Consider the following 144,179-nt stretch of genomic DNA (forward strand, 5'->3'; position numbering starts at 1 on the left):
TTCAAGACTCTGGTGCAATCCTTAGTAGCATGTTCCAAGTGCAAGATATTGTCATGAACAGAGAAGGCCTATGTGCCAGACATCTTTGTCTTCCTCTGATTGTGCCACCTCAAGCTTGCTTGTCACATCCCCCACATGAAATTATATTCTAATTACACATGTACCAGAGTGTGTGAGTGTAATTACCAGTGTAATTAACAGTAATGGAACCCTTAAGAACTGGACGTACCAGAACTAGGTGAATTTATTTCTGTTGTGCTTGTTTTGCTATTTCTGATTGCTCCCTATTTGTAATGGTTTCATAGTCTTTCTTCAAATGGAAGAAAATTCTGAAAAAGTATCATTTTACACCTTTTCTATTTGCTCAGTAAATTTCTACAGAGTATTCTGGGTGTCATATAACTTGAGAATGACAGAGAGCAGAATGTTTTTCCTTTTTTCCTGGTGAGCATTTTTGCTTGAAAAATGTTGAGATTTGAATATGAGGGAATATGGGTATTTTGAGAAGACACCACCAGCAAATCTGGCCATAACTTTTCTAGGCAAGAAAGAGAAATCTTTCAAATTATTTGTTCATATCATCATCATCATCATCATCATCGTATTTACTGATCCTGTAGAGTTAGTCTTTACAGTACAAAATTTCACTATGGAAGAAGAAGTATTATAAAATGCACTTCAGAATTTCTCTTGAATAACTTTTCCTTTTATTTATACATGTCCCTTCATCTCCAGCAACACTGAAAGCTTAGCCTACTTAGTGGGTATTAATTAATGTCAATAAGTCTTGCAACTGTGGCTTCTTTAAAAATGAAATCACCATTCACTCCTACTTCTGTGTGTTCATAAAGAGGTTGTCACAGTAATTGTCACCTCAGCTGTGGGCTCTGTCTCTGGAAGTACAGTCACACTGCTGAGGACCCTGTGCTGCCTGTCTGCAGAGGAATTACTCATGGAAAATACTCATGCCTCTGCTATGCAGACCCTGAGCACCAAGCTGCTTCAAAGGGGCTGAAGTGTGCTCCTCTTGCTCTATAGAACTGCTTTTCCTGTCCTACTGGGTACTAGAGGTCTTCCTGTACCATGAACACATCTAGGGATCATGCCATATGAAAAGATGTTTGGCATCCACATCCTGCAAAAGAATAAACAGACACTGTTGTGGTCTATGCCTCTTCAGAGCTCACAGAATTTGCTGGATTCAAAGTTCTCTCCATCTGATGATACAGATCCTACTAGCAGAGGACTAAACCTCTCTGCAAAACCCCTGAAAACTGAGGTGGTGGAACAAAAATTGAGAAAATTTCTCAGTCCAAATAAAAAGTGAGGATGACACAAAGGAATCTTAGGAGAGTTACTCATTGAAGCTGGATTTTAAGGACAATGGCTGAGGCCTATATATATTAACTTCTGTGTATGGTTAATTAACTACATTATTTTCCATTATGTTTTGTTTCTTTCAGATTCCATTGATGAAAGATCCTGGTTGGATTCGAAATGTCTGGACACGCAATCTGAATGTAGGAATTTAATTGTTCATTTGCTTTTTAACTCCCACGCTTTAGAGCAGGCCCAGCTTGAAGCCCAGTGGTCTTTGGTAAAGCAGAACGAGGAGTGGTTAATTCTTGCCCACTTCCTGGTACCCAATGCAGAGTGTCCAAGTGTCACTCTTTGGACACTGTGTTACTACATGTCACCACTATAATGTGATGTTATTACTCCTGTGAAAGGCTGGGTAGCTCTGTGAAACTGGTGGCCCTCATATGTGGCCAGTACTAGCAGGATAAGGATAAACATAACAGTTTGGAAATTTGGCACTTGACCTGCACAATAAGCACAGAGTGAGCAAGCCAGCGGCAAATGTGAGATGCAAGACATGTCCCAAGCCAGGGAAAACATGCCCAGACATCCCTGCTGCTGCTCTCCTGGAAGGCAGAGAGCACATCTGTGAGGTGGTGATCTTGGGACACAGCCATGGATTGACAGAAGAACCACTCAGGAGAAGGAATGAGAGGGGGAGAACAGCACTTCCCATATCAGTTCTAGAACTGCCACTGATGAATGATTGGTGGAGGAGGCAAAGAGGCAGATCCAGGGAACAACCTGATGCTTGCCTAAGTGACTCAGGACTCTATTCCTCAGAGTGACCTACTCTTACAGTGATGGTGGGGCAGAGTATTTAGAGGCTGACATGATGAAATCACAGGTAAGTCCACAGCATTTCTACCCAGCACCAAGCAGAGCTGTGCAATCACATCCGCCTAGCTGAGCTGTTGGAGCCACTGTCCAGCTCTGTGTAGGCTTCACAGAGGAATTAGCCTGGGTGGAGTGTGATGTTAGCATAGCTACACTGCTAGCTCATGTAAATCCCACCTGAGGGTTCCAGACAACCTACACAGTGCAGTGTAGGAGATTTTTATGCTTTCCAGAGGAATTTTCCTGATCTGGAAACCTGTGGAGACTTGCTTGTAGCTTGCTGGTGTGAGAGCTGGTTGGCAGAGCCTGGCAGCCTCTCAGTTGGGTCTGGCAGATGTAGGAAGGTATGTCTGCTTCAACAAACTGAGGATCAAACCTTCATGCTGAGCTTGATATTAGCAATGTCACTTAAACTGGACAGCTAGATAAGCCAAGCAGGCAGTCTGAAATTAGGATGGGGTTGGTTGCTGTTGGCAGGAGTTGGGTTTGGACATGCAATTCAGTAGCTCTGCGTTGCAGACAGAAAGGTATCTGGGAATTCAAAATTCCAGTAAAATAAACAGAGAAGGAACTCCAATTAGCAAAGGACAGCATAAAATGTGAAAATTAAACACACGTGAAGTCATTCTACAGATGCGATCTTCTCATTCCAAACTTTGGGAACATTCAGATCTGCATTCAGGCGAGAATCTGAAATTTACAAGAACATCTGTTGTGTACCAAAACATGCCATGTGAACTTGTGATGAAACTTTGAAAGAATGGAGGATGATACATACTTGCAGTAAGATTATACTTTAAGAAGGATCAGGTTATGCGTTATTTGGGCAAAATTTTGAATTTTTAAAAATGTATCAGTACTATGGTTTTTGCCCTGAACTTTTCATAAGCTAGAACATAAATATATGAAGAAGAGGAGGAGGAATTTTGTAATTCTAATGACTAATGATAAAAAAAATCTTAGAGATTGTGCAAATAAAAGAGGTGTTTGCACTAAACTGTGCCAATATCTGCAGAGAGAAGTCAGCAGTATGAAACAAAAAGTGAGAAAATCATATCAGGCTGAATCTGCCACAGGAAGCAGAATGACACAGAACAAATAATTGACCTGGACAAAGTAGATAAGCAATAAGCATGATCCCACGCAAGCAACATGAAAAACACACAGGGTGAATGAACTCGGCTGTCATCTAGGGCTGCAGGGGAGTGACATCTGATATCACTGGGATGACTGCACAGTGAGGCTTTTTGTTAGTGCCCAAATTGCAGTGTGGGGCTTGGAATGGGGAAAACGGTGTCTGAAGAGCTCACATGAGAAGCAGACATGTACCTTGACATGACTCTGACCTACCTGTGGGTATGACTTTGTTTTTTATTCTATTAAGTAGGATTATTTTCTTTGTTTTCTGACCAGTCCTTTGTCTCTTCTTGTACTATGGCAGAGCTTGATACAAAACATTGCTTTCCTGTTCCTAGTCTTGCTCTAAAAAAAAAAATCTTCACCTGTTTGCAACAATGAGCAAACCCTTTGCTTGTGTAATACAGAGTTCACTGGCTTGAAGGGGATTATATTGCTCTGTCTGAACTGAGCACCAGGCCCGATACTTTCAGACTCTGAATTCACTGGGATGGGAATTCTCTTTGTGCATGATACGACCAACACAATGTGGCTGATGTGTGAGTAATAAAATAAGCTGATGTTGTTTTTGTGGGCAGCAGCTGCTAGCTTTGAGAGACTGTGCACGGTATGTAGATTTGTCTGAAGTAGATATGAAATGAGGGTAGCAGGAATGAGGCAAAGTACCTGATGAATTCTCACATTTGCATAATGGAATATGGAATGCATACAGGCCACCAGGACTAAGGTTTTCTGTTCCAGGACAGTCTGGACCTAATGAAATAGATTTCCCTAATTTCAAGAAAGTATAATATTTCCATAGATTAAAACAAAGTGCTTGTTTTAACACACACTTTATGGAACAAGGATAAATTATTTTCAGTGTGTCAATTCCTGAATGCACCTGTTTTCTCAAAACATTTCTGAAACATAATGTTTTTAAACAATTCTTGCATGTATGCACAAGAGCTGGTAAGCTTTATGCAAACAGTGAAGAGGAATACATGGAGATAGAATTGACCCATTTATGTGTAAGGGCAGGACCTAAAGAGCTACATGTAGAGCAGGCAGGCTTGATAATACATTTATTTATAGTATCTTAATACTGGACTGACTAAAATGGTTTCAACTTTCTCAGTTCGACACTGAATTACATTTCCTTCTGATGAGTCATTGCCTCCTGAGAGCCATTCAAACACATCATACTTTGTGACCAGATTATATAGACATAATAAACACCTCTTTAAGACAGGTGCATTTCACTTGCAAAAACTGTTGTGCATTTTAGACTTCAAGACTCTTTTATACTGAAGTTTTCATTAGAGTAAAATTTTAATTTTTGCTCAGCTTTCAACATAAAAATCAGAGAAAATCAGCAGAAATCAGAGAAAAAAATCCTTTATTTCAAACCACAGACTACAGTTCCTCCATTGGTTAATATATCCTTTGTCACAGCAAATCTAAATTTAATTTTTTTTTTAAGTAATTATTTTTAGACTGATGGAGATGAAATGTTGTTTAATTATAGTGCTAAAATAACATTTACTACTATGTTCAGGGATTTTAGTGCTATAACACTTCTGGAGAGACTACACTCATTTTGACACTGTGAGTATTTTGAGGGAAGGATTTACTGAGTTACCTGGGACACTTCTACCACTCATAGAAATTTGAACATGAAACTGACATAAAGTATCATTTCCATGATTTTGCAAGCTAAAGACCAGAAATAAATGACAAAGTTCCTGCTTTAACATAACTGACTTACAGGTTCCAGCTAGAATTTTATACAAGTTCTCAGCCTAAATCAGGAGAATGAAGTGCTCTGATAAAAGAAAGAATGCAGTATTTACTGATTAATTACCTAGGCTTGATGAAAATAATTGAAGAGAATTTATTCTCTTGTGATGTGCAGGATTTAATTCTGTGCCTCAGCTTGTTCCTAGGCCTTTCACACAATTTTGATTATTAACTTTATATATAACAATATATTTTTAAAAACAAAAGAGCCTACAATAGTAAGATTGCCAGCTTTTACAGCAACCAGGACTAAAAAGATTATTTGCTTAAGCAAAATATGTTTTTCAACATTATCATTGTTCCATTTAGCTCAAATTTTGCCTGATAAAAATTTATCACAAGAATTCAATGGATGATTGTACTTTTAATTCAAACAAGCACAGTGGCTCAAACTGTAATCACTAAAGTCCTCAATAATGGAATTAAAAGGAAAACACTTCTAAGACAGATTATCCAAATCCAGTATCTCACCTCTCCCCCTGATTCACCCAATACAGAGCCTTGAAGTCAAAGTTTAGAGAGATCTGAAATCTGTGCTGCCAGATTAAGGTGTCTTTAAATTTGGCACAGAAGAAGGAATGAAAAGACAGTGTGAAAAGATCTTAGGGCCAGAGCTCCCTCATACCTCACTGTTACAGAAAGCCCTGAGAAGCGAAAGCAGGAGCCCTTCTCAGCTGGAGGCACAGGACTCACACCTGCTGCAGAGACTGAATTGGGAAAAGTACCGTTTTAAATGTTACACACATTTGTTTAAAAAAAAACCCCAAAAATCTGCTCTATACTGGTTATATTCTGTCACTTCAAATGTTCAAGAAAATTGAGCATTAGTGAGAGGGGAAAACACTAAGTAGTACCGGGTTGCATTATCTCACTTTTTTTTTTTACAGCAAAAGTAATAAACCTTTCTTTACTTTGGATGAAGGGATGAAGATGTGAACTTTTGGGCAGTACCTGCAGAAGCCTTCCCCATCAGTTCACTGGTGAGAGAGACAATAGCCAAAGTCTGCCTCTCTTCCCGACAGGCTGCTCACAATCCTTCATCTGCCTCTTTCTTGAGGGGAGAGCAAAACCATTTTCATCCAGTTTATATGACAGCCAGAACTAATTACAGTACCTGGGAGAGTACAGAATTATCTCACTTGAAAGCCAAGCAAACCTGCTTCTTGTAATGCCAAGCCAGAGACAGAGAGCACCTGCATTCACCAGGAGCCACAGACAGCACAGCACCCCCTCTACCCTAGTCTGCACAGAAGTGAAGAATTTCTCTCTCAGAGAGAAATGGCTAATATGGCTACTTGTATTATAAAACACATTTTAGATACTTCACTCTCTTGGTGGAGTTATAGAATGAACTTCAAGCTGACCTTTATTAGCACTTAATTCTTAGCCCACCAGAAGAAAAAGCTTTACACACAATATCTATTAATACTCTTATTATAATAAGTGCAGCTGTTATTTCTTCGCTACCTACAGTTTGCCAGTAAGGTGGAAACAACACAGTGTACTAATCAAGATATTCAGTTTTACAATCCCCAAGCAATAGCTTTCAGAACCTATTTGCAAGGATAATTTGATATTGGTAGGCACTCTGATCTGGAAATTTCAGACATGAGGCTGAAAGAAAAGCAACAAACTTCTCAACCAAAGGAACTGGTTTCCAAATATCTTTCTCCTCTTTGGGATTAAGATTGCCATTTCAGTTTCCAAGCATTGCAGGTACTGTGAAGAAAAGATTATTTCCTGGGAAACAGACCAGCTTTGTTTGAAGTTCTCAAAGCATGTTTTGTACTATTTTGTTCTGAACAAATAATACCAATGATTTTGGTTTGCTGTGCTTTGAAAACAGTATTCTGGGCAGAAACTTTGCTGATCATGCACAGATATACTGGACTGATGAAAAGTTAGACTTTGGGCTGGAAGGCATTTTGTCCAAACAGGATGGATGAGCTTTGTTATGATATCTCATTTCTTGTATGTGTGTGCACTTAGACACTAGTATGTATTTTACCTTAGCAAGATACAGGTCTGTGTTTGAAAAAGCATATGCAGGAATTGTGGTCTTGGCTGAAGAAAGAACATGTTGATGATTTCACTGTTATATCCTTAACCTCACATTGCAATTGCTTTGCTTTATCAGGGCTCAAGATTTTCTAAGCTTTTTAAGAATATATTTAGAGAGCTCAACTGTGGCTGTTTACAGATTTGGAGCTAAATTGCTTTGAGATTGGACTGATACAAGTGTAGCTCCAGCAGGGTTGATATATTTAGCCTCTCCTGTTCCTAATTTAAATACTCCTACACTCTTCTGCTTTGATGATATTTGGATCATAGGAGTCAACAGAAGTCTCTATTTCTCAGTAGCCAAGTATTTTGTAGCAGAAAAATGACCTTTGACTGGGGAGAGAGCTGCTGGGATATAAAGGAAGCATTGAGGTTCTCATGGGTTTGCACGGTTGGATGTGGATCTAGAAGAAAAAGAAAGGCTTTTCTGAGAATCGTCATCATCAAGACTTGTTATATTCTGAGAAGCAAAAAAAAGACTTGTGTAGTGGTTCATTTGCTAGAAATCCCCCTTCCCTCTTTTTTTCAGTGATGGGGAGGAAAGGGTGTATCTGCCACAAAACCAAGTCCAAAAGTACTTGGTTCAAAATCAAGTTTGCCTATGCAATGCATGTCGATGGCATGAGAGATGCTATCACTACAGATGAGCATTTTGGTACATGATCAATGCCTCTTGCCCTGCCTCTCATTCCAGCTGAAACAGTTCCTGGGAAATTGCAATCCCGCATTTGATCATTTGACAAAATAATCCTCTCAGTTTTGCTTTTCACTGGTCACTGCCATGCCTCATTATTGACTGAAACTTTATTCTACTTCCAATGACATCACAGTCCTCTATGTCATCATCTCACCTCTTAACACAGAGGTCAAAGAAGAAGGATAAGGAAATGATGTCAGAAGTGTATTTGTTGGGAAACTGTCAGCAAATGATTACAATACTCAGGAACTGTGATGATACAGAAAGCAAAATCCCAAAGCTAAAGCTGTCAAACTGCAAGGACCTCAGGGGGACAGATACAAAGCAAAAGCAGCAGCACAGTCAAAATTGGTAAGATGCTAAAGTCAAAGGGGGGAGGGAGGGAATGTTTTAGAAATCTCTGCAACTAAGTAACATCTATGTATACTTTTATGAATTGGTCTCAAATCAAGCACTTAGAGGCAGATTAAATGCCATTATTTAGAAGCTGCAACAGCCTGCACTACTGTGCCTTCAAATGAAGGATGAATTGAAGTACTAGATAATTGTAATTGAAGGAAAAAGGAAAAGAAAAAGAAAGGGGGGAAAAAAATTCAGTAGCTTATCAGAGGCAGCTGTAGGTACTGTATAAAAATATCTACCCAAGAGAGAAATTCCTTTGTTAGGATGGTGAGATGTTTAATCAGGTAATTACAGAGTCAGTCAAGCTGCTTTTTGATGTTTACACTGGAATAAAACTAGATCAACTCTTAATTTACACTGTGTGAGCTACTCTAAGTTTATTACTTATATAAAGAATGTCAGCACAACTCCAGAGCTATCTTTGCTTATACGTTAATTATAAACTAAAAGCTAAAAGCTCATTAAATCATTTTCGATTTACTGAATAATTTTTACCTGCACATTGGGCATTCATTAATAATTGCAGACATTCAGAACCCAGGCCCTGTGTGTCTGAACGTCAACCCTAGTTTTAGTGGGGGAAAAGCCAGACATTACTGCTAATGCACAATGGTTTGAATGGTTATTTTGCTCACTGGCAACATCTTTGCTAGTAAAATCTAGTGTCCTAAGATAGAATTTAAGGCTTTTCCCCCCCTTGCTTGGACTTATGTAATTTCTTCTAGGAATCTGTTCTTGTATTTTATTAATCTCTTCCGTGCTTGTCAACTCTTTTAAAACCCAGTTTTATTAATTTAGAAGACTACACAACTCAACTCTCTTCATAAGTGTCTTTTCATAGTAACTGCTAGAACTCCACTGTGCCAGATCTATACAAACACGGAGTGAATACATAATTTATAAGGTCTTTGAAACAAGAATCAGAGTTAGGTAATAATGAATTCATGTACATTGACCATTAAAGGAATGGAAATAAAAAAGTCCATGAGCAGGTCCTTCAAAATTTTGTGGACAGTTTCAGATCAAACCTTGGTAAACAAACATCTGTTGACCAATATAATGCCTACAGAAAGAAAGCTGTCAAAGGCGAAACCTTTCAGGAAGAAAACAAAAATACTTCAGAACTTCATAATTCCTGAGTGTGTTTTGGAAATGACACTGTCAGGTACTTTGCTCTTGCTAGGGCTACACTCCCTCTGCCAGCTAGTCTGTGGGTAACTCCAGATTATTTTTTAGGAACCATCCCTGACTGTACTATCATCCAAACTCTGCACTGGGCTGAGTCAAATCCACAGCCATGACCATGCTAAGGCCTGAACAATATCAAAGTACTGGATATGTACTAGTGTTTGGTCCTCTAGACAGAACTAATTGAGAGCAGTTATGAGCTGAAGTGCAGCACAAGTAAGGGTTTCAGAATGAGCTGGCAGAGGTTGTTCCAGGGAAGTAATCTGAGAAACACCACTCTGCACACTCGTCACACCATGAATTAGAGTGAAAAAGCACAAAAGGATGGTGCCCTGTTCATAAGGGAAGCTCACTCTTGCTGTGCAAGCATTTGGCACTTCCCACAGCATGTTGTGTGTATTGTGGCTGTATTTATTCTGCTCTGTAGGAAGAGAAAACATGACCTTGAACATGGAGTGATTTTAAATGTGGAGCATTATTCTGTGGGCTATTTTACATCAAGCAGCAGATGGTTGGACATAGTAAGTAGCTAAACATAATATAGTACTTCCAAAAATGAGAACCTAGCTTCTGGATTTCTGAAAGAAGCATGGAAGGGTGGGTGTTGTTGAGACTGTGGAAAGACAGTGGTTTTGATTCAATATGTTATGATCATATTTTGACTTTAACATAGTAGCAGAAGACCATAGTGGGCCAATATGTGAGAGGAGACCTTCCAACTAACATGGATGGTGATGACCTGAGATTTCCACTCCCTTAGAGGGAACACAATATGGGACTGTATTCCACAGAAATGTGGTGGGCAGAGCACTGGTATGATCCACAGTCAACACAGATAAAGCTTCTAGTATTAACAGCCATGAGATTATTTACCAACATTTCTCATTGCCTATTTACTGCCCACTGGCAGGAGATTAGATATGAAATGCCTGGGAAATGAAACTGCAGTTGTGTAGTACTTTCTCTGTGGCAGTAAGTATACACCTTTCCTTGTCATGCCTGGGCAGTATCTTCACTGACTTTTCTGTTCTAAACTGAAGTGTACTCATTAGTGAAGCTGTGTAACCAGGAATGGAGGAGAGAACAAGAGGTTGGGATTGGAGTCTGAGTTTGCTCTGGGTCCTATCACTCAGTGGCTCTGTCTTAGCTGCGAGCTGTACAAAGACTGGCCAACATAGAGAGACAACTAAGAGAGCTATAGAAGGAAGATGTGTCACAGAAAAACAATTTGAAAGATTACAATCTGGTGATAATCTAGAGAAGATTCCACTAAGATTGCTTTAGAGTGTAACCAAAAATTTAACAGAAATAGAAGGCTTAATTACTCTAATTACTCATTACTCCTCCCCAGCTTCAGCTGCTTGTACAGTTTGAGGACTACAACACAGAGATGCTGGAAATCCAGCTCTCAAAAACTTATTTTCAGGCTTAAAGCGAACAGAGTGCTTCAATAATGACCCTTTGATCAGTTTTTGGTTGGTTGGTTTTTGGCTTTTTTTTTTTTTTTCTGTGCAATCTTTGTCATCTTTTATTCCTCCATGTTATTCCGTTTCCTGTTTATTTGTAATGGACATAGCACCACCCTATCCTGAGTTCTGTAAACAGGACTTCAAAAGGCCTGGAAGATTCCTTCATCAGTTTGTTTTTAACATGGGCATCCACCTCCCTTTTTAGCTGTGTAAGGCGGTCAGTGCAAAGAGAGGTTACAATATGGTTTACATACAAGGAAATCACTATCAGGTGGAAAAGCTTTATTTCATCGCATTTATTTAAAGCGATAAAGCGTCTGACGCTGACAGACGTCTTCCCGATGGTGATGAATACCAGGCTCTGGCAGCCCAAGGGACGCCTATCGCGGCCCTGCCTTTGCTCAGCTTGGGCCGAGCGATTCCCTCTCCCACTCTCCGTTTTTCCCAGCTAGGAACCTGACCCGCCGGCGGCCGCGGGATCACCCCACACCACCGCGCCTCGGCCGCGGGATCACCCCACACAACCGCGCCACGGCCCCGCCCCGGCCCGCGGCGGCTGCGGCAGCTCCGGCCCCGGCGGGCGGGGCTGCCCGGGCCCGCGCTGTGCCCGGGCTCCACCGCGCCTTCCCCGGACCCTGCGCTGCCTCCTCCCGGCCCCTCCTCCGGGGCGGCACCGCCGGGCGGCCCCAGCGGTTCCGCGGCGTCCCGCGGCCGGCGCGCACAGAGGCGGCGGCGAGCGGAGCTGCTGGAGCCGGCCCGAGGCAGAGGTGGGTGCCGGGGCTCTGGCGGCCTCTGCGGGAGGAGGGAGGCCCTTCCTCCTCCGGCTGCCCGCGGGCAGGGCAGGCAAGGCCGGGAGCTGCTGAAGGCAGCGGGTCCGTCCGGCCTGGGCATCCTGATGGGGCTCCGGGCGGCTGCCCGCGTCCCCTGCCCGCATCCCCTGCCCGCATCCCTTGCCCGCCTTTCCTTGCGGAGCCGCCTGGCTCTGGGCAGTGACAGCTGTGCTTGGGTTGCTGGACGCATCGTGGCTGGACACTGCTTTGTGCACGGGATTAGAGGGAAGATGTGATGCTTTCCAGGTCCCCTCAGAGGGAGGCACCCTGCGTGGGGATCTCGGTTTTGGGTCCGTCCGCTGCCGAGCTCTGTGAGCTGGTGGTGGCCAATGCCTTTCTATGTCCTGCTGCTGCTTCCCCTTTGGCTTTAGGCATTTTGCTTCTCTTTGCCTGGCAGCTGCTGATGCAAATCGCTGCATTATGCCTCTGTTTCACTAATACTTTCCCTAAGCCTGAATAACGACAGCAGTAACAGGACAGAGGGATTTAATGACATAGCAGAGCCTGGCTAGCAGCAATGCAATGGCTACCCGGGAAACGAAACTTTCAGAGATATTTTGTGTTTTTTTAATGTTACCCCCCCCCCAACAGTTTTTATTTTTCTATTGATTAGAGTATCTCCTCTTCAAGAAGCAAATATACCTTCTAGAAGCAAAACTAAAAGCAAATGTGTCTTGTGGGGAGGAGACAAAGCACTGCAATATTGTTATCCCTGTCAAATAGAGGAATTGTGTAGAGGTAGTATCCCAGCCTTGATGTTGCAGACCATTTAGCAGATAATTTTTCTTTTCACATCATAAACCTTGATACATCTTTTGCCCTCTGATTTGGCTCCTAGTTCAGAGGGTGTTTGGAAGTGGTTTATTTTCTGGATAGCTCTATCTGTGTCCCTGCCTCTGCTGTCTCAGGAAGCAAACACTGGTAAATGCTCAGTGTACACACACTGTTAGAAGTTAGATAAATAGGTGAACTCCTATTAGAGTAAAATGAACCTGCTTCCATTAAGAGAATTGGAGAAAAACTGGGGAGACAGTGAAGGCAATCAGATGGAAAATGTTCAATATAAATATGTTATGATTTTAGGCATAAAGTCATGGAAATAGTTTCTAATGGTTTTAGATGATTTCTGCTTTTCTTATAGCTCCAGGTCACTAAGGCAGATAGACTACTTGATAATCTGCTTACCTGATGCAATGGGGCCTGTTTGTAAGGGAATTGGGCAAGTTTTAGTCCTTGACCCTTTTCCATACCTGAACATGTGCAGATGTACAGATTTGTTTATCTGTGAACATATATATATACACACACAGCAGTCATCAAAACCAATTGAAATACAGTAAAAGCTTACTTTAAACTCTAAAAATGCAGAAAATATAGAGTCTAATGAACAAATTTGTTTTCCAGTCCTTTTGAGAGAAAGCGTGCCAAGTCATGTGAAGTGTCTGTATAGAGTAGAACTACTGCTGTTTTTCCACTCTGATTTATGTTCCCTCACTGACAGAACAGTAGCACAGGACAGCACAATACATGACTTACCATGTATTCTCAGCTACTTCAAAAGTTCTTGGTTTCAGGCATCAGTTTGTACTTTTAAATTTGTTGTAAAGTTTGAACTCCTTTATGTAGGGTAAGTCCAAAGGGGTCCAGTCCCTCTGTACATTTCCTCAAAGCATCTCCGTGAGGAGAGAAGCACTGTACAGTTGGGAAGTTTAGGTACAGTGAGACCAAGGAAAATGTGGAAAGTCTCCCAAGTCTCTGGGAAAGGAGAAGACAAGTCTTGAGATATGATTTCAGGACTGCCTGGAATTTCCAGAGGTGTCCCTTGTACTGTGCACTGCTGAGTCTTAGTTTCTCTCTTTGTTTGGTAATAGCAATTGTATGGGTCAGTGGTGAGTCAGATCATCCCATTGATCTAGCTAGAAATTATTTTTCCTGGCTTTAGTGGTGTTACTTTTCAGTGCTGACAGAAGGGCAAGATTTAGGAGAGTGGGGAATGTGCATCTGGGAGGTTGGTGTGGGGGCTGTGGTTGTACCCTTCAACCAGCCTTGAAATAATTTTTCTGGACTCCTGGGTACCAGTTTGATACCCTGACTGTGGGGCTTTTGGCCAGTTCTCCCTTTGTTTGAACATGGGGATTCAGTACATGCAAGTTTTGAGTCTTCAGTTTGAATTTTTGATTTTAGCTGCTCTCAAGAAAATACTCTGTCCTTTACAGGGACTTAATGAAGTATTGCACCAACTAAAGTTTTAACAATTTGAAATACAGTGCAATTCCAAAACCAGATGAATAGTCATGTCATAATCAAAGTCCATGACTATGAGTGAGTGTGAGTGGGTGGGTTCTTGGAGGGACAGGCAGCTTGGAAGATAAGTTTGACATTTGATCCATTTGACTCTTTGGCTGTTGTAAGAAGTCACAATTTTTGGCACTGGCCTTGGGTAACTTGGAATAGAAGTCAAATAGTTCCTAATAGAATTAAGCCCGGAATAATCCCAACCCTGAAATATTTCTGGAGGTTTGACTGGCAGGAAGCACAATGCTCTTACTCTGGTGTAGAGCCAGCCACAGGCTGAATTTTGCTTTCTGATGTGGGACATAAAAGTGAGCTGCACCTGTCTCCCAACTGACCAGATGTACTGTCAGATCACCTGCAGGAATGTGGTCTGCCCCATGCAGCTGTGACTGTGGGGAAGTCTGGAACAAATGTGAGTATAATTGGATTTGGACAGAGTTTGCCCTCCTATTTACAGAATAACCAAAGTCACGCTGCTCAGCAGAGTGCTCTGGAGTTCTCCCTCAGCAACTTGTCCACACTGGGGTCATGGCTGCTTATGGCTCCCTTTCAGGTCATGTGTCCAGGTTTCCTTTCCCAGGAAAAAAGAATATGCAAGGAGAGTGTTTGTCTGTGTCTTTCTTGGGTGAGCCTGGCCTGCTGCAGTTGGGATATAGCAACAGTGGTAGACCCTGCTTGCAACCAATGGGAGCTGCACCCTCTGAGATAAAAGCCTCAGTAACTTGCCCAAAGTTATGAGGGGGTCTTGTAGGAAAGTGGAGCTCTAAACAGAAATCTCCCAAAGTCCTGTGCAATGTCTTCATGGCTCCTCCAGAGAAAGTAAATCCAGGCTCTGATTTTACTTTGGAAAATGCACAATTTTGGGGTTCTGCCTGGGCACTTACTCAGAAAGGTGTGGTGGGAATTTATGGCAGTGACATTAGGTTGGATTAATGTCGGAACTCACAAATACTTGAAAAAGGCTTTTGAGAGTTCTTAATGCTTTTCAGTTTCCTACCTTAAATGCCTTAAAATATTAAAGGATTTGAATGTGACAATCAAACAGCATTAGTGACTTTACAGTGAGTTGACAGCTTACTACTAGGCAAAAGTACATATTTTAAAAATGATAGAATGATAGTTATTAAGAGCTTTTATAGTTAAGAAGTCAACGTTACTATGGATGTTGCAGACATGAAGGGCTAAGATTCATTTTGAAAATATTAATCTAGAGAATCTTCATCTGAAATATTTTATCTCCCTTACCTTTTTATCAGTAATCTTTTTTAGAACATTACCTCTGAAACTGTTTTTCATGGTAAAGAATATGTCAATAGTAAAATTCCATTTGTTGCAGTAGGGGGATTAAGTGTTCAGTACTGCAGAAAAAACTGAATTTTTTCAGAGTCAGGACTAGAAATACATGATAAGCAGTAAAAGAGTGTTCATAAGCACTGACTTTGAAGTATTATAATTTACTTACTATTTTTTGTAAATGAATAATTTTCTTGAAGGAACCACTGTCTGATTCTTAATTATAGTACAGTCCCTCAAGCTTTACATCTTCAAAACAGAAACCAAGGGCAGGTCAGGGGACCAGACCAGGTTTGGAAAATTTTCATAGTTTTAGTGTTAGCAGCGGAGGTGCAGTGATGTATTTTAACTGAACACTGGCTCATCAGTTTTTAACTTCCCTTCACCATTTCAAAACACTTATGGAAGTTCTTAGGAGGAAAGTTGATTTGTTTTGTGCTTATGCCCATCACTTCAGCCATGGACCAGGGTCTCATCATCATATCAAGTATTAAAAGTGTAACTGAAATATGTGTCTGTATTTTTGGTGGGTTTTTTTGTTTGTGCTATGTTTACCATTGCTGTAAATCTTCCTCTCCTGGCCTACAAAGCCAATCCACAATCATAACTATAGAGCCTTAGGAAAGGGGCTGAAAGAGAACTCATTCTGTGTGACTAGACCAGCTAGCACCATCTATTCTACAAAGCTCTGTAAAGCTTTAAAAGAAGGTGACTGCTTCTCAACTGGCCATGGTAGTAGTGCCCAATCCATCTTAGCTCCTTAGCTGTGCCTTAGAATTGCTGGGAGAGTGCTTATTGGCCTGTGCCTAAAAAAAGCAGATTTTGAAATTTAAATAGATTCAGTAGAGATGTCCAGATTGTAATGGTCAGGCCTGTGATGGGATATGGGTTGATTTGCTGCCTTGGGTGCAGGTACAGCAACAATGTCTTTCCTGAAGGTTGCAGTTGCCTGTTACTAAACCAGTCCCAGCAAATGTTTGTCCTGTTTTCAAAATGTTCTGCATTGGAAATTTCATATCTTCCAGAGGAAGTGTGTTTTACTTTTTAATTACCCTTACAGCATGCCACCTAAATCAACTGTCTGTTTTTTAGAACATGTTGAATGGCACTTGCATCCCTTAGTAATTTGGATATGTGTGGATATCTAATCTATTATTCATTAATGTTGTGGCACCTGATGAGACACCAGGTATTGCAAAAGGAAAAAAGGCATTTAGTTCCTATGATTTTCAGTGCTTTATTTTGAAAATGGCAGTAAAGAAAGATGAAATTGTAAGTGGAGGAGCTGAGCTATGAAAAAATCCCCAGAAAAACAAACAACCAAAACCATGCCACAAGGGGTACAATTACTGGCTTTTCCAGTGGAATTAGGACATAGTCTGGTGTACCTGTATGAAAGAAGTGGATTATCTAGATGACAGTGTGTTTGATCTTACTTGTGGCATCCAGAAGAGTGGGAACTTAAAGAATTATTTATTTTGTTAGGTCAATCTTTGCTAAGTGAATAAATCAGTTAATAATAAGGGAGATCACCAGCTATTTATTTTTAACTTATTTTTCCACATGATGATAAATTCTGAAAAATGGCTGCTGTTTTTAACTATCAAAAGAGTTGGAAATTTTCTAGGCTTTCTGGAAGGTGATGCTAGTTAGATTTACATTTAAAATTATACTAGAAAATACCTTTAATTTTATAGTAGATGCAAAATGTAGAGCTGTGAAATGTCTTCTGGCAAAGTACAAAACCCAAACTATTTGAGAATCCTGACAAAAGCAGTACAGACTGTTCTCACTTGCAAGCTTAGATCAAAGGATTCTGAATTTTCCCAGCAAAAAAAATATTCTGTACTGTGTCCACTAGCATGGTATGAGAGCAAGAGTTTTACTGAACTGAGTATAATGAACAGGCAGGCACTGGGGGTGTAACCCATGACGTAAACTCGTGTTTACTGCTGAAGTTGTGCTGCCTGCTCAGTAAGTGAAAGACTTTTTGGAGCAGCCAGAGTGAAGTGTTCCTCCAAAACCACATCCAGTCCCTCTGGGGTTTGAGGAGTGTTGGTTTCCTGGAGTGCTGACATGGCATGGGTCAACTTTAGATTCAGAGTACAAACTTACAAACCTCAGACTCCAAACAATCTCAGCTTTTGTTGGCATGTATAAAAGGTAGGATAGAGGTCCTACAACCATCAGAGTCTAATTTCTGAACTCTTCCCCATTTTAACTACAGCATCTTTTGTTCCCTACATTTGAAAAATAAACCCATTTTTGTAAATTTCTTGGGAAAGTGGGGTTTGTGTGATCAGTCTCCCAGTCTGTCTTTGAATTCCACAATGACTTTGTGGCACATGTCAGGTTCAGCCCAGCTTGAGAGAGTGTCCACTACGAGCTCACAGTTGGAATGTGGCACTTTTAAAGGGATAAGAGATTTCCACTGTATGGAGCAAGCTGTGCTGAGCTGTTTGGCCTCAGAGCTTGTGGATGGTGTCCAACTTTTCTAATTTGTGGGTATAAAAATAATCTTTGTGTCCAGTGACAGGGCAGGCAGAGTAGCTACCACTTGTTGTGAGCAAGAATAGTTGCAAAATTCTCTGTTTAGGATTTTAGGAGCCCAGCTGGTGTAACTTGTAAAGAGGATGTGAGTCCTCATGTTTGGATTGTCTGCCCAGAACTCTCCCAGTGGGGGTTTATAGACTGTCCCAGCAGTTCCTTCTCCATCAAGGAAGTCATGGCTGTTTTGTACCTAGAAGTTTTGCTGCTTCAGCAGACCAAGCATTAACTGGGGTGAACTATACTTTGTAATTTTGACCCCAACTGTAGCTGTGTTTGCATTTAATTTAGCTCAATAAGAAATGTGTTTGTTTTTGTGCTTTAGGTTGGAAAAATTGCCAGTAAAAACTGAAGTATTTTTCCACAGGAAAGGGGTAATTTAAAAAATTTGCTTATATCTGTCACTCTGGAGGCTGACTTCTGACCTTAGATTTGTGCCTGTGCCATGCCAACTTTTTCAAGAGTTTAGATGGTGACCCCTGAGATAGTTAGGGGGCTAAGACCTTATGACTTAGAAGCAGAGGCCAAGAAAACTGGTTTTATTTATTCTTCAGAATAATTCTTCTTTTGGAGGGTATAGAGGAAGCAGCTGGAATATTAGAAGTGCACAGTAGTAGGACAAGAGGCGGTGGCACAAGCTGCAACAAGGGAAACTCAGGTGTCATGAAGAAAATTTCCTCTGTGAGGACAGGGATACATACGATCAGGAGAGCAGAAAGGCTGAGAAATCTCCATCCTGAAGACCCTGAGAACTCTGCAGGACCAAGGCTGTGGGCAGCCTTGGGCAGATGTTTGGACCAGGTGACCCTTAGAGGTCTGTTCCAACCTGTTGTTCTGTGACACAGCATAGGGTGCGGCATGAGTTTCAAGTGCTGTTCCCTGTGAAACAGCTTGCCACTACGTTTGCATTCAGGAAGGTGATGTTTCTAGTGTATAATAGGAGCCCAGAAGTGCTGATACCAGTTCAGTGCTGGAGAAAGGAATATAATTGCCATGAAGTTTTTGTGTATCGGTTTTTCAGTAGGTGGCACTTTCTGGATGCCTGAATTGAGGGCTGTGCAGAAACAGTCCTCACTTCTCCAAACACTATGTAGGGATTATTCTTCCATTAGTAAACATCTGTCCTGGTTTTGGCTGAGATAGAGGTTTCTTTCTAGTAGATGGTATAGTGCTATGTTTGGGATTTAGGATGAGAATAATGTTGGTAACATACTGCTAGTTTAGGTGTTGCTGAGCAGTGCTTATGTTATGTCAAGGATTTTTGGTGGCTTGTGCCCTGCCCTGACAGGGCTGCAGGAGCCAGCCTGAGAAATTGTGAGGGGACACAGCCAGGGCAGCTGATCCCAACTGGCCAAAGTGATATTGCATACTGTACACTGTCATGCCCAGAATATAAACTGGGGGAGGAAACTGGCCATGGGCTGCTGATTGTGGAATGGCTGGGAGCTGATTAGTGGCTGGTGAGCAATTGCATTGGACATCACTTGTTCTGTATGTTGAAATTCTTTTCTTCTTTTTATTATAGTTTATTATTACAATTTTTATTACTTTCTCCCCTTTCTGCCCCATTAAACTGTCTTTATTTTAGCCCATGAAGTTTATTACTTTCACTTTTCTGGTTCCCTCACACATTCTGCTTAGGATGGGAAATTGGTTGTGAGCGAGTGTCTGTGCAGTGCTTTGTTGCTGCCTGGGCTTAAGCCATGACAGCATCTTGTACAGTGAATACTTAGAAAATCAAACAGAATTTTTTTTAAATTAGTGCCTAGTTTAGACATAATCTTTTTGTGGTTTCATTCCCCAGTTGTCAGATGGGGAAACCATGATTGCTTTTCAAGGACAATGTAGTGATGACTGCCATAAATAATTCTTCCTTCAGAGCACAGTTTGTGTCCTGACCCATGTATTGCAACAGAAGTAGGGAAGAAAGCAAAGCCTCAGTCCACACAAAGTAGAGGGACTTTTGAAACAAACCACAGGTGAACATTAGTTAATTAGAACAGTGCATGGAAAAAAACTGCCTTAATTGTAGCATTTCCTAAATTTCTGATTTTTTTTACTCTAGTGCTTTCATGGTATTCTTCAAATGGTCTTTTGTTTATAACTGTAAATGACAGTTAAAATTTGGAGCCATCTTACAGCATCTCATACGTCTTTTTTTGTTGTTTATGAAAGAACACAGCTGAAAGAGTCTCTATTGTAGCAGATGCTGCTGCTGTGCAGTGACTGTCTCAGGCTCTGAGCTCAGTTTTGTTCTCATCACCATCAATAGGAGGGAGTTTCAACATTGCCTGCCCTGCAACTGTAACTTCTATTGATGTCCAGGTGCTGCAGTACAGCCTAGCAAAGAACTTGTGTGTGAGTCTTATGCTCTATCCTGCATGCACAAGGACTTGGATGAAACCAGTGTCTTGGAATCTGCAAGAGGGCCTGAAAAAATAGTGAAAACAATAGACACTGGAAGTCTTTAAAACCTATGCTGCTCAGGAAGGTATCTGCCTAAATTCACTTGTATTTTGAGAGCCATTGAAAGACTTTCTTATCTTTTAAGCATGTCTTAATATGCATGTTAGTAATTTCTGGGGGACTAAATATATTGAACAGAACATGTATTAATAATGTGGAAGCAGCAAACTAAATGCTAAATAAATGTGGGAGCAGGGGAAATAAAGCAAATCACTTCAACATAAGTGTAATTTTTAATAAAACTGCAGATACTGTTTGAAAAGGCTGTTTGAAGCAAGAACAGTAAAGTTGAATTGGGAAACAATGTTCAACCTTAATGCATAACTAATGCCTGAATGCATTATAATAACCTTTTAATGGGAGAAATCGCTGTAAGATGGGGAAATAGACTTTGCCTTTAGTGTGGTGCAAAATTAGAGATGCTCGAAGCTATTCACTTGCCCTGCCTTCAAAAGCCTGTGGAAATACACAAAAAAAAAAATGTTTGTGGTGTTGAGGGCCCAATAAATGTTAGAGGAGGAGATGTTTTTCTGGAAGTAATGTTTTTCTCCTCAGAGATAATTGGAGACATTTGAGCTTCAAAGTCTCAAAGTTTGACAGTAGTTTTGAATTCAGCTGATTTTAATGAGCTTTTGAAACTTGTTACAATTTTCTGACTTACAAGGTCCTTTTTGTGTTTCAATAGCTCTCTACAAACATGCTGTAAATAAATTAAGTGTGAAATTTTGTGCAAAGTGTGTGATTTTGTGCAAAATTGTTAATTTGTGAAACGGGAGAATACCCCATTGCAGGGGTATTCTCTCAAATGTCTCCAAAATGCAAAGCAGGGGTCAAAATCCAATTTGTTCCCCTTTTTGCCTTTCAGGTCCAAACCATGAATTACGTTGGACAGTTAGCAGGGCAAGTGTTTGTGACTGTGAAGGAGCTCTATAAGGGTCTAAACCCAGCCACACTGTCAGGATGTATAGATATAATTGTTGTACGTCAGCCAGATGGAAACCTTCAGTGTTCCCCTTTCCACGTCCGCTTCGGGAAAATGGGAGTTCTGCGTTCCAGGGAGAAAGTGGTAAGAAAATGTGACAATTTTTATATGTCCTGTCTGTGAGTTAACTGTAATAGCATGGAAGTTACTGAAGTTCTTTGGTCTGCTAGTTGAGGTTTTCTTTGGACACCCTTTATAAAGAGCCTGAATTAAGACAAGCATCAGTTAAAATGGTTGTTACTGATTCTTGCAATTCAGAGCATAATTTGTAAGAAATTGACCATAATAAAAACCAGAACTAGCCATGAAATTTGTAATATTTATGTTTAATAAAGCAAAATTTCAAATGTGCTAATTTGAAACTATACTAGATTTCATTAGTGACTCACTAAACCCCTTTATTTGTTCAGTGTTCAATGACATGTTCAATGATAGTTCCAAAAAGGGAGATATTAGTGAAGTAGTATTGTCAGATAATAGAACCTTGAGGTTAATTGAAGCTAGAAAAAAAAACCAGTGAGGATCTTGAAATAAATGTAACTAGGCTGAGTGACCTGGTAGTGTATCAGATGTGAAGTTACCAGTGTGACAGATTATTTTAGAAAGTAATTTTTCACTCAAGAGAGTCTAGGTTCTAATGTAGCTGGAATGTTCAGCAGAAAGATCTTAAAGTCAGCGTGGACACTGTTTAATTCTTACTTAGATCAGAAAGAAATTCCAATATTTAGGATCGGTAAGTGTTGAAAGATAACTGTGCCAATGATGTACTGTGTCCTGAAATAGACTTGTGGACTTGTGCAAGTCTCCAAAAAATTTACAGTGGAAATGGAATTAGTGGCAAACATGGTTATAGTCAAAGAGAGAAAGATCTTCCTGAGAAGAAATTGAGATAGTTAGGGCTGTACAGTGATATGATAAATGTGTAGAAGGAATAGTCACAGGAATTGAATGTAGATTTATTTTTCTTATTTGTGCTCCTCAAAGTGTAAAGATAAGTCTCTTTAATGAATTTGAAAGACAATATATTAAGAATTTGCATTTGGAAGTACTTCTAGCACAGTTAAAAAATAGGCTATGAATTAAAAGAGCAAATAGATTTGTGTGGCAAGTGAAGCATTCAGAATTGCCTGTAAAAAGATTCAGAACTTTATGTAATGACTTTAAACCTTTCTAAGTAGAGGAGCAATGTATCAATGAGCTGAACAAGTTGGAAAAGCATTTTTGTAATTGATTGCTTTGTGAAGGAGTACTGAAAGAAAAAGAGTAGGTCACTATTTTGTGTTTATTGTAATGTTTCCTACACTTCCCTGAGGAGCATTTGCCCAGTGCCGGCAGCAGGAATAACTTTCTTTTTATATTGAAATGTATTTATTTCCTTACAGGTTGACATAGAAATTAATGGAGAAGCTGTAGATTTGCACATGAAACTGGGAGACAATGGGGAGGCCTTTTTTGTGCAGGAGACAGATAATGATCAGGTAAGAGTCAAAATGACTTTTAATTCAGTAAAAATCTGATGCTGGCTCTTCAGTCAGTTTTGAGTTAGGAATCTTGTTGAAAAATATGCTTTTATCCATTTTCTAGTTTTGAAAGTTTCTGAACAATATTCTGCTATGGAAATTTAATGCTTTGCTGTTACTTTAGGGTTTTTTTTTAATTTCTGAGATTTGAAAAAGCTGAAGATAATCACACGAGTGAAAAGTAAATAATTTGCATGCCAGTGTGTGAACAGAAATGGCAACTACAGAGTTCACATGCCTCAAAGTTGTGTGCAAGAGATTAATGTCCAGGGACCTGTTTATGGCAGAAATCTTTAATTTGAACATATGCACCAGACTGCCAGTAAAAGTGCACATGCTCTGTAAACATCTGTGCACACATTAATTCTGGTGCTCCTCATAAACATGATCTCACAACTATTATTCGTGTGGGGCTGTTTTTAAATGAGAATGTCTGCTGTTGAGCTGTGGTTAAATACTGGTCCAAATAAATTATGGTCCCAGTAACTTTGGGTAGTCCACATGTAATGTAATACGAAAAAACCTTTGCAGGCATTTATCTTCATATATCCCCAATAATTTTTTTTCACTGTCTGGAGTCGGATGAGTGTTCAGATTTCTGTGCTGAGTGTGACATTATCAGTTTCAGGTGAGATTTTGTGAATGTGCATCTCTGTACCTTTATTTTTAAAATTTTTGTGTGGTAACAGTTTGTGTGGTGAATGAAACTACTGGAAATACTTCCATGAATGTCTAGAGATGTATATATATGATTGAATGTGTGATCTAATTACAAACTATTGAACTTTCTGACTGCTGTCATCTGTGTTGTGAAGGGGGATTGTATTTTACAAAATGTTCAGGTTCTAAACTAAGATTTTGTTTCTGCTCTGTATCTTACATGAGGTCGACAGAAATGTATGCCATAACCTGGCCAATATTAGATGCTCAGAGGATGCTGTATTAAGAGTATTGTCCCTGGTTTGTCTAAGGAGAAGCAGCTATGAAAAAATTTCTGTATGCCATAGGAGCATAATAGGCATCCAATATCAAGTCCTTGTTATTTTTCTGAGGAGTAAATAACTGAAATTTTGGTAGTTTGTGCATAGGTTGCTGGTTGTATGACTGATGAAAGAGCTAACATGTTTTATGGTTTGATTTTTTTCTTTTTCAGGAGGTGATTCCTTATCATCTCTCCACATCTCCCATTCTGTCTGAGGGGACTGCCTTAATGGAATCCCAGTTGAAGAGGAATTCCATAGACAGGATACGAAACCTGGACACCAATGCATCCTCACAAGTCCCACCCCCAGCCCATGGATCCCAGCCTTCTACTGAAACATCTCCAGTCTCTAGCTCTGTGAAAAAAAGGAGGAAGAAGAGGAGGAAGTCAACTCATAAAATAGACAGCTTAAAAAGAGAAGACACACATGGAGACACATCAGAAGATGAAGACATGTTCCCCATAGAGATTAGCTCAGAGGAAGAAAAAGAGCCATTGGACAATTCAAGGTATCATAGTGGAATTGAGATATGTAATGAAAACCTGGGTTAATGTTCCAGTCCATGCCTTTTAGCAGTAATTTCTAAGTCAGAACATATGGCTGATGAAGGTGTTACTTGAAAAATTAAGCTTTAGGCTAGAAAGCTATTGGGAATGTTAGTAATTCAAGTAAAGAAAATGACATTAAAAACATAAGAATTCTCTGTGGTGTTGTGAACTAGATGGTTTGAATCAGGTAACATTTATTTATTTCCTTTTAGTTCAGGTTATGCTAATTGTTCTCTGCTATAGGGTTTGTTTGCTGAGATATATGAAAATTCAATAACCAAATGTTTTTTAAATGTCACTTCTTTCCCTCTGTGTAGGATCCCTGTTCCAGATGTGTTTGTTGATGATGCATCTGACATAAAGGCTCCTGCAGTTTCTGTGCTTTCTCAGTCTGCACCTTACCCTCATTCAGATGGAGAATGGTCACCTCTTCAAAGGTACTTTTTTCTGATAGTACAGTTCTAGATAGTACCCTTATTTTAATTTTTCCATTAGTGTCTTCTATGTGAGTACTATATGAAGTCTCACTAAAAATTTGGATATCAAACATGGTCAATGACCATTATTAGATGAATACTTTTATATTTTCAATAAGATAGTGTACCAAAACATCATGTTGGCTTTGTCCTTGATACAGCAAATGCATACATAAAAATGCAGGTCCATAAATTCTGAAGAAAATTTTATCTGTTAATGTCACTGCTTGCATATAAATACTGTAGAGAGGATGAGTGTTTTGTGCAATCTGAATGTGTGCCCGATGCACACACCCTGTAATGGCTTCAGTGATGGTAGGTATATAAATCTTCAGTATTTCAAGTGTAATCCTTTTAAAAATTTCCCAAATGGGAATTAATATATAAAAATAAGTATTTTTAAATGAAAATGAGCTTTTCATGTTGTTTTTAACATAGATATGATATATTTACTGTGTGAAAAGAACACATACAGTACTTTGCTTACTTTTTCCTGTATTTGTATGCATGTGAATACCTTTCATGTCAAAACTGAGTAGTTTGGACCTCCCTTTTTGTGTCTGTCAAAAAGGGACCATTTTTGCTCAGTGCATTGCACTACAATTCCAGTTAGGTCTGTCTGTGTGTGTGTGCCCCATGCACGTGTGCTCCACATCCCCCATGCAGACTGCTGGAGTGCAGCAATATTCACAAGACCTTGTTCTAACAAGTCTTACCTCAATATCCTGCCTCTGTAGTTGAGGGGCAGAGGAAGAGAGTGTGAGGAGATTATTTCAGGGCAATGGTTAAATTGAGCTGTTTTAAGTTGCCTTCTGGAAGAAATGTTCTCCAGTGCCTGTAAAGCTTAATGTGATTGGCTTCACCAGGCTGCTGATAGCATTTGTCAATACCCTGCCCTTTTGATGGCTTTTGGAACTGTGTGTTCTATTTGTTTCTTGTTTCTTTTGAAAACTCTCAATGTAAAGTCAGCATTTGTGTATCTAATACACAAAAATTTTATGTTAATCAGCACTTGTGAATATAATAACACCCTGTCTGTCTTTCTCCCCACATGCTCTGCTGCCCAGTAAGGCTATAGATTGTAAAGGGCAAACCCCTCTCCTCACTGTTCCAGCAGACAGAGGCCTATCTAACTCTTGTCCTCAACAATCTTCTCACTTTTCTCTTCCAGAGAGGTAGAACAGTTGTCCTCCTTCTTTTCTGCACTGCTTTGTAATCCTTCTAACACTTTACTACATTTTTACCACATGAAGACCATGTGAACTGCTGTTGTATTTATAGCTGTACTTAGTGCTAACCCAGACACTTTGAAAGTGACATTGGAAACCACTTTCTCTGTTTGCTTCTTTGTGTGCATTGAGTAGCAGTAAGTTACCTTGATGAACCATCCATTGAAAGAGGGTGGCTGATAGAAAATTACGTCAATGAAAGCCTGGGTTAAAAATCAAGTTCATTAAGATGATAAAAATCCTAAAAAGGAAGTACTTAGCTAGTGAATTCATTCCTCTGAAGACTGACATTTCCACATACCTTTTTACAATCAGTGTAAATTTTAATGACATTTTTATCCCATGGTTTTCCTGAGTTGTTTGCTTGTGCATAGATTGCTAAAAGCAAAACAGAAACCTCAGAGAATAAGTGAGTAATAAAAAATGCAAACCTTGTAATGGGAAGAGCCCCGTGCAAAAGAAAACTTCTCTCTCTAGGCCTTTGCAGTAGTGTAGGATTCCTCTTTTCCACAGAGCTAAAAGTGGATACAGAGAGTTTCTGTGTTAAGTTCAAGAAGTCTGAAGATTCTGCAGTCAAGCTCTTTCACTCCATTAAGTCAATGGAGAGAGGTCACAGCAATGTTAAAAATTTAAAGTAGTAGAATATGACCTTTGTAATTCTCCATTAATGCTGGGAAAGCTTTGAGTAATACATCAGGCTAAATTACTCATTGCTTATATCAACATAGTTGCCATACTAGGTAGCTAAAGCTGTATCAAAACTGATAATCTTGAGCTTTTTCCAGCTTCTAGGTCTGCTTTCTTTAACCTGATCATGTTGCAGCACCAAAGTTAAAGGGAGATCCTGGGGTGTTCAAAACTGTTCTCCTTAGCATGTTCTCATGGCAAGGAAGGGCAGGAGCACAGGTTGGGAAGGAGCAGTGACGTGCTCTGGGTGGTTTAATGAACTTTGTTCTGGAGTTCAGCTGTTTTACAGACTAGACAGACATTTAAAGGGCTGTAGCAACTTGTCTGATTGAAGCTCTGTGTTTGCAGCTGTTGAAATAAGAAATGCTCAGTGGGTCTTTCAGCAATTTTTTTTCCCTCTGTGTGAAGTAAGGAATGCAATTATGGCCACCTTAGAGGTGCTTCAGAGGCTCTCAGTCATTGCTGTGACATGAGCATGATGTAGGTCTCTTTTCTTCTGATCATCTTTTATCACAGATAATTTTTGTCACACAAGGCTGGGCTTTTTCTCAGGTCATATTGCTGCTTTTTCAGGGATCTCTGCTTCCAGTGGAAAACACTGCAAAGATTATTGTAGTCTGTTATTGCAGAACTGCCAACTACAGGCCAAGTTCCTTGTTCTTTTTATTAGATTAGATTAAGTGCAGTCATAGCTGTTAAAGAATATATAGGACTGTGATACAAATATTCAGCGTCTATGGGATGTGAATCAGAGTTGCTGATCTAAATACCTGAAGTTTCCCTTCCTTCTTGTGTACTGTTGACAGGATGGATGCCTCTGGTTTGATCTGCAGTATCTCAGCAATCTGTGCAAGGCAAGGCAATTTCAGCTGGGCTGAGTCAGTGCATAACTTAAGGACACAGGAATTGCAAGATGCAGTTCAGCCCAAGGCAAACCCAGACTACTGGGCAGCAGTTGCAGTAAGAACCTTCAGAGAGCAGAGCTCTGCTGCTTTAACATACCCACATGTGTGAGTGCTGCATTTCTGGTACTTTCATTGTGTCCCTGAGAATAGAAATCACAGTGCTGAGTAACAGCTCGGGCTCTTCCCCACTCAGCTGTGTGTACAAGGGAACTGTATTTTCAGGGAAAATTATGGAAAAGACCATGTTTCCCTCCACCCCAAATCTGTTTTCTTACTGCAAAGTGCAGAGGCTCTACCCAAGCTGAAGCAATACCTTTATTCTCTCAGGGTGTCTGAGTAAGTGAGTTTGGGTTGAACAAACACAGATTGGAGATTTTTCTAGGTAAACAATAGGTATCTTGGAGGTTAAAATGTCTGTAGTGCACAGGGTAAGTAAGACATGAAGTGACAAGGCTTCCTTAAATCTAGATATTTTAGGCTTAAAGCAGCAGTAGGAACATTATTGCCTACTGAGATTTTTTGAAGTGCTCAGGCTACTGATTTCCCAGGTTTCAATGGCCTCTAAGTATGGAACATACTGCAAATCCTACAGACTTTTCAGTGAAAGATTGAGAAGTTGCTGAGAAACCCACTTGATATTTCTGGAATCTTTTGAGCTTGAAAATACTTTAAAAATTGCACTGTATTGATTCCTTCATCTGTCAAATTACAGGTTATATACCCTGAGGACTGATAAAAAAATTGGAATTCTTAGGCCCTAAAAAGATGGCTTATAAATTTTGTAATTTAATTAGGTAACATAAATATCTGTAACTGAAAAGTCCTAGTGTCTATCCATATTCAAAGTGTGTCTTACTGCACAGATGAAAGCAGTGACTAATGTAGGTAATTAGGTTGCTGCTATTTGAGATGTGAATGTGAAGTAATTATTTTGGTGTGATCAGTGATTTCTGTACCGGCTGGCTCTACAAAACATTGAAAAAGGGAGAGTTTATAATACCTTCCAGTAGCTGAGAAGGAGAGGAACTTTTCCCACAGGCATGTAGGGACAGGACAAGGAGCAATGGCTTTGAACTGAAAGCTTGGACTTTGGGCAAGGAATTCTTCACTGTGAAGGTATTGAAGCACTGGAACATTGAACATAGGTTGCCATGAAAATTTGTGGATGCCCTATCCCTGGAAGTGTTCAAGGCCAAGCTGGATGGGGCTTTGAGCAACCTGGTTTCATGGCAGGCTGATTGAACTAGATGTAATGCAGCCATTACAAACCATTCTGTCATTTTACCTTTACATAAACTCCTCATGTTTGATTTATTCTTTATCTTTTTCTGAGTAAAATGAATATCCACACCAGTTTGGCTCTTTTATAGAACTGTAGAATCACAGAATGATTTAGGTTGCAAGGGACCTTAAAGATTGTCTTGTTTCAACCCTCCTGCTATGGACAGGGACATCTTCCACTAGGCCAGGTTGTTCAGAGCCCCATTCAGTCTGGTCTTCAGGGATGGGAAGTTCACAGCTTCTCTGGGTAACTTGTGCCAGTTCCTCACCACCTTTTCAGCTTTTTGTCCACAAACACCTTCAAGTAATTCTTCCCAGGGCTGCCCTCAGTCTGTTCTCTGCCCAGCCTGTATTGGGATTGCCTCATCTCAGGCATAGCACCATGCACTTGGCCTTGTTGAACTTCATGGAGTTAGGCGCTTCATGAGGTGGAAGCCTTTTGTTTTTAAGAATGAAAGTAACTCAGTTTGCACCTTTGATTTAGGAATGTTGTGGATTCTTTGTTGCTTTTAGATTTTAATTCAGGATTGGATGAGTATACTGAGACATATTATGGCTCAGATAAAAAATGCAAGCTTTGATCAGGAGGTGTTGGGGAAGATTCTATGACCTGTGTTATGAAGAAAGGCAGAGCAGATAATCTGAATTTTTCCTTCTGTCCTTGAAGTCAGTGATTCATTATTTATTAAAGACTGACTTGACATCATGTTCTTGACTTCACCACATTAAAAATATGCTATAAGCTGATAATTCACTAATTAATTTATAAATATTTATTATCAAGTAATTATCAAAACAAACAGTTGAATATGTTTCAACTGAAAGGGCTCAAATTTTTTGTGTAGCTCTCCTGCTGTTTTCCTTATAAACATCCATCCAGTGATTGAGCTGAACAAGTTAGAAAGGAGTCAACTGGATTTCTTAGATTAAAGTATTACTTAGTCAGGGATAAGGTTTCTTGTTGATGTGAGTAATTTCTGCATTTTGCATACATTATTCATCTGTTGCTGCTGCTGGTACCATCACCATTCTTTTTGCCATGCAGGAAACCAAAAACCCTCCTGAAATCAAGTCCAGTGTTTTTGCTTTCTCTCTTTCAGCCTCTCAAATACTGCTTCTCTGACAGCACTTACTGAAAAAGGGATGAGACCTCTGAATGCCAGTGTAAGAGGATCCTGAACTTTTAAACTATTTTTCTATGCTTTCATACCTCCAGTTGGCTTTTGATCATTTCAGTCTTCAATTCCTTGTATTGGTGGACATCAGTTTGGAAAGCACTCAGTGCTTTGTGGTTACTTTTGCTTTTGTAACATTTTTTGTTTGTTTTTCTTTAGCCCATCAGACTCACGTCCTCCTACTCCTCAAAGTGACTCAGAATTAGTCAGTAAATCTACAGACAGAAGTGGACTGAAGGATAATCCCCACATGCACTGGGCATGGGGAGAGCTACCCCAGGCTGCAAAGGTATCCAACATAAGTTCTTTAATTCCTGCTAGCATCTCTTGTGCTTTAATAAGGCATGTATGCTTAATCTACTGCAGACTGATGAAGATGAAATGGATCCTGGTTTTATGTAAAATTACAGTGTTTTATGTAAGATAATTGAATCTTACTCCATAGGAGGTATAGGAAAGTGCCTTATGGTATGGATATTCTCAATACTGATGATATATAGTAGAAAATGAAGAACTGAGACCCAGTGTTGTAAATGTTAGTAGCTTAAAAAACAGAAAAAATCAAACCCAACATCCTTTTGTAAATCACTGAAATTCATAAATTATCTTAAATGGAAATTAGGTGCCTGTATTAACAGTCAGATTCACAGAAGTGAAAATGGGCTGCTTCAGTACAAAAGCATCCAGTGACACCTGCAGTTCTGTATTTTTGGATGTGGTGATATGCTATTCTCTTACCTGATAGGACTGGCTTGGTGCCTGTCTCCTCCTGGAGCCATTTGTCCCAATTAGGTGAGGGATCTGCAGCCAGCAGCCTTGTTTCCAGTGCTGCACAGAAACTGTGGGCAGCTGCCCACACTGCAGGCTGGTCAGGTGCTGGCTGCCTCCTGGTGACAGCTCCTGAGGAGTCACAGCATTCACGTGGGAAAGGGGAGCCTTAGGGTATGCATTTGCACCAGGGTATGAGAGCTAGAGGTCAGGTTTCAGTGGAATACTGCAACTATGGGGGCTGGGATAGTGCAGAGTTTGGCACCTCCTGCTGAAGGCTGGCTTCTCTGCAGATAGAACTGCAGGAGGGATGGGCTCACACACAGTATAAAGAGGAAAAATTGCTGCTTTGCAGGCCAGGGAAGTGGGCATCCTGTTCAGAAAGACTTCTGTGTTCTGGTGATGGCACCAGAATTATAATGGCATTATTGTAATTTGTTATAATTCTCTGTTGGTAATTAGTGAAAAAGGGGGTGGGAATCCAGAATTCTTAATTTCTTTAGAGGAGCTCTGGCCTCTTCTTTAATATGTCAGTGGTGAGCTGTCTCATCACCTCTGTACTATTCTCCTCCCTGTGTACATTACAAGAAATTTGGGAGCTATTTTCTGCTCAGAGAGACCTGATATAAGTGCATGGGTCTATGCAGGAGTTCCAAATTGGCAGTTGCAGTCTAGAATAGAGGATTTCCTGCTAGGAAATTTAGGTGGATCTTTCATATAGCAGTCACACACCCTTGTGTGTCTTGCAAATCTTACTCCCAGAGGCTTTTCTCTCTGCAGTTGCTGTCTATGTCCCAAGCTCTTCTCCTCTTGCCATACCTAAACTGGGAGTCATACTTTGGCTGCTGTTGAGCTTCATGTAGGAGTTGTTTGTTTGCTATGACATGAAGGTTATAGCAGCTATGTGGCTGCTGCTGTAGTTCAGCTCCTCTCTGTCCCTCTGTAAGAACACTTCCTGTCCTACACTCAGAAAAGATCTGGGATTGTTCCTATGAAGTGATTTAAATTCTAAATCTGGGGATTAGACAGTGTCCTGGTGCCTGAGACCATCTTGATTGTGCATGGACTCCAGTCTGCACCACCTTTTCTTGTTTGTCAGGTTTGCCTTCTGAGGGAAAGCCAGGATTTTCACAGGAGGAGAGGAAGGCAGGGTGAGAGGTGGGATTTGCAGGTGAGTGGAAAACGAAGACAGTAGAACACATTGCAGAACAAATTATTCCTGGCCTCAAGATGCAAATGAATTTTGCACAAACACAGCAGAGAGGTCTTTTGCATATTGTAGTCTCTGTCTCAGTGGTGGCTTTCTGCTGTCATTAGTCATCCTGACAATCTGATCTCATTGGAGTGAACAGAACAGGTAAAACTCTGGCTGTTGTATTTTTTAAGGGCTTTTCTTTGTAGTAATCTGTTAATTTTTCCTCACAGGCCAGTTCTCTGCTTAAAGCAAAGGAACCCAGCATGGCAGATGTCAATCCTTCTGAAAGCACTCACTTTCGGGTCATCCAAAGTTCTCCTGCAGAGGAGTTTAACCCAGTGTCCCCTCTGCCTGCCCAGGCACAAGCAGATGCAGTAATTGCTGGTGAAAGTGAGCCCTTACCAGCTGAGACAAATAAGTCAGAGACAGAGCTGCCAGGTGCAGCTGAACCCCCATTGCCTGCAAATGAAGAAATAAAGCAAGCTGCAGCTTGCTCAGCCCAACCGACTGGCAAGATGGATTCCCCTTCCAGAAAGAAAGGTAAAGATGTTGATCCCGTGCTTTTATATGCATGACTTTATCTTCAAATTTCATGGTGATAAAGCATCTTTTTTTGCCATATAAATTAATCCATGCCCTGAAGGCACTTTCAGATCAGAAAAGGAGTAAACTTTGGAATGAGCCTTCAAAACCTGAATTGTGCATCAAGCTGTTCACGTGAGATATGTATTAGAAGATTCTTCGTGGTCTGAAGTTGTTGGCAGCTCCGTGCATATAAGCAAGACTACAAAACTTGCTCCATTTGACAGATTCTGGGATTTCATTTTTGAGTATAAGCAGACTGTAGATCTGCTGGTTCACCTGAGTGATGTGTGGCTGGTAACTGTGGAAACTCCGCTCTAGTGCAAATGTGCAATATGTCTTTTGCACAATTAACAGATTTGCCATAAAATAAGGTGCTTTTGTTTTACATGCTTTTCAGTTCTGTGAAAAGCTTGTAAAACAAGTTCAGATACATATCTTGTCCTGAATATGTGAAATATAACTTCATCTGCTTTTCTGTCCTAATTTCTGGCTCTATTTCCATGGTATTTTATAACATTTGAACAAGTGTTACAGTCTTCACATGAAATTTATTTGCTTACAAATGTTCTGTTTTAGAGCACTGATTGTAATTATTCCATAATTATGTAAGCTCTATATAAGCCTAGTTTGTGCAGCTGCTTTTTAATGAGTAAACGCACAAGTTTCTTGGCCTCTTCCCCATGCATTCCACTGTCTCTGAAAACAAAAAATGAAGTGTTTCTCTGCTTACTATTCAGTCCTTGTATAGATTTCCTGATTGCTTTTGTGATGCTTAGTGTTGGAAATTGAGACAGTGAGAAGTTGTGGGTTTGAGAAAGAAACCAAATTAATTTTTGACCTTACAGTGGTTACTTATGAAGGTCTACTGGCAACAGCAGGACAGTGGTGGCTCTGTGTTGGTCCTAGTGACAGGACTAGAACGGGTGTGTTGTCCCTACAGTGGTGCATGTGCACACACAACACATCAGCTGTGTGTACTTAAAAGTGAGTTGTCTTCATAACGAGCCAGTTATAGTGTGTCGGTGACTATATTTTAGTCTGTTGTTTCCCTTTTTCAAGGAGGGAGGTAAGATTAGTTAATCAAAGATTAAATGTTCTGACTGCCATACTGTGATAATAGGCCTATGCAAATACTTAGAAGGTTTTCCTTTTGCTCTTTTCCTCTGACTTTTGATTCACAGTGGTTTTGTCTGGGATAGGGAGTCTTTGGCGTGTCTCAGAAGTATTCCTCTGCTGTCCCATTTTGTTAATTCATAGTTTGAGTAGTGTATATAAACTACTTGTTTTGATATTTTTGGCAGTATCATTTTGTACATATACAGTTCACAAACTGTTAAAACTTTCTGGTTTCTCAGTCTTAAAATGAATAGCTGAACAGTAATAACAGCTCTGTATTGTTACTCAGAAAATATGAATTAATAGGCTTATTTCTTCTGTCCCTTACAGACAAACGGAGCCGACATCTTGGTGCTGATGGTGTCTATTTAGATGACCTCACTGACATGGATCCAGAAGTTGCTGCACTTTATTTCCCCAAAAAGTATAAGTCTTTTTCTTATATTTTTACTTTTTAAAGAGCTCTTTTCACCTTCCATACTTAGATCAAACTCTTCATTGCCAGCCAGATAAGATGTCAAGCAGAGATGAAGGCAGAAGTAAAGTAAAATTTTCTAGAGAGAGGAAAGGAATATTAGAACTTTTGGAAGGTGCTGCATTTTAGCCTGAGAAAAGTGCTTGCAGCTGGTTTTCTGTTTTGGTCAATTAATCATCATATATTGATTGTGGATGGTTATCTAATCTAATATACACTGATTTTGTGAGTGTTACTCACATGTCCTGAGAGAGCAGTTTGCCTTGGGATATATTTGTCCCCATGTCCTGACTTACTACCATAAAGAACATATCTTACTGTTAACAGTATTAGCAGAAAATTACTGCTCTAATGTTGCTTTACTATGGTTGATGCACCTATAAATATGAATGTGAGAAAATAATTTTTGGAAGATGAATGGCAGTTGTACATGGAAATACTGCACCCTGAACAGACAACTTCCAACTTGTTCTGATCTTTATTGGAGCCTCTTGCAGCATTTATAGTTCTCTTTCAACATATACTCTAGTCACTTGATGAAAGTCATTGAGCAACAACTAAAGTAGCTTGTGTACTTTGTTTTTCTTTTTTTGCTTGCTTAAACTTAGCTGCTGTAATAGCATTTCAGTAAAGCTGAGAAGGATTATTTGGGGAAAATGTTGTATTGAAAATTTCTTTCTCAAATGCATTTATATAAATCTGAAGTGGAAAGCAGAGTTTGATGAGCTTGAACTTTGTAATATTGATCTCCTGAGATTTTAAGTAGGTATAATGATTTATTGTTTCTGAAAATTTTAATCCTAGTAGTTTACGTGTAGAGTGTTTTATTTATATATACGTGACACATAAATACACAAACATACACATTATTAATTTGGGTTTAGCTGTCAGTTTATATAGTTAATATAAATTAAATAATAAACTTACTTGCTTGTTCTTGTTCCTCTGTGGGAATAGTTCTACTAGTATAAACTCTGCTTATTCTTATTCATTATTTTGTCTATTAAGATTATACAGTTTATTGTCTTATTTTCCTAGCTCTTATAAATAAGTTTATGTATAAGACATGTATAATCTTATAATTATACATGCCTAGTTTAGACAAGTATGTAGAAGCAATCTAATATTGGAGTACCCACGAGACATATGACTTTGTTTTGTTTTGCTGTGAAATGTAAACAAGGGTGGTGTTTTGGTTGTGTTGGGTTTTTTTTGTTTGTTTGTTTGTTTTTTTTAATTATTTTTTTATTTTTTTGTTGTTGTTTTTTTTTTTTTTCCCTAAGCTTGTACTAGTTAAAGGGAGTAGATTTGGGAATGAACACATGAATACTGAATTCCTGATTTTTCTTGTCCAGTGGGGATAATGCCCAAAGCAAGAGCATGGCCGACGTGGGGGCACGGCCGGCCAGCCACTCTCCCCAGTCTGTCGGGAGCTCAGGCGTTGACAGCGGGGCTGAGAGCACCTCGGATGGAATCCGGGATTTGCCCTCCATCGCCATTTCTCTCTGCGGAGGCCTTACTGAGAACAAAGAGATAACCAAAGGTACAGCATGACTGTGTGAATTGCAGACATGTGCTGGCAGCTGGGTTTGGGCTTCCCAGCCTGAGGCTGCAGAGCCCTCCTGTGGCTGTGCTCAGCACTGGGTTGAGAACATAAATACTGGCCATGTAAGGATAAACTTCCTAGAACTTCTCTTGATTTTTAACACATTTAAGCAATCCACTATATATGAAAATGTTTGGAAGTATTTTATTGGTATTTTTACTTATTGATAGTGCTGTGTTTTGTATCACAGTAGTGTTAATGATACTTCTGCCACTTAGTACAGTATATAGCTAGGAAATTCACAGTTGTTAGAGTCAGGAGTGAAAAAGGTGGTCCATAAATGGGGACATAAGAAGAAGGAGTTGAAAAGTTCAACCTGATTCCTGCCCTACCTCCAGTTCCTTGTGTAACTTTTAGATAAATCACAATACTTTGTGCCTTAAACTTCCAGTGGCATAATGTGAAAATAACTGTGTTAACACACTTGGACTTTCTGCAGTAATGTGGTCTCATAAAATCATATGAGCTTGATGCTGCACTGACTGCTGCTCACAAGCTACTTATTAAAATGTTTCAAATATCCTGTGATTTATTTGAGTCATACTCTCATCTGAATCACTTGTAAATTACATAATTTTTCTAAAAGGAGATTTTCCTCCCTCGCAGTTCAGTCCCTGAGCTTTCACTTTAGGCTGTGTTTTGAAAGGAAAAACACCCAGAAACAAAGAGACCCTCATCTTCTGAGATTGAGTCTCTGAACAACTTGATTCCATATTGCAGTTAAATCTCAGCACCCTTGTAATGAAGGTGAGGCCAGTGTGTGTGAGAGGTGTTGAGAGGTTTAGGTTGGCCCATCCCAGGCATCTGTAAATACATGCTTTACAAATATAACTTCTTTCTCCCACAGAAGAGTTCTTAGAACATGCAGTAACATATCAGCAGTTTGTGGACAATCCTGCTATCATTGATGACCCTAACCTTGTGGTTAAGATTGGAAATAAGTAAGTATATTTCAGAAAAAAAAAATTACTGTTGTAACAAAGACCCTTCTTTGTCACTTCATTGCATTACATCAGTATAACTATAGCTGAAAACCAGGTTTTTAATGTTTGTAGCTTGGATTCATCCAGAAAGAGTCAACTCCCTAGTGAATTCAGGTCCTTATAGTTACCTTTCCTCCTTTGAATTGAAAGTGAGGAGCAGTTTCAGATGACCTGTTACTGACACAGTTTGAATTTCAATAAGCTGCTATTAAATGCTAATAGTATTCACACTCATTGACAGAGTAAAAATGAAATATGACGTGAACTTGCTAAGGCTTGCCCTGAGCCAGTTTGAATAATTAACAGGGATACATCAGTCTGCTTCCAATCACTCAGTACCAAGCAATCTTTTTGTATATACTGAATATTTTGCTAATATGCCTCTGTAGAGGCATTGCTTTTCAAGACTTGTCAGACTTCACCCACTGAGTACAAGGCTTCCATTTCTGCAAGGCTAAGACATTATTTTGTATGTTTGTATTGCTGGCAGCAGGGCAGTGCTATGGTCTAAGCCAGATGCAGCTTTTTGGGGGGTTCTTTAACTTGAGAGTTGCTTGCACCTTGCAAACAGAGGAGAGATCATGGCTTTGTGCTGCTCTTAGAGAGGTTTGGCTACCCTTGGTCACAGACATGGCTCATGCAAGGCTGATGTAGCAGGTGATAGTTTATATTGTGCAGCCTCATACCTGACCTCAGCTCTCTGTGGTCTGAGGTGAGTCACTGCTTCCCTGACACTGTTCTCTGAATCTGTTAGTATTTTTCTGCCTGCTGAATGTATTGGGAAGAGAGGAGACCTTATTGAGGATCTTAAATGTCATATTCTCTCAGTGTCATGTGAACTTCCATCTTCCCTAGACAATGGATACTGTAATTGTCTGACTGTCTGGAACGTTGAGCCAGGTTCAATGTATAATAGCAAGAGCTTGACATCCTACAGGCTATAGCCCCGAAGTTTTATGTGGTTCCTTGATGGAAAAACAGTGAAAAAAGCTTGCAAAAATGTGGCTTATGCTGTGATAAAGAGGAATATAATAAGGACTGTAGCTGGATAGATGCAGGCAAAGAGTTGTGGTCAACAGCTCTGTCCAGATGGAAACTGGTGTTCCTGAGCCAGTCCCTGGCTCTTTGCTGGGGACTGGTGCTCTTCAGTATCTTTGTCAGTGACACAGACTGTGGGAACAAGTGCACCCTCAGCACATTTGTAGATGACACAAAGCTGAGTGGTGCAGTGGAATCAACAGAAGGAAGTGATACTATCCAGAGGGACCCCTGAGGAAAGGGCCCACAAGAAACTAATGAAATACAAGAAGTTAAAATGCAAAGTGCTCCAGCTGGTTTGGATCAATCCCAGATATGAGTACAGGCTGGGAGATCCACTCATTGAGAACAACTCTGTACAGAAGAACTTGGGGGTTCTAGTGAATGAAAATCTGGATGTGGGCCAAGAGTGTGTGTTTGCAGCCCAGAAAGACAAACATATCCTGGGCTGCATCCAAAGCAGCAGGGGCAGGTCAAGGGAGGGGGTTCTGTACCTCTGCCTTGCTCTGGTGAGACCCCACCTGCAGTGCTGCATCCAGCCTTGGGGTCTCCAGCACAGAACGGACATGGACCTGTTGGAGCAAGTTCAGAGGAGGGACATAAAGGTGATCAGAGGCTGGAGTGCCTCTCCTATGAGGACAGGCTGAGAGTTGGGGTTCAGCCTGGAAAAGAGAAGGCTCTGGGGAGACTTCATAGCAGCTTTTTAGTACTTAAAGAGAAAAAAGGGGGAGAGCAACCTTTTATTATGGTAATAGTGATAAGATACCGGGGAACAGTTTTAGATGAAAAATTCTTTATTACTGTAAGGATGGTGATTTACTGAAACAGGTTGTCCAGGGAAGTGGTGGATGTCCCTAGAAGTGCTTGAGGCCAGACTGGATGGGGCCCTGAGCAGCCTGATCTAGTGGTTAAGGTGTCCTTGCCCCAGACAGGTGATTTGGAATTAGATGATCTTTAATCATCTAATAATCCAATAATCTCCAACCCTTCCAACCCAACCATTCTGTGATTCTGTGACTTGAGTAATGTGTTACAAACACCCTTTCTGCTCAAGGCCTAACTTCTCTTGCACACCCTGAAAATTCTATGTGGTAAATACCTGTGAGCATTCTGTGGAATAAGATGGGTCTGTTATTACTAATGCAGGTCAGAGTTTGATCTGTGCTTCATGTCTTTAACCTGCTAGGTGGTGAATACCAGGTAGATTGTGAATTGGGGCTTTGGGATTACAAAATGCTGTAATTGTCTCCCTTGCATGCCCAGGTACTACAACTGGACAACAGCTGGTCCCCTTCTGCTGGCAATGCAGGCATTCCAGAAACCTTTGCCAAAGGTGAGATTGAGCATGAAGGCTGGTAAGAGGAGGAGTTTAAAATGGTGCCACTGATTAAGGGAAGGAAATGGGTTGTTGTACAAGAGAATCTGCACATCAGTAAAATCTCCCCACGTATAACCATCATTTATCTTATGTTATGGCCTAAATAAGAACTAAGTTTGGTCTGTGAATAGTGTTTGTTTGCTAGCTGAAAGTTAATAGAACTATTTTGAGGTAGGAAAACTTCTTTTTTATTTAATTAATATGGATTTTAAACATAAATTATATTGACCCATGTTAGTGTTTGCTGTAGCTGCATACTTGGCGTTTGCTTTCTGTTTTATATGTGTACTGCATATATTATTAAATAAATACAAATAAGCTCAGTGAATAAAGTTTAAATACTAGATGAGGAAGGGCTGCAGCTTGCTAGCTTTTTGTTTCTCAGTTGGTTGTTCATAACCCAGGTAGGTAGTGCCAGATAGCTCTATGACTGTGTGACAACAGTGTGTGTTGGCTTATATAAATGTGCTGAAGAAGTTAGTTCAATGCCATATGATCTGGTGCCACATAGATGCTTGTGACAGAAATACTGTAAATGTATATAAAGTACTAGAATCACCACTATCCCTATTTTGTGTCCTGGTTAGACATGGATTTAATAAAATTTTGAACCTAAATTTTCCTCCTGCCATTTGCAGCACTTCACATATCTTTGGGATTCTTCTGTGTGAATTCAAATGCTATCTCTGTTGCCATCACTGTGGACTAAAAATTTCTGTAAAGCCCAGAATATTCTCTGCCAGTATTTCTTTCTTAGTGCCACGTTACCTCTATGTGCAGTCGTGCACCTGGATGGTACCATCCCAGTATAAAATAAATTTAGCCTAAAAATCCCAAATATCTGGTAAACATTGCTTGAATTTCAAAGATGTCACAGAGGCAGATGTTTTGTGCATTACTGCAAATCTGGTAATCATCAAAGGGGGGATTCATCCCATGGAACTCAAATGCCCACAGAAGGTACATAGTTATCCTACTCTGTATTTGCTGGGTGCTCACACAGTGTGATTTAGACCTTGATAGGTGCCTCTTGGGTCTTCATTGGCAATAAAAATAATGTAAGGTAACTACATTTTAAATTAAACACTTCAAAGCCTGAGCCAGATGTCTTGGGTTTTGTCTAGGATGTGTAAATGGAAAGAAGTGCTATAAAATATTTTTCCATAATGTTACAGCAGATGGCAATTCTATCAACAGCTTTATACCTATGCCATTATTCATATAGATTATCAGCTGAGAAAAATCTTCTATGAGTGTGTAATTCAATGTGCTTGGTTTTTTTAATGGTTAATTTATATTCTGAATGCTGATAACTTTCTTGAGAGTGCAGTTTTAATTTAGTGGAGAAGCCAATATTTATAGTTGGAACAATCTGTATGTTTGGAAAGGTTTTTTTGGTTTACTGTACCTCTGAAACTAAAATGACTCATTTATGTTACCAGTCATCCTACTGATTTTCTTCATGACTTGTTATTTAGAGTTTTGATTTGCTGTAGTAATAAGGTTAAGGAATTGAAATACTAAGTTACTTTAATAATAAACTGTTTATGAAGTGTTTGAAAATGGATGTTTTTGCAAAAAAAATTTACTGATATTCTGTAAAGTACATTTATATGCACATCTAATTGTAAGCATGCGAATTCCCCCACTAAAAGTGTGTAGGATATCTGCTGGAAGTTGTTGATATGTTTGAGAATCTCCTTAAATTGCTGCTGTTCTCAATTGTGGCACTCCATTCTCCATAGCTCCATCTCCTCCCTGTTTTTCTTACTTTGTTTACAAAACTCAACTTTCTTTTTCTCTAGTTTCTTTTTTTCTAATATATTTTAGATAATATAGTGAAGAAAACCTATGGAAAAACTGAGAAAAGGCATCCATTGTGCCACACATTATCTGAACACAGTCTTCTCTTAATTGTGAAGAGTTCTTAGTTTTTAAATTTTTTAAAAAATCATTAACATCACAGCTTTCTTTTGGGGACCTTACTTGCAGTGGAAGCTGTTATCTCAGAAATACAGTGTCCATGCTGTTCTAGGGTGTAACAAACCCTGTGGCCACTTTTACCTTAGTATTTTCCCATTCATCTGTTGCTTCTCTCTGAGTGAAAGAATTCAGCTTCCCTTGTTACAATGCATAAGTCTCCAGTCATTATGGATTGAAAGAACTTTTCTACTGGTGTCTAGTATGTAGAACCAATATAAAGTAGAAAAGGTTTATAAAAGAAACTATTCTAATATTTTCAGTCAAGTTCATATCATGATAAGTCATAAACTCATAACTCATAAACTCATAAAAGCTAGTAACTTCTTTACTTTTTGCTAAGCTGGTGATTGAATACAAAATTTGTAAATAACTCTCTTGCATGTCAGTTTGTTACTGTTTTGCATGACACCTCCTTTAGGAAGTGATTATTTTTTTTTAAATATATAATTTGTACTAAATAACTTAGAAATATCAGATTCTCCATTCTAGACATTATACTAACATCTCTTTATGCTTTTTTTCTTCTTTGATTTGATTTCTTTTTCATTTTCCTTTTAAAAATACCATAAGTATTCATGCTTAAGTTACTTCAGAGCAGCTCTGGATACCATTAGATTTTGCTTTAGTAGAATTTATGGTCCACAGACAGTATGTTTACTTTTATTCTATTTATTATCAGTTAAAACTGTGTGTTTGGCACTTTTTCATTTATGTATGTCAGGTTGTCCTTTATTTTGGGCCTTTTTTATGTTACCATCCATTTAATACAGGCAACTGTGGAATCTATAATGAGGGACAAGATGCCAAAGAAGGGTGGAAGATGGTGGTTTTCATGGAGAGGGAGGAACAGCACTATTAAAGAGGTAAGTTTAAGAAGCAAGCAGTTTCCTTCTGCTTGCAGTGGGAAGGCTGGGATCTGCATACTCATCCCTCAGAACTTTGCTCAGTTTGACTCAGGGTGTGCACATTAAATGTGGTCTGAGGTCTGGTTTGTTTTGTCTTCAGAAAGCTTTGGATCAGACCCTACCTGAAACATTTGCCTGAAGAGTTTTGATTTGTTTTCATTACACAGATCTGAGGCAGTAGTATCTAATGTATTAAATCTCTCTTTGGAAACCTAGGATCAGAGTTGTGCAACTAATTTAAAATTTTCGCTCAGATTATTACCTACCTCTCAGCAGCTTTGTTTTGATGGTAGAAGAGCAGACATATTTATGAGTAGAGTGAGCTGTAAAACTCAGCAGAACCTAAGATGGCAAACTGACTATATATATTGGTTTGAAAGTCTTTTTGAGTTTCTTTTCTGTGTGTTAGAAGTTTGTGATAACAATCTTAGTCATGGATGAACATCGGAAAACTGAAAAATCCAAAGCTTTATATGAAATATTGTTGGCTAGTAAAACCTCTTCATATTAATTTATGCTACTGAAGTATTAGTACTTGAGGGGAGAAAATTACTTTTACTACAACTTTATGATTTTGCCTCTGTGAAGAACTTCTTTACCTTGCATGAGATAACCATTGTACTGATCTGTGGGTATGGGTTTCAGAGCATGAGATTTTAGTTTTATAGTTGTTTGAAGTTTTCAGGATTTTCTCTGGAAGTATTTGATTATCTCTTGAGCTGTGCTGACTTTAATGGAACTATGTAAAGCAGAACTATTCACTGTTTAAAAATCTTGTGGAGTGACTTTGGTAGTGTTCAGCATCCAGTCAAGATAAAAGCACTTTAGAAAGTTTTACTGGATGTAAGATTTAAATGATTCTCTGAAAGGTAATTTGTGGGTGTTTTTTCCTTCTCCCAAGTCATACTTTGCTTTCTCTGGTGAAATCTAGCTATTTGAGGTGTATGAACTGAGTAGCTTTGGAGTTGATCCCAGAACTTCAACAGTACTAGATGTTAAACCTGGTATTTCTCTACTTCTTCCCTGCAAAACTAAATCTTAATTATTGTTCTGAGTTTTATAGTTGCAGTTTTTAGTTCTTTCTACTGCTTTTATTCTTTAAGGGTTTTATTTTGCCTGCGAACAAAGAAGACAAACATACTGCTGATTTTTACCAAGTCTGTACAAGGCAGAATTTGATTTTCAGATATTTTTCTAGAAACATCTACTTTCTGCTCAACACAAGATGCACAGCAACTCATACTTGTATTTTTACAGGAAACAAAGCCAGAGCACGGTATGAGTGAGAGTGGACTTACAGAAGAATCTTCACAGATGAGCAGGGCAAACAGGTACCCCCAAAATCATCTGTACCTGAAACAAGCAAGAGTTATCATTTAAAAGTGAAAGCAAGTTACCTCAGCTATTCAAGCAAAGAAATACTGTGTCAGTGAAATACTTTAAATTTGTTACTCATTGCACCACAATTGTAGGTCCCTACTGGCATTTCTGCGGTTTGGCTGGCAGATCTGGGACTCCCATTCCAGCCCCTTGGAAACACACTCTAATTGGAGCAATTCTCCAAAGCTACATGTATTTCCCTAGAGTTTTGAAGGAACATCATAGATGAACCCAAGCTGTTGTCAGATCCCAGTTGCTTAAATTTTTTTATTTATTTAGATTTAGGGCCTGACAAATAAATTGGTTCCTGCATATTTTGGAAAGGTAAGGGACTTTCCAGAGTGTTTTTCACAGGCAGTAGTTGTGGTTTTCTGTTGCTTCTTTCCAGGATTGCAGAAGTCTCTTCCTTCTTGTGCTCCTAGCAAATCACACTGTACAGCCAGAATCTCACCTCGGAGGGTTCCATGGCATGAGTTTTAGCTTGCTTGAGAGGGATGAATTAGCCAGGTCCCTTTTCTGTGCATATACATCTCAGTGTAAAGGCATCTTGTTTGTGCTGGCTGCAGTTACAGCTGAAAAGGACCAGATTCAAATATGCTTTATGCTCATTAAGTGAGGTTCAGGGGTCCTCCTTCTGAAACAAAAAGCTCTCATTCTTTCTGGTGGTCAGCAGTTGCAGTCCAGGCAAATGTGCTGGAAGGAGGATTCCTCATTCTGTAGGAGATTAGTTGTTGTCTCTGTGTCCTCTCTGAGATTGAGAACGAGAGTTAATTGAAAAGGCTGATTTTCCTTTCAAGGATGACGAGTGACATATAGGTCTGTTTCTCACATGGTTGTTTAAAAATAAAATTTAAAGTGGGATTAAGAGTTCAAGCAGACTAGATTCTGAAATTGCTATTCTTTGTTTAAATTTTAACTGGCCTTAGAAATATCTCATTAAAAATTACTGTTTGCAAGCAGAATATGACAGTGGGGATATGACAGTGGGATGCTGAGTAAAGCTTTTGAGATCACATATCAGAAAGGATTAGATAGGCTTTTAAATGTTGCTAGTCATGACATGCAGTACCTTGATATTGGGTCAAGACTACCAAACATACCTCCAGGTGTGATTGAAATAAAAGGCCAAATGCTGATTGTTTTAAAGATCAGATTTGTAGGATCTGAAAGAGTTTTAACTTACACCTACAGTGATAGGGTTTTTTTTTACTGTAGGAAAACATCCTTTCTGAGGAAGAATACCCTTAAGAAGTTTCTAAAATGTGGTTGTAGGAGAACAAAAGTAATTATTCCAATGTGTATTTAAACAGAATATTGTGAGGGAGCTCAGGTTTTATGACTTTTCATCATTGCATTCTGAACAGGGTAATCCTGCAAATCCCGGAAATGAATAATCCTGTTATCTGAAGCTGCTCACTGAAAGAACTGGAAGAGTTTTTTTGTATAATAACCCTTCCATAACCTGCATTTTTTTTAAATTAATTTTTTAATTATTTGGGGGAGTAGCGAAGAGGCACAGAGAAAGCCAGCATAACAAGTGCCTCTTTCTTCTTTTGAGAACAGAGAATTTTTTTAAAGTTATAGTATCTAATGCTATTATTTTTTATCAGATGAGATTTTTGAGTTAATATAATACATTAATTTATGTTAATTAAATTTAAGTAATGAAAGCTATTATAGCCATTCACTTGCCTGTAGCAATCCAAGTTTGAATAATGGGGAATCTGTGAATGAAAGCTTGGTACTTCATTGATATATTAAAACTTATGATATGAATGACCTCCTGTGAGACAGTACTTGGTAGCAGAGAATCAATGACTTATTTGGTGACTCACTGTTAATGCATTTTTAATGGCTACTGAGATGCATTTACGGGCATGATAACATCATTTTCTGTGTGTGCAATGTTCCAGAATAAAAGATGAATCTTCTTCAAGTGATGAAGACCCTAGAGCTGCCAAACAAAACCTCGGGTCATTGCAAACCAACTCCAGTCATCTCTCATTATTGTCTGGAATCAGTTACAAGAAATCACTTCGACTCACTTCTGACCAACTTGTGAGTTAATTTTACATCCTTGTCCTGAAATGGCATTTCTAATACAACATAAATCTTTACTGTTATTCAGGCTTCAAACTTAATTAGCTCTTACATCTTGCATTTAATTCTCTCTCATATTTTTCAAAAAAGCCTTTTCACATGAATGTTGTTCCTTGCAGCAAGTTCTGGGTTTGGAGGTGGGATCTTATTTAGAAAATATCAAATTCCAAAGTGTGTATTTATCACCTGAATAAGTGTATTGGAACGACATCCTTCCTTGTAGTATGTGAAATGTGTATATGTTAACAGGCCTCACTTCTTTCTCCTTCCTCTCTTTTCCTTTTCTCTCATTTATAGGCAGATAGTCATATTTTGCATGAATACAGTTTTCTGTTAGTAACTTCTGAAAGACCTGCTTGTGAATTTATAATGAGGCCAGGCTATTGATTTCTTTGGAGCTTATTAATTTCTTTGAAGCCAATTCTCTTCCTCTGTGACAGAGGTGTTTTGGCTAATGATGACAAAACTGTTGCAGTTTTGTGTTCTGTACTTTTCAATTTTATCCGGAAAAATGGGCTACTATAGGGAAATGCTTCTTGTCATCTTAGGTACAGATAATTAATTTTCTGAAGGAAACCCACATGAAGCATACAGCATTTAACAGCCCATCACTTACTGCCTGAATAATTTGTAAGAAATGCAGTTTTTCCCAAGAGACAGATGAGATATGTTGGTTATTTTCTGTTGGAAAGAGACAGCAAGGGGTTACACAAATAAAGTGGGACTTCACAGTTTCAGAACCCTTGCAGAAATTAGCCGAAGTTAAAACTGCTCTTAAATTGGTTTCTCGATGAAACAGTGGGTAAGATTAATCAGTTACCCATGAGTTCTGTATTCTCTCCTCCTTTTCACTTTTTAACTAATTGAAAAGTTGGAATGAAAGATTATGAAGGAAATGATATACTAGGAGTATGAAATTCCTGCAGGTCTTGGGAAAACAAACAGGTAGGTTCCCAAATAGAATCAAATCAGTAGCCTCTTGTCTCGCATGTCACTAAGTGGCACAGGAGACAGTTTAGGGCAGCAAGGAGGGAGATTAAGGATAGTTTGTGTAGGCTAAAAGGTAATAGTTTATGTAGTGTGAGAGGTTTGTTGTACAAAAGAGATAAAATACTGTAGAACACAAATCCCCCTAGGAAAGGTCTTAATTACAGTTTAAGGAACTTTTTGTTACTCATATTTCTCTCTGCATATGTGTCTGTCTTTCAGAGTGGGAAACCCCCAGAGATAGTCCCCATTCCATCATTTGTTACTGATTATGTGAACATTTGGGGATTTTTTTTTAAATTTACCTGATTGTGAAACAGAGTTTTTTTGTTTATTTGTTTTGTTCTGTTCTATAAATCAATGCCTAATATACACCACACAGGGTAAGCCTCAGCTGTTGTTTTTTAGAATACCTCTACTGAAAGCAATAAAATTCAGTGTGACCAAATTGGGTTGACTGGTTGGATGCCAGGTGCCCAGCCAAGCCACTCTGTCACTCCCCTTCTCAGTGGGATGGGAGAGAGAACATAAAGTGGATAAACAAAGAGAAAAACAAGTATATTCTCTACTTCCCACCAGTGAGGGATGCTCAGCCACTTCCCAGAAAGCAAGGCTTCAGCTGTGGGAGGCAGACATTGTAGAATAAAAAATGCCCCTTGTCCCTTCTCCTTTCCTTAACTTTTATATCTAAGCTGATGTCATATGGTGTGGACCACCCCTTCGGTTAATTTGGATCATCTGGCCTGGTTGTGTCCCCTCCCAGGATCCTGCCCACTCCCAGCCCCTTGATGTTGGAGAGACAGTGCTGGTGCTGTGCCAGTGCTGCTCAGCAGTGCCCAAAGCACCTTTCCAGCTGCCAGTGCAAAGCACAGTACTGTGAGGGCAGCTGTGGGAAATGAGCTCCAGCTCAGCCAGACCTATTACAATTTCCACCCCATTCCCTACCATTTGTATCGCACTCAGGTTCCACATAGTTGATTTATCTTCTGACTGTTCCATAGTATTCCTTTCTCATTCTTGAAATCCCTCTTTACCCAGAGATTCGACTTTACGTTCTTAAACCATCTCTATACCAAACATACATTTCATTAACTACTATCCTGTCCTTTCATAGATACATAGCCCATTCCATGGGCTTCCTCCACCCTTCCAGATCCATGACTTGGGCTTCATTGCATCAGGATGAGTGGTCAGGATAGGAGAGCAGCATACCTGATTGTTGGCACCAGCACTGGTCCAGCTCAGGTTTTCATTGCATTTCCCTTGCTCCTTGCAAAATTCATTCTTCATCAGTTTGTGTCATTGCTGTTACTTTGCTTTCTGCAGCATACAGTTTACACCACAGATTATTTTTTCCCCAAGGTTAAATCTGCCTGAAGCACTTAATGGTTCTCCCTATCCTTCTGAATTTCCCCCCAAGTACACCCTCGTCTTTGGGCAAAAACAACGCCACAAATGGGTTTGACTTTCTGGGAGGAGAAATCCACACCAGCTTCCCCAGCCAAATACACCAAGGCAGTGCACATGTGCAGCTTTTACACTGTGTCCATTTCACATGCTGAGTTTGCTGATCACCTTGCTGATAATGTCTTGCAGAAAAGCTTAAAGCTCAAGAATGGCCCCAATGATGTGACCTTTAGTGTTACAACCCAGTATCAAGGCACTTGCCGCTGTGAAGGCACCATTTACCTATGGAATTGGGATGATAAAGTTGTTATTTCTGATATTGATGGAACAATCACACGGTGAGTTCATGAACAGGGAGAGCCTTTATATACAAGGATTCTCCTCTTTAGTTTAAAGGAAAATATAATTAACAAGGAGTGTTAATCACAGAATCTTCGTATACAAGTGTTTTGGGACATTTTGTTTCTTGGTTTTGGGGTTTTTTTTTCTGTTTTAATTTTTTTTTAAATTTTTAAATTTGGCTTTCAAACAATACAACAATCTTTAGTTGAATTCTTAACTTAATAGACACATGCCATATGTACCCATTATTTGTCACCTGTTGGTGTTTCATGATAGTATTGGAAGACCTTCTGCAAAATCCTGACCTTTTTGTTGCATCACACTCATGAAGTAGGTAATAACTCATTAAAAGGAGTTATTAAATATGAAGGAGTAATTAAAAAGAAGAAACGTGAATTTTGTTTTAAATGGCACTGGCACTCCTGGGGCATTCCAGTGTTAGGCATTATTACTTAGAAGACTAGACTCCAAAATCAGTGTCAGAACTAGAATCTCATGGAAAGTTTCAGATTTGTACTTTGGGCAAAACTCATAATTTTGGAGTGACCAAAAGGATTTACTGACTTGCTGGTTTCTATTTATTTATTGTGTTTAACACTTCTAGGGAAAACAATTATGTATGTAACAGGGAAAGCATGAAATAAAAATACAAGCGTTGTCTTTTGTAGTGAGATGTTTAATTTGTTTTGAAATTAATTTATTTCAAAATCAAACTTAGCTATATCTAATTAGGAAAAAGAACAAGGAAAAATAATTTTCAAGAGCAATCTGAGGGAAATTAAAATACTTGATTTAAACTGAAATTCTCCTTTTTCTTGTGATTTATCCATTGTATGTCAAACTTCTTGTGTGGTGCCAATGTAAATTAACATCTCTCCCCACTTTGCTCTCTTAAGCTTCAGTAAAGTGAGTGGGATCTTTTCTGTCTGCTATTGATCTGCCCAGAGTTATTGAATTACTTCACCTTACAAAGCCAGTGCAAATCCATCCTAAGCCATTGCCCAATATTTCTTCCTCTAAGATGCAAGTTATTCAGGGTGTGGACTTCTTACCGTGTATCTGTACAGTGCTTTGTCAAGCAAGATACTCATTTGCACTATTTGTTATTATAGTGTAAATATTCTTCTATCATATAAAGCCAGAAATACAGTGAAGCCGGAATGAATATTTCAAAATAGTTTACACCTGACCAACTCCTGGCTTAATGTGGAGAAGATAGTTTGAAGTAAGCTAAAATGTGACTTGCCTCATACTTTCAATTTCCCATGAACATACTTTATGGGTATGTTTGGTTTATTTAGAAAACATTTAATGTAAACCTCAAAAATTATGTTTAGCATTGGTGGCCTCTTAGAGGTCTGAGTGATGCTTGTGTGCTGTGACTTCTGTGTTATCTTTTGGGGCACAAGCTTATCCATCTTGGGGCACAGGAGTAACTTAAACGACACGGCCAAGGATGAGCATGTCAGTCTATCTAAAAAAAGAAGGGCAATAAACTAATTCTCCTCTGATGACAGTCAGTCCCTTACAGAATACCTTTTTTTCATTTACAGCTTCCAAATAAGTTAGTGGGATTTGTATTAGACTTGACTGTTATTATAAGTATGGGGTTTTTTCAGCTCACTTATATTGTTTTTCCTTTATTCAGGTCAGATACTTTAGGTCATATTTTGCCAACTCTTGGCAAAGACTGGACACACCAAGGGATTGCGAAGTTGTACCATAAAGTGAGCCAGTGAGTATTCAGTAAATCTGTTCATGTGTCTGTGGCTTGTGTTTATTCATTTGGGCATAAAAATTTAAATTTCTCTAGGCTTCTCTTAACCTATAAGGGTGACAATTTCATCAATATCTTCTTGCTTTAGTGATGCTTACACGGTGTAAATGTCTCCTGCATGATGTGCAGAGCAAAGCCTGCTTTGTGATAACAAAAGCAAAAGCCCCCTATTTGTGAATTTTTCTTTTATTGCAAGAATGTCAGCTTTTCTTATATATTTAAATTACCATGAATGTGTGAAAAGCCTCTGGTACACATCACAACTCTCCTCTTAGTTAATCTGATTTGTTCTGTGTGCTAGAATTATGCTAAGGTTCATTTATTGCTTTTTGTTGTACATGGATGATGAATTATAAATTACGGATATTGGGTTCTAAATTATGCCGGAGACACTTCCCTGCATGATAGACAAACATGTTCACAGAAAAGACAGGACAGTCTGGGAATTCACATGCTGAGTTTTATGTATAACCTCTGCATTACATTTGGTGGAAATGTTAATTAATTTTTTTAATTGCAGTTGTTATTTCTGTGCCTGCCAGCATTATCAGTTGTTAGGGCAACTTTGATGATCATAAACGTAGGGGAAAAAATAGATTTGAGTCATGTTGGTTTTCAAATTACTGAGTTAATTATGTTGTGGCTATATTACAACTGAACACCATATAAATGCTTGACAGATCTAATGACCATGTGTGTACTGAATACAGTATTTCTTTATTTTATGAAAATTAATTTTTTAATAGGAATTGGAAAGTAAGCTGCTGTTAAGTTGAGCTAATATCAGATATGATTCTGTTCTAACATGAACAGAATCAAAGGCAATCTGTGACTTACATCAAAAATTTAATTTCAGTGTCAAGTTAAAGATTACTTCTCATACTGTATTTTGAAGCTCAAGTTGTTCCAGCTTGAGAAAATATGTTATTGCTAGATATCTTTTTTTGCAGAGGCCTGAGAGGCAGGAATGCAACACTGATAATACGACAAAGGCCAATATACCATTGTCTGATTCATGCCAAATGTTTTCCTCTTTGCAGATGTCTTTCCAGTTAATTGTAAGGACAATGGTTCCACCACACAGGGACGAAAGATACCCATAAGGAGTCATAAGTCCTGAGAGGAGCAGAGATAAATGAATCCTCTTTAGGTGTCATCACTAAATGCAGCAGGGCTAGATAGGTTTTATTTACCCAGTTTTCTGGCATAAATGTTTTTACTTCTTTCAAGTTAAGTCTGGGTTAAACATACAATTTAACAGCCATGATTTGATTCATGTAAAAAGTAAACCCTCAAAATTATTACTGTCTAAACACCTGCTTTATTTTTACAGTAGTTTCTTCTTTTATATCTGCTCACAGAAATGGATATAAATTTTTGTACTGCTCAGCAAGAGCTATTGGAATGGCAGGCATGACCAGAGGATACTTGCACTGGGTCAATGAAAGAGGAACTGTGCTGCCTCAGGGGCCAGTTTTGCTGAGTCCCAGCAGCCTGTTCTCAGCTCTTCACAGGTAATGCAATTTTGCTTTTACAGAGAAGGAAGCTAAGGTTGGTGGAGGCTGAATTATCAGCTTTTTTAAGTGGGAGAGATTGAAATAATTAATAATTTAATTTTTTTTTACATACTGGAGCAAAATTTAATTAAGAAGAAATTTTGTTAGAGAAAGACCAAAATTCAGTAGTTTCTCAATATCTGGTTTATATCTTAGGTGTACATTAAGGCACAGCTGTGTTCACTGTTTACCAGTAGGTACTGCTTGGTGTCTATGTGTTTAACATCATCTGTTCATATTTAGCTATGGGAGAAATGTGGACATTTTCATAGCAATCCCTCTTGTCTTTACCTGTAAGATGTTCCAGTTGGCATAAGTGTATTTTTGTGGAAGGCTATTACTTGATGGGTTTTGAAGAAATTCATATAAAAATGAAATTAACTTTTTAATAAAAAGTTAATAAAAACTTTTTATGTTTTTATTAACATACTGACTGTACTGTGGGATTCTGTGAGGACAATGTTATCTTTCCTAGGTGTTGAACTGTGGTGAGTGAGTAATAACAGCACAGATGATGAATATTGTACCTTCTGCCTAATTCAGCAAAGCATGTCAAGTGATTACTGAAAATATTTTAAGCTGTTAAAAGCTGCTGTGACAAGATATATTTCATTAGAATTTTTAATGGAAGGTTGTTCAGATGTTCTCCTGATTGAGTGACATGCTGCAGGCTGTCTTACCAGTCACATTCTAAATATAAGAAACCATGGAGGTATTAGAGTGTGCTTCTCAGACTGATTAAGCAGTAAATGCCGTGAAAGGTAGTTACTGTTATCTTCTGCTCCTTGTATCTAGAAATACCTTTAAAATGATACTCACTTTGGGATCTTGTCTAGACTAAGGAATGCCCATCTTTCAGTGTACACTGTTGTAACTGCTGAGGTGTGTGGGCAATAAATGACTTCACTGTTTTATCTGTAAATTTAATCCTTGTACGTATGAGATCAGGAGTGAGACTGAGGAAAGGTGGTTTTATTATCTTTTGCATGTTCTCAGGCATTGCTTTATACATAGATCTGCTGTTTCAAAGGGCTGCTTTACTCCCATGAAGCTTCTGTACTATTTACATCTTCCTTGACATTTGTGTTGGTAGTAGGATCTTGGGTTCTGAGCTTCTTAAGTGTTTTTGTGTCATGTTGGCATCTTCCTATGTTATGGGAACTCCAGACTCTGCCACCTGTTCAGTCCTCTTGCCAAGAGAAGCTTTGTGAAAGGGTTTTGCCCAGAGATGAGAACTCCTGTGTTTATTAATGAATGATCTATTCTGCAAGAAGCAGCTGAAGAGAAATAGAAGATTCCTTTATTCCTTGAATTTTGCTAATTAGCAGTGGTGGAGAACCTGACTGTAATTCTGTTTTAACAGGCTGGGGGGCTTCTAGCACATATGGTGATTGCAATCCTTTTAAAAATAAAATTTAAAAACCCCACCATAAACAGTGAGGGCTAATGTAATGTGTGAATCATTCTGCAGTTCTCAGGAGGCAGTTTACTTGGTGAGAGTTTGTCTCATAATGATTGATTTAGCAGCTACTCCCTGTAATCCACTATCTTTGCTCAGTAGCCATCATTGTAATGTAGGCTTCAATAGAAGTTACCTTATTTCAGAGGATTTACTTACTGTGTCCATTATGTAAGCTTGGGAATACGGTTTTGTCTTCATGGGCAATCTGACTTCTAAAAGGTTTGTTGGAGAAGAGTGGATGCTATGCAGTACTATCTAGCCAGGTGAAAATGTTGAATAAAGAAGATAACATGGATTGTGGTGTATTTCACGTGTACTTATTCAGCTTCCCTTTTTTTATCTTTTCAGGGAGGTCATAGAAAAGAAGCCAGAAAAATTTAAAGTTCAGTGTTTGACGGACATCAAGAATTTGTTTTATCCTAACACAGAGCCCTTTTATGCTGCTTTTGGAAACAGACCTGCTGTAAGTAATAGCTAAATTTATTTCTGTTGCAGAGAACAGAAGCATTGCTGTTATTTCATGGTTCTGTTGTATTAGAACCTTGAAGCTTTAAATGAGAATTAGACACAATTTATTAGGCCCTGTACAAAAGAAAGCATTAAGGTTCTTCCTCAAAAATACCATGATGTGGGATTCAGAAATGGAAGAGCAGCAGAGTAACTAGGTTATATCTGCATAAATTAGCAGTTAAGCTTGTGTAGAAACAGTGATCTCATTTTAATCCACACAGATACAGTGTCAGTGAGGTACCTGTGGGCAGACAGAAAATATTCCAGTTTAATATTGAGTGTACTTCTCTGAGTACACTCAAAAGACCTTGAATGTCCCATGAAAGTCAAAAGGTTCTACTTTCTGTGAAAAGTGATGTGCAAGTGATTTCTGTGTCTATTGGTCATGGAAAAGGATGGAAAGTGATACATTGGACATAGAAAAGGAAAGACAGATATCTGTCACTTGTTGTAGGACTGGATATTTGGGCTATATAAGGCTCCTGCCCTGGACCAAAGAATGCTGTTGTGCATCTAGAGAAGTAAACGGTCTCATAGGCTTGGGCTGGGGCAGGGGGGGACCCTGGTATGTAATTACCCTTTCTTTAAAAGCATTATGTCAGAGCTTACAGAGGTCCTCACTATCCCATTGCTGTATTGAATTGTTATATTATAGGCAACTTAGTTTCTATCATCAAGGTACCTTTAAACATATTATGAAATAACATTTTAAAAACTTCTGTGATGTTGTATTGCGGATAATAACAACCTCTAGTTCAATTTTTTTTTGAACCTCAGGTAAAGATGCATTAAAATAATGATTTTATTTCAATAATACTTCAAGTAAAACAGTAAGTTACTGTTTCTAAAGTAATTACTGATAGCTCACTCCTATGCTTGCTGCCAGAGTGCAGGCTTCAGGTGTGCAGTGTGCCATGGGTTTTGTATAGCTCAGGACCACAGCTTTCTCAGTTTTCTGCTCTGGGTTTTCTGTTGTTTTTCTGTTTTGGTTCTTTTTTGAAAGTTGTTTTGTTGTTGTTGTTTTGTTATGGTTTTGGTTTGGATTTTTTTTTCCAAGAACAAACTCAGGGAAATTTCTTTACACATGGGTGTTACAGGTGTAGACAGTGTGGACTGCCACGATGCTGAATTCTTGAAGTGACTGTTTTCACTTTTGTTCAGTTACTCAATTTTTTTGAACAGTCTTTACAATATAGAAACAATAATAAACTTTGTGGTTTCATTAATGTTCCAGTTTTTCACCATCTTGTCTTTTAAATCCATGATTTATATTAGCAAAATGGAAATTGGTTTTGCTCTGATCTTCTGGGAGATATTTTCAACTTTGGTTTTGTCAAGGTTTTTTTCAGAGCAGATCAGAACTTACTTGTTTTCTTTAACAATCTCAATTTCATAGAAGATATTCTTAATTCTGACTTCTATTTGTACTTCCCATAGTCGTATCTGCATTACCTGCTGTGGCTCACTGCTGCTGTTTTGGCATATATTTCTTGCTTTCCCTTCTTTTCCCCTTGTTCTGACATGGAGTATGCCATATGAATATGCCACAAATCTGAACTCAGAGCTAAGTGATGGCTTTAGTATATACATATTTGTTATGAATTTTGTCACCTTGTCCTTAAGAAATAATTCCTGTTTTATGTGTCAGTTGCATTTTAACCTCTGTACACTGTTGTAACATACTCAGCACAATGCACACAGGACTTTAAATATTCTCTGAAAGAAAACTGAAGGTGCTAATGTGCTCTTACACCAAATGTCATTCGTTTTTTACTGAATGTTATTATTATGTTAAGGGAAGTTACTGAAAAAAATGAACATGATTTTGATTAACAGTTTAAACTGAAGTGGCAAACTTCTTATTTAGCAGGAAATTGACTGTTTCATGATCATTTCATTAGATTGACCTCATTTGTAACATAATGGAGAATTTCAGGCACACAATAACTAGGTACATTTAGTACCGGTTCTGTGTAAATATGTTCTTTTGTGTAATATATTAAAACAAGATTACACATGGTTTTGCAAAGGCAGAATCATGATTTTTCTTCTTTTATATTCTTTTTAGGATGTTTATTCATACAAACAAGTGGGGGTTTCTTTAAACAGGATATTTACAGTTAACCCCAAAGGAGAACTTATACAAGAGCATGCAAAGACAAACATCTCATCGTAAGTAATCTCTTATCCCCTAACACTTCATGGACTAAATTAATTTGCTGTATGTAACTTATGACTTATGTTGCCCAAAGATCCATTCAATTTTAGTAATTAAAGATTCTTTAGAATACTTCAAACAAAACAAAAAAGATTTCAAATAAAATACAGACTTTCCGCTTCCCTTCAGTTAAACTGACACAAAGAAATTTTTTGTATTTAATATAATAAACTCCATCTACTTTAATCATGTAAAAGATTTAAAAGTAGGTTATTTAGTCTGCACAAAAATGAGACTCACTAGTTTCCTGATGCCATCTGCCTTTTCCTGGCCTTTTCAAAATTTCGTTTTCCTGGATCTCCTATCTAGAACAGCCAGAAAAATCTGAAGAGAGGGTCAAGTGCTTCCAGAAAGATGCTTAGGCACTGGTAACCCATAACACTGGAATGGTTTTTAGTAATGTTAAGTGTTGGTGTCCTTAATTGAAATGCAGCCATATGTGTATAAAATATGAATAATCAGTTGAGCAGGGAGCTGCTTGAGCCAAGCTGGACAATGGAGAAGCAGAATGTGGTGCTTGAATATTTTAGCAGATGATCTGAGTGTAAAATGGCATCTGTTTCTCCCTAGGTGAGTATCATTTAGAAAGAACGGATTAGAATGAATTTCTAATCCTAAATGTGAATCCTTTCTGGAAGCTGGGCACCAAAATTAAGTTTAGTTTTATTCCTTTGAGGAGAGTGACTTGTCCATTGTATCTTTTTGGAAATGTAGTCATGTCTTAGTGGTTGGGGATGTTTAAATATTCAAAATAAGATGATCTGAAATGGTTGATGATATGAAATGGTTCAGCATTCTTTTCTTTGTTTATTTTCCAGCTATGTCAGACTCTGTGAAGTGGTAGATCACATTTTCCCTTTGCTGAAAAGAAGTCATTCTTCAGACTTCCCTTGTTCTGACACCTACAGCCAGTTCACCTACTGGAGAGAACCTCTGCCACCATTTGAAACTCAGGATATACATCCAGCCTCATCTTAACTCCATCTCCAAATTGTTGGTCTCACCTCAAAGAATGGGTTGGCTTGTGTTGAAAGGACACCACTTGGCTTTTGCTGTTGACAGTTCAGTTGGAATCTCTGAAGTTGTGAGCATTGTATTCTGCTGTGAGCACACTTAGGAATGCTTTTGCATACTTACTTAGGTTTCCAGACCGGAGGAGTCTTGTTAGGAATAGGAGTTGCTTTTCTAGGTCCTCTCCCAGCTCCTCAAATTTTGCCATGCACTTTCATTATATAAGGTCAATTAAAAGTGCAGTGATGTTGGGGTTGCAGGTAAACATGCCATAAGGTTGTAAAGTGATTCCACATCTGTTCTGCATCACTGAAGCCATCTTCCATCCTGTCAGAACTCCTTGCCAGTAAGGGAGCTGAAGGTGCTCACCATTCCTGACATTATCTGGTGACACAGACATGGATTGCAGTCTATATATGAAAATGCTCTCTGAAGGAGGAAATGATTCTTCCCCTCTCTCCTTGCTTGACCAACAACTGTTTGTTTAAGAGTTAATTACTGGTCTAGATCCTCAGCAGATGTAAATCAGTGTAGCTGTCAAAACCAATTGAGTTGTGTTTGATTTATTCCAGCCTGTTTTGACATGGGACATTTCTGAGGAAATAAATTATATGTATTCTAAATTGAAAGTAAATGAAATAGGATGGCCAGATTCTTCCAGTCTTTTTCAGTTTGAGAGCTATCATACTTCAGGAGTAGCTTTTTGGATCAAGGTAATTCTTCAAGTGGAAGATACAGGCCACTGTGGACAGTGCCCAGGTTACTGGAGTGGGTCATTTTCAGTAAACACATCTTTCCAACACACAGTGTGCTGAGGTTGAAGATTTTTTACTGAGCCAAAAATAATGAGGATTTTATCAAAATGGAATAGTTTTGTTTGAGATATTATTTTGGTTAAAATGTGAATTTTGATGCTGGTAAGTGATGCATCTCAGGTTTTTACTGTATGGATTTTTTTTGCTTTGTTTTGTATCATAAAGAATGGATACTTTTAGTGCAATTTACTCTCCTTTAAGATAATGAAATCTCCTCTTTCTTTTTTTTCCATATTTATCCAGACACAAGCTGTAGATATTGCTTTTGACAGCCTTAAGACTGAACTGTGAGCGCTAAAAGCAATACTGTGGATCAGTTGATAACATTTTCCAAATGGTCTGCCTTTACACAATGTGGTACTTAAACTATGGACTCCAAGTGCCCACATGCCAAATGATTTCAAATGTGTTGTAGATATGGAAGAATTTTTTTTCTTTTGGAATATACTGAAAAGTCTAATTGTTCTCTGAAATGCTGTAAGTGGCATCCTGGGCTTCTCAGACTACAGCCTACTTCAGTGTGGCTGCACTGGTGGTTCACAGGCTGTGGTCTCTGCCAACTTGTGATCTGAGGCTATAGTGTTTTGCAGCTGCTTTGTAGTGTTTTCACTTAAGAGTTTAATAACAGAAAGGCAGAGTGGTCCAGGAGAAATTTTAAGATGTGATTGTGGCTGTTTATCACCCAGAAATTTGGAAATGGCTGCTCTGTATCACATTTCTTTTGTAACAGCAAATTCTGGTTTTGCATGTCAAGAGTGATAGCAGTGTCAATAGGATGGTAACTCTCTGGTAAGGGTTTTCTGAGTTTTACTACTGAAGACTTCATCTGGGATCTTAGTGGGCCAGTTGGTTTCTCTGTGCCTTCAATAGTAATGAGAACAAGTGCAATGCTTTACATAGCTGCAGTGTGCTGTGGAGAGCCCTCCCTAAGTCTTCCTTTCACATGAACGTTGCTGCTTCAGGAAGGGTAAATACCTGCTTTGGACATATCAGGATTAGACACAGAGGAAGACAAGTGTTTGACAACCCAGAACTGATTGTGTTCTCTTGAAAGTTTAAAGAAAATGCAAATATCTTTTTACTTCAAGGTGTAAGAAATATGGGGTAGATTTTCTGAAAGACAATCAGTGGGGATTGCAGATTGCCAAACTGAGATGGTTGCATCTCTAAATATAGCCACACTTTCCTTTAATTATCTATTAATATTTGTCATTAATGATTGAATAAGTGGACAGATGTACTAGCTGGATCCTATCTAAATTCAGTTTTGGTAAAGGCCTATTTCAAGCCATTTATTATATAAAATATATAAAATAAAACTAACTGTTCTCTTCAGTGAGAGGCTGTCAGTTTTTTGCTTTTTATCCTTAATAGTGGTTGAAATTTATTTTCCCAAGATGGTACACACAGCAGCTCACTCCAGAAAAGATGGTTCCTGAAAGTTCTCCACAATTAAATCCTGTGATATATTTATTTATAACTTAATAAATAGTCAACCCAGTGTTGTTTCTTTCCTTTAGTATTTAAAACCAAATGATAATGTGAATGAGGAACTGTTTTAATTGTCAGATTGTGGCCACACTGCAGTGCTGGTACAGGTAACCCCGAGGTGCTGCAGGATCTGTCCCAAAGTTTTTCTAGATTTGGTTAAACAGGGTTATGGCTGACTCGGTCTGGTGTTGGTATCCATCTGCTTTAAGGCTGAAGTTGATCTGCATGACCTCCAGGGGTCCCTTCTGACCAACTTTTCTGTGATTCTGTGACGTTCAGCGCTTCGCTTCCGAGTTGCTGCATCCCCCTTTGTATCTGAAATTGAAATAGAGCTGAACACTCTCAGCAATGTGTGTAGCTGTAACTTTTATTAAATTTACTGACAAAAAAGACACTTATATGAAAATCAAGGTTTTGACCTGCTAGAAACCAACATACTTTTCCAGAAAGCATAAGACATTTTGATTTGGTAGCTGAATAATTTTAGCATAATATTTAAACTGCTTTCTTAATTCATGTGGCAGAAAAAGATACGGTTTAAAAAATTGCTACTCTTTCTGTGAAAGAAATAAAATCAACCTTGCTTGCAGTGTAATGCTGTTTTTTTTTACAGAAAGAATATGTTAACATAAGTATGCAGACACATTAAATCACAGTATATTCTATTCATACAATACACAGAAACTAGAATATGCAGCAGTGAGGAGGGACTAATGTTTATTTTCTGGATGTTGATGACCACAGCACTCTAGCTGGGTCATGGGAGGGAAAGAATGTTGTACTTGTGACATTTGTTATGCTGAAGATAAAATGTTACTGCTGTAATTTGAGGAAGGAGGAGAAAGAGGTATTGGGTATTTTTTATTTGTAGATATGGTTTGTTATTATTTGAAAGCCTATTTATATACAGTGTTTACTCTGTATATGTGTGTGCTACTGCAGTGATGAAAATAGTTTTAACACTTCATTTTGATCTGCTGAATGCAACAAGAGTATAAATATATATATTGTAATAAAGGCGAAAATAAATATTTTCCTGACTTTCCTATTTTTCTGTATTCTTTGATAATGGCAGAGTGCTTTTGCAGAGCTGCTGAATCTGTAAATCATGGCTTTTGTATCTCCAGTCTCCACTGCCTGTTTCTCACTGGGGCTATCCATTGTAATTTACATTAGTTTTGCTGTTCAGCTGCAGTGTTTTACCCAGAGCCTTTTAAATCTGAAAGAGTTTACTGAGGGAGATGGGGCCAGAATCTAGGCTCTGGCTGTTTTGGGACATGGGAACAGCATCTTGGAGCCAAGAGCAACCAGATGGGAACTGGAGCAAATTGGAGCTGTTGGGAATCCTACCCCAGCCCAGAATTTTTTGAATCTTCCTTTTGTCTAATTCCTAGTGTGACCTAAGCAAAAGCTGCCCATCTGTTTTGAATGGGGATGTTGTCATCCCTATCTCATGGCAGTGAGACCAGATAGCCCATTTTGTGGGGCTCCTCTTCTTTGACAAAGGCCATCCTGCTGGGGAAAAGCCAATAACCTTTTTCCCTCTTTTCCCTGAGAACACAGTGGTGCCTTTTGCTCCCACTGCCAGGTTTGCTGAGCAGACTCACTGTAGTGCAGTGATACCGCCAGGCCTGTGAGTGCTGGTATGGAAACAAAGATGTTTGGGGTTGATAAGGCTCTGCGGCATCTCAAGTTCTCTGTTAAAAATATAAGAGCAGCCGTATTTGGGCAGCCTGCAGTCACTGCTGCTTCAGACTTCTCTATCTTCTGTATGCCTCTGCCTTGTATAAACATTTACCCTGGAGCTCTGGAGACAGACTTTGAAATGAAGGTACCCTTTTAATTGAAAGTCAGAGAAATGGTGCTTTTGCATCAGCAAACCAAACTTTATGAGGACACACTCGTTGCTCCTGGAAGATCCCATTGACATTAAAGATACAGCAGTCTGAAGGAAGAAGCTCCTTAGGAGCAAAAACCCATAAAGTTGTTGGTGGGGGGGCATCTTCATCTTTTGTTGCCACGGGGAAGGTAGGGAATATTTCCTGAATGATACATTTTTATCCTTATAAATAGCCTTAATTCAATATGCATTGCATATGCCATCGAGTACCTCAGGATAGTTCATTGCCAGAGACAGAAGATGGTTGATGTTAGGAGCTAGTGCCTAAAAATATACCTAGTGTAACTTCCAGCTCTTTTATGAATGCATGAAAAGGTGAAGTCTGAGGGTTGTTCTTAGTTTTCTTTGTTTTATGCTTTTTTTTTTTTTCTTTTCATAAAACTCCAGCAAATTGTGCTGGGGAAGGGAATATACTCACGGGGCTGTGACCTCAGGTAGTCTCACTCTTGTGCTTGCAGTAAAATACAGCCCCTCATTGTGTTGAGTAGCTTTTTGGAAGTATGCAATCAAAGGGCTACTTGTAAATGGGAGCTAGGAGATGGTGCTGAGGAATTACAGCTGTTGGATGCTGTGGGAAGAGAGTTTCATTGAGACCTTTCCAGCCATTGGGAAGTGAGGGAGAAAAATAAAGGTAAAATGAGAATTAAGTTTTTTTCCAAGGGAAACTAGAGAAAGGGAACCAAACCAGAACAAGTGGCTAAAAAGCACCTTCTTGTTCCTGCCCCTGTGCTGACCTCGGATGGTGCTGGGTCAGGCACTGTCCTCTGCCTTATGCTCCCTAAGAGCACAGCCTGAGATCCTGTGTGTCTGTGCTGCACAGAAGACATCCGAAGGCCATTTTGGCTTCATTTGACAGACAGGAGAGAATAACATTGAACAAAAGGAATTCTATGCTGAAGTGTCCAAGGAATACTGCTAACAGCAAAACGAAGTTGCAATTGCAGCTAAATTTTAAGCTTATGTAAGGCCTAGGGCTTCTTTATTATTTTTTCATGAACTTGGGAAACAAAGCTTTCACCTGCACTATGTGCACCTCGGTGGTGCCATGCATGCATCCTGTTAATATAGCTTGCTTCAGTGAATAAATAGACATCATCATTTTACAGCCTACTTTAGCAAGTGTTTAACTCATCCCTCCCTGAGGTGAAGCTTATGCATATTCTTAAACACTTTGCTGGATTAAGCCAACTAATTCCAAGAAGCTGTGTACTGGGGAGATAGAGTTTCTGAGCTGAAGAATTGATCTGACTTTACTAATGGTTACCCTCGGACTGGATTTTAGCCTCCAGCACTGTCAGGTGTTCTGCCTACTGCCAGCAATCTATTTATTGATACAGGAAATCCATTTTGCCTTGCCTTGCTTTTAATGAGTTTTGCAAGCAAGTGGCCCCTTCCTGTGACTCATTCTGTGTTTTCTGAGCAGGAGATTGTGGTTTTAAGTTTCACATTGGAAAGTAACCGCTGTGTCTGCTTTCCTTGTCTGCTGGAATCTCAACAAGAGGAATACATTTTGGAACAAAGAAATGTAAATGGAGTAGAACAGTTCATGTTTCTTTGCAAAATTGTATAAACATCCTTCTTTTCAGGACAGTTAAAAACACTAGTGAAAAGTAAAAATAAGTCAAGTTTTAAAATAACAGCTTTATCTTAGAACATTACTGTTAACACAGGCAAGAGATATTTCCCCTGCTATCTCAATATGTGTTGGCCCTTTGATTTATAGACAATAAATATTCAAAAATTAAACAGTGGAGGTCTTTCTCCAATCTTACTGACAGAGGATCAGCTCCATTAGCATCTGGATGGCTGCTCAGATATGCACAGCTATGATTGCAGTCTGAAGTCTGACTAGTGAGTGCTATGGATTTCCATCCAATTCAGGATCCCTTTCATCCCTGCAGAATACTGGAGGCGAAGAGGTAGGAGATGTAAACGTACTTGGTTTTGACTTTTGCCAAAATACGGTGGCGGAAGGAGAGAATCCTCAGCAGGCTTAGACCGTTGGCAGTGAAAACTCAGATTTACGTTAAAACCAGCCATAAATACATCAAAACCAATGACCAGGACAGTTTCCATTCCCCATTGCTAGATACAACTATTTATATTTCAAGCTCGTGGCTGTCTGTGCAGATAAATTGTGCCCACTAAAGGGTAGGGATCCTTTCAGGCGCCCGCACCAACGGGCTCGCTTGGCCGCTGTCCAGCTGCCCGCCTGCACACAGGGGACTGCTGGCCTCTGCTGACCCTCCCGCTGTGCCCAGACCTTGCCTGGTCAATGCTGGGGGCCCTGGCTGAGGTCACAGGAGACTGGAGAGGCAGCTGTGTGCCAGGACTGGGGCTCATGCCCTGACGCTTCGCTGACGTGTCTGTGCTGTACCTGGGAAGAGCCAGGTCTGGGGCTTGGGTCTGGCAGTGGTTCCTTTCCCCATGCATGTCCCAGCTGACTGGTAATCAGATATTGGGACCTCTCTTTTCAGAGGCTTTGAGATGAGCTGAGCTCTTCCTATGGCTTCAGGAGGTGCTTCAGTTCATCTGTAGCTCAGTTCAGTCTCAAGAGGAGGCACTTTCTGGTCCTGAACTGCTTTGAGCTTCTGTCTGCTGGGAGCCTGTGCAATATTAACATGTTAGAGAAGCTGCAGTTCTGCAACAAGGTCAGAAAAATCTAAAACCTTTGTTAGCACAGGCTTCTTAGAGATGAAGTGTGGAAATAAAAGTGTGTACAAGAAAAAAAAAACCAACAAACTAAAACCTGAGAGCAAATAAGTACATTGGGAAAGCAGAAATTCAACTGATCATGCTTAAAATGTGACCTTCCAGTTACCCCTCTCAATTGTCAAGTTCAAACTGGCAGAGACAACAGCTGGGAAGAAAAAATGTGAAGCTCAGAAAGTGAAGCAGGTTTATTAGGAATGTACTGAGAGGAAAGAAAGAGGAAGACTCCACATTATCCTACTCCTTTCCTGTAGGGATCCAGATATTGTGTAAAAATGCAGTGCCCTGTGTTGTGGACATTTTTCTGATCCATGTGTTGTGTGAATGGAAACAACAAGACACATTTCTGTTTCTCAGAGTATGATGGGGTGGGGTGGTTTTTGGAAGCATTGTTTTGTGTCAGTAACAGATTGGAGTTACAGTGACTTAGGGAGCAGTTCAGCTGTTCACACACACTTTGCTTTCTCATGCACTCTGCACAACCTGAGAGCCTGCACAGGTATTGCAGTTCTCTGCAGAGCTCATTTCTTCTCTTGCTCTGCACTGCTTCTCTGCACATCATTGGCATGGGATCACTTCCATTCATTTTGAACTAGTAAATTCTTGTAAATGAGGGCTGTGGTTCTAAGGGTGGCTGATCTGATCTACTGGGTTTTTTTACTGCCTAAACAAAAAAGTCACTTTCCCTGTTTGTTCCTCCTGATTCTCCACCCTCAGCCTCTCTCTGTACTGCTGGGATTTTGTCCTGCATTAGGGAGTTACATGGTCTCAGAGAGAAGAAGAACCTTATGCTTCTAAGTCTTAGGAAACTGTAAACTCAATTTTACTATGTCCATCCCAATTCTGTACTTGACCTCTTTATTCTTACAATAATCATCATAAAATTGTGGGCAGACCTTGTAAAGTGACATGCCTGGTGTCCATCAGGGAACTTGAGAGCATGGGATAACTGCATTCAGATGAGAACCTGAATGGTAACATACCATATGTAAAGAAATTGCAGGATCAAAACCACCCCTCTAAAAGGGAGGGACAAATACAAATGAAAAACCTGGTTGCAAGTAAGGAACTGGATCCAGTCTATGCCCTGGCACAGAAATCTTATGTTGACTGAGTGAATCCTTTACTGTACTTTGTGCCTTATGTCTCCACACAGAAGGAGGGGATGATGGCAGTTCCTCTGTCCCAGGCATGCCCTGAAAGCAAGGCTTTAATGCCTAGAGATGTTGCTATGTGAAACTGAAGGATCATGAAAGAAATGTATTCGAACCAGTGGCTCAGCTTCTGAACACCTGACAGTCAAGTTTTATCCTTGCTGAGCAAGAGAGATGTAAGAATACTGTCTCCATTTAATGTCAGGAAACAGAACATCTTGGTAGCCTCAGTAACATGAGCTTTCATTTCCTGAGTCTGTTGTCAGGGTCCCAGGTGTCAGCCTTCAGTTTGCTCAGGACAAGGATTGAGAGGAAGCAGGGAGCTCTGGGCAGATTCTAATTTGTCAAGTAAAAGCTTCTGGCCTTCAAACTCTTGAAGGCCAATGCCTCCTGATACTGTGGTAGCCTGTAGGATGCCTCGTCATCGTCCCTGTGGTAACAGACCACCTGCAAGTAGAGCCCAACTAGAAGAAGAGAACCATCTACCAGAAAAACCCAGAAAAAAAAGCTATTGCAAGTATAAGGCTATTTGGATTTGCTGGAAATGAGCAGGAGATTAGGCTGGTGCAGAGAAGCACCAAATCAGCGTTAGTCCCTGTAACAGAGAGCAGAAGATACCAGGACATCCTGGCTTGTGTGAGCTAACATTTGCTCTTGGGGTCATTGCCTGATGTCTATTTGCTTGGTGGTTATGTCCCAGCTAATTTTACAATGCGAGTCTAAATCCTTCAAACCACACATCCAGTTTGTTATTTAAGCCTGCATAATTTTATCTCTCCTTGCTTACACCCACCGTCTCCTGGTTTATACAGGCCACTGCTGGTTTCTGTAAGAATTACTGCATTGATTGATACGTGAAACAGGAAGGTAGGATGTTTGAATGTGGAACAGCATTTAGAGAGATGCAGCATCTGTGTCTAAAGCGAGAGATAGTTACAGGGTTAGACAAGTAGGCCATCAATTACCGGAGACTGAGGTTAGGACCATCTGGCTGTTTGAAACAACACCAGGTGTTAGCAGAAGCAAATTTCCTGTGTTGCAACATAGGAGCGGCAGGCAAGAAGCAGCCCTACAGAGTGAATCTCAGCCACAAAAGAGGCCGCTTCTCATTTCCTTCTTTAGTGCTGTCTTGTGGGAAAAAAAATCACTCCCGGAGCCTGACACACCTGTGTGTCCTGCTCGGTGCCTCCCAGGGCCGCTCCGGGCAGCTCCCAGCCCGGGGTGGGGACCTCTCCTCCGAGGGCGGAGCAGGACAGGCACCCTCGCAGCTGGCTTTGCCAGCTCCTGGCTTTCAGTCGCAGCTGCAGTGTGACCCTTGCTGATGAAGCTGAGCACCAAAGTCCTGTTTTGGATATCCAGGATCCGTGGTCCCCTCGAGACTCTCCTTGCTGCCAAACCCACAGTACGAGGGATCTCCACCCATGTGCATCCCTGCCTCGGTGTCCCTCCCTGAACTGTCTCCGTCAGCCAAGGGAGAGGCAGCCAAGGGTAGGCTGATTGCTGGTGGAGTGCCAAGAGGTGCAAAGAGACGACTGTCACCCACAATCTGCTCAGCAGATGAGCCATTTCCAGCCGTTCAGGGCTACTGGCCTGTAGTTTTAAATAGTCAGTGGCTTGCTATATGCAAACAATATTGCTGCATAGTCCAAGTGCATGCTGTTAAACCTGAAGGAGTTTCTCATGGGGTTGTACTGCTACAAATTTTCTCATGTATACTTGAGAATATTATTATTTATATTAAAAGGGAGAATAAACTATTATGCTAAAATTCCTCCAACCTAAAAAATTACATAAATATCAGGAAGCAATCTTCCACTAAAGTTGTTCTTACCGTACTAAACTTCAGGTGTAGTGAAGACTTGATGGAGGCTCTGGCAAGAGACAATGTCCAAGGCAAAGTTCAAGGTTGTTCCCAGGAGGCATCCCAACTCAGCAATGTCCTCTCACAACAAGCGAGCAAAAGGTTAAAATCCAGGTAAATGCAATCTCAGTAGCTCACAGCAGAACTTTAGATCAGTTTTTCCTAATTTCTATTTTTGTCACAGAGACAAAGCCCTCACAGGTTTATTTTAAACTTTAATTATTATACTTTAATTATCTGGTGACAGAGGGAAACCCCCTCTGATTTGGTTATAAATGCTAAACTTACATGAATTCCTTGATAAAACACTTAATTTAGGGACCATGGCAAAGGTTGCTAAGTGACAGCGATGCATTCTGTATCAGAGCACTTCCAAACCCCTATTGCTGAGGAGAAAATGAAATAGCTGGAGACAGCAGCATGCAGGCAGGGTGGGAGGCTAAAGGGCTCTGGCTTGTAAGCAGCCTGGCTCTATGTATTTTTAGCTACCTATTAAATGCAGGCTGGTTTTCAGAAGCTCTGAGCACTAATGGCATCCAGTGAATAATGGCAACAGCGAAGTGTCCAGGTCACTGGTACCCAGGCACTCTCATGGAAGGGGATAATAAGGTGTTAGCTCCGGCAGGATTTGAAACCATCGGATAGTATGCAAATCAGGAGAGCTCACACTGTTCATTAAATGCAAAGAGATGAGTGTTGACCTAGGGATAACATTTCCAAAATGTCCTTGTGACAAACAGGGAAGTAGAATTTTGGCTACTGAAAATTTCTAAACATTGCCTTCAAAGAGAGCATTTGGTGGGCAATGCTGCAGGTAACAGCAATAACCATTCCTGAAAATAATGCTTTGATTGCAATTCATACTTAAAAAATTATGGAAAATTTCAGATGTCTGGCCAAACTAGCTTCCTACTGATTTACCTGTGAAAGTGATTGGTATGTATGAGTAATAACCTCATGCATGACCTTCCGTACGGGTAAGCAAAAGCTTATTAAATTCAAGAGGTGCAAGCACATAAGTCACATAAAACCTGCCTATTTTCAGGAGCAGAGTAGTAATTTTTGTGTTCCTTTCTTTGGTGAAACATTTTTTTGTATGTGACTATTTCATATTTTGCACTTAGGGATAAAAAGGTAATATTTATTTTAATGTTGTGCACTACAAATACATATTTTAGTCCTTAACTATTTACAATGCTTTATAATTTTTTATGTGACAATTTGTCAGGCGTTGACTTGACAATTATTTTACTTTAAAAGGAAATCTTATTTGCAAGATAAGGAAATCTTATTTGCAAACCAAATAGAATGCTAACTTCTAAAACTAGGTGAAAATGAGACAGAGGGTTGGTTTGACTGTTAAATGAATGTATAAAATTAACGCACAACCACAGGTTTCTAAGATTGGGCTAGAAAGCAAAATATCCAGAAGGATGTATTGGCTGCATCTATCCAGGACACCTTCTTTGAGTGTTTTGTGTGGCTAAGTGCCTATTATGTATTTCTCTCTTCTCTTTAAAGAGATGCATCCATCTCTTTAGCATTTCAAATTCCACTCTCTTCCTGTGTGTTTTATCCTTACCTTCCTAATAAGCTGCCTGTTTCTGTTTCAGAGGGACATGAGATGGGGATGTGTTGGGCCTGATCCCTCCTTTATGCCCATCTGCTTCTCTGTCATCAGGAGTGTGCTTTGGGGTTGTGACAGGAACCAAACAGCTGCTCGTGGCCCCAAGGCTGACTGCAAGGATTTCACAAGGACTCAACTGACCCCTTGAAAACTGATAGGGCTGCCCCACCTAAATCAACCCTCAGCCTGTCCAACAACCAGTCTTATCTGAGCAATGATGCACTGGGTTTGTGCAGAGGCATGGCATAGCATCACTTTACAGCAATACACATAAAGTGACCTTTACAAGGACCTCATACAGGAGCCAGGTGACTGGCTCCATGTGCAGCTCCAGCCTGGCTTCACACATACTTTCAACCCCATGCAAGAGCTTTCAGAAAATTTGGCCGCAGACAGCAAAAATGTTCTTGTGAGAGAAGTGGAGCCCAGTCCAGCTTAGGCTTGGCTTCAGTCTTATCTAAGCTGCAGAGTGATGGGTCTGCCACAGACTTGTTGTGCTGGATGAAATGTGGGTGCTTGGGCAACCACCGCCTCTTTGGCTTCTCTTGTCACTGCCCAGTGCTGGTGCTGATGGTGCAAGGCTGAAACTTGCACTTTTGAAAGAGCAAGGCCCCCTGCCAAGCATCTCCTCTGCTTGGTCAGGTCCTGCAGGCAGGTGATAACTGGGCTGGCAGTGGGTTGCTCCATGGTAAAAAAAGTCTGGCCAGCAAGGATGTGAAGCTGTTGCATCCTGAATGAGCTCCTGCAGTCAAAACTGCTTGTGCCCCAGGACAGACTTTGGGATATTTAAATGCCCCAGGCTGAGGGCAGTGCTGAGGATGATTTTGGCTCCTTGACTGTTGAGTCGGTTGCTGGGGCTCAGGGGCCAGGGGGCTGTTTCAGGTACAGCTTTGGGCTAATGCCTAAATAACTGCTCTGCAAGCAGTCCTGGGAGGCTCTGTGCAATCCTGGTGTACCTCCTGCTTTTCTGGTCAGGACAGAAAACTTGAAGCTGGGATCTGTGATAAAGCCTCCTTGGTAGGAGTAGCCAAAAGAAACCAGAGAAAGAAATATTAACACAACTATCTTTTGATCTGACTGAAAAATGTGTTCTCAAGAATAATATGTGAGAAAGGCATCGGAATTTTTGCCTGTATAAAATTTCCTATTGTCTTCTAAGGAGCAAATACTTTGGTGTATATTTTGTTTAGCTGGATTCTTTTGCTATGATGGCCTGTCTACACTGACTCAGTTCTTGTGCTAATGGCTCCATGATGCTGCATTTCAAGATTATAATACATTTATAGCCCACTGATAAAAAAAATTTAAAAAATAGAAGCAAGCGGCTGTATAAAAGCCAGGTATTAGCTGTTATTAAATAAAAATAATTTACAGCTTACCACAGTCAAAATGAATGAGATTGACTCACTCATGGGCTTTAGGACATTTTTTCTAGTTTTTGTTTTATGAGTCTGTACATGAAGGATGTTAGCTCAGTTGGAGATTTTTTCTTTTACTCTATGCCAAGGTTTTCAGAAGTGACTAATGACTTTGGGTGCTTAACTGGAAACATTGTAATAACGCCTGAATTTCAGAATGGCTGAGCACCCATCATCTGAAATTTAAGTCCTTTTATGGTCGTTTAAATTCAGCTCTCAGGACTGTGATCCTCTAATTCATCAGGAGCTCTTGAAAAGCTTAGAAGTTATGGAAATACATTAAAAAATTTAAGATGCAATTTCCTCCTTAAAAGCCTTCCCACGCCAAATTTTCCATGTCCCAATATGTGTGGAATTAGAAGAAATTGGCAATTATTGAATGCAATATGCTTTGAGTTTATGATAGAGAAAACATTGTGTTCATTTCCTTACCACAGTGTGGTAGCCCTGCTTTTCTGATAAATTCTGATAACCATAACCTTGTTTTTAAAGAGTGTTGTGTCAGTTCTCTAGACCTTCAGCATAAATCAGTGAAGTGGTTGAGGGAATTCAGCCTTTTTTTTGCAAAGCTGGACACAACTCTGTTGTCTTTTTAGTGGGAGGAATTAGTCATGGAACATAGTAAGCACAGTAGGCTTGGGATACCCAGGAATTAAGAACACACACAAGATGACAGCACTCACTATTTCATAGACTTTCTGGTGCTGTGCTGCCAGAAACCCACATAACCCACAGTTATATAGTGGGCACATATTACCTTTATTAACATTGCCTTTTCAGATACCGAGTCAGATCTGCCTTTGATATCCACCGGTGCAAATTATCACCAGTTAAATTATGGCATCTGACACCAGGTGGTCTTAGCATTTCATTGCTCCCTGGGAGGTGAAGCCTTCCCTCAGGTAACTGGAGATCTCTGGCTGATCATCTCATAAAAACCAGATATTGCATCAGGCATAGAATAGGAGGAAGTGAATCTTTAAAGGAATTGTAACTGTAAGCTTTTACTCTGTCTAGCCAGGCTGTTCCCCACAGCTGAGATTAGATCTTATCTTTTTGTGCTTCCCTACAGGTTTGCTCTGATTGTCTCCCCATTTCCCAGCAAACACTCTCAGAGACCACTGGGCAATTGCTGAGGGAGCCCCTGGGAACTTTTCCCAGCCCGTCTGATCCGTGGCATGCGCGGTCTACAGGACTTGCCCAGGATCACATGCTCCCAGACACACAGGGCACATGGATGGCTGTTCCCAGAAATGGATGCCAAGAAGCAAACTACTGAGGGGCATGGGAACAGCCTTGTGACTGCAGCCCACGGCAGCAGTGGGAGACTGAGGGCTACAGCTGGACTGTGAGAAATGAAGCAGCATGTTTGGTTGTGAAGTCACAAACCCAAATGCATGTCTAAAGCATACTGGACATCCCTGAGCACGCAGACTTACAGTGACAGTGCTGCACAGAGGTGCTGCAAATCCTTTATCTCTGCCTGACTGATCTTTCATCACCTGGTCCTGAAAATTTAGCTCCAGGCAAGGACAGAAGAGTAAGTACTTCTTGGCATCTTCTACTCTATTTTTATAGGTTGTAGCAACTATGATTTCCTCCAAATTCTTTTCCACATCCTACCTCTCTTACCCTGGCCTGTAATCCTACACTTATTCCTGCACTGGCTCATTACCTTTCCAGTCTCTGTTTTCATATCATTTGAGCAAGTTCTCTCCCCAGTTTCAGCCAGGTGACTCACTGCCTTTGTGAAGGACACACTGGAGAGACCTTCTTGTACTTTTTTTGGTAACAGTTTTTATTTCTTCTAATTCAGGTGATCCTACTCCAGTCTGTTTTATTGAAATCCAGCAAGTTACATGGGAATCTCACAGTGTGCAACCCCAGCTGTGGCCAGGATCTCCAGGACTTTGCTGCCCACATCAGTTCCTCTTGTTGAGTAGGCTCCACTCTTCCTGACTGTGCCAGATCCTCTCAGGTACAAGGTCTGACCAGCCAGGCCTGTTGAGCATCTGAGGCTGCACCATCTATAGGAGCACAAGCTGCTGTGTGATTGGCAACACACAATCACAGTATCATAGAGTATCCTGAGCTGGAAGGGACCCACATCAAAGTTCAGCTCCTGGCCCTGCACAGGACAGTCCCAAGAGTCATACCACGCATGTTTTCGGCTTTTTTCTTCTGTCCCAAGAATCATGACTGACTTTGTTTTTTTCTTTCCTCCTATTCTGCATTCTTTGAATTACCAGCCTGGCACTTGAAGTCCTCAATGAGGCAGACACAACAATGCCAAGGGCAGCCTAATGCCACATGTCCCTGCATTATTCCCCCTTCTCTCCCTCCCTTCTCATGATGTGATGTGCTGGAACGGCTGCAGGAAACATAACAGAGAAGGAGGGTTTGTGAAACCTTCTGACTGCCCAGCTACCCTTCAGCTGAGGGTCAGCAGCTTGTGCTCCTAGAGATACCCAGATGCCCAGAACCTTCTGTTTGTGGTACTTGTCCTTCAGCTGAAATATGTGATGTCTGTTTTAATAAGAGCAGACTAGCAAAGTATGTATGTCAGACATCATGAGTTTTGGGACTTGAGAGATTTGCAGGTGTAAAATGAAGCAGATATTTTTATTTTTTAAATTAAATTAGTGTAACTGTTTGGACAACAACATTGCAGCGGGGAGAGTAAAATTGACTCTACTTGTACTCAAGCAAAGCTACATTGTACAGAGTTAGCATCCAGACTGGGTAGAAAATGGGCTCTGCAATGAGGGTCTGAGAGATAACACTGGAGGTATCACCAAACCAGCAATTTATTGCCTGGCTCATCACTGGGGAATAAGGTTTGCCTCACTTAGAAGGAAGGGAGCAGGACCCTGGAGCTGTTTCAGAGCAATGTGACACCGTGGTCTGCACTAAGCATGGCTTAATATGGCCTCTAACTCTCCAAGGCCACATGTGCAGCTGCTGAGGAAGCAGAAGCTGCACTGGCAGCACGGTGTCTGTGAGCACCGTGTTGCTACAGCCCCACTGCCAGTACCTGGGGCAGTGAGGTCCCCTGTAGAGTCACAGCTGCAGGGAAAACCTCTGACACCCCAAACACATCCCACCTTGTTCCACTTCTGCTGCCAGAATGATTTTGGTAGCTAACTGGATGGTTTTGTAGGTTCTTTCCAAAACAAACCTTTCTATGGCTCCATGATAACAAATTTTTTTTGTCTTTTCTGTCTGTCCATGGGTGGCTGTGCCGTGCTGATAAACAGCACAAAGGTGTCTGCCTGCCAGCTCTGACAACACAACGTTTTTGGGACGTCCCCCCAGCTCCATCCCACCCTAGTCAGCACCACCCCCGCTTCCAACATCCCTCTCAGGCACTCAGGCGCCTGTGCCTAATTGAGGCAGCGGCTGGTTTTAATATCAGTTCGGAACACTGTTTTGGGGTTTTTTTTAGGTCCTGAATTGCTTTCAATGGGATGGTGCATCATCCCCCCTGAGCCCGGCCCGCAGTGCCGCGGGTGCGGCGGGACAGCCTGTGCAGCCTCCAGAAGATGGTGCCCTGCTGTTAGGAACAATGCTGCGAGCACAGTCATTCCAGTTCACTGGCACAATGTCACACAGAGCGCTTTGTGTCTGTCAGCACATTCCTGGAAGGTCACAGTGAATGATGAATGCTCCTGTGTAGGAGCTGAGGAGGGTTTGGGTGTTTTTTTCTTTCCCTTTTTTTTCTTTTTTTTTTTTTTTTTTCCCTTTTCCCCATGGATTGCATCACTTGGCAGTCTCTTGGCTTCATTCATTTGACTCCTGTGGTTACAAACCTTTCCCAATTGTTGTGAGCCTGCTTCCTCCACAGCCCCTCTGTGGCCAAAGCAGGATATTCATGACTGACTGCCCTGGAGAAGCTGGATGACTTCCAGCTACTTTCCACAGCAGAGTTGCTCACTTCCCTCCCCCCGAGGGCTGAAATATCCTGTGGTTCTGGTTAGCTTTCTCTCCGGATGCACATCAGCTAAAGCATATGCATCATCATGTGATATCCAAGGTTGTTTCAGCACAGCTAATTGTGACAGAGGCTTTATTTAGATGCCATGTATAAAAAGATGTGTATAGCACTCCAGTGTGAAGTCAGAAGGATATTTGACTTGATCCTGAATGAAAAGCTAATTTTAACTGGCATGAAGTATCGGAGTTCTCCATTGAGCTTTGCACATATGTCTAAGATGTTTAAATAATTCCAATAAACTATGATGTCATCTTTGTAGCTCTGTTGCCATTTCCTATGATTTGGTTCATGATTTCTTTCCACTCTGAGTTACTAATTGCTCATGAAGCTTGTGCAATTGAATGGGGCTCCTCTATTTTTTCTCACCCCCTTCCCCCATACAGAAAGCACACAGACCTGCTAGTTTTAATTGGGGAAAAACACCTACAGCTAAATTCAGCATTACTTCTCAATGGGCATTGACCAGCACCTGAGTAGCAGTAGTCACTTGGCACAGTTCAGCCAATCCCACTGAGGGGGATTTTGTTGGCATGGGGAGTGTCTGGATGGGGAGAAGGGGTCTGAAATGCCAAAGTGAAATTGAATGAGGAACACCTGCAAACGGTGCTCACGGGCCTGTTCATAGGCTCACGTGGGCACACATTCTTCTGAAGGATGAAGATGCACTCAGTGGAGTGGACGCCTCCAGTACTCCTGCTCTTGTTTGAACGAATGCAGCAGGTTCTGAGAAGGCACCCTTGGTTCTCCAAGAGTACATCTCTTGAGGACTCATTGTCTCTGAAGCCATCTGGCAATGTCTGGCCTCCAAAACAGGGTGCCTGCATCCAGCCTGGCCAGTAAGCAATCCCTGGTCTAATGCCTTGGCTGTGCCTAGGAAGGGGTTGGAGGATGCTGGCAGGCCATGTTCAGAAGTGGTCCTGGCACTGCTGTGACCATTCTCTGGTGCAGATGATGGTGATCTGTCCTTGTGTCCTTCCTCTACTGAACTGGCAGGTTGGACAGATTCCCCTGGGCTGTACAGGGTTCACCTGTAGAACTGGGAACCTCCATTTTGGAAATATGAAAAACATTCTTGAGCAGGAGAAACTAGACAGGGCCAAGATACAAAGTCACTTCTGGGTGAGGAAAAGTGTCTGGACTTCAATAAAAAACTAAATAAAGCCAGAGATTAAAGAAAAACCAAAAAAACCCCAAAAAGTAACAACAACAAAGAAAACCAAACAGGGACTGAATGAGGTTTTGGGAGTCAAAATTTGTGAACTAGGGCAGGATATTATATTTTCCAGAAAACTGCAAAAAAGCACATGTTGCTGCAAGTTCATTGGCATGTAGGGAGAAACTAATCAAAACATCAAGGGGCTTTTTCAGCAGCAACAAATAAGGACATTTTGCAAAAGCTTTGGTGAAGACAATCAAATTGCAAAATGCTATCCAATAATGGCAACATGGTACAAAATGTGGGATGAAAGGAAAAGAATTCTGAGGATGTTTCATACTTCATATATTTCCAGAGAATTAATCAGAACTTTGAAGTTATTGAAGAAATACCAGGAAATAGAAAAGCAGAGGTTTTGCAAAACCTATGAGTAATTAAAAAAAAAAAAAAAGAAAAAAGTACTTCAGTCAGAAAAAGAAATCAGAACTTGTTTGGATTGATTTTTGTTTCATGAAATCCCTTGGTTATTATTTCCCAGGTCTGCATTTACAGGATCACTTCTTTATCACTTCCCTTTGTGCAGACCAAGAGTTACAGGCACACAAATATCATTAAAAACCTCTGGGCAAGGGTCACTTCAGATCCAGTGAGCTCTGTCAGCATCTCTAGCAACCTGACAATAACAAGTGGAAGCAGGCTGGCCAAGAAACATAACAGGATTGAAACCACCTTTTTCTTTCTTCTTCAGCATTTCTTGATGTCACTAAAGTGTGTTGCTAGCCAGACCCTCATCCCTGTGCTGCTGTATCAAGCCATGGGAGGCTGCCCTGCGCCGCTTGTGAAAAACACAAGTACTGATGTCTGCAGGGCTTTGGATAAAGGGCTGGAAGCTGCAGCTGTGTGAAACCATATCTGCAGTGTGTTCCAGAGGTGTGGCAGAGGTCCATGCAGACATGACATAACCATCTGGAACAGCCCAGCTTCACCAGAGGCTGTACATGCTCATGCAGGGTGCTGGGTTTGCAGTTGGTGGCTGTAATTCCACTGTGTCTCCTTTTCATGGGTTGGATAGAGCTCTCTCCATTGTGTCTTCCTGAGGATGGGAGATCCTCAGGTCTCCTTGCCACACAGGAACTGTAAACCCAGATCCTCTGAGGAGGAGATCACAGAGGGACAGAATGGATGAGGTTGGAAGGGACCACAGTGGGTCATCTGGTCCAACCTGCTTGGTCTAGCAGGATTATCCCAGAGCACATGGCACGGAATTGTATCCAAAAGGGTCATAAATATCTGTGAGGGAGACTCCACAATCTCTCTGGGCAATCTCAATCACTTGCACAGTAAAGTTGTTCTTATATCCAAGAGAAACTTCCTGTGCAAATGTGTATGTGTATGATGCCAAGTATACTAAAAGCTGTAAGAAGGGCAGTGGTGCTGTCTGCACCTGTCTTCCAGGGCTCTCACAGAGGTATTGTATAATTACTCAGTGATAAGGACTAGAGCTCATCTGACTGCACATGAGAAGAAAGCCTGCCAAATCTGCTTTTCCATCTGTCCAAGAGCAAACTTCAGTGTGCCCTGATGCAGCCAGAGGAGCCTGTGGCAGAGAAGATAAAGGAAAAGCAGTCTGCTGTCATTCTCAGTGCAACATGGCTTGAGTACTCATGGGTCACTGTTTGCTCTCACCCTGATTGAAGGAAAATGCCTCCTGATATGTCAGGAATTTGAGAAAAGTAAGGACTCTAAGGGTCTTCTCAAGGTATTTTGACATGCCCACCACACCATTTGAATGACAGCAATATTGTTATCAGCACCTGTAGAGTGACACCCAAATGCACTCATCACTGGGATGAGGGAGGGAAGGATTTATTACATGTCCCCACTGGTATGAGGAGAAAGGGTTAGAACTTCTGGAGTTCTTCAAAGTAGGTGGTTTGCTCTGCATGCTGATGTTTGACCCATGCAAATAAAAACTTCCTGTGTATTTTGGCTTTTGCAAATGCCTCCTCCATACCAATGTTCTGAGCACTTTTTTGGGACTGAGATCTCCTCTACCACAGACCATGCACCTGGAGGTTCCCTGTCTTGATCTGCAGTGGTAGCACAGATATCTTGGAAAGACAACATGACTTTCTCTGCTATGGTCCATAACCAGCACTGGCAGAAGAAGGCAGCTCGTCAGTTGTTTCCTCAGCTTCTCTCGCTGAGAGGAGGCAGGTGGGCAAGGACAAACATTCTCCACATGTGCTATGTCTTGCTCTTGGGTGGTGTGGGACTCCTACGTCCTGACTTCTTCATGTGTTTGTCCTAGGTAAAACCCACACTTGGTTTCATTTTTGTTCTCTGAGGCCCTGGGATCGGAAGGCCAGGACACTGCAGGATGGATGTGAAACTATCAAACATGATTTTCAATTACCAGTAGAGTGGTCCAGGCAAGTCCACCATTGAAGTCGACAGGGGTCTTTTTAATGGTTTCAGCTGGACTTGGATTCTTACTCTAATGGTGTGCCTATGCAGGGTTTGAAGACTTGGATTCATCCACCTAAATGTAAGTATTTGATGAAGATGTCTGAGGTAGAAGGGTACAAAGAGACAGATGTAGTCAGGCAGCAGGTCAGACTCTTTGATTAAACCCATCCCATGCTGTTAACTGTGAAGAGTCAATAAAGGAGCTTAATCTTCTAATTTGGTGCCTTGAACAGTGCCCAAACCTAGTGGGAAGAACAGGTATCTCAGTACCCAACTGAAGCAGTGGGGAAATTATTGCATAATATTCCCCCACCAAATTTACAAAGATGAGGATAAAAATGTGCAGGTGTTGTTGGGTCTGACTGAGGGATAAAGAAGGAATACAATAAATTAGAAAAATTAAAATTAAAATACAATTTTATTTTTATGCTTTATTCTAATGTAGCTAGAATGTTAAGAATTTATCACCTGAGATAAAAGACTTAATCATTACTAAACCCTTTGGCAATTGTTTTAATAACATTAATCAAGATGAGCTCATTTAGTGCTAATAGGGGTGTTTTAAGTACTTTTATAGGATTTTCACTGAAATTCAGAATTAAATAATTGGGCCATTATTCTAAAGTGTTTTCGTCATCCCTCAGGGAAGTCTCAGTATCCTGGATTTCATCTGCTTGGTTTCATTTCCTCTCAAGCATTAATTCTGATTGCCCTTGACAATTTTGAAGCACCTCCTCCCAGTTATAATTTGACCCTCTTCTGGGCACTCTGAGGTTGGTTACCCTGATAATCTATTTTGTCAATGCAGTCATGGACAAGAAAGATTTAAAATACCATGTAATTAATGTGATGATGGATGATGAGACAGGAAGGGTGTTGATTGCCATTGGCTAAAGGTTCTGATGAGTTGAATTTTTCCCAACACCCAGACTGGATGAGCAATTGGCTAATTAATTGCCCAATTCTACCCAGTGTTTCTTTAAGTGAGTTTAGTCTTCACTAGGGGCTGTAGCCTTTGCAATCTCCCACACACCGGCAGTTGCTGAAGGCATTATGGAAAGAAGGCAAAGTGTAATGGACTGAGGACACCTGCCTGAATTTATGCTTTTAGTGCCAGCTGGTGCACCCAAATGTATCTGGAGCATCCATCTGATGGCAGGTGTAAGATGGGATGTGGAGCAGACCTTTGCCTGCCCTGACAAGCAGTTAGAGGCTGTGAGCGATCTGAAACAAGACGAAGTGTTGTGGGCTGCTTTATTGAGCTCTACAGCTGTGAATCCATTTGAGATTAGGACTCCATTTATACATTAACTAGGTATCTAGACTGTCACAGTCACTGGTGATCTAGTTAATGCAGCCACTGGCACACAGCTCATCACTTGGCTGCTTAGCCACTCTCTGCAGTCAGACAAGTTGTCACCCTCCAGACTCTGGTGACTGTAAGGAGCAGATCTCTGCTAACACTGTGAATCTGCGTGCCTCAGGCTGGGTTCTGCTGACTGAAATTTGATGCCTAGTGCCATGGTAGATGCTCTAGACTATCCTGGCTGGCCTCCAGCTCTTTCTTCAGATAGAGGCATGTCGTCTCTGCCAGCCCAACCAGGACATCTTAGACATTCTTTGGCACCTAAAAAAATTGCAAACTGGCTATATATGGGCACCAAAGTGCTGCCTTTTGTCACACAGTGCAGGATGCAATGCTCAAAGTAATTTCAATACAAATGCTAAAACTCTCTGAGTCATCTGTATAATGATACATTCATTTATATGACAGTCATATTGGAAGGTTTTATTTGACCTGGTCGAAAAGCTTGTATCAGCCAACCCCAGTTTTGATAATCGCAAGAGATGTTGGCATTTCAATCTTACTCAGCAAATCTTATTCACATACCTAGGCCTCAAAAATGACAGTAAAGGTTAACTGTAATACATTTAAACATGAAATAGTGCATATTTTTTCATATTCTTACACTTTTCGTTGTTTTATGACTGCTGTTTTCTATTTTTTTCTCAGAATAACTGAAAGTTTCTTCCTCTTAATTTCTCCTACTGATTCAAAATAGTACAGGCTGGTAAATATATGAGGGGGTAAAAAGTAGAAGAAAGCATTCTTACTTTATATCTTGTCTGGAAAACAAGCACTGAAATGTCTTCGAGAAGATTATCTTCAGTGCAAAACTCTTTACTCCAATCATTGTATCAAGCAAAATAAAAAACTTAGATTACATGCAGCAAAACTTCAGTTCCATAAATCCCTTTTTCCAACACTTCTTGTGATAACAAAGATCAAATCCTATAACCAAAATGTGTATACCTTGTGTGATATACATTTTGTTTGGTTTCAGCATAATACTATAATACATTTAAGATAGATTTAACAATTTCTAATTTTCCATTCACAGAAGGAAGTTGAAAAATTGCATCAAACAATATGACTGAGGATACTTATTTTCAGGATGGCTTAATCATTGCGTAGGATCATTAAGATGTACTTTTACTGTGTAGAGCATCTTTATTTTTGTATGCCTTGTGATCCCACAGATAGGTCTCAGGTTTTGCAGCACACATTGGACATGGTTTATGACCACAAACAGTAAATATATAAGGAAATCAGAATCCATGTAAAAATATATGACATGTATCCTTTTTATACTTATATAATTACAATAGTTCAATCCTCTACCAAAAAATTGATGCATTAAGTTTTCATTTTAGGAGGTTACACTCTGTGCACATGGGTGACCTAACCCTATTGCAGGCTGCAGCTGACGTTTACATGTCTCCACCACAGCTGCATGTTACTGCTCTAACAACACCTACTGCATCCAGTCCTTGAAATTACTTAATCTTCCAAACATCAAACTCGATTTGTAATTTAGCTAAGCCAGAATTGACTAAGGATTTCAGCTGCAGCAGGTAACTTACAAAAAAATGAAGCTGAAAAATTGACACTTCCCGTGCCTTTAATTCATGGCAGTGCTGCACCAAACAACAGCTGGAATAGCGATGCCTGGAGATGCTAGTTGGTCGTATTCTGGTGGCCAGAGCAGAGGAAAAGCAGCTTGACTAATTGTAACTTTTTTTTTTTCCATTGTATAGCTTCAGAGACTCCAAGGCACTCTGATTATCTAGTCTGACCTCATGTGGAACAGAGGCTTCACCAGGTGGTTCTTGCACAGTCTGAACAGTTCTTCCCTGGGCCATAAGGAAACTCTCCAACCAGCTATATGGGTGAGCATTACCACATGCAATATATTGGGCTGTATCCTGAGTTCATTTCACCTTCTTGTAAATCCTGAGAAGTTTCACTTGTCAGCCCAGGGCTTACATGAATGAAAGGGAAATTAAAATTTTGGTTCACCCTTCCTCACAATATGGTACCCAGTGAAAACTTTTCTTTATTCTTCTGAATAAAAAGTGTAAGATACATATTTAGGTATTGTGTACATTACTTTATTCTGAAGTGCAATGTTTCAATGGAATCAATGATGTTGAGGTAAGTGGCCCCTTGGTCCAGTCATAGATTTTGGTGCTGTTTAGATGACAAGGAAGAATCTTCAATATTTTTATTGCAGTTTATAGATGTGTCTGACCTTCTGCCTTGTACATTTCATCCCTAGTATTGAATACTGAATCCATCACTTCTCATGTAATCAGAGAAAAACCTCCAAAGGCTTAATTTAAGAATCTACCATATCACTAAGCAGCTATTTTCAAGCACTTTCAGAAGCTATGTGCCTACCTCCAGAGAGGAAAAGAGTGAAAAGAATGACATTACACACTGAAAATCCTTAATTTTAGTTAGATTACATATTTATCCTTCCTCCTAAAATCAAAACTAGCATATTTTGAATACAGCTAAATCTAATGTGTCAAGATATAAAACAACTCAAGTGTAGTCACAATTCTAGGTAGTATTCTGATGCTTAGAAAAACTGCCTCAGTGCATCTAATTATAACCAAGCAGCAGAAAAATGCTGTTATGCTGTAGTCAGCTGGGAAAAGAGGGGCTAGGACAGCTAATGTCAATCAGGTTACTGGGTAGATAAATCTGGGTTTCTGCCAGCCCAAACTTTTAGGATCTATATTTGACTGAGATCACCTGTTTTCTTTGACACACTTATTTGCATATCTGTATCTTGCACATTATGTCACAGTTCTTTTCAAAAGAAAAGGATGCAGTTCCTTTAAGGCCTGACTCTAAAGTGGATATATGAAAATGATCCATGATGCTATTATCCCAACCATACTTCCTGAGTGATACTTTCTAATATCAGAAAAATTTGTTGCCATGGTGACTGGTCTGACCTGAAACAGTTCAGTTGATGCTGAGCTTCCTTTCCCTTCCCCAAAAGAAGGAGCTAAATATAATCTTTGGAAAGGCAATTTTTCTTTTGATTAGTTAACGGCAATATCTCTCGACCTGTTGTTTGTGCCATATTGGCTTATTAACACTCTCAGTTAGAACAAACAGAGAATTTAAAGAAAAGCGAGCCTGAAAGCAGGCTGCAGCTTTAACTGAAAATTATCCTTGTAAATGGATGCTGCAGCCACCCATCTCAGGTCACCATCTAATTTAGCTTCTTCTGAATGGAAATGGAAAGTTCAAATGTGCCATTAAAATCCAAGAATTCCAGTACTGGGAGAATTCAGCATTACCTGCCCACAGATAAAGTGGACAGTGGCATGTTAAATGTTACCTTTGATCTTTAGTAACTTAGTTAATTTTCCCCATCATTAGCATGCATCTTACTTTAATCCTCTACTGGATTAAAAGGTGACCTTTGCATGACCCTCAAGTTAAGAAATTTTTTGCTGAAAATTTTCTTTTCTTTGAAAGGGATGCTGAGAAAGCAGAGAAGTCAGGAGTGGCACTTTTCTGCAGCTCCAGTAGCAGCTGGGACATGTTGCATTAATGGTGAAACAAGGGCTGAAATTCATGAAATACACAGGACAGGAGATATTTCTCCCTTTTTGATGCCCTTATTAAAAGTGATCAGCTCAAGGCTGGGAGGTCTGACGGATCTGCGGGTTCACTGTTGCAGCTCCCTGGGGTGACTCGGAGGAGGAAAATGCAGCTTTGTCCACCAGGTGACAGAGCTGGGGGTAAGCTGGGGCTCCGGCCTCATGAGAGCAGGTAGGGGTACACACCTCCAGGATCCAAAATTTCACTTGGCAGTCTCGGGTCCTCACTCCAACCAACATTTTCTTAAGTTGTGGTGAGGGGCCATTAAGGTTTTCAGAGTCTCTGCTGGCTTCTCACCTCACTCCTGATGTCTAGAGACTACTTTGATCTCTGAATTCCATATTGGCTTGCTGGTTTAGGGGTTTATTAATTGCCTTTGGAATAGGGGCTTGCCCCATTGCATTTTGGCTCTAAACTTATCTGCATATCAACTCCTGGTTCCCTCCCCTCCACCGTCTGGGGGGGATGCCATCCTCCCACCTGGCCACAAGCAGGGTGATGCTGATACAATAGAGTGAATTCTCAACCATAGGTGGCTAACGACCTGACACTTAACAGGTGATTCGACAAGCAGCTAACAAAAGCACTCCTCTACCAGAACTGGTTAAACTTGTAATTCTACTTTTGGGAAAAAAAAAGGGTTACCCTTTTCTTGTTCATAACAATTCACAAAATGCCACACATGCTGAGGAAGGATGTATTAGCAGTTTTTAAATGCCAAGAATGAAAATCACAGGGCCTATAATCAGCACCAACTATGACTTCTCTGGTTAAGTTTTCTAGGTACCTAGGGAAAGGCTCCAACTATTTAGCATTGTCCAGCTTGCCTAAAGGGCATACCTGGCGTTCCCAAGAGCAGTAGGTTGAAGAAGTTTATGTATATAACCTGGAGGTGAGGGCAGTCTGTCTTTAGAATGCACCCCAGACAGGTACCTCAGACTTCCTATATTTCTGAGATTTATTTTTTAATAACCTCAGTTATGAAATATTATTAAATATTTAGTAACTTCTGTTCAGGGATATCAGCTGCAGTCCAGGAGTAGAATTTGGGAAAAGGATCTTGGGACCTTTCTTTTCAACTACTTCAGAATGAAGCAGCATTGCCCACTGTAAAAGGATACTGGGCCTCTTTATTCTCACCTCTCCAGTCACCTCTCACAGGTCATCCTTCCCACACTAGCATCCCCCTCCTCCTGACTTAGTGCTTTTACCATCATGTTCCAGACTTAGACTTTATCTTGCTGTTTATTTTTGGCTCAGGACTTTTGAAGGTCTGGTGCAAATGATGGTACTTTCTGACAGGATTGCAAATTGTGAATTTTACCCTGTGCTTTGGAGACAGACTTTCTGGCATTTACTGGCATGCCTCTTAGGAATCAATTCATCCAGTGTGTGGGCCTCCAGGTCTGAAGAGGGAAGTGAGGCTCTGAATGCAGCAAGGTGAGCTCAAAGAAACATGGGAAGTGTCCTCAGGTCTCTTCGTGGGATATGGTGTATGCTAATGTTGGGAGAAGCAGCTAACTTGCTCTGTGTTCTTGGCACATCATTTCACCTTTCCAAAGTCTCTTTCACAAACAATAAAAGGAGGCTCACTAACTACTGCTCAGAAAATGTCCACTGAAACAATACCTGAATAAAAAATTAAGTTCTTAGCTGAAAGACTTTGATGAAGAACTTCTGCATTGCTGTAAATTTTCCCCTTTTGGATGGAAAAATTCTAAAGCAGAATTGTTTGGCTTTCAGCCATGTTTAGCTTACAAGATTTTTGCTTTGCTAGATCTTTTCTCAGGAAAAGATCATTCTGAGCACCAATATTTATGTAAGACATTTCAGAAACTAGCAATGAAAAATGATCTTGAAATGCAAGAAGCAGTAGTGTTATAACTGGGAGCACCAGCAAGAGAAGATTTGTAGGGAAAATAAAGTTTTTCAGTATGTCATCTTGTATAATTGGGGGAAAAATATGGGGATGTAAACCCTTCTTCAGGCCTCACTAACTTACAGAAAGGTCCTAGTTGGTAATAAAAGGCAAAGAAGTATGCCCTCAACTTCTCCAGAATTGCTCTCCAGAGTCTCCAATTACTCTCTTTCACACACACAAACATACACAAACAAGTTTTAAAACCACTTATCTTGAACAGGTCTGCTATCTGCCATGTTCTCTGAAAGGTTACAAAGGAACATGGGATTCCTCTTACCCCAACAAACTAACTGACTTTGACAGCTAAATTTCCCTTTAAATATGTTTAGAACTTCCTTTATATAGAAGTGTGAGTCATTCTGACAGACCTAATTTGTCCTGAAAAATGAATGTGTTAAACTTATTAGCCATTCAGGTTAGAAAGACTGTAAACAGTAGACTGATGACTTTTGCACTTGGTGTACTACACCCTGTGTGCCTAAAAGTGAAAGTGTAAGAGTCAGTGAAAGACATGCTGAAGTTTTGCTAGAAATTGTATCTTAATCCTTTTCTGCTCTTGACTCAACGTTTCCTTGATATTTCATTTTCTACAGTGAGAAGAATGCATATGTAAAAATGGGCCTTTTTTTAACAGTGCTGTATTTATGGCAATTTATTGATATTTCCATCAGAACTAAACAACAATACATAGCAGTTTGTTGGAGCTAATAAAACACTCCACAATAGACCAAAAGGTCTGTTTGAGTCTGAAGACCCATAAAGTGATCCTTAAGGAGATGTTGAAGTTCCAGCCTTTGTTTAGAGTCCTTGAGGGTATCTGAATCTGCCTTGGTTTCTGTGCTAAAAGCTTTTCTGACTTGTAAATAACAACGAGTGGAAAGGATGTGGTATTCTCAAAGTCAAGTGTGAATTACTTGGGAAATCTCTCAATCTCTCTTTGTTCTTAGGTAAGGAAAGCTCTCCAGAAGGTAATTCAGAGGTGAAGCCTTTCTCAGGTGCTCACACCCAATGCTTAGAGCTGTTGGATGAGCTCAGGGTGTGAGAGGACTCCTCTGCCCAGCCTGCACATGCCTCTGAGCTGGCTTGGCTGGGGAGAGCTGGCAGGTCCTCCAGGCAGGGAAACTCAGGCAGGAGTGTTCCCGAGCCCTCTCCAAGCTCAGAGTCTTCTGGTTGTACTATTGGATCAGGCATGTAGGACTCCAAGCATTGCTATGAGGGAGGATAGAGATCTTATTTGAACTGTGTGAGTCAGCTTTTGGCTTTGAGTGGTCTTCACTCAAAGATTACTAACAGGGACATATAAAACTGGAAGATCAGGATTAAAAATGCTGGAATTGACCTCTCTGTGCCCTTCATAATCAAAGAGTGGGCAAGATCATACAGTGTGAGAAGACATGCTCATTGTGCTATGATCGTGGATGTCTTTGGAAACTGGCTGATGGCACTTTGGATCCAAATCAGCCACTGTTTCAGTGGGTCAGGCACAGTGTGGGAGCCACTATCTAAAGCTGAGGCTGATCTTGTCAATATAGCAGTTGAAGAGGCTTTAAGAAGACTAAGCATATAACATAGGGCACAATATTTCAATTTCCTTCATGTTTATGTTATGGAAAATTCTCTGTTGCTCAAAAATTGAAGTATGGGGACATCTGTAAATTAGAGATATTTTAAGGGTGTGCTTAGAAATCATAGCCTCGTCACTCATACTTGAAAAAAATCTTCATGGCTCATCATCAAATCCAGCAAGTATATCTGTAGTCAGGAAGGAAATGTCTGCTGAGATTATTTTCTAGTGCTATGCAGACCCTCTTAATTTCTCTGGATTGTGTCAGGAGTGAGAAAGAGAAGATAATGAGAATGAAGACTCCTTGTCAAATAATAGCACACTAGAGCAAAAGAGGATTAGGGGTGTATGAAAATTAACACTCATCTGATCTGAATGTGCCAATTCTATGAACCTTGGCATGGCTGACAGCTTTGGTGTGATGCAGAGGACTTTGTTTTTCTTCCTTTGCTGACAAATTTCTCCTGGGACTCTAATGTATTATTATATTCCATAGCAAATGTTTGCAGTTCGTGAAATGAATAGTGAAAACCTGTGACTCATTTGGAGCATTTCATCCTCTTCATGTGTGTCTGTGTGTCTGTTTGTCTGTGTGTGTGTCTGTGTACTTTCAGAACTGTTCCATGTGTTGTGCATCACATTTGCCATCAGGCCAGACTGCAGCTCTCCAAAGGCCTCAAGGATTAGGACACCTGTAAAACCATACATCAGAAAAAGAAGCATTTTCTTATCCAGAAAGAGTAAAAGCACACCAAGCTCATGTAGATGTGCAAATGAATCTAGGTAATTTGGATATCTTTTCATTTGGATATGACTATCTTTTTGGCTAGAGCTACAATAAATTATTAGTTTCATATTTTTACTATAGTGAATCAGAAAAGATAAATCCAAGTGAATCTCAGTGCTCTTGTTGCCCTGGGAATGGAATATAAAACTGATTTTATGTGGTGCAGCCTAAGATAGATTGTACCAGAAAACAAAATGAAACCAAATATCCCACCCAATATCTAACAACCCTTAAAAGAACATTTCTAGGGTTGCAGATGCAGAGATTTAAAAAATAACAACATACCAGAATTAATGTCATCTGTGGTTTTCCATTCACTTTCTTAGGTTACAATATTGAATTAAATAGTTACATATGATTTTCCCCACTTTGCCAGGGGGGTGAATCAGACTTGTGCTGTGAAGGCATCTGTTGTCTGTTAAATCCCCTGACTCATTTGTTGCACAAGTTGGAAGATGTGAGATGAATGAGGCGGGGGAGAGCAGGGAGAAAGAGGATTGTCTGGTGGCTGAGGTAGGTGGATGTCACTCAGGAGAACTGGATTTCATCCCTGCTTCTGACACAAAGATCATATGAGGAACTGCAAATTTTTTAAACTGCCAAATCTTTTGACTAATTGTTATTTTCAGCCACAAAAAAGAAGATTGATCTCCCCATTGCATGGATATGGATTTAATTTCCTTTGTGGACTTCCCTGCCACCACCAAGCTTTTACTGGCCCTCCTGCTTTTTCCTTGCTCTAGAAAGAATATCAGGGAGTTGAGTCCCCTCAATTCTAAGACAGCACCTTGGCTTTTACCTTACAGGGTCTTTGGCACTTCCAAAGCTTGGGACAGGGCAGATGTTTCCTGGAGAGGTGAGGATACAGACTGTACACGGCAACCAGTGGAGGACCATCTAGCTCACTAGAATCATGATCTTTTCCTCAAGTTTTGGGAAGAAGATCAGATTTTGTTCATATTCAAGAGGTTGGAGCTGATGTCCTCTACCCAGCAGTTTATTTGTGCTGTCCCATGGGGGTAGCTCATTGCCTACCTGCATGAAAATGAACTTGGCTGCTGGATGTAACATGGATGCTGCAAATTTCCCACATGTATACTAGCAGGGGATGGGACGCAGTCAGGGAAGGGGCTGAATGGAAAGATTCTGAGCTTAGTTTGCAGATCTGAGGATGGTTGTGTTTGTCTTTTCTGCTCTTTAAGCAGAACTCTTGTTGTGGCTTGTTTTAAACCTATTCCAGTCCTGTTGCAGTCCCATGCCTAGCTCCTCACTTAACAACATGGAAATCTCAGAAAATTCAGGTACACCCCATTTGGGGATTTGTGTCTTTCCCTTTCCCAAAAGATTTCCCTCACCAAATACTCAGTCAGTGCTGGTCAGTCCTCAAACTTCCTTCCACAACCTTCACTCCTGTGCGCTGGGATCCAGTTTCTGCAATGGGCTGCTCCTCCCACCCCTGTGGATCCCTGAGCACAGTCCCATCTCTTTCCTCAGCATGACTGTGGCCACTGCTGGGACCTATGGCTCACCTTCCATTTCCTAGGCTCTAGCCCCTGTTCCTCTTCCAGGCTTCCTGGATTCTTCCCAAAACAGACTTGAGGACAGAATTTTTGGCAGGGCATGCAGCAATAGGACAAGGGGTAATGATTTTAAACTAAATGAAGGCCGATTCAGACTAGATACATGGGAGTGATTTTTTAATGAGAGAGATACCCAGAGACACTTCTCTGTAGATAGCTCGTCCTTGGAAACACTTAAGGTCAGGTTGGACAGGACTCTGAGCAACCCAACCTAGTTGAAGATGAGCCTGCTCATCGCAGGGGGTATGAACTGGATGGCATATAATGGTCCTGTCCACCCCAAAATATTCTATGATTCTGTATTTCCATGGATTATTCCCAGTCTCTATTCCTTGACAACACCTAGACCTAGAGCTCTCCTTCAGAAGCCACGTTTTTCCACATACTTCCTTTTCCTGACAGCTTTTGTCTCCTCTTGTCCAACAGGAGGTAGATATCTCCCTTCTCTGTGATGCTGTTTCAGCAGTGGGTGGACTGAGAGTACAAGAGATATCAGCTCCCTGGGACCACATCCAGTGCCCAGGACTGCTCCAGCTCCAGACATATGGGGACAACCATTACAGAGGAAAACTGATTTCATTCCTATAACCAATTCTGCACAATACTATTAAAAAAAAAAAAAATTCTTTTTCCAGTGACTGTGAAGCACGTATGATTCAGCATATACAGAAACTGCAAGGAGCTGGGACGTGCTCAGTGAAGACAGACTGCCTGGGGATTCTGGCTGTTAAATTCTGGCAAGTCTTTATGAAGTATGTGCAAAATACTACTTGTCAAAGACCTGTACATTTTTAGGGTGTGTATGTATTTCACAGAGAATAAAAATGAGTAAATGAGGTTTGTCCATAACAAAAGCCACAGTCTTCCACCACACAGGGGTCCTGCAAAACACACAATTCCAAAGCTTTTCAGCAACATTTTTAAAAACATTGTTTAGCAGTTTTTAAAAATTTTATTTTTTTTAAAGTCTTAGCAATTAAAAAAAAATAAGGTAGCATGAGAGATGACAAGTGTGAAATCTCAAAAGATTTCTCCAAACTTCAAATAAAAATCTCATTGTACAGAATAAAATGTTAGGCAATCTCAGCTGGGATGAAAGGATAGATATACTGCTGAACCACAAATGGACCTGTTACGTAGGTTCATGTCCATTATTCAGCCAAAAATTGTCTTAGAAGCCAATTAGACTCTCTAATGCTTGTGCTCAAGTAATCTGACTAAGACTATGTAGGTATGCAGATACAAACCAAATGCCATCCCCATTGTTCAGTGTCTCTTTTAGGAGTCAGATCCTTATTCCCTTGTTCATTGAGGAGTAAAACACCTTAAAGGGAATGGAAAAAGTGAATATATGGTATCCTCCTGCATTCACCAAACTTCAGTGGTGGTTTGGAGCCTCTCAATGGCAGCCCCATGGAGGAGTGGCACCGCCTCTTTGGCATGTGCAGCTGAGTTCTGGGAAGCCACAAATGGGGCTGTTCACATCTGTCTGGCTGTGAAGCTCATCTCAGAGGAAGAGGAGAGGGAGATCTCATAGCTCTACCACTAAGTAATTTTTGTTATGGAAACCTATTTTTAATTTGTTCCATATGAATCTTGGAAAAAATGAACCATTCAAGAAGTTTATCATAATTCTAGTCTAGATAAACAGTTCAATAAAGAATGGAAAATATGTATTTTGTCAGAAGGCACCACTAAAAGTATTCACATATGGCAATGATTTCCTCAGGATTCAACAAAGGGTTGGCTCAGGAGCCTTCTCCTGTAGATATGGATCAGATTTATCACTGCGGTAACGTCACCTGACCAGTTTGATGTTTAAGCTATGAGTCAGTAGAGCAGAAAGACATAGATCTCCAGCATGTACAGTATTTATCCTCTCCTTTTCCACTCACTGGCACTGATTTTGTTTTTAACATTATTAAGGAGTGATTCTTCATAGCTAAGCTTACGAATGAGTTTGTCTTAAAAGTTTGTTTTGGCTTCTTCCTACGACCTACCCTGCCACTTCAATGCTACAGGACCTTGGGGACCATAATCCCAACTGAGAACAAGATCATCCATTTTTTAAAAATGTTAATCAAATGGGAAATGGATCCCATTTCTCAGAAAATGAAAGTGCTCTCACACCAGAAAGAGAAGTCCTCTTTGTTTTGCTGCTTTGTCCATCTTCAAGGAATTAGCAGAGACTTGCTTTATTTCTTGTGGGAAATTCTGGAGGTCTCCCCACCATCCTGAAAAGAGATCTCCTGTTTTACTCATCACAATTTACAGACAGACATTGGCTAGAATAAGGAAAAAAAAAACCCTAATAAAAAAATGTGTCAGTGTTAGCTCTTTGTGATGGATGAACTGAACAGACTGTGGATTTGAGCTCTTAAAGCCTGCAGGGCAGTGATGTAGATATAGATCCACAATTTTTAAGAACTATGTGAAGAAGATGATAAGTCTACTAAAAAAAATGGGACTAACTAAACAAAAGCTTTCAACCTGAGGCCACTGAAGTTGCGGACTCCTCTGTTGAGCCAGTGTGGCTCTGTATGTGTTGTGCAGCTCTGTGCCCAGCATGGTTCCTGCTGGGAGCAGCTGGGAGCTGGAGGAGGGGCAGGGCAGAGCAGCAGCTGGATCCTGCAGGGTCCATGTCTGCCAGTCAGGGACCCCTAACACCCTGACAGTACCTGCCTGCTACTGACACATACCCATGGCAGCATCCTTCTGCTTTCTCTACTGAAACAGACTGTCAGGTGTGAGGATAGCACATGGCCTTCCTCTACCTCATCCTTTCCACACAGAATTGAAAACTTCTCATGTCTAAGACTGAAGCGCCCCGTGCTGAGGCAGTTCTGGAATTAAAGCACTTTAAATCTCTCTTTTGTTGTTGTTGTATTTCCTTTCACCTTGCATTGCCTGTAACAGGCAATTTGAGAGGGCAATTATTTTCTGTACAAATATGTACCAGTATTTATTCGAAAGCTTGGTAGAAGTTGTGGGAGCTTAATACACATACATCCTATTTGTCATGTACATAAAAATTGGCTATTGTGGTAGATGACACATAAGTAGCTTTTTACTGGATTGGTTTCCCTGAACAGCATGGAGAGCATCCAAATTCAGTTTAATGTTTAAATATTTTGGTTTAGTTTCATTTATTATTGTTACAAGCTGCAGGGATCTCAGTCTAGGCTTGCAAAGAGTAGGATTTTCATATCTGAGGGCTGCTCAATCAGCACAACCCTCAGATGCACCCCTAGCACTTCTACTGACATACCTGGGATGTGCCCCACTTAACAGGTGCAGTTCACAGGCAGTCTGTGCATAAAATCATAGAGAATTAGGGCAGAAAGTATCTCAGGAAATTGTGTATTCCAGCCTCCCAGCCCTAGATCTCCCACACGTGTGACTCTTGTGAGTTATTAAGGTGACCTGTTTCTAAAGATGCCTCACAGCATTCCCAAGAAGTCCATCACACCAGGCTCAAAATTTTTGTCTTGCTTCTCCTTTGCACTGTCATTTAAGCTCATGATGCTGTTTTCTTCCCTGCCCCTGGACACAGAGAAAAGAATACTCCTTCCTCTTTGCAGCTGCTCTTCTATGTTTGAACACAGTTGTTCTGAGAATATTCACTCTCCTTTCCAGTCTGTGCAACTACTTTTTTTCATTCTTTCCTGGTAAGCCTGGTAGACAAGGTCTGACACACATCTTCTGCTGAAGGTAGCAGATCTTGAAGTAGATTAAAAGCCTTGGACATCAGTTTAAAAGAAAATAACATGGCACCACCACTGTGATGGGGTCAGCTGGACACTTCTCAAACAGAAAACAACTTCAGTTGACTACTTCAGATGCAATAGATTAATTGATGTCAAATGAGGCAGCACTACAGATTTTTAGCCCAGAAAGAGTTATCCTACAATAGGAGGATTCCCTTTGCAGAAGTGAGAAATGGACACAAATATCAACATTAGAAACTAACATAGCTGAACAATATCCAAAGATAGACCAACACAAGGCATGTGACTGTCTTAAAACAGTGAGCTTTAGAAATGAGGAAGCAATATTAACTATTCTTCCTTGCCTTTGGTTTGTGAGCCTGCAGAAACAACATTTCTAAGATATCTCCTGGAAGCCTCTGTGAAAGAGAATGAAAACTGAGATACTTGTCTAATCACTTGGCTCTAGAAATAGAGTCATTGGGAGAAGACCAAATGTTGTAATTACATTACTAGCATAGGTGTCATAACATTTTGTTTCTTTCTGTGTGGAAAATGAGAAATTTGCAGCTGTTGATGAGTTCTTGGATAGGAAAAAGGTGATTCACCCAGGAGCCTGAACAGTCTTTTCTCAAACATCAAGGCTGAATCATCCCTACTCGTCGCTGTGATGGATTTCAGGTTGTTAAAACAATTGTCTGACATGAAGCCAATTCACATCCCAACACTCTGTGCCATACACAGCAGGCCCTGGGGCATCTTAAGATTTGTCTAGGCATAGAATCAGCAGAATCTAAGCTGAGCTGAAGCATCAGATGGAAATGTATCCTCTGAGGGATGTTCTGGCTTATCATTAACTTCCACCAAGTTCACTGTGAGATGTCAGAACCATCAATAGTTAATATGAGAAATATCAGATAACCATTAGCAAGTATTTGTGGGCGTGTACACTGATATATCGGATTGCTGCAGCACCAACTTAAAAAGATGTTTTGTTTGCTATTGATTAGAGTTTGGAGTAGGGAGAAATACTCAAGACAGAGCTACAATTATGTGTGATAGATCTCAAAGTAGCTCAAATATTTACTTAATACATGATAATTTAAATGAATTAGACATTAGTTTATAATTGCAATCAAAATGTGTTTTCCCTAAGACTTTAGCTGTTCTAATGATTCTTTAAGTGTAAAGAAAAGCCTGCTGCTTGATTGAAACATGTCCAAAAGACATCACAGCTGACAGGAACTTGAATTGGTCTTCTGCATTCATTTCTGATAGCAGAGGCAACATAATCTGACAGCAGATGTTAAGCAGGCAACATTTCTCTTTTGCTCTTAGGAGCAGCTGACAAGAATCTGTAGCTTAACTTAAAACAAATAAACAAACAAAACCACCACCACTAAAGCGGTCCAATTAAAACTGGCTTACTTCTTTCTTTGTAGAAAAATGTAATTTAAAAACTCAGCAGGGGCAATTGACTTGCCCTGGTAATTTAAAGAAGTGAGTCCTTAGATATTTTGAATTGCTTGACTAATTTTAATAATTCTGTTCTCTCTATTGTATTATTCTTGCTTGATTATTCTGTTTAACTGTGCCAGAATGATCTACAGTTCCTGAAGCTAAGGACCCCAACAATGTTGTTTCCTTTTAGGCAGGAATATATGACCTTTTTTGTCACCTCAAGAGCCTCCTGAACCACTCTTTGAGCTTGAGTACAAATCTCTAGTTATCTCTCTATTGCACAATGATATATTTATAACTGATCCACTGTAAAATGAGTTTACTTCTAAAGGGGGATTAAAACCTCTTGTCCCAATCCTGGACAATAGGACTTACATTTACACCAATAACCAGAGCAGCTTATGGCCTAATGGTAAGAATTTTTAGCTGTCAGCAGAAGATTTTGCTTTCATCTTAAGATATCTTCAGTGTCTACACCAAGGTGTCTACTTGTACTGGAAGAGTCTAACTTCAATGATTGTCTGTGGAAGGACAGGGCTGTAAGAGAAGCTTAATTTAGATGCCCAGCTACCACCTGCCTGCTATAGGGTGCACTGAGTAACTCTGTTGGGTGTACTAACTAGCCCTCCAGTGACTACAAAGGGAACTTAGGCACCTCCAGTAGACATCTACATTCATTTAGGTGTCCTGTGCTTGAGTAGAACTCTACCTGGAAGGCTTTTGGACAAGACACCCACTACCACTGGAAATCCTCAAGAATATGCATGCACAACAGCCATATGGACTAAGAAGACATGATGCAGGCCATAGGAGAGAACTCCATCTTTCTGGAGGAACAGCAGCACTGGCAGCAGGCCAGGTAGATAGCACTGTGTGTCCATGTTTGGGCACATGAACTGAGCAAGAAGGATGGAATTTCATCACCCAGGTGTAACTACCCACCACTTTTTGAGACATCTTTTGCCATTCCAGGTGTCCCAGATGAGAGGAAACCCTTGTGGAAAGTCATGGCAATCCTGTCTGGTGCTGATGTCCAGGGAAAATCAAGTCCTAGTCTGAGAGCTGATTTAGGTAGGCTAGTCTCAGTGTAAATCCCACATGGAGAAGGGGAGAACTATAGCCAGGTTTCCAGGGTCTTCACCCAGAATGTAGCTCTTCAGTCCTAGGAAGAAGGATTCACACACATCCCTCTCAGCATGTCCTACAGAACTATTTGCAAAAGCTCCCACTGAGGGCCAGCTTTCTGTGGAGCCTTTTCTTTAGCATGATTTGTCATCATCTGCTCTGTGGAGCCACAGAGGCAACCAAACTTGGTGCTCTTTTTACTCTGAGATTCAAGTAAAGTGAAGCTTTTTTGTTCATTTGCTTATTTATGTACTGCTAGGGATGTAGCTTCATCTTTCTGGTGTCCAACCACAGGCACAGAATTACTGCATTAACACAGCCACAGTTAATTATTATGAATAGGGAAAACCATGGTACATGAGCCACAAGGAGCTTGTACATGGAACAGAGCACACTTCTAGGATCAGGAGATCAAACCCAGTTTTTGAGTCCATACCAGAAATGGTGCTTATTTAATTTACAGTAAATTAAACATCTGACTCTGGTTAATATTTTGTTATTAGAAAGACCTATTCCCAGAATCCTGAGTATTTTTTAGTTGCTGCAAAATATTAATTAGCAATTAGTTCATTAGTCAAGACCAGAGTAACAGTGACTACAGGTTACAGGAAGGTTTATTAATATTTTTCTCAACTAAGATGGCAGAGATGTACTTGTCTCATTGTCCCGTACTTCTTAGGCCTGGTTCAACACCTTCAGAATATGAGTTTTGTCTTGCAGCTAAAACCAATTTTTCCTCACCTAAAAATATCTGAAACGATGCAATTGGATTTTGGTAGCAATTGCAGCAGAACATTTTTATTTAAGAAAATTCAAACATTATAAATGATCCAAAACAGATTTCAGTTTTCACATTAAAAACTAAAATCAAATAAAAGAAAAAACATCTGGCAGATATAGAAAAATCTTGAAATAATTTACACTCTTCCTCCAGGTCCTAAGGAAAAGAAAAATTTTCCTGGCTCTCTCTTTGTGTTTTCAAGATGTCAGCACTTCCTCTTCCCTTTGGTTGCAGTGAAAGACTTTGAGCCTCTGAGCAGCCTTGAGCCCAGGGCCAGGGTGGTTAATGATGCTGCCCCTGGTAGAAATCTCCTTCCTTTGTGCACTGGCAATGTCAGAGCACAGAGCAGGGGGAGCATGTGCTGCAGCTGGCAGAATCCTTCTGGTAGGGTTTGTGCTTCTGTCCTGGTGATGCCTTTAGGTACATCATCCCTATGAGTTCCTGCAGGAACACTGGATCATTACCTCTTCTCTTAGCTCACCCACTGCCCTGGAGCCACAATTTACAGCCCATAATGCCTGCACTTTGGCAATGGAATGACCCAGACATATTAAATATTATTATTATTACTGTAGAGCATGACCATATGAATAAACTCAGAAAACATCCTCTTCATTCTACAGTGACAGATCGTGCATTTTGGGTGATTTCTGCATCCCAAAATCATTGTCTGTAAAAAATGATGACCAATAGCTGTACAGTGAGCTATTCATTAAAATGCTTTGCTTCATTACTCCACTACATACCTTCATGTAATTCCACTCCAAAAAACCCCAGACAACCCCTAAACCAGGGTTGCACCCAAACCAGCAAAGCCTGTTTAAAATCTATGGCTCACAGTACATCCTCAGAGCAATTTTGGGATGGTATTCATGCTTCATTTAGCTCTGCATTTTGTTCTCCAAGAGATTCTAATGAACATACTCAGGATTTAACAGTTTCCTTTCCAGGAATGAGTGATAAGAAAATGTTAATATTCACCAAAAAAAAAAAAGTCCAGGCTGGCCTCTTTAAGCAGCAAGCCTCAGGCAGCTTTCATGACAATACTGCTACTCTTGATTTAAGTGATCAGTTTAAAATATTTAAATTTTGACTGTAAGTTGGATAAAAATGTCTTTGTTTCCCAAATCTGTTTTAAGATAGCAGCACATTATCACAACTGAAAGCTGTAATTACGAAATTATGTTCGGGATGCTGGTCTGAAGAAGCAGGGGGTTTGCATTGTTCTACATCCCTTTCTGTGCCTGTAGAGACTGTACTGACCAGAGATCTAAACCTCTCTGAGGCATTATTGTTTAGAAATGATAAAGTTGCATACACTGTACTCTAGCACACTGTCCATACACAAAACCTAGGATATTTTCCACTACATGTAACAGTAATGCTCAACAAATGAGCAGTGAGTGTTGGGAGTTGGGACACTCACTCAGAATGTCCTCATGAACAAATAAAGCCCTGCCTATCTTGAGAGTGAGTTCAAACAAATTTGCACACATGTATGTACATAATCAATCCTCTCCCTCTAATAGTAGTCACATAAAGGGAGTTTTTTAGTTCATAATCAACAATAAGAAATACTTCTTTGCTGTAACTATCCTCACGGACTTTTCATGGAGAAGCCTAATTCAGTGTGCTTTCAGGGAAGAATATTTAAAATGAAATGGCAAATAATGGCTAAACACCCCTTCCTCTCTTTCCTTTTTCAAATGTACATCTAGAAGTTTCTATGGCTAGGTTGCCATATGAATTTTGAGTAAGAGTATAGCCAAAACCTCTGATAAAAAATGCAAATAGTTCTTCAGTGACTATTCAAAATTTTTTAGTGGAAATCTGGGTTAGGGCATACCAGACCACTGTAAGTATAGATGAGAGTCATGGCGAAGAAAATTCCAATAGTTAAAAGCCTGATTTAAGGAAAATTCTTAATCTAAATGTCAGTAGTAAAAATTCTAAGCCTAAGGTTACACATATGTTCATGTGTCTGGTTGAATCAGGACTTTGGGTTTATATTTATAGGACTGAATTTCAGTTATTTTTTCCCATCTTTTTGTACAGTAATAAATAACCACTCAAACTGATATTCTCTCCAGTCTCCATGTAAATGTCAAAACATTTTTCTTGCAGACTACAGAAAACTTATGAATATTAAGAAGTTACCCAACTCCTAAATGATGCACAAACCAAATACCAGTGAAACTACCAGTGGTCAGACCCCTAACAGATTGTGTTGTTGTGGTCCATACAGTCTGCCTTTGTGACATATCACTCACATGCATGATTTTGTAAGAACCAGCCTCTGTGAATCAAAATGAGATGACCATCTAATATTAATTTTTGTTCAGTTTAGCTGAGGTGGTCTCACATACTCTGATTCCATTGCTGTAAGTACAGATGATTAAAAAAAACAGTGCAGATAGGGACAGAGAGGCATTTTCAAAATGTTCTCCTTTGGAAAGGCAGAAGCATTCTAATTCTTGCAGAGAGGCATTCCCAGCTAGTCTCTCAGTGAAGCACAAAATTATTCAGTTGTTTTGGTGTGAGCAGACTGGGTGCATTCAGCCTGACATAGCTAAAGGTAAAATAATATAAAGGTCAAGAGAATATTAACAAAGGTTTGGAAAAATAAAAGTCACATGAACTCTTGGACAGTCAAAACTGCCAGGATTCCATGATTCAGCACATTTTGTATCATGCTCAAACTTTCATACTACCAATTTACTTTTCACTTTACTTTTCTGACTAGAGCCTGCTGCACATAATCTATGAGATTAAATAGCTCTTAGTGGTTCAATCATTTTGATTTTTGAATCTCTGGAAGATTCAAACTGCAGAAAATCACCAACTTCAGCTTCAATCTCCCACCTCTGTTTCTCCAGGTGGATGGAATTTTTAAGAACTGAAATCTTGTAATTGTTTGAAAAATCCTTCTAATTTCCATTTTAGTATATAGATACTTTTAATTTTCTGGCTAGTATATACATGCTGTTAACACATTGCTTGGGAGGAGTAACTTCTAGCAGTAACAACATAAACCCTAAACATCAGAGGTGTGTTAGGATTCCAGAAGCTGGGACCTGTGTTCTTTGCAGTGTTGTAGCTCCTTTGAAACTATCCATATGACTTGCACCGACCTCAGTAGTGCCATCCAGCACACAGGAAAACCAAAATGGGCTTATGACCTGACTGAAGTACAAATTACTTGTTATCAAGCCTCCTAAAATTTCATGGCTCACTGAGATCTCAGGAAAACATATTCACATCACAATTATTATTCCAGTGAAAGTGCCACCCTTCCTAGCAGACAGGCAAAGGACTGGAGAAATGTTGGCTTGAATACTTGTTGATACTGGTTTGCCATTCAATAGGGCCTTCTTTCAGTAGAGTACCAGAAGTCAGGATAGAAAAAAATTGTCAGGGCATCCCTGTCTCTTCCTCTGATAAATTTAATTTTTGAATAAAACTGTGTGGTGAAGAAAAACAGCTAAATCCGGATGTCACAGAACCAACATTAAAGAAATGTTCCTTTTGTGCAGAATAGCTTGATCTGGTGTCTGACTGCAGGTATCCTTTTCAAAATCCCCTCTGGGACAGAGAGCCCTTAAAACCAGGGTCCCACAGCCTCCTGTGGCACCTGCAGCCTGCAGCCTTGGGGCACAGCCAGGTTGGTTCACACAACTCTTCTCCCCAGGGTTTTTCTTTGCAAATTTCTTCACTGAGCAGAGACCAGAATGACCCCAAATGCATCAAAATCAGTACATAATTTTAGCTCTACTTATTTAACCTAGCTTCCTGTCCATAATGTGGCAAAACAATTTTTTGTTGAGAAAGAACAAGAGCCCAGCAGCACCCAAGCCATAAGAAAGATATTTGCTTTTTAATTATTTTATAAAGTGCCAAAATACTTGTGAAGGCGATGGGCATAGTTTCATACTTTAAAAATAGAGAATAAACCATGTGGGCAGTTTAGCAGAACAAGAGCATGGTATGAGGGAGATATGATAGAGAGAAATGTACTGATCATGAAGCATCTTTCTTGTTGATAGAAGCTGGCTAGTGATACCAAGTAGACATATGTCTGGGTAAATGGTTAGCATCAACATATTTCACTAGTACTTAATTGACATATCATTATCTAGGCTTCTTTTTATATTCCATTGCTGTTAGGGATGGGTCCTCTTGGAAAGAACTTCTACTGTTCTACTTCTTCTACTGCTACTTATTACGGTAGGGGAAAGACGAGTCATTTGGCACCTTAACCTTTTCCAAATACATGAACAGCTCAGCCTTCCCATTCAACCAGGGAGTGAGAAGGGGCAAGAGAAGGGAAAGTTATGAGGCAGAAAGTGGAAAGTTGGTAAGGGGTGGAAAAAATGACTTAGCTTAACGGATGTGGTAAAAAAGAGAAAGAAAAGGTTTCTCGAAGAAAAGAGAGAAAACAAAAGGTTTGAAATAATTTAATGTTAGAGTTTTCTATTGTAATTTCAGTGAGGTATTCAGATGCCATGGTGATGAGTACAGCTGAAATATCTAAGCACTCTGGGATAGAATATATTCAAACAAAAAGGATAATTAAAATAGTGCTTATTTAGAGGAGGGATGATGTCTCAGTTCCAATGCAAATGAGCATAGTTAAAGGATCACTTGCCTTTTTATGAAAATGAATATTGAAAGTTTGATGAGAAACTTGGGAGAGAAACATTCTGGAAGTCAAAGCAAATGCAATCTCTATATGCAAATGAAATCAATTAATTTTAGCAGCCATGTATGAGTGTAAATGAGAAAATCAATGATTTTCAAAATCTAGTAATTTGATAGCCATTAGTCTCATTAGACTTCCTTTTTAAAGCTTAATTATTCAAAAATACAACCCGATTGAAGTGTGCCTTAAAAAGGACACATTCTTAAATTAATTACAGCAGTGATTTTCCCTGCAGCATGAGGATACAGTGCCAGTAGACAGCTTTCCAGATAGAAATGTGGGGAGTTTTTTTCTGTATTTTGATGAAGAGTCCACCAAATCTCTGGTGATCACTGAAACACCTATGAAGAAGCATGTGAGTCAACCCACTGAAGCCCGTGGAAGATGTATTATTTGTACCTAATGTGGATCAAGTCCTTGATTTCAGGGGGAGTTTTGATGAAGAGTCCAAGCAGAGCAGAGAGGTGACCCTGTGCAGAGAGCTGGCCAAGCAGCACAGCACCCCAAGGGCTGTGAATGCAGGCACTGACTTGCAGGGGATCACTCTCCTGCCTCTGGGGCAGAAATTTCTGCCCATCATCTTCATAATAATCTCCTGGCAGCAGCACTTACCCAGGAAATGGTGCTGTGACATTTGTGCTATTTGTCAATCTGGAGAAGATTTAAACAGCTTATGACTGTAAATTTGGTGGTTTTGAGAATTGTCTGTGAACTTGATGAGCTATAAAGATATCTCTAGTCCTAAATAGCACAGTATACATTCCCCCCCTCTTTCAACCATTCAAGATTTACTGTTTGCACACTTGCATTTATAAATGACTCTTTCCTGAGCATGAGGTGCTGGTCTGGTTTAGCTGAGTTCATCCCACTGAACTGAGACACAGGCTAAAACAGATGGCTGCATCCAGACTGCCAGCCAGCCATGGGCCTTGGCCTTTGCTAACTCCAGAATTGTGCCAGAGCACAACTGGGAATTGTTTGGATGAATTCTGCCCAGCTCAGGATAAAATTATGCCAAGGTATTTTAAAAATTTGTCAGCATTTACAATGAAGTTCATATTCTCTGGACACACCTTGGCACCTTCTGACTTATTAGTGCTGATGAACTTTCCTAAATAAATTATTCTCAAATTTTAAAATCCATTTCTCATAGGAAGAACTGCAATTACCCAGATTCCTAGCTACATTTCTTAGCCCTGTGTGAAGATATGCTTTGAGGCATTTCTGAGGACCATGTTATGATAACTCACTCCACTGCTGCAACACTTGCCCATGGCCCCTCCTCTGTCCTCTTCCTCTCCTCGCAGGTCTCCCCTGACTTCTATCCTCCGCTCTCACCTCCTACTCAAAATAATCAAGATACAAGGAAGATGTACTTTTAGAGGCCAATTAAACACAGCAGGGCACCAGCTGAGATGAGGAGCTGCAGTGAGTGAATTTAAATCAAGCTGCAGTTTCTGAGAGATGATCTCTGTGCCACCGCTGGAATATTTGTTAACAGTGGCAAAGGCTTCAGGCAGATCTGCACATCACCAGGGAGGCCAAGCCTTACTCAGATCATTGTGTGACCCAGAAGTGAGAGTTTAAAAAAAAAGGAAAAAATGTTTAAGTTACAGCTTGTGAATCACAAACATGCCTGCAAAATTTTCTACTGAAATCTTCCATGTGACAGGGAAATGAGGCCCAAAGAGAAAGAGGCACAGTTGGCTAAATCACGGTGTTCACTTTTATATAACATGTGATTGTAACAGCTCAGGATTGCAGAGCATTTAAAAAATAATTCTCTTTTACATAAGGCAGCTACTTTTCAGTAGTGGCATTACCATCTCATGTCTATACTCTCTGCTTGCAGAGACAGTTTTCAGACACTATTCCACTGAAACAGAGATGCTGTAAAAAGGAAGGAATCAGCACAACCCAATGGATTTTATTCTGGTCACAATTTTGAAGATAACCCAAAATTTCAGCCCTTGCCACAGAACATCACCCCCAGCTCTACTTTGCCATTCTCCACAGCAAATCCCCTGATGTCCCTGGTGTGAGTCAGACCAGGAGAGCTGTGTGCCTGTGTGTGCTGCTGCCTGCACTGCCCCTGACCCCAGCGTGAGCCCTGCTGCTGGCCAAGGGCCAGCTCTCATCTGCCCTGGCCTTTGGGGCCAAAGCTGCATCTGTGCACAGCAGAGCTCGAGGGTGGCTGAGGAGAGGAAGTAAATAATTCATCAGCTGTCTCTGCAGCACAGAGCTAGGAAAGAAAAGATCTTCTTTTCCCAAATATCATCAGGTCAGCTGGCCAGAGGAACACCCTTCAGGGTTGTTCATGATGCCTTATGGCATTGAATACAGTGGGAATTTCGCTTTTGTCTTCTGTGCCAGCAAGCTGAGAGACTGAACAGACATGGGATTCTCCAAATTACTGTCTCAGTTTGCAGTTTGCTTGACTCTGTCTCATGGTGAAGGATGTTTTATGCATTACGTGTCCTGCACTGCCCATACAGAGACACATTTACTGTGGGCTGCAGATAGACAATGGCTTTCTCAGACAAACAAGAGAAAATGGAATTGTAGTGGCATCTCTTTTCCTGTCTCCTGTGATGTTTACAGGGCAGGAGTCATGCAAGGGAAAGTATTTCCAGAGCATGGACCCTCCCAGAGCTCTATGTGCAGATGCCACCAGGAGGCTCAGCCAGTGCACAAGAGTCACATCAGGACTTTAATCAGCCACAGCAGAGCAGCAGAGCACTTTGCAAAATGTCCTAAAGACTGAGCATGTGTCCTGTTAGTGCCCTACCTAGCAGTAATAGCAGCAGAAGGATTTCAAGGTTCTGCCTCTTTCCACAACTCTGCCCTTAATAAATGATTAAACTCTGCACTTACTGTTAAGTGCTGGTGGAATTTAAATGGGTTGCAGTGCCCAAGCTTGGCTTCTCCTCCTTTTTGGAAGCAGGGCTTAAGACAAGCTTATAAAACCTGAAGAAATGCAGCTGTGACTAATTCTTGGCTGCAGCTGGAAGGAAGAGAGAAGGAAGGCATAAAGGGCAAAAAAGGTTTTCTTGAGCACTCTTGCTGGCCTGGCTTCTGTCTGCTTATCCTGCTGAAACTAGACAAAGTGACTGCATGGCCCATTCCAACAAGGTCTACAGAGAACCTCAGGTACGTGGCCTAAGAGTTATATGAACTAATAATATGAATCATAAAATTAAATACTATGATTTCATTCTGCAAGCGATTTGGAGACATAGTTTAAAGGAAAGACAGAACACAAAGAAAAATTGTATTGCATGGAATAATTCTTTATGAGTTTTTTGTACTTTATTATGATATAAAATTCATATTAATAGGTGCTATTTTTATGAACAAATTTATAGCCAAAATATGGCAACTTCTTTGCTGTAAGAAAGTTAAATTTGATGATTTCATTTTTTTTATTTGCATGGATATTTTGGTGTGAAACAGTGAATGATTTAAACTTGAGACCTTTTATAATATATGCTCTTTTATTAGCCACTTTGTTCATGATCAGTTTTTCTGTGGCATCAGTAAAAGAAATGTGGTATCTGTCCATGGGCCAAAATGACATCTGTACTTTTTCACTAGCATCAGCTGAAGAATGTGTAGCCTAGAGACACAATTAATGCTAGGCTGGCCTCTTCCCCAGATTATTGGTCTCCTATGCATAGCTTTATATGCCATATGTGAAGGGCCAAATTAGTCCCACTTGGGTCACACTTTCCTTGATCACTGCAAGAACCAACTCCACAACAGTGAGAGTTTGTAGAGATGTAATTTTCCATGACTGAATTGGTACTTACCTACAGAGGGATTTTTCCATTCTGTCTGAGATGTTGGGACATAAAATACACCAAGATACATTTATTAGTAAAAATCTATCTATATTTAATATCCTTTCTGAGACAAAAAATCAAGGTTTAAAGGCTGCTGCTATTTTTCTTCTTTGGCCAGGGCTTTTTTTTTTGGTAAAAAATACCCTAAACTGTATTTGCATACAGATATGGAAAGTTACCAACTTTCTTCAGTGTGGCTTCAGCAGGGTTCCGCAAGGGCAAGACCAGAGTTCTCCTACCTGGCCTAAAAGGACACTGCCAGGACATAGTAACTAAATGCAGCTAGGCATAGAGAGGTTACTGGGGATGTGGCAAATCCTGATGTCTTCTTGGGGAAGGGATTTCTTCCATTATTCCTACCCCTGTCAACTCTGCTATGGGACTGAGAATTAGAAAGTAAGAGAACATACTGGGCCATTAGCTGAGTCAACAAGTGCATGGGAATGTTACTACATGTAAGCAAAACAGAAAAAGAGCACAGTATAATCATTTAGGCTGGGAAAAGGCCTCTAAGATCAACTCCAACAGTCAATCTAACACTGCCAAGCCCACCACTAAACCACATCCCAAGTGCCACATCTTCATGTTTTCAGGGATGGTGGCTCCACTGCTTTCCTGGGCAACCTGTTCCAATGCTTGACAGCCCTTTCAGTGAAGAAATTTTTGCTAATATCTAATATAAATTGCAATTTGAGATAATCTCGTCCTGTCCTGGTGCAATTTGAGATAATCTCGTCCTGTCCCCTCTCTCCTCATGTCCTCTCTATTAATTGGGAGAAAAACCTGATCCCCACCTGCCTACAACCTCCTTCCAGGCAGCTGTAAAGAGTGATAAGGTCTCCCCTGAACCTTGGTTTCTCCAGGCTAAACACTCCAGTCCCCTGGGCTACTTCTCACTGGGCTTGTGCTCCAGAGCCTCCACCAGCCTTCCCTGGACACTTTCCAGCCCCTCAATGTCTTGCTGTGAGGGGTCCAGAGCTGGACACAGGCTTTGAGGGGTGTCTTCAGCAGAGCCAAGCACAGGGGCACAAGCACTGCCCTGGTCCTGCTGGGCCCACTGTTTTGATATAAGATGGGATACCACAGCCTTCCTGATCCCCTGGGCACACTCTGGCTCAGGTTTAGTGAGGATGATAGGACACGAAACAAGACAGATGGAAAGTGACAGAAGAGAAAGAACTGTAACATATTTGGGTTATATTATTTTACTTATGTGCTAAGATGCATGGGCTTTCCTGCTGTTTACACAACAATCTCAGTATAATGTTCTGATGAAACCTTAGGTACATTATTTTCATCACATATTTTTGAAGATAATTTAGAAAACATTTAGGAAAAAGCCCACAAATGAATGAACATATGTTTCTGTTTTTGTTTTCTGCCTCTAAAATAAAAAGAAAAAAAGTAATAAAATATTACTAATATTTTAAATTTTAAATTTAAAATATTAAAATATTTACAGCATTAAGATATTACTATTGTACCAAAACCCAAAAATATTTTAAAAAATTTGCATCTTTGAAATGGTTTAAAGAAGCATTATAAATATTAAAAATCCTGCATAATAATGATATTTGGTTATTGCTTTGTATTATTATTATAGGATGTGGCTAATGAGTGTATTGTTTTGTGTCTTTGCAGTACAATTTATGTCTTCAAGTCTGGGGTTTTTTCCAGAAGAATTTTTGACTTCCTTATTTTTTGATGACTCAGCAATGGGATAATTGCAACATATGGGAAACACATTTCAATCTTAAATGATTTTATGTAGTCCTAAGGTAGATTTTTGGCTTGATAATATGTGTATTTATATACAAATTTATAACTCTTCTGATTATTATTAAAATGTATGGTAAATTTGAAGACCGCTGTCCTGTATCAAAACACCATCATTTTCTCAAGTCTAAAAAGCAGTGTACACTGGTGGAGCATGGTATCAGGTCTGGGACATAAACTGATATCCTCTTTAGAAGCAACTAGAAATCTGTTTTGTGGTGGAATCATGAGGATGGTAGAAAATGAGAAATAGTAAGAAGAAAACCATGGAAAGTTATTCCTTTAACATTTCTTTCCCTCATTTAGAACAGGTACTGTAATGTTGGAGAGAAAACAACAGAAACTTTCCCTCCAAAATTCAAAGGAAGACATGAACTTATTTATCTTGCACCATCCATGTCCTTAATGATTAACATTAAATAACTTTTTCTTTAGAGGAAGAAAGATAGCTACAAGACCAAATCACTGCCTTATGCTCCTGGTTTTTTCTGTGATCGGTTCAATCATGTATGTATTCACCAAAGTCATTAGAACTGCAACGGTAATCAGAAACAGGAAATGGTCTCCATCTATCATCCAGTTTCTAACAAGAAGAGGTAACAGACCATTTTAGTTACAGTGCATTAATGCCTATTACTGCCCTAATGAAGATTTGTGTTGCTTTTCCAAGAACCTTGAAGCTAATCTTCGATTTCCTCCCAGCTTTCAAAGGAACACCAGTTTTCACATGACTTCAGCCTGTTGGAGCAAACAAAGAAATATTACTCTGACCATTATAAACCATAGTTTCATCAGGGAAATTAATACGAAAAACACAAGGTAAAGTCTAGTTATTACTGTGGCTAAATCCTCTGAGTTTGGCAAACACTGACTGACTCAATCCCTTTGATTGTGCCCAGACTTTTCTCCTAGCAGCTGTATCTGTACAGCTAACACATGGCTAGTATTAAACTATTGCCTATGAAACTCTTATCACATATTCAAGTCTATGAAATATTAGAGTAACCATATGGCCATTGCATATCTTGCCTAAGCTAGATTTCTACATAACCAGGCTCAGTATTATGTCAAGTACTTTCATTCTTACAGTGTAACACTCAGGCTGCAATGGGAAATCCCAAATGATCTTGGCTGATGACTTTTTGTGACGTGTCACATGCCATTATAACTCACCTATCTCATAGTGAATACTGTTTGGGAACTGGCTCTCCTTTGAACGGTGTTTGCTGTGTTTATCCTGTCCTGGTGAGATTAAGTCCCAAAGGAGCTGCGTGCAGGGCTGATTTCCTGTCCCAGAGAGAAAGGTATGTCACAAAACCTGCTTTTCTGGTGTTCTGTGTGACTGCTGTCTTGGGCTGGACACAGTTAACATGCAGACATGGGACTGAACTTTCACTTGCTAATGTAGGTGTTAGCTCACCTGTCCTCTCTAAATAGCGGGTTCAGGCTCTCTCTCTGGTTTTGCCTCCAATAGAACTGGGTGTTTGTTCAAACTGAACACCTATTCAAATGTCTTGCTCTATCAGATAGCCTCAAATGCCTGAGGCTCCTTAAACAGGAGGAGTTACTTTCCTGAGTTTTGTTTAAGCATCTGTTGGAACACATTCATCCTTGGTAATTACTTGACATTTGGACACAAAGAATTCTAAGGAAAGGAAGTACCTTAGTAGACTTAGGAACATTTAAATGCATCCTAAGGAAAGACCAACTTGAGTGTTATTTGAAGAGCTTTAATTTTGTTGGCAAGGCTACTGGGAACTAAGAAAGCCCTTTACACTTGGAAACAAGTTTGCCAGACCATTTCCTTTGCGTATCTTGTTCTGCAGAAGTAACAGAATATTCCATTCCTGCATATTTTAATAATGCCAAGGGAAAAGGTGTATGTGGAGCTAAGGAAAGCAGCTCTCTGACCAGCCTGTTTCTTCCTGTTCCCATGGTTTATGTGTAACAGTGGTGACACACAATTCCTCCTTCCCAGGAAAAGGATATCTGTCACAAAAAGGAGTTCTGCTGCTCTCTGAAAGATTGGCCTCTTTTACGGGTAGCTTGGCAGGTGTTTGTTTTAATTTTTAGACATGTGACTTGCAAAAATTAAAATGGGCTGTAGGGATTTAACCATCATTCTATTTTACATCTGCTTTCATCAGCATAGCTCCATGACCTTGATTCATGCTGGCGTGAACGAGAAGAGAATTAGGCTCTGAGTTTCCATTTTACTATGCAGGAAAACTAACATTATTGTAAAGAGAAACAGTTTAAGGATACTGTGGAGTATGTCTATATGGAGATATAGATCAGTGACTTGGATTAACATATGGCAGTCAATTCAGTGCCCAGTAGTAGGTATTTGAAGAATAAAGAACTTAATTGTGAACAGCTGTTTCCACACACTTAATAAAGTGTGCACGGCCAGTTCAAGCTCTATAAAGTGTAAAACATAGTTTTATAAAACACATACTGGGACCATGCACATTTTTCAGAGAGTGCATCAGCCATTCTGACTGTGAAGTCCTGTCTATCTTTTGATTTAAGAGGCAGATCTCTGTAAATATTTCTCTTGGTTTTTTTCTTTTTCTTTCATAATGTAACAGGCTTGGATGACAACCTAGTATTTGTAAAAAACACGGCTATTCTTATGCAAAGGGAGGACTAAGTTATTATTATCATAGGTGTTCTTCCACCTCAACTAATCTGTTTTGTGATGTTAAAAGGAGGAAAGGATAGTGGCTTCAGGAATGGTTTTATTTCAGCTTGGATTATGGCTTCAGAACTACAAAGAATGTCAGTATCTCAGGGGAGCCTGGAGGGATAAGAAATTAATAGTATCTAGTTAATCTGCAACTTATCAGCAGGAACTGAGAGTCCTGGGCACTAGAAATGACCCACAGATGCCATGCATTCAGCCTGCGGTCCCATACTCTGCTCTGCACTAATGATGATTAACAAACACTGGAGTGTTTGTGGCCAGCCAGGGAGGTTTGAAGGGTATTTGGGCTGAAAGCAGCTAATGTCTTTTCATTCCTGTTTTGAGTGCAGGAGTCAAGGGGCTGAAAAAAGGCCCATTTCTACCACTGTCTGTGCTCTAGAACTGGGTCTCTGCCTCCAGTGGGTCCCAGCTCTGGTCCTGCAGAGTGGTCACATACAGTTCTTCTTTTCAGATGGGTCCCTCCAATATAGTAGGTCAAAACTGCAAGCTGATACACATTTTTTAATCACTTCTTGATTGCAAAGAGCAGAAATTATTCTACCACTTCCTTCAGAGGCCAAGGACTTTCAGGTCTGACTTTAGGCTGGTTCTGGGCAAAAGTGGAGAAACTGCAATGGATTAAGCAATCAGAGTAAGACAGCTGGGTGAGAGGAGGCAGCTTTATGGAATAGGTTGTGCCACAAGTTTTAAAGGCATTTTGAGAATTAATGTGATTTAACTGAGGTTTGGCAAAATTAGACTAAACCCACACCTCAGCAATAGGTTTCCTAGCAGGGTTTTCCACCCATTGAAATAAATGCCATAACCTTCCTTAAAGTTTACACATCACTATCTGAAATGCATAAACACTAACTTACATGAATGCACAGTGTTCTGCCAGTAAGCAACGAGTTCATGCAATAAAAAATAAACAATAAAAAATAAATCAATAAAGTATGGACAAATGAAGATCAAAAGGATTTTAAACAGTCTATAAATTTCTTCCATTCACTGACCAGTACCCATGCTCCTATTTCTTCATTTGGCCTTTAAGGCCAGAAGAATAAACTTGCACAAACAATACAAATAAATGAATAAACAAAGTGGGAAAGTTTTTTTCTTGTTATTTGAGTTCAGCTCTCATATACATCTTGTTCAGTGTCTAAGCAACTAATGTTAAATGAATATGAATATTAGCAAGTAAAAAGTCAAGCAAGGTCAGCATCATTGAAGGACAATTACTTGTTGACATTTCTTAGTTAAGTGCTCACATGCATGGCTCTTTGAGCTCAATTATCTTTTACTTTGAGCTTTTACATGCAATTTACCGTGTTTATTTGTAATAACAGATGAGAAAACTTTCCCATTTTCCTGCTCTGGATGTCTTTATGAAGGTTTTCAAGAAGCTTGAGCTCTTCAGCCCTGCTTTCTAGCGAGGCCCGCTGGCTCCGAGCCGCCGCCGGTCTCCGCAGGGGACCTGGCACTAGAGGGCGATGCAGACACGCACTTTTGTCAGCACTTGTGCCTCCGGTTGTTAGAAAGCAAAACGAGAGCAGCAGCAGATTAATTAGAAAGTTCTTGAAAGAAGGGTTTGCTACTGCTCTGTCATCCCTTGCCTTCTGTTCTTATACCTCCTCTCTGGATTCTGCTTGTAAAATTTTTGTACCCTAGGTCCTGCTCTAGTTCTCCACGTTCATCCCTCCCTGTGATTATCACTTTTTGCCCTTCAGCCTTCAAGTGATCTGAAACATGTGTCCGACTCCTAAACAATGCTACTCTTCTCAGGAGTCTTCCTTCTCTTTTCCAGTCCTTGCTTTTTTGCTTTGGCCTTTCCCTGATCTTTCTCATTCTTCATCCATCTTTCTCTCTTGTCCATCCTGCCCCAGCCTGCACTAAAAAAGTGCAAAAGCCACGAGGATGAGCAACTCAGAGTAGGAGGTATGCCATCATATGTGCTGGTGATTAGGACAGAGGAAAGAAGAGGCTGAATCCTGATCTTTGTGCCTAAGGTATCCATCCATGGTGCAGTACACAAATAATTCATGAGTAGGTACCATAGTCAGGCTTTCCTCTAACCTGGGGAAGTGTTGCAATACTAAACTCTGGTGTCATGTGGCAAAGCTCCTTCAGGAGGAATGGAGTGTGCTTAACTGGTCCAGTGATGGTCTGAGGAGCAGGTAAAAACAGCTTGACCTCTGTCTGAGGGAGGCTGGAGGCTGGACTGTTCACTGCCTAGCTGCTGAGGTTGTGGTATGAAATTGGATGGGGTCACAGGAGACCATGGATAAGCCTGGCAGCTCCTGAACTGGCAGGGAACTGAGGATCCTGAACTCCAGAGAAGATGTCAGAATACCCTGCATGGACTTCCCCCATCTATCAGCTCAGGGCTGCTCTGTGTTCACACAGTGTTCACTGTCATGTGTCAAGGGCAGATGGGATGGAGGAAATAGTTTTCTCTGCTGTGTGCAGGCAGCTGCCAGAGGTGCCCTGGTGGTTGGCAGGCAGGAGTGGTTTGTGCCTGTGGCTGTAATGGGAAGCTGTGCCCCTGGCTCTGCGTGCAGAGCTCTGGTGCTAGCAGCTCTCTCCTTTGGAGGTTGCCAGCTCTCCTTGTTTTGCAAGCACCACATCCCACGAGAAATGTTGTAAACTGTGCTGATGAGGGCATGTGGGATTAGTTGTGGGTTAGGCTGCTCCCAAGGAAAATTTCTTGTGATGCATATAGGCAGAAAGAGAGCTGTCACTCAGTCATCTGCTTCAGTCCATACAGTTCTTATTATTCTCCCATGGCTTCTCTAACCTACCACTCCAATGACTTGGAAAAACTTCCTGGATTTGTTACTTGAGAACCCTTTCCTCTTTCCAGAAGATTCAGGATTATTCCAGGGAAAAGGCAGTCTGTCTGTAAATCTGTCAGCCAACCTGTAATATTCTTTCTCTAGAAACAGACATGCCACAAATCCCCCACAGGTGACTCCAGGCCAGACATTGTCTCTATCCTCATAACTTTGCAAGGCCACTTGAATAAATGCATGAGGGAAAAAAGAAAGAGAAATGAGAGGGGTGGGGAAAGACATGCCTCTAAGACACCATAATTTTTAAGATCATGCTGGAAATTGCATCAGTGAACACCATTGTCCTGCAAATGGATGACTCATCTTGCATTTGCTTTTTATGGCTGCAGACCACCAAATGTCCCCACTTGCTCATGTTGTGCTGCCTTCTCAGAGCCTTATGGACATGTTCTCAGTTGCCACGAAGATAAAAACTAGGCAAATGACACAGTGCTCCCAAACTTAACAAGATTGTAATGTGGACAGTTCTCAAAAGCATCAATTTTTAAGTTATTAAGGTGACTAATATTTACTGCTCCTCCAGAAAAAGCCATCTTTCACCTCATCACTGCAGGATGTGATTTCAACTGTATTTCCCTGGAAATAACATGATGACAGGAGGGTATGTGATGGAGAACGAGAAGGTATTATACAGACTCACATTCAAATTCATTATCAGACAGTGAGACTGATGACTCAGAGTTAGAGAAAATGAAACAACCAAAGATCATGTCTCAGTCAGTGCTCGTAACAAACTTGAATTCCCATTTGCACAGCTCATATACATGGGAATTACATTGCATGCTTAGAATCAATTTGCATATGCTGTTTCTACTCAGTCACACATCAAATAATGTATTAGGAGTGCATTTTAATGTACTGTATTATCATACAGCTTGAAATTCTGTCTTCTGTTAATGTGCCTTTTGAAGGCTGTGTGCATGCATGTGTGTTCTCACTTCCTGCCCTCCTCACTGCTCCTGTTAGCATAAGATCTTCTACCTGAGGGACCAGATTGAAAAGAATTTGGGAACCAAGGAGTTTGGTAGAAGTAACAGATAAATATGCATATTTCAAGCTGAAGGTTTAAATCCCTTCTTTGGCATTGGAGAATTAACCAATATACAAGCAGATTTCAGAATCTGGGCCAGAGACCCTGCCAAGACAGGATCACATGCTCTCCACTTGGCCTTGTCCTCCAGAGAGATCCAGGCCCTTCATTAACTGCAGAGCAGTGATCTCAGAACTGACCAGCCCAACCAGACCTGCTTTGACAGTGTAGCAAGAGTTTTTGTGTTGATGATTCACTAGTTCTGCACTTGCTAAGTACCAAAGAACTCCAGAATGTGCTGCTTCATTAGCTCACTTTTTTGACCACCAATAGTAAAAACAAAACATGCCAAATATGTCTGCACTGTGTTTTCAGTGATTGGAAAAGTAAAAACCAACCACGTCCCCAGCTATGCATCAGTTCATCAGATTGAGCCAAGCAAAAGTACATTTTGAAGTTCAGCCTTTCTCTTGCTATAATTTCTGGTGAAAAACTTAGGAGTCAAGGAGGGATTACCTTACTTTCTAATCAGCTATTTTCAGCAGACATTCTTCCTCTCCTTACCACAAAGTGCTTGGAACAAATATTGCCTCATGTGCCTAAAGAGATGTGAGAGCCATACAGACCTTTTGAGCTGTAGGAAGATGAGTAAGTGATGGAGGTGGCTCTAATGTCATTCTGTGCAAGTGCTCCTTATGCTGTCCTTTCCCTTTCCTCCTGTTCCTGGGAATGATGGGTGAATTTGCACAGACACCTGCACATTGTGTCTGTGCACTGTAGTCTCTTCTTATCACTGTGTATCAGAATTTCCAAGTGGCTCAGATGTAAATTAAAGAGCATTTCAGAGATGCAAACTAAATTGTGCCAGGACCTGTTTTCTAGCTAAAAAGCCAACAGACTTGTCTTGTGACTTTGACCAGTTTGGAGTCTGAATATATGTTCATCATCTCTGGCTGTTAAATTTGACTTGGTATGGATTTTATTGTTCCATCGCCATGAGTTATTAATGATCAAAAGCGATGTGCTAAAAGAAGTGGTGGTTTCCACTAAGATTGTGTTCTACAAGTATTCACAAGATGCAAGCTTGAGATAATTGTTTCTCTCTTTGGCTTTGTCTGAATGTTTTTTATGATTTGGACTGGGTTTAAATATTTGATGTATGCTAGGAAAATAGCAAAGAGGACCACGTCAAAGGAGAAGAGAGAAACTTGGTTGTTCCAAAGATTACCATAGGCATTGGCATCTTTGAGCAGCTAGCAGGAACCTTAAAAAAGCACCTGATTGCAGAAATTTTAATAATAATATTCTATTGTACCCTCTAAAATTTTGTAAATCAAGAGTACTTTTGCAAAACAAACATGTCCTGGTTCTACTGAGAACCATCATGTCACAGTTTAAATTCTCAACTATTCTTTTCTGCATAATTTAAATAATTTATACTAATGTGGGCCTTCCCAGGGTATACAGGAAATACTAGTTATTCTAGCTACAGTGGAATGACAATTTTATTGTAAAATCTCTCTGCAGTCAAGAACAAAACTGGATTTCTGCAATTCTTAAACTGTTATTTAAGCAGATAACCTCAAAAAGGAAATTTATTATGAAGTGACCTGAGCAGAGCACAGACAACTTATTGAGTATGTCAACCAGTTTCCTAATGTAGTGTTCTCTCATTATTAATATTATTTTCATAAAAAGAAAGTGCTAGTCAAGGTCTACACTTGATTCTGGAATAATAAAGACTATTATTCCAGAATAACTCTATTTCAGCGGTAAAGATCTGCAGAATTATTTCATATAATCTACTGTTTGAGTGCACTAAATGCCATAACATACAATATCAGAGTATCCACCTCCTTCAGAAGGAGGGTGTGCATAGGTAACACTTTAAAAAAACATGACATATGCTGACTGCAGACATATATTCTCCTAATTTCCTCTTGTGCACTGGTTGCTATTTATGTGGGTATCATGTCATGGTGGCACATTCTGCCCCTGACCTTTAAGGAAGAAATAAATAAGTAAATAAATAAATAAATAAATAAATGATTTTCAAACACGGTTGCAGAATTTACTTGAATAAGTCAAGAATGGTGAATACTGAATATTACTGGGAAATCCATTTTAATTAATTGAAGAAAAGTTTCCATGAAAGATTGCCTGTTGACTGTATATAATATTTTCTTTCCCACAGGCTGAAACATATGGGGTTTAACTGCTACACAAGGAGCAACACATCCATACTGCACATATGGCAAAATGATGTGAGCAACACTGAGCTGGGACACCATCAAGGAAGATGTAGAGTGGTTTCATTTAAACATGAGCACACAGAGATGTGAACAGCAAGGCTAAAATATCAGATGTTTGGATAGAAACTGCTGTGGGAAGGCAATGCCTTTGCTGGCCCTCATTGTATTAAATACAAGATGAAGGGCAAGAGCTCTGATGGGCCTTGTGCTGGTGCTGACCAGGGCAGATCCTACTCATGAGTGACTGGAGAAAAAACATAAAGGAGGATGCAAAGTAAGACCTGCCCTGGGAATTGCTGAATTCAGGCCTGTGATTCTGGCAAAGATGACATGGACAATTTGTTCTCCTGCAGTTACATGTTCAAGCACGAGAGCTTGATGGCCATTAATTGATGGGAGAACACCTTTGGGTGAATGAATGTTTCTGAATGGGGAACAGGAAGGGAAAATTCCACAAACTTAAAAAAAAAAAAAAAAAGGAGTCAGAAAAAGGTAAGAGACTTTTCTGCAGAAACTGGAAAGTGTTTTGCAGAAGGAGAGCCCCTATTCTCCAGAACTGCTGCTGATCTGTTGAACAAGCTTAGGGAAGTAGTGTAGGGTGGCATTTCATCTACCTCTGTTCTCTTGTCTGTGCAAGAACAGTGCCATCAAATGAAGCCACACATAGAAAGGTTCAGAAGAAGAAAAAGGAGGTGGTTCATTAAGGTATTTGGGAAAGCTCTGGTTATTTAAAATATGCATAGGTGTAAGGGAGAACTGAGCAAATTAACAGAAGAGAAATTGCTTCAAAATACTTATGAATGCTCCTCATGAAAACGTTTATTGAAAGCAGAAAATGTGGCTGGTTCTGCATTTGCATGAGCAACAGAAGGATGTTAGGTGTATCAGATGAGTGAGAGAGGGGATGAAATGGGGCAAAGAGGACTCCTGTGTCCCTGGGAGGGCCTGGGAATCCAAAGACCTCTGTTCAGGTGGGCACAATGGTCCTTGTGGACACTTCCATGGTTTGTGGAAATGGTGGTTGCAAAGAGGTTTAAAGCATAGCCTCAGGAGTTGGTCAGTGCATAAAATCATTCTCCACATCTCCCACATACTTCTCCTTGAGTATGTAGGGTTTTGACTAACACTTATTTGGGAATTCTGCTAAATTTACCAGTAGATCATATAAAGTAGAATTAGATTACATATCTGCTGTAGAATTCATATAATAGGTAAGTATTATGATGCCTGATTTAGAGTAGGACTCTGATTTTCCCTCCCTTTCTTAGGCTATAATTGTAGAAACTTAATTACACATCCCTTGTCTTTAAGAAGAATGCACAGGAGAGCTGAACACTCTATTTTTCATCTGATAGATTTGATTACAAGAGGAAAGATTTAGGGACAAATGAGTGATTTTTCAAAGATGCAGGTTTATTTGAACTGAAACTGTTAATGAATTTTAATTCAGATAAAGCAGTTATATCTTACTGGTGGGTTTTTTGTTTTTTTAGTTTTTTTGAATACTCACAAAATAGAGAAAAACTACAAATATCTAGCTTTTTATTTTAACATGAAAAAAAAACCACAAAGAAAAAACCCCAACTCAACTAGATTCCTTATGTCCTTCTCTTTAAAAAATGAAATAAAGCATCACATTTTTTTTTCTCTAAAAACTCATTCTGCCAATATATCCTTTGGACCCACACAGCTGATGGAATGTAATGTGCTGAATATCCTTAAATAGTTTTAACTTAAATATCTAGAGTGACATAAAAGGCACCTGCGACATGAAAGGCAACTTAAATATTTTTCCCCAAAACTTGCATGATCAAAAGAAAAAAAAGTGATTTATTTAACCTGGAATGGAATGTTTCTTGGATGACTGATAATTTTTAACAGAAAGCTCAAAATTTCTCAGATTTTACCTCTCATAATTGTGGTTTGTCAGTGTAAAGGTAGTTAAGGTCAGGGTTTAATGACCATACAGATTCATCACCAAATGTTTGTTTACCATCCTTAGAGGAAGATTATGTCTGCTGTTCTTGGCAAGTCATGCCACTTTAATACACATTTTTCTTTCCTCTCAGAAATTTACCCTACCCACTAATGAGCTATTAATCAGAAATCAGTGCAGGAGTATAAGTCAGTGGGAGATGAGATGAAGATCTCTGGAGACACCTTTCATCCCATTTTACTTCTTTTATGGGGCCTCAGCTTCTTTTATAACAGCTCACTATTTAATAGCCACTGTCACTTTAGCCTGGAAGTTCAAAAGACCTATAAATTCCTTGACACAGCTTATCTGTCACAGAACAGGAAGGCTACAATAAAATATGATAATAAATTAATAATCAATAATAGCTGTCAAGGTTTCTTCTTGCTCTCCCCTGTGATCCAGCTTGTGCAGTTGAACCACTGTAGGGTTTGTGTCTCGCAGCAGAGAACTGCAAGGCAGAGCTGGAGTTCTGGGGTTTTCTCCTCAGATGACCTGTAAAGACATTTTTCATGCCAGCTCAATAGCTCAGACTGTTATTTCATAGCTTTACCCTCTCTGTAGTTAAATTCAAATGAGAAGACCCAAAAAGGTGAGAACTCTCTTTATGTACAACAGCCTATTAATTTAGGAACCTGGTTACAACTGCTTGAACATCAAAGGTCTTATTACTGTAATTGACATAACTTTTAGCCAATCTGTAGACAATGAATAGCTTTAAGTATGTGAGGGGGCATTTTTCCTAAGGAGGCAATGAAAAGACATCTCAGCACATTCTCTTTTAATCTCACCCAAATGGAGAATAGGTTAGAGATTTCTGGTTACTGTCCTGCTTACAGCTACCTTCCATTTTTTGTCTGAATACAGGAAATGTGGTCTCCTGACTGTGGTCTTAGGATCTAATGATGATACAGAAATGAATCAAGGGTTTTTCTGTGGGCTCAAGTAGGAGCCAAAAAAGACTGCCCAAAGCAGCCCTGAGGTCAGCCTGGGAATCTGGGTAAGGTTGGCAGTTCAGCACTCTTCAAACAGCATGAATGCAGAACACTGCTATATGTGAGTTAAAATCAATTTCTCTTTATCACTGAAACATCCAGCGCTATATTAAGAAGCGTGACAAATATCTGTTACATGGACTTCATTTCCTCTCTCTGATTTGTTTTGCACTCATCAGTGCCTAAACTGTATTAACTAAACAGCCTCAGAAGATTTCCTATTCGGCTTACTTTTTTTCAGAGAGCTGTTGTAATGCTGGATAGTGCATACCTACCTGCCACTGCTGCCACTGTCACGTCTTGGAATGATAAAGACTGCTCTTTTCCAGCAGGTGTAGAGACAGCAGTTAAGGAGTGGGACAATGACTTAGGAAGCACCAAGATGCTAACAGAGGTCTTCAACACTGTGTCTACCTCTTTCAAGCTCCCATGGCTGCTTTATACCAAAGAAGTGGCATAAGACCTTTCCTTGGCTTTAGTGTTCCACAAAGTGTGAGTGATTCCCACGAGTGAATTCAAGCATATCACTGGAAGAACTGGATCACAGAATGGCTCCGTGGAAATATTTTCCTGTAAGATTTGAAAAAACTTATTTACTGCCTTACAAATAAAGATCAACACCATCCCTCAGATTCCAGTAAAATCATTGAAAGCCTCCTGTATAGGTGGGTGCTATATGGTTTCCATGTGGGGAGGAACACTTCACCATCTAATGGTTTGATCAAGAGGACTGTCGTTGCTAGGAAAGGTGTCTAAGCCAGATGATTTCAGTTGCTGCTGCTAATAAATGAGGGCTGCAAACCCATTGAAAGTGATGGTAATAGATATAAGTGAGATTAAAGCTGAGCAAGCTCAGAGGAGTGTTTCTTGTCAAGTCAAATTTATGGTGGGTGGTAGAACATAGGGATTATTTTTTTAAAAGGACTGTTGTCTGCATATGTGCCTCCTATATTAAAACCAGAAATTCTTCAATCTTAAGATAAATTTTTTGAACAGTCAAAAGCAGAGTACAAAATATGTTAGAAGTGAGGTTGAAGGCTTCAGAAACAATGGCACCACGATTCTCTAAATGTAAGCAGGGCTGTTTTTCTCTGCCTTGAATTACTTAATCAATTAAAATGTTAGTCTGCATGATACAGTTTGTTCAAGTAATTTGCGCTGAGTTAGGAAAATCTTCAGCTTTATTGTAATAATTAATTCAAAGAAGAGACTTATTATTTTGTTGAACATTTTCTTCTATGCTGGGAATACTTAATAAGTAATTAAATGTTATCACTGCTATTAAGAGCACATTGATGTTATCTGATTGCCATGTGTGGATTTCTGCTGGAAACGCTGTGTGTTTCTAGAGAGGTGGAAGGAATTGCAGGCACCCTGTGGTGCTCCTCAGCTCAAGCAAACCAAGGCGTGGACTTATCTAAATGGGTGCCCAGTCAAATGCTGAATTTCATTTTGGATACTCCTACTGCTTCTGGAGTGAGCTAGAACCTCTGTGCTCTCTAAGCATCTAAGGCAAGACCCAAGATAATAAACTGAGCTGAGCAAGACCTTGCTCTCCGGCTCCAAGGCCAGAGCACAAGGTAGCCATGCCCATGCCATTAAAGACTCCCCTTTTCCTCTCCCAACTCAAATTCCAACTCAGCTACTGGAAAGGCTTCAGGTCCATGCCAGTGCCATAAACAAGGCCAAAAGACCATTAACTGTCTGGAAATGTGCCAGAATCATGCCAACAAACAACAAGGAGGGATTTCTGTGCTCCCTTGTTCGTGCCCATGCCCTAGCACTGTTTCCTTCACAGCCATGACTTGAATTAGGAGGACTACATCCCACCTGATTAATACAACGAGTCTCACCTCTCCAAAGTCACCATGCAATAGATTATGAGTCACAATGTGCCATGTTTGCTTGTGACTTCAGAAAGTTAAAGCTTCAGAAAATTGTATATACTGCAGCTGCAATGGTAGCTGAGCACAATAACCCAAAGGAAGTGGCACTTTTAGGATGCTGCTGCTCCTACAGGGCAGGAAGAACACACTTTTATGCTTTCTTTGGCTCTTGAGTTTTCCTACAAGTGACTCTGAGAATTATCACATGTTGCTTCTCTGCTTGGTTTAAACTTTACTATGAATTATGAGGCATTATGAAGTCTCATTCTGGTCTTTTTAATTTCACCTGATGCATTTCTTCTTCCAGCTGCCTTTCTAATAAAATCCCCCAATAACCCTCCTGACATTTATAAAAAAAGAAACAAATGAAATGTTCTGGCTTATTTATGATCATTCACTCTGTGCTGGTCCATTGCCATTCCTTGCAGGGTTGTGTGTGAATTAAACTGTACACTACTCAAGCCCAGCGTATTTAGACAGCTACTCACCCTGTGCTGAACTTACAACTGCAATGTTAGAGTCTGGGTTGAAGCCACACAGAAAATTTGGCCCTTAACTCTGTTTTAGAGTGAAAGATGATGTTTAGAGAGCAGTGCCGAGACATTGGACTGCCTTCTATATATCCAAAACCCAGTTTTACAAACTACAGAAACTTTTATTATTTGAAATTATTCCAGCCAAGAGTTACATTATTGATGACATAACTTCAACACAGACAGTGGCTTGAACATTCCCAGCTGGAATTCCTACTCCCAGCAGTCAGATGTGAGGCTTATGTAAAGATGATAATCACCTCCTGACTGCTGACTTTTTCTGTCCACTTACTGAAGTATGTTCCTGCAGGGCCTGAGTTAAAACCCATGTGAAGTTTATGGGACACTTTGTACTGATGCTTTTGAATGTTGCATCACTTTTTTTTTATCCCAGGCCATGTTAAGGCGTACTTTTCAGCTAATCACCAAGAGCCTTTACCTATAGCTACAGCTGGAGTGACAGAAGCAGCCAAATAACCACAATGGCATATTTTGTACCACTGACTACAAGTACTACTTTGGCCATAAGTCATGACTCATTAGAGTTATGTGAAACCTGCCCCAGTGTGCAAAGTTTACCACAAGTAAGAGGACTTTAGGTTTTAATTTCTTTGGCTAGCAGGCTGCAGCTGCTCCCACAGTGAGTAGTGGAACCTTGGAAATCTCAGCATCCAAGTCAGCTCTTCCAGGAATCAAACAAATTGTTCCAGGGAGTCTAAGTATTTGACCATGAAACAAGTCTGACTGCCCACTTAACTGAGACTAGACGCTCAGAATGTTTGTTCCTTAGGACTGTGATCCACAAAATAGGCCATATTAAGCAGCCAGCTTACTGCTTTGAAAAAATTTCCTTCTGAAGTCTGCCTGTGTTCTGGGATGCTCTTTATGCAGTCCCTTTATGGCAAAGCAGTAACGGGGGGGGTATGGCCCTGCAAAATACAAGTCCAATGAATTACATCCAGATTGCCTAATGCCTTTGAGAAGTCACCATGGAGGAAATCGTATATTTTAGGCTAGTGTGAGAGACTGTAAAAGAAAACACATTGCTTACATTGCTTTTATATGCTGTCTGTCATACTGCATATAAATATGAAAGTTTTCCTTTAGTCACAGCAGCCTTCATTCTTCATGCCTAAATTCCAGTGACTGTCTGAAGTCCTGAAGAAAATGTCTTAATCACAGCATGCCTGTTTATGCATCATGGTATTATGTCTGGTATGTATCATGGTATATATTCTTAGAGTGAAATTGCATATCAGTACTGGACATCATAAACAAATGAGTAGACAAAGATTTCAAAATGTCATCCCCAGTACAAGAAAGACACGAACCTCTTAGAGTGGGTACAGGGGAGGGCAAGGAAAATGGTCAGAGGGCTGGAGTACCTCTCCTATGAGGAAAGGCTGAGAGAGCTGGGATTGTTCAGTCTGGAGAAGAGAGGGCTCTGTGGAGACATTATTGTGACCTTTTAATAAAGAGAGCTTAAAAGAAAGATGAAGAGAGATTTTATATTGAGACCAGAACAAAAGGCAATGGCTTTAAATTGAGAGAAAATTTAGAATGGAGATAAGGAAGAAATTTTTTACTGTGAAGATGATGAGACACTGGAACAGGTTGCCCAGATAAACTGTGGATGCCCCATCCCTAGAAGTGTTTGAGATCAAGTTGGGTGAGGGTTTGAGCTACTTGATCTAGTGGAAGATGTCCCTGCCCACTATTAGACCAGGAAATTGACTAGATAATGTCAAAGGTCCATTCAAACACACACCATTCTATGAAATGTACACTGCTTAACTGAAATGACCATACTGCTGCTGATCAAACTATACCAGCCTACATTGTGTTATTCCTCTTATGTTCTTTTTTGCATTCAGAGTATTTGAGATGTTTTCTATTAGTTCTTGTTTATATAGGAGTTGGTGCAATGGGGCCAATTCTAAGTAAGACAGAAAAAAATTATTAATAGTCATTTTAGTGTCAGTTTACCCTTAGAGTCAAGGGTAACTACTTCAAGATTTTGAAGAAGTAACCCTTGACTCTATTGGGAAATGCAGGAGCAAAGTTCTTGTCGTTAGTAGACTGTTTGCAGTCACTGGCCAGCTATGAACATCTCAGTCACACTGGATGGGATTCATCTCACCTAGTCTAGAGCCATGCTACAATTAGAAGTACATCATACAAGCTGATTATGTAAGCTGCATCTATTCCAGTACATAAATTGAGACAGGCACTTTTTTATTTGTCAGCATTGGGAGGCGTCCCTGACTAGCTCCTGAAATACACCCAGACTTTGTTTTGGAGAGTGCTGGCTGACCTGGGTCAAAACTACACCAGGGATCACAATGCAAGTTAGGCAGTGTGGACAACTGCATGCCAGAGGATGAACACATATTCTGGCTTTAACAATCTTATTTATTTAAAAGTAACTGGAGGTATTGGAGTGAGATGGGCACTTTCAGAGGTCAATTCATTGCATCTATTGATAACTGTTTGCAGCAGATGGAATTAAGCTGTCATTGGAGGTATCTGTGCTGACTGGAGTGAGGCCCTATGGAGAAGCCCAAATGTCCAGTTTAGCATAGAAATATAAATTTCTGTCCATTGTTTTCCATGCATAGATGGCATATTTAGTGCTGTCTGCTGAAGTTTGATTAATACAACACATAGCAGCTCCACAGCCTTCTGCAGCAGCACCTGCCAGACAAGCAACTTATCTCCAATCGCGTTTTGGGAAAGACTAGTGGTCCTCAGGAAAACAGCAGCTCTGGCATGAGATGAGGTCTGTGCTTAGCAGCAGTTGTAATGTAAAGATAGGCACAACACACAAACAGAGAGCAGTGCAAAGGGAGTAATATCAAAAGGAGACATAAGTTAGATTCAGACTTCAAATGAGATATTATATATACATAATATGCTAACTGAAAAACTGCAGAATTGGTGAAGTGATGGACTGCACGACTGCATAGAAGTGGGTGTGCAGGCAAAGGTTTACTTTTTCAGTGTAGATGTGCTTTATTTCATTCTTGGTGAGTTGCATGTGGATATCTGCACTGTATAATTTACTCATGTGTTTTGCATTCCTCAGTGATATCAAGTAAATTCTTTGGTCAACTCCTATAAACAGTGCTTGAATCATAAATGAATCAGACATCTCAGATGGCCATTAAGCTTGTGCCTGTGGAAATATGAACATTTTATATTTGCTGGCATGTGGAAAAGGTCATTATTTATTCTTCCTAGCCAGATAGATGTATGAAATTTTACTTGCTGGAATGATTCCTTGGCATTTCCTAATATCATGGAACATGCTAAGTATTTCTTTTTTTAACAGAAGACAAAAAGGGAATATGACTGTGTTGCAAATGTTAGTTGGAAACAATTTGAAAGAGAGAACTAAATGTCCATGTTTATCCAGGAAAGGTAGATGGAAACTTGGAACCACAAAGGTGTTTTCAACTGAGGAGGTCTGCATGATCCATTAAGCACTACTGCATCATTTTCTCAAAAGACTGGGGCCTCATCCTCTTCCTCTGGAAATTAATGGCAAATCTCCCATTAACCTCAATGGGAATAGAGTCAGGTTGTAAGTCCAACTCTTCTCCTCCCCAGGTATCTGAAAAGAGCTAAATGATTAAAGAACTTCTTTGAATCCCTCTGAAACTGATTCTAATGTGAGAGGTGGAGATCTGTTTTCCAGGAGACTGACTTCAGTGGGCAGATCTGTTGATAAATTTATGAAAATCAAGATGTGTTTTGTCCATGGCTATCCAGGGAATAAAGCATTCCGTGAGAACCGTATATTAAATGATTTTTTTAAAAGTCTGTGCTTTCTGCTTGTGAATAGGTGAACATAATGACAAACAGGCAGAAAAAGTCTGGCAGTCTTGATAGCCATAACATCCGCTACTAAATCCTTCACTGGTTATTATTGGGAGTGGTCTCACTGAAGCAGAAAACATTTTATTCCAGAAGAAGGGGCTCTGTGGTAATATATCTTAATGTAGTGGCAGAATCTTGGGAACTGATTCAGATTTTAGCTGCATTGAATTGCTCTCTGTAGAAGTCTTTTATTTTCCATTAAGGAAGCAGGGATCCTGGAGGGTTGATAGTCTTAATTTAGCTTTGTTAAGAACTCAGAGTTCAGTGGAATGACTGTATTAGTGTCATCTGAAAAATGAAAAAAAAAAGAAAAAGTGAGGAACTGTATTTACTTGAGTAAATATAAAATTCATTCGTCCACTTCATGCACCTCATACTTTGTTTCCCAGTGTCCTGCTGATTTTCCCTCTATGCTTGAGACCAGGTGGCATGAAGCAGTCCAGGTGCGAGGGTGACAGCCTGTTTCCTGGGATAAGAGCTGTCCTGTGCCACGTGCATGCCCAGCACAGGAGAGACAACAATGCTGTGCTGCCCCTGAGCTGTGTGCCAGCTCTGTGGCTCTTGGAAGTAGTGCCTTGTGTAGTCCCCCAGCTGGCAGCATCTGGTGCATCGGGTACACTGGTGGAAACAGGCCACAGTGTGACACCACAGCCTGGCAGGAGATGATTTATAAGATGACACAGCTGAAGAGGAAGAGGAAGAGAAAGAGGAAGAAGAAGAAGAAGAGGAAGAAGGTGAAGGAAAAGGAGGAGAAGGAGAAGGAGAAGGGAAGAAGCTTTTTAAAATTCCGTACCTTTTTTTAAGCATTGAGGTTGTCAGACTGAAATCTACAGATTTAAGGTCAGAAAGAAAGCTTAGGAACTTCTCACATGGCCTCCATAATACCAGCCTTGAGGACTACACAGCCTTGAGGCATTGTTTAATCCATCTTGTATCTTAAAGAAGAGATATCGATTGTTAATAAAATAATGAACGTGTGGATTATTTTGATAGGGCAATTCTATTCACTGAGTATATACCTTACAATGCACTCAAAGAGATAAAAGCAGAGGTATGGGAATGTGATTCTTGATCCTGTTTTTGATTTGGCATAATTTTTCCCTTTCTACTTACAAATTTGACTGTGTACTTCCTTAGGTATTTCTATGATAAAATCTTGGTAGGAATTGTAATACTCTTCTACAGACAAGCTATTAACAGCACAGGTAAATAGGAACTTTGATGTTCCCATAATGAGGACAGTAAAATTAATTAGCTTGTTCATAAACTCAATTTAAACTTGCAAAGATTTAAGGGTATTATTAAAGCACTCATGAGAATGCTATTATAAAAGTTAAATAGTGGAAAAATATGCATTTCATTTTGAAATGGTGAGAGAATTAATTATATGTGAAAATACATTGCTCTTTGTACGTGTTTAGTCAAAGGATAACCTTAAGTACTCCTTTGAGATATTTTTGCTATGTTCTTGTGTCTGATATACCTATTATTTTTCAACATATGATATGAACATTAAGTTATATAACTTTTACATGCTTTTACTGTATATAACCCCAGTTACATAAATTCCAGGCCTTCTGACTGTTTGCAATCTTTAAAATGTAATGAGCTGAAAGATTAGCTTTGAGCCCTGGGGCTGGATTGATGTTTTGCTTAACCATTCAGCTGAGAACAGCTTTTAGAGGGATAACTCATGCTGCATCACATCAATAATAAAACTAAAGACCTAGATCCAAGCAGCTATGAATGGGAATTAAGTCTCTCAGAATGTTATAAACTTAAATGAAACAAGTCTCAAACAGAAGGCAGCTGCAGGCACTGGATCTAAACTGCATTAAGATGACATAATATTCTTTTGGAAACAATAAGGCTTCCATTGACGTGTTCTAGAAGACAATCCCTCAATGGAAACGAGTAACTAAATTAACATACTGTGATGAAATATGACTCATACTGAAATACAAGTCTCTGTGGGGTTTCCACATCTGAGAAACATATTCATAAGTAAGACTGTCAAACTGAATGCTCAGTTTCAGGGATATTCTCTGATTAGCTACCATTCAGAGAAATACAGAGGAAAGACCAAGATTTTCCACTGATGGCAGTGGAAGTAGGACAGGGAGAACAGGAGAAGGCTTTTATTAAACACATGTTTTTGTCAAAGACACTGCTTATATTGATAATATTTGTGCAATATTTGTCCAAAATTAAGGATATTACTTCTCTGTTCTTAACAATACAGACTATTAAGTCTCTTCTAAACCTTTTGGTGTAATAATATGGCTGCATATGTTATCACTAGCATGTGTAACTCTTCTTGCTTATACTTCTCAGTTTTGCTTTTATCAAGCACTAGGCTGTACCAGTGTAGTGAGACTGCTGCGTGGGAAGGAGGACCTGTCTTGAGAAAGCAGAACTTTGTCTTTGAAGACAGAGATTTGTTTTCTGACTGGTTGCATTCAACCAACCAAGGTCAGGTTGGGTGCAGTCCTTGGCACTCAATCTAGAGGGTGGCATCCCTACCCATGGCAGGGGGGCTGGGACCAGATGAAATTTAAGGTCCCTTTTAACCCAAACCATTCTGTGATTCAGAGCATACCTGTGAAAGACAAAAATTAGAGAGAAATTGTCACTTTTCTAGGATTGATTTGTGTGTGAGAGCGCATGACAACAGAGACCAGCCAAGACAGAAACACTTCCAGACCTGTGCTGAAGAGGAATGTTAGTGCCTGGGAAGCTTCAGTGGTAAACCTTGGGTAGCTGGATTTACACCTTCATAGTTAGGCTGCAGAAGAGAAAGGAAATCAGAAGGAAGAGAGCTCATGCTGTATCGCACCCAACATCAGTCTTTACAACTATTGCATTTAGACAGGATATAAATTCCTGGCCTTTCAGTCATTTGGGGATCACAGGGGACATTTTATGGACAAAATGATAGCATTCACATGCTAAGTATGTGGAACTCTTGTCTCCAAGTGCATCCTCATTGTTACATTCAGGTTGATACTCCTGCTCCTCAGAGAACAAGATCCTGTTGTTAGGGTGCCTGTCTGCACTTTGTGTTCCTGTCTTCTGCCCTTTTCTCCTGGATTCACCCAGTTTAGCTGGTCAGTGAGCTGCCTATGGCAACTTCATTTAGGTTTGTAGTGGGTTGACCCTGTCTGGTTACCAGGCACCCATAAAAGTCGCTCTATCACTGCCCTCCACAGGGGACAGGGGAGAGAAAATATAACAAAAATTCATTATGTGAGCTAAGGATCAGGAAAGAGCACTCACCAAATACTGTCATGGGCAAAACAGACTCAGCTTGGGGATATTAATTGACTTAATTACCAATAAAATCAGAGCAAGATAATGAGAAGTAAAATAAATCTTAGAACCACCTTCCCCCTACCTGCTTCCCAGCTCTACCTCTTCCTCCCTGACATCAGAGCAGGGAGATGGGAATGGGGGTTATGGTCAGTTCATAAAATGTTGCTGCTGCTCAGGGTGAAGTCCTTCCTCTGCTCCTCCTTCTTCTTCCCATGGGAGACAGCCCTCCATGAACTTCTGCAGTATGAGTCCACCCCACAGCAACACGAGCTGCTGCAGTTTGGGCCACTCTTTCATGGGGAGCTGTCCTTCAGGCACAGCCTGCTTCAATGTGGTCCCCCACAGGGTCACGAGTCCTCCCAGGAAACCTGCTCCAGTGTGGGCTCCTCGTTCCATGAATCTCCAGGTCCCTGCCAGGATCTTGCTGTAGTGTGGATTTGCCATGGGTTCGTAGCATCCACCTGCTCCAGCCTAGGTCTCCTCCATGGGCTGCAGGTGGATCTCTGCATCCCCATGGTCCTCCATAGGCTACAGCTGTTTCACCATGGGCTGCTCCACAGACTGCAGGGAGTCTCTGCTCCAGCACCCAGAGCACCTCCTTCTCTTTTTCCACTCACCTTGGTGTCTGCAGAGTTGTTCCTCTCACAAATTCTCACCCTGCTCTTCTCTGGCTGCAATTAAAATTGTGCAATAACTTTTTTCCTTCTTAAATACGTTATCACTGAGGTATTACTATCATTCCTTAGTGGCTTGGCCCTGGCCAGCAGCAGGTCCATCCTGGAGCTGCCTGGCATTGGTTGTGCTGGACATGAGAGACGCTTCTGGAAGCTTCTCACAGAAGCACCCCCCCCCCCCCCCCACAAAAACCTGGCCATGCAAACTCAATAGGAGGTGCTTAATTTTTTGCATGCAGAACTCCAGAGTGTCTTTGGTCAAATACGATGCAGCATGGACTCATGAACAAGGTCACAGGGATGGCCACGTCCTTGCATACTGTTGAACTTTCTACAGCTTGTGCAGGGACTGGCAGACACTGTCTGCTACCGAATGAGCTACCCAGGGTTACTGGATCCTACCAGGGCACCTTGGTGCTGCCAGCTCTGCTGTAATCTGGTGGCCACATTCCCAGGATCAACAGCTAATACAGGGAGAGGTCATGACTTAGAGAGGGTTGAGGGCTGCATCAAAGGAAGCCGAAGAAAAAATGGTCACACTGCTCAATGGGATGAAGGGCACAGAACAGAAAATTGCAATCAAGGCTTTTTGCTTTCTGCCCTCGTGCCTTCCATGTTGCTGAGCTCAGCAGTGAAGTGTGGGCTTCTGAGTATTGTCCACAGGTGGGGAGGGGTGAACAGGGAGCATGCAAACAGTTTGGAAATATGTCTGTCCATGCAGAAGAAATGTGTCAAAGGGGAGCTGGCTTGATGTCATTGCAATGTTGCTCCCTGTCACCATGGGAAGACTGATGATTAGAGGGGTCTACTCTTGACTGTCACACCTAAGCAAGGATAATCTTGGGAAATTTAGGCAGGTCAATCTGACATGTCAGTGACTTCACAGGTCAGACCAAGCAGAGGAGAGCAGTCAATATGCTTTAGGGTAGAGCAACTTTTCAGGGTGACCTTGACAGGCTGTGAACCAAAATGTGTGCCATTTTAACGGGGGGAAAGCAAGAACAAACAGCAACACAATGCCACGACATCCTTCAATTCTTTCTCCTGTCTGTATGTGGATGCTGTTCATAATATCTACAGAGGTTATAAATTTGGAGTCTGTCAAGTCTTTACTATAGGACTCCTTAGACAGAGGTACTGTTTGTGGCCTTGTTAGAGCAATGGAACTACCAAAGCTAAAATGTGAAAAGAAACAGCAACAAGATTTTCATTTTGTATTCACAGAATACAGTGCTGCAGAGCTAAAACTTGGTTTCTGCTGTTCTGTGGAGTTTTTTTTTAATTTTTAGTACAAGTAATGTGAAAACTGCAGCTGGCATAAAAAATCCCTTGAATAAACACCAATAGAATATTTTAAGTAGGAGAACAATGAGGTGTCAAGCACAGCTGTGCTTTATCTTCAGGTCTGCAGAAAACTGAACCATATTTACTTTCCCTCAATCCACTTGGAAATAAATATAAAGGAATATGCATATGCTAACTTGAATGCAAATAAGATTTGAATGCTTGCTGGTCATGAAGGGCAGAAAACTAGTTCTTTCTTTGCAGATCTCTTGGCTTGTTATCTAGAGAATATCATACATGAGGTCTAGGAATTCTAGATAAATTAATAATTTTACTTAATAAATTATGTCATTTATTAATGTAATTAATAAATGACATAATTTATTAATTAAAATTTATTTAAAATTTAAATTTGTATTTATTACATTAATAAATTTTGTCATTTATTAATGTAATCACATCACCTTCCACCTTAATTTACCATAGATACTATATAGAAAGCTACTGTTGGTTAATAATATTTCTTGCCACTTATAAAATATTTCAGTATGTGAAAGAATCAGCCAAAAAACCCAAAAATCCATAAAATCTTGATTTGAGAATAACTTCAAAACACACAAAGCACACTTGATTATACTAGGGTGCTGCAATTGAAACAACATTTCTTGTAATTCTTTCACAGATTTTCTGTCTCTGGATCTTAACATCAACAAACTTAGTGAAAATGAAATGTAGCATTTGGTATGCTGACAAAACTCTGCAGCTGTTGTAAAACCCCACAAAATCATTGTTGATCTTTGTATGTAAATGCCTGCATTCCCAGTTCCCCATAACTATATTTGGTTGGTTAGTGAACTGTCAAAGGTTTTACTTTGAAATCAAAGCTACCACAGATAACTCTTTGTTATAAAACTGAATTATGCTAAATTGCATCTTTCAACTGTATTTCAGCATATGGCTCTTTGCAGTAGGGTAGAAAGCAATTTAAGCTGTCATTACTTTTCAGCTCTAGGTCACTGGCTCAAATATGACCTAATCAGTAAAGACTGTGAATCATTCCCATCTGATGGATGTTTAGTAGCTTGTGTAAAATGCGCTGGTAGACACAGTGAAGTTTATTGGGAAAAGGTGCCCACATCAAAAAATCCAATAGTACAAGTCAGCAGATCGGCTTCTACTTTTAGAAGGAAGAAAGAACTGAACAGGGCTGGAGGCAATTGAGTGTTTCTCAATTGAGTGTTTCTCAGATAAAATCTCATCAGATAAACGCTATATAAGATGGGAGCACAACTCCTTGAGGCTGGGTGATATGGACTTATGGGATCCAATTTTTAATACTATTTCCATCACTCATTTACTATATGATAATGAAGAAAAAGTAATTTCGGTGATATTTAAAATCTAAACCTAAATATTTCACTGATCCAGGGAGCAAGTTTTTCAAGACGGACAATTTGATATCTCCATGTCCTTGGGCTCAGATACTGTGCAATATTTAAATGTAAAACATCTATATAACACTAATGATGGGAGATAATCTAATATTGGTGTTTTACTTGGCAAGGAAAATAACTGTGTACAGCTCCTTGCTTATGATATCGCAATCTTCACATCTTCCTCACTGATAAACTTTAATTATAAATAAGCCAATATTAGATTTTCACTGAGATACACCATTAAAATCTTGGCATTTATCACACACTGCAGTTGAATTTGAAATGGGACTTTCATGATTCTGAATATATTCCAGTACCCTGGAGGTGTGCTGGAGACTGTTTTAGATATAGCAGGGAGATATTCACTCCTTAGGTTCACTTTCTGCAGCTTCCTTGAGGGATAAAATGGCTTTCTTCTGTGTTTCACATGAAAGTACTATTTTTTGTGATGTGCCTTTGTTAGCACAGAGTAGTTTGTCTCATATTCCAAACTGAGTAATAATGTGGCCTATTCTTGAATAACCCCATCACACTCAGAATAATCATCACACTGAGGTATGATCATCTCTTCCTCACCACAAAACCATTGAAATGAGAACAGTTTTCAATTTCTTCTTCCAAAATATATTAATTTAAAAGCATTCCCTCTATAAGAAAGACTTGAATCACCAAATGCCTCGGTACCACATGGGAGATAAAGTAATTGAACATTATATTGAACCAATCTCAGGTTTCTACAGAACATAGGCAAAATTCAATTTTGTCATCTTGATGGATAGTGCATTGCCTTGGCTCCAGTCAAATATCTACATAGCCACTTGCTCAGTCCCTCACCCAGTGTATAGGGGGAAGATGAGAGAGCAAGAAGAACTGTGGGACAAATAAAGAGAAATCATTTACCAGTTACTAATACAGGTAAAACAGATTCAGCTTTGGGAAATATAATTTGATTGGTTGTAAGTTGATAAAAGTATCTGATTATTGCTTAAGATATTGGGAAATAAAACTGCAAGGAGAAACAAATGTTTACACACTTAGGGAAAGATCCTTCCTGCTCTATTCTCAGGCTCAGCTTCACTCCTTTACTCCTGACTCCTCTCTCCTTGCTTGTTATCACCACAGTGGACACTTGGTTCCTTAATTCTAACAATGAGTCTCATGGAGGTGGTATGGTCACAATATCACAGTTTTTCTGTGCTGCTCCTTCTTTGTCACTCTTTCCTTCTGCTCTGACACAGGTCTTCCATGAGGTTCAGTCCTTTGGGATTATGTGCTCTGCTGTGGAGTATCTCATCCTCCTGTGGCTTGGGGTTGCCTCTGTTGTTTCTTGTTCTTTTGTGTTTGTTTGTTTTGCTCCCTCCTCTCTTTCTCTGTCTCTCCCCCTCTCTCCTTCTTCCCTGCTGCCCAGTGCTTTCTCACCTTTCCCATACACATTTTCACAGAGGTACTGCAAGCTTTCCTGATGGTCTTGGTTTTGGGCAGTCCCAGCCTCTTCCCACATTCCCACCAACTGTGCTGTGTGGGTCACCTTCCAACCTGGTGCCCCCACCAGGTCTTGCCAGGTACATATAATTTAGCATCTTCTTTCAGTGTTGGCAATGGCAAAATTTAGCTTTACAGCAATATAAAAGTGATGCATGAAGTAAAAAGATGTTGAAGGTTTAGGAAAGCTAGTAGCATTTGAAGAAATATATAAGACATCTGTAATTTGGATTTCCTCTTCCTCAGAGACTTTCCCATTGTAAACCAGCCTGCAATGACCCAAAATCTGGAAAGGACCAGTAACCTGAGATTAAAAATCCCATACTTTATCAGGTGAGACAGGAGTGTTCTGGAAGTTCTGTTTTCACACCTGACTGTGATCATATTCCTGACTCCTTTGTGACCCTTGCTGAGGCCATGGTCTCCTCCATGTCCCTGGGGCAGCATGTACTCACTTACCCACCTCTCATGACAGCCTCTTCTGTCTCCATCCCACCTGCAGTGTGGGACTGGAGCTCCTCTCCTCCTCTTCCAAACCAGCAGCTGGGTTTTTTAGAGGTTGGCAGAGTGGAGCCAGACAAAGGCACTCTGGCCATTTCTAACTGTCAGCTTTCAAAGGAGGTAGTAAATTGTCAAAACCTAGACTCACTTCACTGTTATATCTTCTGTTCCAAGCAATTTTAGAATTCAGCTTATGAAAGTCAAATTTTTTGTTGTTATGAAGTTATAGAGAAACATATCTGTTTTCTACTGCTTATCTGTTTTCTCTCCAAATATATTTTAGAAAGTATTTGGTATAAGGCAAGCACTGAGCATTCTTGCTCTGGGAAAAATATAAAGACTTCAGAAATGAATTTATATTTATCCTTCAATGTTGTTTGCTATGGTCTTGTTAAAGTCTTATGAAGTACCTGGATCCATTTTGACTTAACAATACCTTCAAACATCTCTCCTTTTATGAAGTCTGTCTAAGTTGTTGCCAGATTAGAGTCATTCTTTAATCCTGATAGGACTTTCTCTCTCTTTATAAACTCTTTTATTTTTATTTATTTTTTGGCATTTTACCATTCATGACCGTGCAAATTATTGTTTTCTGCCTAATTTTCTGGGACTTCTGCTCTAGACTCATAAAAATCAGGAATAATGTTCATTCTGACTCCAGTGGGACAGAGGACATACCTATTTTTTTCTTTTTCTTGTTATTCTCAATATATTTTCTTCAAGAAAAGAAAGCTATTTCTCATGTTTGTCCCTCTACTGATTCATTGTATGTTGCCTGGGACATTTCACTGGGATCAGGAACAGCTGAACAGTACCCTAGAGCCTTTCTTAACCAAAACAATAGAGCACATGCTGAAGTCAGATTGTTCTGTTACCTTTTTTAAAAATAATTTTATTAAAAAGAGATTCCTCTGTGACTCACTAAGCACAGTCCTTTTGGTGTCACTGAAGCTTATCTCCATTCAGCAAAACTGGGCCTGGCTCCATTCTAAACAAATACTTAATGCTGGCTGGAGACCTGGGTCTGACTGCTTTAGTGAAAGAGCAATGCAAAGCTGGTGTGTATATTGTGAGGCAAGAATATTTTGAGAGGTATGTCATTTGAAACTAGCCCAATCTATGTCTTGTGTAATCAGTCTTCCCTCTGCAAGGTGAACTAGGAAAGTCTCTTGCATAATGGCAGATAAGGATTACAGTATAATCAGTTCAAACCTTCAGGAAAATAAAGCTTTGAAGGATATGTGGCAGAAAATGTGAGAGAATGAAAAGCAAATGTTCATCTGCCTTGAATGCAGAATGGATGCCACAGGGAGAAAGGCTTTAGGCAATGTTATTCTGCCCTGTGGCAGTCAGTTACTATGACACATTGAAATAAACAAGAAATCTTCTGTCAAAATATTTTTAATGGCAAATTACATTTTTTTCAGACTGAATATCTCTAAGAATAACATTGGGTTTATTGGTTAAAGTAATGTAGAGTAGTAACTAGTGAGCTTCCTTTTAGCCATGTGGTGTATTTTGGGTGCCTCATGGATCTGTGTGTGCCAAGACTTTGTGCTCTCCATGATGGATAAAGTTCCTGTGGGTCACCATGGTCTCCTGTCTCAGTCCTTTGCTGCAGTACAGCGTGGGAGATGATGTCCAGCTGGGAAGTCTATTTTAGAGACAATACTAACGCAGTTGCCTGTGTGCCATTGGCGCTCAGGCTGACTGCAATTTCTATCCCAGATAGAAATTCATCCCACCTGGAATTCATTAATTGAATTATCACTGTAATGTCACTCACATCACAGCTATTTTAATATACTAAAGTATACTAAAATATACTACAAGTACGGAAATTTAATAATCAATTTTTCAGCAGGATAATTCAATTAATAATCAATTTTTCAGCTGGTATATCTTCATCAGGGGATAGCTAATACTCTCCCAAACAATTCCCAGTCATAGACTGGGAGGTACCTTATCCAAAACCAAATTCCCAGCAGGGAGTTTGGATATGACATCTTGTTTTGGATTTTGAGGATACAGGCATGGCCAAACTGTGCTAATTGTTTTCTGGGTCAGATAATTCACTCTAATACCATTTTTTTTTTTTTTGGTATGGATATAAGCTTAGTCTTCTATGCCTTAGCCTTGACAATCCTACAGTATATTTTTGAAATAATCTGACTTCACATCCTTGTGTCAAGGAGAGAAGGAATGGCTGAGGAAGATTGAGGAGGATTTACTTCTTTTAATAACAGCTCTGGGCCCTTGAATGTCAGCAGCATGTGCTTTTTTTCTTGCTATCTGCTTCATACCAGGATGCCTTTCAGGGGTGGTACAAGAACTCGGACAGGCTAAAAATACAGTCCTGAAGGGTTTCTGGGACATAAAAATGATGATGTCTGTACTCTGAGGGCCAGCTAAAATTCTTCTCTTACTACAATTTGGTCCATAACTAAATGCTGAATAAAAGTGCCCTTGAATTATGAGAGATACTTTGAAATGGCTGCATATCAAATCACTCTGAATGTGAGGCTGAAGAGACAAAGCTTCAAGCTAAAATATCTCCTGAAGAACATCAAAGTTGACGTGCTATGTCAGGCTGGGAAGCTTTGCCCCTGACCTCATTTAGATTCCCAACAGGTCTTGTCCAACCTCATAGCAGTGTAAGGGGAAAATAACAGCAGTAGAGAGAATTCCAGGAAAGGAAGCAATTTCTTAACTGGCTTTACAAGAAGCAGCAGTCTCTCTGTTCCCTTTCCTTTATCCAAAATGTCTCCTTCATAGCAGTTGGGAGCAGACTACCTTGCTGTCAAGGTCACTTCACTTGCTTTTTGTACCACTTTTCTCCTACTCAGTTATTCCATCCTACGGTAGGATCAATCCTGCTCCAGCCTGGCTCTTTCTTTCTTCCTTAGGCTGACATAACTAATTTCTTTTTACAATGCACAAACCAGTCCTCTCCTCTAAGCTTAGCAGCACTTGCCTGAGCCTGGGAAGATTTTCTTTCTATATACAATTTTTTTTCCCATCCTAAACTCGGGTCATTTGCAATCCTAAAAGAGTCAACAGCTGCTGCTCTCATACAGACACGCTTTAATCTGTTCAGCTATTCAAAGTCTACCTTAGCCTGAAGGTGGAAACATAATTTCAAATGTGCAGTGATCCCTTTCCCCAAACAGTAATAACAGTGTAATAGTACAGTTGGCATGAAGGTTAGGGAAATCCACATTTTGGGAATGAAGGAGCTGAGCTTCTTTACTTACAGCGTTATCATTAGAAGTGTATGCCTTCTCTGGGTATGCAGACCCTTAGATTAAACTGTGTTGGGTTTAATCTCTAATATCCATTCTGATTTTTTTTTTTCTGAGGCTTTAAAAAATTTTATCTGCTCTCTTTTCCCAGGATTATGGGCACAAAAATAGTTTACAAGTTCCATGTCAAAAAATCAGGCCTTTTGATTGCTTTGTGCTTTATTAGAAAGGCAGACAAAGAAATGAAGTTTTTTCTGAGTGAGTCCCTTAAGAAGAAGGAATGATATAAGAAAGGCAGTATTTTTTGTGAAAAGAAAAGCAAGAAGACAAAGCTATTGCTCCTTATGTGACTAAAACCAGGCTTCAAAATCATTTGAATTTGGGGAGCCATTAGTTGGTTAAAAAAACAGAGGAGCACCTAGAATTTTATCAAAGCCATTTGTGCCAAGGATTTAGAGCTGGACTGTAAAATGGGTGATTGTCAAATAAATGGCCAGGAATGAATAATTGAGGAAAGGGAGAATAATATCTCTTTATAGTCAGTATACCAAAAGGCTTCCAGGCATTGCAGAAATTCTCATCTACTCCTGTTCAGTGAAAAAAGCACAAGAATGGCTTTAAAAAGATTGTGTGGGTTATAAACATTGCCTATTAGGTCTGTTTCTGAGACAATTCCTCTCTGTTCCTATTCCCCTGAATATCAGCTGCATGAATTAGGAAGGCAAAATCTGAAGAATTTGTTTTAAACTGCAAGTGAATCTCATATCCCAGATCCTCCTGTGCTAGCAGACATAGATTTTGAGTCCTTGGTCTTGACTTTCTTTGAAGGCTACTGCTTTTGCATGCCTGCAGAAACACCTGCCCCTGCAAGCTCCCTAATCTGTCTCAGTCAAAACTATGTTACTCTGACTAAGAATTTGATAATTTGTCTTATCTCAACTGCAGCAGGTACAGTAGTTTCCCCTTCAGCAACTCTGTTGTGAGATTGGATATCCTTTAAGATAAGGGCATGATAAGCAGTTGGTGACAGGCTGAGAATGGTAACTTATTCCACCATCACAGGGCTGCTTCTGCATAATCCCCATCTGCTTTATATCTCTATTTGTTTCCTACAGTTACCATTTACAGGCAGCACTTATGGTATGAGTTCTGTTCTGTATTCTGGGAGAAAATATGCAAGTACATGGCAAATACAATCCCTGACAATGAATGATGGCATGAATCAGGCTAGAATTCTTCAAAATAATCTCGTTAGCACTTTTATTTTTTTAACAGAGGAAAGTTTTATTTTCTTATTGCTGCCTAAATTGCATCTTCTTTAATAACTTAAGGATACACTTGGTTCAGCATTGATATAAGTTCAGGGGATATAATACTATCCACATAAGGAGGTTTTCACAGCTCTTTTAAGAAGCTGAGTTACTGGTTCCTTTAGTGCACTATTCTTTTCTTCTTTGTGGCAAAGAAAATGATATGTCTAAAATCCCTAGGTGCCTTTGAAAATCTTGTTGGCTGACATAGTCTAAATTTTGTTCATTTTTCTAAGCAGACCTAGTAAACAAGGTGGTTTGGAAAATATTTCCATTGAACTGGCATTCTTCTGTTTAAAAGCTCAAAAGAAAATATTTCTCTTGTATTTAGAAGTTCTCAGAAAACTTCCTAATGATAAGGAGAAAAATCAGAAGTCAGAAATGTCAGGAAATATAGTTATGTTAAACTTCATGAAACAACTCAAAGCATTTCCTTATAATTTCAGTATTCATTGTACATTTTCCTTTCTGTGTTTTTAATGACACCAGCAAATTTTAGTGATATATCATTACATTGTGAATTTGCTTTATTTCCCTTGCTCTCCTCTGCCTTTTGAATATTTGTGCTCACAGGCTGTTTACTTATAGAAACACAATTTTGGGTGAATCACAAAAGATTTAGGTTTGAATTTGAATTTGGAAGTGATCCCATATGTATTTATATCCAAAATAAATGCAGGAGAAAAGAAAAATAAATTCTTTTATCTACTTAAAATTAGCCTCAGATTGGTTTAGAGTGTTTGACTTGCCTTTGGGAGTGTAGATTTTCCAGTGCTGTTCATTGAAATCTGTAATTCTCCTCTGTCCAACACCTTTTATTTAATCTGACCTGTAGTCTTCTTCAAGGAGTATACAGAGGAGTAAAAAAACCCAGAGTTCTTTTAACAGAGAAATATTAAGAAAATAGAATAAAATTGCAATTAATTTTAATTTACAACTTTAAAATAATCTGCAATCTGTTTGTTTTAAGTTTATTTATGGGAGTCTGAATAGGCAGCACAGTTTTTCTAAGAGAAATCAGCATCTTTTCTGGTGTGTGAGGCTGAGAATTCAGAAAGTAAAACAGAGAAAATAGACCAAGGACAATGAAACAAGCTTAGTGCTCATAAGAGCTTGGTATGCCCTGTTTGTGCTAGACATTTGGAAATATTTTTCCTAAAACCCTTCCAAGAACCAGTCTTGCATTTTCCATAATGGTCTTGAAAAATTTCTCCTTTCTAATAAACTCAATGTATTTTTAAAATTATTTTTGAATTCTTTTAAATCTTAATTCAAGACTGGAACCCCACACTATCCTCTACATGACTGCATCCCTACCAGTTACAGTAATTCTCTTTTAGTTTTGTAGGGGAGAGTGGAGCTGCCTTGGTCTAGGGCTGTTTGTGTCTAATCAGCTTCTAAGCTCACAAAGGAAATGTATTTCCTTGTTTCAAGATGCTCTGCTCCAGATGTGCACCTCTCAAATTCCTGCACCCCAGGCATGGCACACACAGCTCTGGAGGGTGTTAGTGATTCCTGGGCTACTGGTGCTTGAAATGCAGGTGGAGTGCAGGGAGGGAGGACTGTGTGATTGTGTTCTACAGAGTCACTCACCTACTGGCAACCTGTTAGATCTTGGACACCTTAACAAGAACTGAAATAACTGGGCTCCAAACTGAAGAATAGAAGCACATTGTTCCAGAGGTAACAGATCATACTGACTGCTGTAAAACAGTGTAGACTACTGTATTGAAATCTAAATCCCAGTATTGCAGAGTGGAGTGTGCCTGGGCTTGTCCGGCCTTGGTGCACTGAGCCAAAGGTTTCAGCTGTGGTTTTTCACCTCAGAGACGCCTTTAGCTGGCTGGCAGTTGGGCACTCAGAATGAGCCCAAGCAAAGTAGAAACTCAGTTTACCTCTAGTGGAAAAGGTTCAGACCATGGTGAAGAGAAAGAGAGCGGGTTCTGACGGAGGGTTAAATCCAGAGTTTATTCCAGGGTGACAGAGTTCTGAATCTCAGTAACAGCTCCAACAGAATCCCAACCAAATGGTTCCAGTGCCTTTTACACCCACAGGGAGGGGGGAGGGAGAGGATAGGTGAGCCACCAACCAGGTGGGAGGGGGAGGGTCTCAGGGGACAATGGCACCTGGACAGGCCAATGACCCCAGGTCTGAGAAGCATCTTTTGAACTTCTGCCAATCACACGACGCCCGTACTGGAATGTGGAACTTGACAGACAGCACTTAGAAAGAGGGCAAGGGGGCAGGGGGAAGGGAAGGAAGAAGTTGGCACAATATCCTATCCCTATATCCGGAGGGACAGGATATAGCTTCACACCACAACACTACTGGTTTAAAGAGAGAAAAATATAAGGAAACAAAACTTAATGGTAATATTTTTCTTCTGTAGATGGCACAAGTTGAGAAACCAAAGCTTGGTCTTCTGTAATTTCTGCAGTCTTTATGCCTTAAAGGCACTTTACACAGATGTTTATTGTTGGGGAATAAGGAATGTTAGTAACCAAAGATCTGTCTCCAAAGAATGTGTCTGAACCAGCCACTTAGCTGCCAAAATCCACTTTTCAGTAGAACAGGTTGAAAGTCCGGGCAAGTGCAAAACCACTATCAAGGACTGTGAATGTCATAATTAACTTTTGCATTGGTTTTCCAATTCCTTTCTGAATTAAAAAAAACCCCTCAAACTCAACCAAATAATGAACAAGTTTCATAAAGTACCTGTCTTCATTACACAGAGCACAAAGACAGTATAACAATTTTCTTCTGTGCAGGGCTTTTGATCTTGCTGCTGAATCTTGCTTTATATTAGATATCCGCAACCTTGGATCAGGCAGAGAGACTCAGGACCACCTCTTGGGATCATTTTCTGACCCAAGTGAGAAACTCCTTCTAGTTTTTAACTTATGAGAGCACATCTTATAAAATATCTTACATTGAGCAATTTTCCAACACAGGAATGATCAAAGGAGTTCAGGACTGGAGATTGGGAAGTAAACAAATGCACAAAGAGGTGTTGGCAGAGCCTTTGAGATTGCTGGTATAGGTCCAGGCTCAAATGACTCATTTAGAAAACCCAAAATTAATTGTTCAAATTTGGATTCATATAAAAGTTTGCAAAAGACTAAAAACCAAAGCTGGTTATATAGAAAGAGCCCTGTTCTGTGAAAGATGATGAAAAGTACATTTGGCCCCAGGTTTCTATTATCATCTTCATTATCTGCAACCTTTGTGCAAACATCTCTGACCTTTTTATCAAATATCATGCTTCTAAGCTACCACCAAGAGAAAGAAATACATTTGCTCAGGTGTTCATTTGTCTAGAGGTCCCAGACTTCAGAAAAGGAAGCTATTCATAAACTTGCTATGTTAATCAGACCAGTAGGAAGGTGAAAAGAAAATGGGGAAATAGGAAGAAGGAACTGCTCTTTTTCCCACATCTCTAGCTCTCTTTGAGCCACACCAAGAAACAAAGCAGTTGGAGTGGGTGGCCTTTTTCTGTTTTAAACAGCAGAGTCCATTGTCCAGCTTTTAAGCCTCAGCTTTTAAGAATAAGGTGCAGGTTGTTCAGCAGGGAGGAACACTGAACCTGTGTATAACCATGCCTTGGGAAGCTGCCTACTGCCCCATTTTGGGTATCAAGGACAGACATCCTCTCTATGACTCTACAGGGAAGAGGTTTTTCAGAAAAAAATCCTTGTAAAGATGAAATTACCTTGTAAGAAAGAACTTGGTGTTACTGAAAGCATATGAAAACCCAAATCCTTTGCTAAAATAAGAGGCATATTGATGTGTAACAATTTCAAAGTGTGCAGGGAGATCCTTGGATTGCCTAATGCAAGAAGTTTCACTTTGTGGATGTCTCTTGCAACAGCTTTTCTTCAGAAGTCATCTTTCTCAAATTTTTTTCAGATCAAAAGAACTATTCATTCATGTACCCAGATTCAAGGATAGGGTTCCTGAGCTGGCTCTTACAAATATATCCAAAAGTCTAAAATTTCATGACTCCACTGTCCTTGTGCAATAATTCACCCCTTGGGTCATCCCACTAAAACCAAGGGAATACTTTCAAATTAAGTGTGAATAAGATTCTGACCCTAAATGTCTTGCCAAGAGCACAGAAGGAGTCTGTGGCACCCAGCCCAGGTTTCTCAGAAAACAACAGGGTAAACTGGCTGAGCAGTGAATATCTTGCAAGAAGACAAGCATAGAGAAAGACTTCAGGGAGACCCACTGTTGGAGTATACCAAGCCTGCAATTCTACAGCCAGCTTTTTTAGAAAAGCTGGCTGTACCAGCTGAAATTACCCTTGGGCAGGTCTGTGTTTCAAGGCCAGCACTGGTGCAATTGCTAGCATGAGCCCACACTGACTTTGGCAGCCAGGGCAATAGTTGGGTAAGAATGGATGATTCATGAATGGTCCCTCTACTCTAGCATGGATGTGCATGCTTCTTTCTAACATCAGCCACAACAACTCCTCTCTTTTTAAAAATATCTTTATTCTGACCAGTAAAGGGAAATTTACATCCCTTTTCAAGAGCTCTTTCAAATCTCTGAAAAGATAAATGGTGAGCAGCAAAAGCAAGACTTTTTCCAGCACAGAACATTTTCAAGGGAAAAGAATAAATAAATAGTGTTAATCCTAGGATTTTTCCTGTATGATGAATGGTATTGGAATTTGAGCAATGTCCTGCATTTTTATGGGACTGGTATTTGCAGTCCATGAAAATACCGTAAATTGCTCCCCTTTCTGCTGCTGTAGCTCATTCCAGGTATAAATCACAATCAAGTTGGAAAAGGAGATTTCTTTGCAGCCTCTCTGAGAGGTGACAAACATCAAAAGGCTCAAGGCTCTGAAGACTGCATCCTTACAGTCTGAACTTCCCTGTGGATGCATGGTGACCTGAACTATGTATTCACACAAAATGTGAAAGACTTCTGGGCTGCTCAGGCTGTGAACTGGGATGTGTGAAAAAGATCAGCACAAAAAGAAAATAGAAATCTTGCAATTCTCTGCTCATAACAGCCTGATGCACAATGGCAGTCCCAATAAGAACTATGTGAGAAAAGCAATTCTGTTTTTTGAAGGAATTAATGACAGAAATGATGACTGTTTCTACAAATATAAACATAATTTTTACAAGGGTGATCCTTCTAATAGGCTGACCCAAGGAGGTCACCAGCCATGGTGATTTGTGCAATGAGCTGGAGCCATAAATGCTGGAGTTCAGGTGCTGAGCAGCAATGAGTTTGAGAGTTAGACTCTTGTCCCCTTGCAAACTGGGAACCTCTAGGCTGTAGGAGCCTACAGAATTTCTGAAAGGCCATCTGTGCAGCACTTGGGACCTGATGAGGTGAAATCCAGGATTCCCACAATCTCACTTGTCTTCCAGTGCCTCATTGTTGAGGGAGCAGGTGAGGTGGCCAGAAGCCACATAGGTTGCACGCCCATCTGGCAGGCTTGATCCTGAGGGAACCTTTGCTCCACGTGTTTAGAAAGGTCTCTACAGAACAGTATTTCTTTGAAAGGATATTCCTTGGCATAAAAGTATTGTGCTGGAGGATTTCTGACAAGTTCAAATGCCTTTCAGCTGATGCAATTCATATATCTTTCATTTTTCAAGGAGCTCTAAAAGTAAAAACTTTATTTTAATGCTTCTTTAAATGAAGGGTAATTCCAATGAAGTCAGCAGACTTGCACTAATGGGAACCTGTTACAGAAAGGCTCACATTCTGTGATTTCAAAGCTGCTGCAACCCTCAGAGTGACTTTCAGTGGGACAGCTGTCACTATGTAGAAGACAAAGAGGGCTATCAGGTTAGGAGAGTGCCATTGAATGGTCCAATCTCCACTGAAAGTTACAGGCTCTAACATCTTTCCAGGAAATATATAGTGGCATACTCATGTATTGATGAAAATCTATTGTTTAAATGAAGGAGAAGATATTGAAACTATGAAACATTGGAAGACTTTTTTCTGACACTTTATCAAAGCTAAATGACATAAGAAATAAGAGAAGTAAAGGACATGGTGATAATTAGAAATTAAGCAATGACTTATTGCTGAAAACTGAAAATATGTTAACTGCAGTTTGTAGTAATTAGCCAAATTACTGGGTTTGATAGTAATAAATGCAAATAATTATAATTATTTATAGATGGACAGAAGTATAATCATTAAACATGCCATGGATATTAGACACTGAGGACTAATTTAACTCGATACATCCTGCTTTATACTTGCTCTTCATTTTATTTATTAGTCATTTGAACAGTGTTTAAAATTATTTATGAAAGCATTTTAGTCCTATAATTAGGATTAATATTGAAAGCTACAGCAATTGCTCAAGCAAAGTTAGAATGAGAGTGCTGTGTAACTGAATATGCAGGACTCAACCAAACAACCACTTAAGCTATTGCTCTGCCAAATTAAAATAGGACAATTATGGCTTCAGGCATGACTGGTTTTTTGTAATTATTCTTTGCTTCTCTGGTCAAAGTGGAGGTGAGGATGGGCCATTTGGGCTGGAGGTTCCAAAAGTAAATCTACTTTGGATTTTCACCTAGGATTCCTCAACAAATTGCATTTGTCTTGCCACAAAGTACTACATTCAAGTGGAAAATAAGGGTTTTGATGGCTTGCAAGAAATGCAGAGGAAATAATGGAAACAGTTGTAAAGCTGCTAGAACTGGCTGTTGCTTTCCCCTATCCCTGTATATTTAGTTCTTGGGCAGCTGGGGTAGAAGAGGTCCAGTGGCAATTTTGCAGGTAACACCAAGTTGTAGGCATGAAAGGAAGGGCCGAGCTGAATTTTGCTGGTAGCTGTTCATTTTTCCAATAAGAATAAAGACCTTCTAAAGCAGGATGGAAGGAATTGTTCCTCAAGGTAGATCCAGGCTGCTGGCTGTATAAATCATCTGAGGAGTATGTTTGCTGATAAATTATCTGTCTGATTTTGGGTAAGGAACTGAATTCAAGTAGGAGGCATAGCTATCAAGCAACTGCATCTTCTGCTTGACTGTGGCATATCCTGGCTCTGAGGAAAGACAGAAATATCTCTAACCTAATGATGAGGACACTTGTCAGGCAGCTGGATAATCTGGGAACTTGTTCCCATACCAA

General features: G+C 40.1%; 1 protein-coding gene across 7 annotated transcripts; it reads left to right on the forward strand.

The window, feature by feature from the left end:
• The first annotated feature begins 2,083 nt into the window (after positions 1 to 2,083).
• Positions 2,084 to 60,282, forward strand: LPIN1 (lipin 1). 7 transcript variants are annotated; one of them, XM_050972660.1, is made up of 21 exons: positions 11,628 to 11,696; positions 20,220 to 20,385; positions 21,226 to 21,426; positions 22,725 to 22,820; positions 24,016 to 24,353; positions 24,711 to 24,830; positions 30,306 to 30,435; positions 32,340 to 32,649; positions 34,141 to 34,234; positions 35,641 to 35,828; positions 36,739 to 36,832; positions 39,176 to 39,245; positions 42,044 to 42,136; positions 43,436 to 43,509; positions 45,472 to 45,616; positions 48,242 to 48,390; positions 50,043 to 50,129; positions 51,533 to 51,685; positions 53,538 to 53,652; positions 55,768 to 55,871; positions 56,736 to 60,282. In XM_050972660.1, exons 2-21 carry the CDS (start codon positions 20,371 to 20,373, stop codon positions 56,893 to 56,895), a joined length of 2,736 nt encoding a protein of 911 aa, XP_050828617.1. In that variant the 5' UTR covers positions 11,628 to 11,696; positions 20,220 to 20,370; the 3' UTR covers positions 56,896 to 60,282. The 7 variants fall into 7 exon arrangements, with proteins under 7 accessions (XP_050828618.1, XP_050828620.1, XP_050828617.1 ...); XM_050972659.1 differs by having other exon boundaries at positions 11,670 to 11,696; positions 20,167 to 20,385; XM_050972661.1 differs by lacking the exons at positions 11,628 to 11,696; positions 20,220 to 20,385 and adding an exon at positions 2,084 to 2,206.
• The last annotated feature ends 83,897 nt before the right edge of the window (positions 60,283 to 144,179 follow it).

This window comes from Serinus canaria, chromosome 3 (assembly GCF_022539315.1).
Source record: "Serinus canaria isolate serCan28SL12 chromosome 3, serCan2020, whole genome shotgun sequence".
NCBI classification, from domain to species: Eukaryota; Metazoa; Chordata; class Aves; order Passeriformes; family Fringillidae; genus Serinus; species Serinus canaria.

Coding starts and splice junctions, on each gene's coding strand:
- LPIN1 (XM_050972661.1), top strand. Junction 24,354..24,710: donor GAGCCATTGGACAATTCAAG/GTATCATAGTGG, acceptor CCCTCTGTGTAG/GATCCCTGTTCCAGATGTGT. Junction 53,653..55,767: donor CTTTTGGAAACAGACCTGCT/GTAAGTAATAGC, acceptor TATTCTTTTTAG/GATGTTTATTCATACAAACA.